At 46.8% G+C, this 143,495-nt stretch overlaps 2 protein-coding genes across 2 annotated transcripts in view; one reads left to right on the forward strand and one right to left on the reverse strand.

Moving 5' to 3' along the window:
• Positions 1-14,455: 14,455 nt before the first annotated feature.
• Positions 14,456-84,163, reverse strand: NOL6 (nucleolar protein 6). Its single transcript, XM_081929604.1, has 26 exons — positions 84,052-84,163; positions 82,407-82,640; positions 81,379-81,495; positions 75,805-75,984; positions 74,986-75,154; positions 73,894-74,028; positions 72,354-72,517; positions 70,323-70,443; positions 69,141-69,199; positions 66,657-66,758; positions 63,432-63,547; positions 61,522-61,699; positions 60,216-60,338; positions 59,217-59,365; positions 56,103-56,178; positions 52,671-52,811; positions 47,782-47,899; positions 46,169-46,323; positions 43,007-43,170; positions 41,938-42,090; positions 40,498-40,595; positions 29,365-29,489; positions 27,205-27,294; positions 23,374-23,574; positions 17,175-17,276; positions 14,456-14,915 (listed from the first exon to the last, which is right to left on the reverse strand). Exons 2-26 carry the CDS (start codon positions 82,638-82,640, stop codon positions 14,766-14,768), a joined length of 3,420 nt encoding a protein of 1,139 aa, XP_081785730.1. The 5' UTR covers positions 84,052-84,163; the 3' UTR covers positions 14,456-14,765.
• An 8,246-nt stretch (positions 84,164-92,409) lies between these two features.
• UBE2R2 (ubiquitin conjugating enzyme E2 R2) overlaps positions 92,410-143,495 on the forward strand; it is a 53,650-nt gene continuing 2,564 nt past the window's right edge. Inside the window, exons 1-5 of the mRNA XM_081930037.1 lie at positions 92,410-92,613; positions 137,901-137,987; positions 139,489-139,586; positions 140,855-140,989; positions 142,698-143,495. The exon at positions 142,698-143,495 is cut by the window's right edge and continues 2,564 nt beyond it. Coding sequence (XP_081786163.1) covers positions 92,437-92,613; positions 137,901-137,987; positions 139,489-139,586; positions 140,855-140,989; positions 142,698-142,920 — 720 coding nt within the window. The 5' untranslated portion in view covers positions 92,410-92,436 and the 3' untranslated portion in view covers positions 142,921-143,495. The remainder of the gene's footprint in view (positions 92,614-137,900; positions 137,988-139,488; positions 139,587-140,854; positions 140,990-142,697) is intronic.

Below are 143,495 nucleotides of genomic sequence, written 5' to 3' on the forward strand. Positions count from 1 at the left end.
TTTACTGGCCAAGGGAGCCGGCATACAGCTTCCAGGTCATGTGGCCAGCATGACCAAGCCACTTCTGGCGAACCAGAGCAGTGCACAGAAACGCTGTTTACCTTCCCACCGGAGCAGTACCTATTTATCTACTTGCACTCTGACGTGCTTTTGAACTGCTAGGTTGGCAGGAGCAGGGACCGAGCAACGGGAACTCACCCCGTCATGGGGATTCGAACCGCCGACCTTCTGATCGGCAAGCCCTAGGCTCTGTGGTTTATCCCATAGCGCCACCCGTGTCCCATGGTGATTGTAAGAGTGTGCAATTTCTTGCTGCTGCCTGGATCTTCCCTCTGTAATGCGGGTCAGTTTGAGTTCCAGGACCCAACCTTCTCCTTGCAGCATGGATAGTTAAAGATTAATCAGCATTTCACTTTGCAAGCTGCAGTAGGAGGAGGTACTGTAATAATAATAAAAAAAGCAGCTTCCTGGAATTTTTATGGTACATTTTGTTTATCTTCTCGCTCTTCAAAAAGTGTTGCTATTTTTAAAAAATTGCTTTTAATCCGCTTTCTGGCTTACAGTTTAAACAGTGCTTGGATTCGGAGGTGGCAAGTGCCGTTTAAAACTAATCAAAATAAATAAGTGAAAAGCTAATAAATACGCACCTGAGGTTCCCACGACATTCCTGATTAAAGTTAAGGGTCTTGCCCAGGGAGACAAAGATCAAAACACAGCAGGAAGCAAAACGAAATCTCTCGCGGTGACCTTGCTAGCAATATATTAAGCTGCCTTTCACGGAGCCAGGCTTACTGGTCTATCTAGCCTCCTGATCTGACTGCCAGACGCTCTCCAAGATCTCTCTGAGGCAAAGGCCATTTCCCAGCCTAGCCATCTCCCTTTCCTTACATGAGATGCCATATTTGGGGTCTGCAACATGACAAAACTCTCCCCTTCCAATGTTTCCTTTTAAAAAATGAGGGTTGGGGTTTTCCCCCATGCTTTCTTGATCGACAGGTTTGCCTGTTTTGGGGAAATGTATTTTCTTCGTGATGCTACAGGGAACGAGGCAGAGGGCCTTCTCAGTGGTGGCGCCCGCCCTGTGGAACACCCTCCCAGCAGATGTCAAAGAGATAAATAACTATCTGACTTTTAGAAGACATCTGAAGGCAGCCCTGTATACCCCGCCCATCTGGCTGGGCCTCCCCAGCCACTCTGGGCGGCTTCCATAGAAACCAAAAATACAGTAAAATATCACACGTTAAAAACTTCCCTGAACAGGGCTGGCTTATTTGTTTGGCTGGTAGTTGTTTATCACTTTGACATCTGCTGGAAGGGCGTTCCACAGGGCGGGCGCCACCACCGAGAAGGCCCTCGGCCTGGTTCCCTGTAGCTTTGCTTCTCGCAATGAGGGAACCACCAGAAGGCCCTCGGCGCTGGAGCTCAGCGTCCGGGCAGAATGGTGGGGGTGGAGACGCTCCTTCAGGTATACTGGACCAAGGCCGTTTAGGGCTTTAAAGGTCAGCACCAACACTTTGAATTGTGCTCGGAAACATACTGGGAGCCAATAAACTAAACTACAGTCATACCTCAGGTTAAATGTGCTTCAGGTTGAGCGTTTTCATGTTGAGCTCCGTGTTACTTCTGGGTTTCGCCGCTCGCACACAGGCAGACGCTCAAAATGATGTCACACACATACGCAGAAGCAGCGAATCACAACCCGCGCATGCGCAGACGCTGGTTGCGTTCACTTCAGGATGCGAATGGGGCTCTGGAACAGATCCTGTTTGCATACAGAGGTACCACTGTATCTCACTTTTTCTCTAAACTAAAATGTCCCAAGCACTGCACACTTTCCTCATAGGAATTGACATGGCTCATGTTCCTTTCTGTTTTCAGCTAGAAATATCCAGCACTGCCACCTCATAGAACTACAGTTCCCAGGATTCCCTGGGCAAAGGGAACAGCTGTTCGAAGCAGGTCCACAATGCAATTTCATCCTAATAGTGCACTTCTACCCTGATGTCCTGCTGTATTTGATGGGAAGATTCCATCAACGCTGTCTCTGAAAAATTTTACACATCACTTGGGAAGACAGGCGAACTAATACCAGTGTACTGGAAGAAGCAAAGATCACCAGTGTTGAAGCAATGATTCTTCAACATCAACTTCGTTGGGCTGGTCATGTTGTGCGGATGCCTGATGATTGTCTTCCAAAGCAACTACTCTATTCCGAACTTAATGCTGGTGGTCACCAAAAGAGGTTTAAAGACTCCCTCAAGGCAAATCTTTAAAAATGTAGTATAAGCACCAACAATTGGGAAACACTTGCCTGTGAGCACTCCAGCTGGAGAACAGCCTTTACCAAAGGTGTCATGGGCTTTGAAGACACTCGAACTCAGGACGCAAGGGAGAAACATGCCAAGAGGAAGGCACACTTGGCAAATCCACACCGTGACCAAATCCTGCCCGGAAACCAATGTCCCCACTGTGGAAGGAGGTGTGGATCCAGAACTGGCCTCCACAGTCACTGATGGACTCGTTGTTAAAATCATGTTTATGGAAGACAATCTTTCTCGGCTACGAGGGATTGCCAAAGGAGAAGAAGAAGAAGAAAGACATGATCCGGGTAAACATGGACAAGACTGAACCTAAATGGCACTTTGCCTCCTAGATGCCAACTGGGGGCTTTTTGTTCCTCTAGACTTTGCTTTCTGTCTCGTTCACCAACACGCCCTACATTTTTACTCTTCCTGCTCTGACTCACCTCACCAGTTTGGCTGAGTCTCCCGTACGCAGGCAGGGAGCGTGTCTCACAACCTCGTGGCGTAAACCTGCGGCGTTACATAAAACAATCCCTAAAAGTGAAAATGTAATGGAGGCTTCGCCAGAAGTGAGATAAACCGGGACTAGTCCCAGCTTGTGCCACGAGTTTGTGCCATCTGAGAGGATGATGAAGTCAAGCAAGAGAGGAAGGCTGTCGCTTCATGCCTTGTCTTGGGGAGGGAGGTTTTGAAGAAGCAGCTGCCTGGTTGCAGCTGGAGAAATAGACGTCCCATCTGCACTGCACATTTAAAGCAGTATCGTACTAACTTGAAACAACCACAGTTTCCCCCAAAGAATCCTGGGACGTATAACTGGTTAAGAGTGCTGAGAGTTGCTAGGTCAGGCTTTTCAGAAACGGGACCCACTGTTAACCCAAACATGCATATGATTAGGGGTTCCAGAGTGTGGCTTGTCTGAGACCTGATGTTGAATCAGAGGCTCGAAGAGGTCGGGTAGGATGGAGGTTGAAGCTGCCTGCCTGAGCCCAGCATTTAATAATAATAATAATAATAATAATAATAATAATAATAATAATAATAATTTATTTATACCCCACCCATCTGGGCAGCCACTCTGGGCAGCTTCCAAAAAAATATTAAAATACTGTAATACATCAAGCATTAAAAGCTTCCCTAAACAGGGCTGCCTTCAGATGTCTTCTAAAAGTCTGGTAGTTGTTGTTCTCTTTGACATCTGGTGGGAGGGCGTTCCACAGGGCGGGTGCCACTACCGAGAAGGCCCTCTGCCTGGTTCCCTGTAACTTGGTTTCTCGCAGTGAGGGAACCGCCAGAAGGCCCTCGGCGCTGGACCTCAGTGTCCGGGCAGAACGATGGGGGTGGAGACGCTCCTTCAGATCTACTGGGCCTTTGAGGCCATTTAGGGCTTTCAAGGTCAGCACCAACACTTTGAATTGTGCTCGGAAACGTACTGGGAGTCAATGCCGGTCTTTCAAGACCGGTGTTATGTGGTCTCGGTCTTTGTTCATTTGACCACACTGTTCTTTAGGCATAGATCTATTATACCAGGGGTCAGCAAACTTTTTCAGCAGGGGGTGGTCCACTGTCCCTCAAACCTTGGGGGGGGCGGATTATATTTTGGTGGGGGAAATGAACGAATTCCTATGCCTTAGAAATTTAGAAATTGTAGCTTGGGAGGGGAGGGCAGGTCTCCTAAGAACTCTCAGCACAAACTACATTTCCCAGGATTCATTGCAGGACGACATGACAGCTTACAGTGGTATGATACTGCTTCAAGTGGATAGTGCAGATGCACCCAGAATGCTGCACTAGTCATACATTTTTGACCCATCCAGCAGGTGAATTCTTACGTTCTCGAATCCACTGCAATGCCTCCAATGCTTTTAGGCTCCTGGATGCATTTGGATTTTTGTGCGAACATTATGGGCACCATTCTGTTCGATCACTTCCTTCCCTCTCCCTACCAGTACTACTCCCTACTACTACTAGTAGTAATTTGTTGTTGTTGTTTAGTCATGTCCAACTGCTCGTGACCCCCTGGACCAGAGCACACCAGACACTCCTGTCTTCCACTGCCTCCCCCAGTTTGGTCAAATTCATGCTGGTAGCTTCGAGAACACTGTCCCACCATCTCGTCCTCTGTCGTTCCCTTCTCCTTGTGCCCTCCATCTTTCCCATCATCAGGGTCTTTTCCAGGGAGTCTTCTCTTCTCACGAGGTAGCCATAGTCATGGAGCCTCAGCTTCAGGATCTGTCCTTCCAGCGAGCACTCAGGGCTGATTTCCTTAAGAATGGAGAGGTTTGATCTTCTTGCAGTCCATGGGACTCTCAAGAGTCTCCTCCAGCACCAGAATTCAAAAGCATCAATTCTTCGGCGATCAGCCTTCTTGATGGTCCAGCTCTCACTTCCATACATCACTACTGGGAAAACCATAGCTTTAACCTTACGGACCTTACTAATGCTAATAATAATCGAGAAATGGAAAAAGTGAAAGCACAAGGAGTTTACCTTTCCAAGGATTTTCTGTGAAGGTCTTCTCCAGCAGAATTAACTGAAGCTTTCAGCTTGAGCTGAAAGAATGTGCAATATGCATATGGAATATGCAGAAATGGTGAAACTTACCGGAAGATTAAGAAATCAAGATCACAAACATTTTATAAAAGAACAGAAATAGTTTATTGAATATTTATAGATAAATTGCAGATACAAACATTAGCGGAATTATTGTAATAACCTGCAGTTTCATAAGGGTATATATATTTAAAGCAGATAATTAAATGAGCAAATTAGATGAATTTGGATATGCAGAAGATAGTAAAATATATAAATTTAAGGAACCACAGAAAGAGGGGGAAAGAAGTCAAATTTTGAAATGTTAAATTGATTTTAAAACTAAATGAAAGAGGAAGCAGAGAAAGACGTCAGTCTTCCCGACTTCTTCTTTTTGTTCTACAGATGTTTCAAGGGGGGAAAGGGAACCCCCCTCATGACCAAGGGGGCATTGAGTTGGTGGGAGGGGTTCAAAGGCTTAGTCAGTGGCGTAGCGTGGGTTGTCAGCACCCGGGGCAAGGCAAGTAATTTGCGCCCCCAACACGTGGATTTGCGCCCTCTAACCCATGGATTTGCACCCCCTAACCCAACCCCCCAGATGTTGCGCCCGGTGCGGCCGGGCCCCCCTGCACCCCCCACGCTACGCCACTGGGCTTAGTGGACATCAGTAAAAGACTGGTGGTTATTGCGCCTGCAATGTGAACAAATGGTGGTTTCCCCTTGTGATTAGTGTATTATTATTTTACAATATGGTATACGTTAATTATTTTCCTGTAATTTTATTTCCTTCCTTGGATTTCCCCTACAAATAAAAAATCTGCAAACAAAAAAGTAACTTTTTTAAAAGGCACCATGTTGGTCGCATAAGAACATCAAAACAGCTTGCTGGATAAGGCCAAGGACTCCCTAGTCCAGCATCCTGTTCTCACAGCGGCTGAAAAAATTCCTCTTCTGGAAAGCCCACCGGCAAGACATGAGCGCAACAGCCCTCTGCACACCTGCGACTCCCAGCAAGCAGTCCCTGGTAGCTTTGACTTCTATGAACTTATCTAAACTTCTTTTAAAGCCATCTCAGACCCTCAAGTATCCCAGATTTGCAGAAGCATCCCCATATTCTGATTTGATCCCGGAATGTGCCGCTTTTCCTTAGGACGTCCCTATTTTCCTCAGAGAACCGTTGGAGGGTATGGAGTTATGCAACCCATGAGCCAAGGAGATACAATTATGCAACCTTTAGAAGACATCTGAAGGCAGCCCTGTATGGGGAAATTTTAAAAAAATGTCCAATGTTTTCTGTTTTTATATATGTTAGAGTGGCTGCTGCAATCTAGTCAGATGGGTGGGGTATAAATAATTAGTATTATTATTATGGAATAGCGCATCCCTATTTTCATAGGAGGGACGCGGGTGGTGCTGTGAGTTAAACCACAGAGCCTAGGGCTTGCCGATCAGAAGGTTGGTGGTTCTCCTCCCATTGCTTGGTCCCTGTTCCTGCCAACCAGTTTGAAAGCACGTCAAAGTGCAAGTAGATAAATAGGTACCACTCCGGCGGGAAGGTAAACGGCGTTTCTGCACACTGCTCTGGTTCACCAGAAGCAGCTTAGTCATGCTGGCCACATGACCCGGAAGCTGTACGCTGGCTCCCTCGGCCAGTAAAGCGAGATGAGCGCCGCAACCCCAGAGTCGGCCACAACTGGACCTAACGGTCAGGGGTCCATCCATGTTGGCGACCTATCAACAGCTGTGCCTGGGAAACATTTCTCATCCTGCATATGAAAGAATACCGTTTGCCCATCTAATACTGTCTAATTTCCCTGGCAGAGGCACTCCGTGGTCTCAGGCAGAGAAAGAACACCAGGGACTGGGAACTCGGAGCCTTCTCATGCAAAGCGACTGCTTTGCCAATGAACTGTGTCCTGAAGACGACCTGGTTCTCCTTAAAGTCTGAAGCAGAGCACCTGCTTACATGCTGGCGGTCTCTGCCCCCATCCCTGCAATTCCCGGTTAAGGCTAGGTAACATTACTGCTGGAAAAGCTGCTCCCAGCATGAATTCTGAATTGACGAGACCTGGCCTGTGCAGTCATTTACAGACTCATTGTTAAAACTGTGTTTTTAGAAGACAATCTTACTCGGCTACGAGTGATCGCCAAAGAATAAGATTTGTACAGTGGTGCCCCGCAAGACGAACGCCTCGCAAGACGAAAAACCCGCTAGACGAAAGGGTTTTCCGTTTTGGAGGCGCTTCGCAAAACGAATTCCCCTATGGGGTTGCTTCGCAAGACGAAAAAAATCTTGCATCCCCCCGCGGGTTTTTTTCGCTTTTTTCGCCCTTTTGTTAAGCCGCTAAGCCGCTTATCAGCTGTTCCGCTGATAAGCTGCTTAACAGCTGATCGCTGGAAGCCGCTTGACAGCTGTAGCGCTAATCCGCTAAGCTGTCAATGGGCTTGCTTCGCAAGATGAAAAAACTGCTATACGAAGAGCCTCACGGAACGGATTAATTTCGTCTTGCGAGGCACCACTGTATTTGAAAAATTCCCTCCTGCTTTTTTCTAATTGCAAATCCTTCGATCAGATGCTCAAAACTAATCTTATGCTGTTTGTGGAGATAGGCCAGTCAGCCGGCCTTGTTGCAGAGTTGTTCTGTTGGGATTTTGGAAATGAATGCTCAGCAGAGCAATTTGTGACCATTAATTTTAAAAATCCAACAATGGGAAATTTCTGTGCCGGCCTCCTTAATGCCCTAAGTATGTGCTTCTTTTGCAGAGGCAGAGCTAGTAGCCCAAGGTTAAACGAGGATAAAATCCTGTGAACATTAATCAATACCTTTTCCCTCCCCCCTGGAGTTGGGGTTCAGTTGCTTTTCTGGTCCCTACATGGCATTTCATGGGTGGAGCTCAATCTTTCAAGACAGGGAGCCGCAAAGTGACCCCCCTACTCCCAGTCCTGCAAACAAAACCAACTGCTCCCATTTCCTCATCCACTGAGATGGTATTAAAGCTGTCAGGAAACGCAGGCCGAAAAAGCGAGACGGGCAATCAAGGCATGCCAAGGCAAACCACGCTCATTGTGAGAGGAACGAAGGGGCTGTCAGGCAATGAGATCTCAAAGCCTTCTGGAGGAGAACGGCGGCGTTTCCTGCTCAAGTTGACCTCCAAAGATGATTTGCTTTTAAGAGGTTTAGCTCTTAATTAGCAAGAGAATAAGGGTGTATTCAATCTTCCTTCCCTTTCTTCACTGTGATATGCAAGACATCATATTGATGGTTTAGTAAATGGGCTTACTGGTCTTACACACCTGCCAGTTGTTCTCACAGGCTGGGTGGCTCCAAGGAGGGATCGGCAAGGATCCGGGTGGCTCCTGTTATGCAAATTTATGGCGCAAGTTCACTTGGAATACTCTGTCCGGTTCTGGTCGCCTCGCCCCAAAAAGGATATTGAGAAAAGTTCATAAAAGGGCAACCAATGGTTTATAGAAAGCGGATTTATTGGGTGTTTTCGTGGAGTGGGCGTGTTGAATATTTTTTATATATACTGCTGACAGGTGAAGAATCTTTTTTCTGCCGTCCCCTTGTTCTCTTTATCCTTTCCCTATATTCCTTTCTCTCTCTCTCCTTTTTGGGCCCATGTTTTTATTTAGATTAGCTTTCTAGCTTTGGATAAAAAGGGCACTGGGTATTAACTTTCGTATTCCTTTTTTGTGAATGTTAATGAAATGTATTCAAAAAGAGAGAGAAAAAGGCAACCGACCTGATCGATGGGAAGAAGCAACTTCCCTCCGAGCAAAGGCTTCAGCATTGAGGAGTTTTTAGCTTAGAAAAAATGTGAGTAAGGGGTGACATTCCTTTTTTACCCCCCGCGGCAATTGTGGGTTGTAGAATGCAAGATGCTTTCCACAACCTCGTGAAAGAGAGCGGTCAGCCTTCTTACTATGTTCACACTGCAGGTGGTTTGAGGCAGAGATATCTCGGCAGAGGTGAGATCTGAACTAGGCTCGCTTTTGTCAACCTGGTGGTTCCCTCATTGCGAGAAGTGAAGTTACAGGGAACCAGACAGAGGGCCTTCTTGGTAGTGGCACCTGCCCTGTGGAACGCCCTCCCACCAGATGTGAAGGAAATAAATAGCTATCTTATATTTAAAAGACATCTGAAGGCAGCCCTGTTTAGGGAAGTTTTTAATATTTAATGCTGTATTGCTTTTAACACTTGATTGGAAGCCGCCCAGAGTGGCTGGGGAAACTCAGCCAGTTGAGTGGGGTATAAATAATAAATTATTATTATTATTATTATTATTATTATTATTATTATTATTATATAACCTGATGCCCTCAATATTTCAGATTACAACTCCCATCAGCTTCAGCCAGCACAGTTGGGTGTTCGGCTCAAGCAAGACTTTGCCAGCCTAGTTTGGATCTTCCAGTGCCCATTTTGCCACCCGCGGTTCCCAAGTGTCTTTTCTTCGCTTTCCAGATGCTGCAAAACAAAAGCCCGGGAGAGATCCCAAAGAAGCGCCACCTCCCACGCGGAAGCCGTTTCCTGCTCCCGGTGAACTATAGGCATTAAAACGTTTATAAGCGTTAGTAAAAGTTATATTTGGAAGGGTTTTAACAAGTTTCTGTTTGCGCTCAGGGCATATTTAAACCAGGCGCAGTCTTGTTTTACTGGGAAGGAGGGGCTTAAAAGAGCACGATCCTGGCCACGCTTTTCTGCACGAGGCAAAAGGATACAGGATTGGGCCACTGTGTCCTCAAAGCAGCAGCAACACTGGGAGTTATGTTGGTGCCTCAATACAGCAGAAAAATATCCAGGGCAGGTTGTGTGTGAATGCAGGACGGAGGCATCTCAGATGCAGGGACTGAATGCGCCCCTCCGAGCCTCTCTTCCTGGCCCTCATAACTCTTTCCAGGCTCTACAGTGGTACCTTGGTTACAGATGCTTAAGGTTACAGACTCTGCTAACCCAGAAATAGTACCTTGGGTTAGGAACTTTGCTTCAGGATGAGAACAGAAATCGTGTGGCGGCAGCGGGAGGCCCCATTAGCTAAAGTGGTACTTCAGGTTAAGAACAGTTTCAGGTTAAGAATGGACCTCCAGAACGAATTAAGTTCTTAATCCGAGGTACCACTTTACACCCATCGCCAGCTGTTTTCTTCCTGGGTGAAATGCAAACTTGAACGCCACCCCTGCCTCGTTTGCCTAGATCAGGGTTTCCCAAGCTTGGGTCTCCAGCTGTTTGGGGACTACAATTCCCATGACCCCTGGCCACAGGTCCTGCAAGCTAGGGATGATGGGACTTGTAGTCCAGAAACAGCCGGAGAGCCAAGTTCAGCAAACCTTGGGTGGAAGGGCAGAGGTGGGAGGGTGCAAGTGTAAAAATGAGGCAAGATTTGGCCAAGACACAGTCTGACCCCCTCCTTCTGTAATCCTCATAGAACTCTAGCCCAACGGTTGCCACTAATTTGATTTTGAATTGATTTTAAAATGAATTGATTTTAGAATGCATTTCAATTAATTGATTGTGATTTTATGTAAACTGTGTTACTTTTATTGTTGTTAGCCGCTCTGAGCCCGGCTTTGGCTGGGGAGGGCGGGATATAAATAAAATATTATTATTATTGTTGTTGTTGTTTAGTCATTTAGTCGTGTCCAACTCTTCGTGACCCCATGGACCAGAGCACGCCAGGCACCCCGTCCTCCACTGTCTCCCGCAGTTTGGTCAGACTCATGTTTGTAGCTTCAAGAACACTGTCCCACCATCTCGTCCTCTGTCATCCCCTTCTCCTTGTGCCCTCAATTTTTCACAACATCAGGGTCTTTTCCAGGGAGTCTTCTCTTCTCATGAGGAGGCCAAAGTATTGGAGTCTCAGCTTCAGGATCTGTCCTTCCAGTGAGCACTCAGGGCTGATTTCCTTAAGAATGGATGTGTTTGATCTTCTTGCAGTCCATGGGACTCTCAAGAGTCTCCTCCAGCACCATAATTCAAAAGCATCAATTCTTCGGCTATCAGCCTTCTTTATGGTCCAGCTCTCACTTCCATACATCACTACTGGGAAAACCATGGCTTTAACTATACGGACCTTTGTTGGCAAGGTGATGTCTCTGCTTTTTAAGATGCTGTCTAGGTTTGCCATCGCCTTTCTCCCAAGAAGCAGGCATCTTTTAATTTCGTGACTTCTGTCACCATCTGCAGTGATCATGGAGCCCAAGAAAGTAAAATCTCTCACTGCCTCCATTTCTTCCCCTTCTATTTGCCAGGAGGTTATTATTATTATATTTGCCAGGAGGTTATTATTGCCAGGAGGTGGTGGTTATTATTATTATTATTATTATTATTATTATTATTATTATTATTATTATTATTATTATTATTTCCTCCTCCCACTTGTGTCTCTGGCCCCACCCACGAGGGGCATGTGGCCACCCAGAAGGTTGCCCAGAATGGAGGGGGTGTGGTCCTTAGGCTTACGAAAGCTTCCCCACCCCTGCCTTGCCAAAATAACTGAGGGCAGGGCAACTAGACTGGGGCAAATGGGCTGTAGGGAGGCTTTGCATGGAAGATAAGACAGCAGTAAGACCTGGGAAAATCCTCTAGAGACCCACAGGGACAAGAGTTGAAATGGATCCCCAAGGGTCATCTAGGCCAACCCTCAAAATGCAGGAATCACAACTAAAACATCCATGATAAATGGCTAAGGTAAAGGTAAAGGGACCCCTGACCATTAGATCCAGTCGTGGACGACTCTGGGGTTGCAGCATTCATCTTGCTTTATTGGCCGAGGGAGCTGGCATACAGCTTCTGGGTCATGTGGCCAGCAGGACTAAGCCGATTCTGGCGAACCAGAGCAGCGCACGGAAACACCGTTTACCTTCCTGCCAGAGTGGTACCTATTTATCTACTTGCATCTTGACGTGCTTTCAAACTGCTAGGTTCGCAGGAGCAGGGACCGAGCAACGGGACCTCACGCCATCGCAGGGAATCGAACCGCCGACCTTCTGATCAGCAAGCCCAAGAGGCTCAGTGGTTTAACCCACAGCGCCACCTGCGTCCCTGATAAATGGCTACCCAACTTTTAAACCTCCAAGGTAGGAAAGTCGACCACCTTCTGAGTTGGTCTGTTCTACCGTTCAGCAGTGACTACATTATTACATGAACACAGTTCCACAGCATTTGATATTTTGGCTCAGGATTTCAGTGTTTGATCTAGGGAAGGGTTTGTACCAACACCTGACCAATAAGGAGTTTGTCAGCAAATGGCAGAAAACCATGGCTAGAAAAGCCACCTCTGTTGGTCTGTCACACACACACCTCGCAACTGTATTACCTGGCTTACGAAGGCGCCCTAAAGATGTTAAAGCAATTATGGGATAATACACACAGTGACTTGCGATCTCGATCACATGCAGTCTGTAGTCTGCTGACAGTAGGAGTACAATATGGGCAATGTCTTTAAGTTAACACCTTACATTAAAAACCTGACAGTACCAAATTATCGAAGGCTTTTCACCAAAGCCAGACTAAACGTCTTTCCTTCTGCAGTGTTGGATGGCAGGTTGAGAGGAGTTCCCTACCAGGACAGACTTTGCTCATGTGCTCAAGACATCGATTCTATAAAACATATTTTGCTGCACTGTGCGAAATATGAGCAAGCTGAACTGATATTACCCTTGCTGGTTGGTACCTTTCCCGGGAAAATCAGAGGCTCACTATGTCAGGTTCCTATTGGAAGACCGGACAAAGGCTAGAACATTAGCAGTGGCAAAGTTTTTATCGGTGGCTGAAAGAACCAATGATCCCTATCTTTTCAACAAAATGCTTGTTTAACCTGGAGGTAGGGTGTCTGAATTGTGCATTGCTTTGTAACGATTTGTTGGGTCTCTGGACCGTAACAAAGATTGATTGATATTTTCATTTACATACATTCATTCGAAATAAGATGAGTTTATGAAGCAATTCTATATCCTCCCGCCACGCTGACAAAGAATTCTGCTAAATGGTAGTCAATATCCGGAATCACTGTTCAGTATTGGACATCATATTTGCTGAATACACAAAGCTTCACAGCTTGTCTTTCATCGTACAAAGTCTGGTACCTCGCTTCATTTAAAGATTTTCATGGACTTTGAGACTAAAGATTTCATTTTGGACTTGTTATGGTTTGAAGGAATTCTTTAAAAGATTGTCTATTGCGTATGTACATGGTCATCGTGTCGCCTAGACATTGCTGATGTTCTACCGTTGAACAGCTCTGAAAGTTCTTCCTGATGCTTAATCAGGATCTCCTTCCTTGTGACTTTAATCCATCGGTTTGGGTCCTAGCCCCTGGAGCAGGAGAAAACATGCCTGCCCCATCTTCTGTGTGACAGCCCTTAAGATATTTGGAGACGACTCCGTCTTCTCTTTTCCAGGCTAAGCATAGCCAACTCCCTTGAGCGTTCCTCATTTCTACTCATCTTCTATGAACGCAGTGGTGGAACCGCAAAGCATTAACTGATGTCGCAAGTGATGTTGCAAAAATATCAACCACAAGGCTGCAATATGAGTGTGCTGTGGCTCCTAACTAGAGCTTGGGGTTTTGTTTTGGTTTTTTTAAATGAATTAACAGCAGCACAACATTCTGCATCTTGAAAGCCTCTGTCTATTTTAAAAGTGGGAGATAGGTTTCTAGTCCTTAGGGCTGTGGATACGGCTTTCAAGGTGGAGAGATAACAGGAGGGAGTTCAGGAGGTGACCCCCACCATAGCTAGGAAAATCAGAATGAAGAAGGCAAAACAAACTTTGCAAAAGTGAGTACAAGTGCATTTGCACCTCGTACCTACGGGACCACCTCTCCCGGTATGCCCCACGGAGGACCTTAAGGTCCATAAATAGCAACACCCTAGAGGTCCCGGGCCCTAAGGAAGTCAGATTAGCCTAAACCAGAGCCAGGGCCTTTTGAACACTGGCCCCGGCCTGGTGGAATGCTCTGTCTCATGAGACTAGGGCCCTGCAGGATCTGATTTCTTTCCGCAGGGTTCTTTCCGCAGAGTTGTTCCGCCTGGCCTTTGTCTTGGAATCAACTTGATTCCATCCCTCTTTCCTTTTTCCTTTCTCCTTCTGTGATGGAACTCCTATTTGGGGACTTCCCTGGCTTTTTTCTGGCCCACGTAGGACCAGTCTGGATAGTTGGCCTTGGTGAAGACTGGACGTTTTCATCCCCCAAAAAGTTTTTGATTGAGTTTCTACTAAAATGAGGCTGCATTTTAATGTTGTATTTTAATCTTGTTTTTAAGTTGTATTTCAATCAATTGTTTTATATCTGGTGTTAGCGCCCTGAGCTCGGTCTTGGCTGGGGAGGGCGGGGTATAAATAGATGATGATGATGATTATTATTATTTCTGCAGGCTAAAGGGCTCTGACATGGAAAATGGGAGCAAGCTTTCAGAGATTCTTCAGCTGTGAAGCTTGTACTTCAGGGGGTTGGCCTAGATGACCTTTGGAGACCCTTCCAATTCTATGATTCTAAGGTATAAGCATCCTGAATCGATTTAATGCCTGGGAGAGAAAATACTCCCATAGTGAGTTCTGTATGTGCTAACTCGAGAGTAAAATAAGCTTTGGAGAAAACAGCATTTCACACCTTGACCGTTTTAAGAGGGTGTGATGTTTTAATTAGAATTCCACTGGACGAATAAAGGGAAATGTTCCAATTATTTCCTTGGCCTCGAAAGGTGGCGGAAGGAGGATTTAATAAGAGTTTCTACAATAACAAGAGTCCTTTATTAGGGAGGTCAAGTTTCTCTAAACTGGATGAGTCTACAGGAGGAAATAGGATCGAGAGAAGTTTGTATGTAATAAAAATACCTTTCTTATAAGACAGTTCTAAGTGGAAAAAGTTATGGGTGACAACACACCCTGGGCAACACTTTATACATGCAGCACAAAGTTCCAAAAGGTTCTAAATGGACCATTTCTCTGTACGGGCCTCTACTGACTTGACCAATCCTTCTCCCAAAATCTTGAAGTCTTCCAAAATGGCCTCCACATTGGGAACTGTCAGAGGCTCAGGGGCGAGGGAAGACATCATTCTTCCTTTCATGCTCAGCGCCTGTGACGGAAAGAACAGATATAATAAGCAAGTGAGTTCAGGCCGTGGTTCAACCCAAACAATGTACCAAAACCGGGTTTAGAACCCAAAATCTGAACCGAGGCTCTGAACAGGTGGGCAAACCATGGTTTGCACCTCGCCTGTCAGGTTTCATTGTCCATCTGCTCAGCATATCTACTTCTGTGCTACAAGAGCTTCCAGAGGTGCAGAGAGCGTGGTTTTCCCATTTAGGTACCGCAACAAACCTTGGTTAGCACAAACCATGGTTTCTAAACCACCACCTTTTCAGTGGTGACACTCAGTATTTGCAATTTCTTCCCCAAACCAACTTGCACAGAGCTGACCTTTACCTTTACAATGCCAGGTTGTAAAGGTTAAGTAAAAAAATACCCTTTTTTACTTATCTGGCCAATTTAAGATGGTCTGATACTGTTTCTATCTTATTGGTATAGATTCTATGCTTTGCAATAAATAATCTGTTGCTTTAGCGGGAAAACTGTTCTAAAACCTTCCAGTTACTCTGGAAGAGCGAAGAAGAAACCTTTGCTAAGCAATATGGTTTGCTAAGCCGTACTCGAGTTTCTCCTTCAACCATGGTTTGGCATGATGCTTGAATTGAGCCCCGCTCCCTAGGCCTTGCTAGCTTCTGAAACTGAAAGATGATCTGAGCCATTTTGAGCAGAATCTGTCTGCCAACAGCACCCTAGCTGATGCACATAGCTACCCTGTTTCCCCCAAAATAAGACAGTGTCTTATATTAATTTTTGCTCCCACAGATGCGCTAGGTCTTATTTTCAGGGGATGTCTTATTTTTTCCATGAAGAAGAATACGGTACACATTTATTGTTGAACAACAACAAAAAAAGGAAATTTATTACCTGTATGCGGTACAATGCCTTACGGTAGCTTCGGGGGCCTTATATTCCGGGGTGGCCTTATTATCGGGGAGGTCTTATATCGGGGGAGGCCTTATATTACAGCGAGAGGCAAAACTGGAAGTAGGACTTATTTGGGGGGGGTGTCTTGCTTTTGGGGAAACAGGGTATCAACTTTTCCCTTTTCTTGTGAGGAATCCTATTCGGAATAAGGGAATGTCCCTTAAAAAAAGGGAAAAGTTGGCAGCTATGCTGATGCACAAAATACATACACAACAGCACAGGGGCAGCCAGTGTGGTGCACCTGCCACCATGAGGACTAGGAACTTTGCTAGTAAAAAAAGGATGGTGGTGTTGGGGTGGGGGTGGGGAAAGGATGCTTGATTATTCGGCCGGCTCCATCAGATTCCATGCTAGAGGCTCTGTTCTGCAACCAGTTGGGAATGCCAAGCCACGCAAATCCCAACACCCTCTGACTCTTTTATCCCCATGAGCAGTTGCAGTTACAAGGCAGCAGCCATGTAGATTTATTTATCCTTTGGCTGAAAGCCAGCAGTTCCCCACCCTCTGCTCAAGTCACCTTTCCCTCCAGCTACCATACATCTTGCACTTCCAAAGTGGCGTCTTATGTGAGCTCACTGCAAAGCCCTTCATCAATCAGCTCTGGCCTTTCTCGTTCCTCATCTTCTTTTGCACCTGCTCTCTCTCTCAATCTTCCAGCTTACTCCTCATCTATCCCCCTCTTACACCTTTTCTCCCCTCCAACCAAAAGGTATCTGCACATTTCTCCATGCCGCGGGCTGAAACAGCAGCCCCTCGCTCATCGGCCAAGATATCCCCTTTCTCTGCAAGCCTCTCCCTGAGCCATCCCTGCCTGTGTCACTTAACATCAGCTCTAAGCATTCTGGGACGTGGGTGGTGCTGTGGGTTAAACCACAGAGCCTAGGGCTTGCCAATCAGAAGGTCGGCGGTTCGAATCCCCACGACAGGGTGAGCTCCCGTTGCTCGGTCCCTGCTCCTGCCAACCTAGCAGTTCAAAAGCACGTCAAAGTGCAAGTAGATAAATAGGTACCGCTCTGGCGGGAAGGTAAACGGTGTTTCCGTGCACTGCTCTGGTTCGCCAGAAGTGGCTTCGTCATGCCGGCCACATGACCCGGAAGCTGTACGCTGGCTCCCTGGGCCAGTAAAGCGAGATGAGCGCAGCAACCCCAGAATCAGCCACGACTGAACCTAATGGTCAGGGGTCCCTTTATCTTTACCTAAGCATTCTGGCAGGCAGAACGCTCTCTCGCCACCTCTATTTGCTACCCAGTGCCTTGCACCCTGTGCAACCCAGGTTACAAAAATACACACGGTCCAAATCCCAGGGTTCAGACCGCCTCACCTTGAAAGGCTGTGGCTCGAAGGCCGAAGGCTTCCAGAGGACTCCCATTACCTCTCCTCCATGCTTGTCGTAGAAAAACATGGCCAGGTCACCAAATGCCTCCTGCAAAGGAGAGAAGTTTGGAAGAGACCGGGGTTAAGCTGATGGTTTTGGAAGGACAACATCGATCTAAACCTGCATTGATACAGAGGTGCCAAACGAAAACTTATGCAAAAATTGCATGGGTAGAACGTATCATGAATGTGTACGTTACAAACGGAACAATTTAAAACTACGATAAGGTGTAGAAAGAGGACTCTGAAAGCAACGAATTTAAAACTTGAGCTAAGCATCACTGGTTCCAATTATTCCCAGGGGTTTTTAGAATGTTTTATCGTTTTACTGTTGTTAGCCGCTCTGAGCCCAGCTTCGGCTGGGGAGGGTGGGATATAAATAAAATTTATTTATTTATTTATTTTATTATTATTATTATTATTATTATTATTTTCAATGCAGATGCGATGTCCTCAAAGCCATTCCACCTTGCAGCGTTTTAGGTTATGTAATGTTATTCGTTCCTGTGATGTGACCAGGTTGGGTTTAACCAAGAAGAAATAAAAAGTTGTTTATGAGATTTATTCCAGATCTTAGGTATGTTGATTATCTCTGGCACTTGCAAGTTAACACCTGGTCTGTGATATGCAGATTGCACAGAAACTCAAAAAATAAGGCGCTCAAAGGCGAGGGTTGTTGTGAGACACGGCGGAGGAATGCGTTCCTGCCCCAGGGGGAGACTGAGCAGCCTGAATTTGGCTTCTCTGTCGCATTATGGCTAGGGAGAAAACTGAGAGGAGGGTCAGACGGACAGATGGAGATTGGGTGAAGCTTGCCAATACATTCCTATAAGGGGAAATGAATTCATGTAAGACTTAAGTTGGGCACGTCTTGCCCCATCAGCCGCTGCAAATAAACAAATGACTCTAAAACGGTTTAGAACTGAGCAAAGCCTCAACATCACCTACCCATATATCTGCCCAACGCCCATCAAGGTCACACACGGGTCAATCTTTATCTCTGTTAAGACCTACCCTGACATAAGAGATTCACAGAAGACTGGTGTAAATTTACGGAATATTTGAAAAGCAATTGTGACAATCAGATTACGTTCGTAGGTTTGCAAGAAGTTTTGCGAGGTGAGTTATTTGAATTATTGCAAAAATGGATAAAGAGGAGGATTGTAAGTTAAGACGATTAAAGGTAATATGAATTTAAGAAATGCAGAAGAAATAATAAGAATGGTGGATCATCAGAGGTGCTGATGGAAGTCCAAAAAGATATATAGATAGATGATAGATAGATAGATAGATAGATAGATAGATAGATAGATATAGATATAGATATAGATATAAAGACCTACCCTGACATAAAGGTAATGCATCATTGAATGGACAAAACAAAGCTGAGCTCCTGTTGAATTCTCTATTTGTTTTAAGGGGAGAGGAAGAAAGACCAGTAGCTTTTCCTAAGCAGCTCAGCGCAGTCCCTGATGTCCCAAGGCCACGCAGAGAGCCCCTCTTGTGTCACAACAACACCTGGAAAATAGCCGGTAAACTGACTCTGCAAACTGCTTGCTTGTTTCGCAACGTAGGCGGGAAACAGATTTCTAGATTAGCTTGCTGCGCATAATGCACCCAAGGGGCTCAGAGACTATGAGGGAGATTTCCCCCAACCCACCCCGGATGTTTTGGACTACAGCTCGGCTTTGCAGGCTGGGGCTTGTGGGAATTGTAACCCAAAACATTTGGATGGCAGCAGGTTGGGGAAAGCTGCCATTACCCTCCTTCCACATAAATGAATGGTTAACGTTCACTCACAGAATCATAGAACTGCAGTTGGAAGGGACACCCCCTCTAAGGAACATCTAGTCCAACCCCCTGCAAAGCAGGGATCTCAACACACCGTCCCCCTTCCAATGTGAAACCATACCAGACCCTGCTTAGCTTTGCGAATGCGCTAGCAGTTTTATTGCTGGACAAGGACAAGAAGGGGGAACTGAAATTGCATTTTAACCTGTATTTTAAATTGTTTTTTTCTCCCCCCCCCATTACATTTTTATTGTAATTTTACTGATGTTAGCCACCCTGAGCCCGGCTTCGGGTGGGGAGGGTGGGGTATAAATAAAATTATTATTATTATTATTATTATTATTATTATTATTATTATTATTATTATTATTAAGCTCTACCCTCAAAGTATACCACTGCAGTCGTGTCAAAATCTCACTTCCATCAAACCCCTCCTCTGGGTCCAGTTTGTCTTTTCGTTAATAAATCGTTCCCAGAGTTGGCAAGGTTCGTTTGATACCAGGAAACCGAGCCTTTAGCACCACCGTCCTAGTCCCATGGAACTCCCTGCCACTAGAGATTCCTTCTGTGCCAGCTCTACAAATACCTGCTGGAACGGTTTCTGTTCTGCCAAGCCTATGAGGGCAATTAAGAGAACACTCTTCCACGGTGATGAACTGATGCCTGCTATTTAATTTTCTAATGGTTTTATTGTATGGGCTTATGTTTTTATTGCTGTAAATTGTGTGTGTGTAACGCAACATTGGTATAGAAATAATTTTATTTGTATGCAGCAAGCTATTAATATATATTAATAACTAATTAATACTATATTAAGTCTGCACGGTCGTTGGCTCAGCCACTAACCTCACATGACCTGATAATAACTCAGCCTATGCACGTGCATAAGAAAATAAGAACAGCCGGATCAGGCCCATGCCCCATTTAGTCCATCATTCTGCTCTCACAGTAGCCACCCAGGCGCCTCAAGGGAAAACTGAAAACCCATGCCTCCTGTGGGAGTGAGTTCCACAGATTAACTGTAAAGAGGAGGCGATCCTGGGCTGCCCCTGCAGAGGGTGAGGGAGGCCAGGTTTAAGTTTGTGCAACGGAAACAGTTGACCGGGTGCAACGGAAACCACTGCACATTGCAGCGGCTTTCCAATTCTTTTGAGCCCATGGTGCCTTTGACCAACTGCATATTTTCTGCGGCTCCCCTGTGGGGTTCAATTACAGGATGTAATGCACATACCATTCTGAAGGAAATCAGCCCTGAGTGCTCACTGGAAGGACAGATCCTGAAGATGAGGCTCCAGTACTTTGGCCACCTCATGAGAAGAGAAGACTCTCTGGAAAATACCCTGATGCTGGGAAAGATGGAGGGCGCAAGGAGAAGGGGACGGCAGAGGACGAGATGGTGGGACAGTGTTCTCAAAGCTACCAACATGAGTTTGACCAAACTGTGGGGGGCAGTGGAAAACAGGAGTGCCTGGTGTGCTCTGGTCCAGGGGGTCAAGAAGAGGCGGACACGACTAAACAACTAAACAACAACAATGCACATAAGTGGGAGTAGCAGCAGCAGCAGCAGGACTCAGGCCAGAATCATGGAGAGAGAAAGATCAAGAGAGAGATTTGCAGATGTGCAGCAGGATGGCTGATATGAATAGAGAGAAAGAGGAGGAGGCTGCAGAGACACACAGGTCTCGAACGCAGATGATGATGCTATTATACTAATAAGCCTGAGAGATTACGGTTTATGTCTGGGCACAGAGGAATAAGTTGTTGTTTAGTCGTTTAGTCGTGTCCGACTCTTCGTGACCCCATGCACCAGAGCATGCCAGGCGCTCCTGTCTCCCACTGCCTCCCGCAGTTTGGTCAGACTCATGTTTGTAGCTTCGAGAACACTGTCCCACCATCTCGTCCTCTGTCGTCCCCTTCTCCTTGTGCCCTCCATCTTTCCCAGCATCAGGGTCTTTTCCAGGGAGTCTTCTCTTCTCATGAAGTGGCCAAAGTCTTGGAGCCTCAGCTTCAGGATCTGTCCTTCCAGTGAGCACTCAGGGCTGATTTCCTTCAGAATGGATAGGTTTAATCTTCTTGCAGTCCATGGGACTCTCAAGAGTCTCCTCCAGAACCAGAATTCAAAAGCATCCATTCTTTGGCGATCAGCCTTCTTTATGGTCCAGCTCTCACTTCCATACCTCACTACTGGGAAAACCATAGCTTTAACTATACGGTTAAACCATAGCTTTAACAGAGGAATATACGGGGTGCTAATCGGGCCCCCCGCCTTTTCTCATGACGGACGCTTGCTGAATGAAGCCGTATGTGCTAATAACCTCAGGAGGAATATTGCTATGTGCCCTGCCAGGATTCTGAACCTTCTTGTTAAAAACCACAGCGTGATTCAGAAGCTGCTGAAGCAACAAAACCCAGATGCTTTTAAAAAATAATAATAACAAGGAAGGGTTACCCGCTGCCTGGGAAACTTCCCTTTTGCCAGGAGTCAACGGAGACACAGATCAGGACAGAACCTGTTCTCTCGCTCTGTTGCAAGGAGATTGTCGAAGAATTGGCTGGGTCTGGGAACGGCCCGGGTGTCACCGGGTTCTCCAAAAGCAGCTGTTGCTTGCCTGCATGGCGAATCCCTCCTTTTTATCTTATTTTCCTGGAGTTTGCAGCGGCAACACCTCTGAGGCAACTTTGCGGCCTGCATTAAGCAATTTACGTCCCGGCCGAGAGAGCTAGCAGCTCTGTTGCTTACGTTTATAGGTTTCTGCCTAGGTTTCTGCTGCAGATAGAGACTTGTAAAGCTCAGCATGGCACGAGAAGAAGAGGGTTAAGTTCTCCTCCCTGCCTTGTGACAGCAGAATCCGTGGACATCCAAAGAAGCTGCACATTGGAAAATTCAGGGCAGAGCAAAGGAAATCTTTTAACTGTTAAACTGCGGAACTCACTGCCACAGCAGGCAGGCATGGCCACCAGCTCGGAAGGCTTTAATGTGTATGTGTATATGTACATAACGATTAGAATGATGATATGGTTTTATTTGTAGATGTGTGTTTTTGTTTTTTTGGGGGGGTTGTCTCTTTTTTCTTTTTTCTCATGTTCTTTTTTCTACTTGTTTGTACTGCTTTATTTTGGATTCAATGTTTGTAATTTTTGTTGTAATTTTGCATTGAAAATTAAAAAATTAAACAGTCGAACAAACAAAAACCCACACACAGCTCAAGTGTCAAAAGCCATGTTAAATAGGTGCATTTAGTATTTGCCAGAAGCTGTATAATGAAGGTGCCATGCAGCCCAACAAGGACTGAAGGTGAGAGTCAACTAAATTTTACTCAGAGTGCATTCAATAAAATACATGACCAAGTAAGGTCCATTCATTTCAACAGGTCTACTCTTGAGTAAAACCTGGCTGAGGGTGCTCAGTGGCAACAGAACTCTGGCCAACTCTTGTGAAGGAGAAAACTGCGTGGGGAAGGGGATGGAATGGAGTATCCTGCAGGAGGAGATGGCCAGCAGGCACACCAAACAATAATAATAATAATAATAATAATTTATTTATACCCCACCCATCTGGCTGGGTCTCCCCAGCCACTCTGGGCGGCTTCCAACAGAATATAGAAGCACTCCAGGCCAGACATAGCTCAGTCGGTAGAGCATGTGACTCTAAATCACAGGGTGGTGGGTTCGAGTTCTGCTCTGGGTGAAAGATTTCTGCATTGCAGGAGGGTTGGACCAGATGATCCTCATTGTCCCTTACTAACTCTAGGCTTGTATGATCCCTCTCTTCTGATCATAGCTGTCAACTTACAGATTTGAAAATAAGAGACCAGCAGCCTCGAAAATAAAGGATCAGCAGCCAAAATAAGGGATTTTAGTCAACCAGCAGCCAAACGAAACCTCAAGCGGTGGTTCCCACAGTGCAGCAACCCAGCAAAGGGGATGCAGCAAGGAAAATCACCGTCACCCCTCCACTGGGAAGCGCTGAGCAAAGGCAAGTCCCCAGGCAACGCGGCCGATTCACAAGGCATGCAAGCTCCACCCCCCAGTGGTTCTTAGACTCCTTATTGGGTGAGCAACACAGCCAAGCAACACAGTTGGAGCCTCCCTCCTCCTTGGCCGGCAGGGAGGGAGGGAGAGGAGCTGCTTCCTTTGAAACCCGGGAAATTTAAGGGACATCATCAATAAGGAACAGCAGTGAGACACGGCGCTGGGATAAGGGAGTTTCCCGCCAAATAAGGGACGCTTGACAGCTATGCTTCTGATACGAACTCAGTCCTGGCAAACGTATAACAATTTGGTGCAGCTCCCTTGTATGATTCCAGTGAGCATGGAACATATGCTTGCGTTATTTTCCCCCAGTTCCTGCTTACCTGCAGCTCCCGGAGGTACAGCTGAGCCGGGTCGTAATCCACCACTGGGAAAGCTGAGGTTTTGACAGCCGCACTGCTTTTCAACGTTCCCCGGAAGAAGGACTTGGCCGGCCGGTCCACTGCCTCCAGGTGCCTCGGGATCTGCTTGGGGTTCAGGTGGATGAGGACGTCGTAGAAGTCCAGAGGAGGGCGGAAGACCATCTGCCAAGGGGGAAGCCATGTCAAAATGGGGCTCAGCGGCAAGGGAAATGTGGAGCCGAGTCCCAAAGGAGGGGGAGAAGGAAGTTTTGCCAGCTAGCATCATCACCCAGGCCCGACCAGGGTCTCAGAAACCACAGCAATTGGTTAGCAATGCAAGAGTGACAGACTGAGCTGTGATTCCTGCACTGCAACCAGGGTTAGAATCTCAGATATATAACCCAGGTGCTTCCTTAAACCAGGGTTACAGTCGCCAAAACGGAATGCCTAGGTGCCATTTTTGGACCAGACGACTTTTTGGTTCCCTGGACATGAACCTCCAGATGGTGGAGACGTCAGGCACCATCCTGACGTCCGGGCATCTTCACTTGGTTGCATGTGGCCGACAGTCAGGTAAAGGTACCCCTGACCATTAGGTCCAGTCGTGTACGACTCTGGGGTTGCGGCGCTCATCTCGCTTTATTGGCTGAGGGAGCCGGCGTACAGCTTCCGGGTCATGTGGCCAGCATGACTAAGCCACTTCTGGCGAACCAGAGCAGCACTGCACAGAAACGCCGTTTACCTTCCCTCCAGAGCGGTACCTATTTATTTACTTGCACTTTGACGAGCTTTCGAACTGCTAGGTTGGCAGGAGCAGGGACTGAGCAACGGGAGCTCACCCCGTCGCAGGAATTTGAACCGCCGACCTTCCAATCAGCAAGTCCTAGGCTCTGTGGTTTAACCCACAGCGCCAACCCCTTGTTTATTTTTCGTGGTGCTGTGAGAGATTAGAAGGTACCACGGTTAACTTGCCCAGCACTAGGGAATGAATTAAAGATAACGTCCCTGCTTTACACGGTCCAGTAGACCTGAAGGAGCGTCTCCACCCCAGACACTGGGGTCCAGATCCAAGGGCCCTCGCTGCAAGAAGCCAAGTTACAGGGAACCAGGCAGAGGGCCTTTTAGAAGACATCTGAAGGCAGCCCTGTTGAGGGAAGCTTTTAATGCTTGATGTATTATGGTATTTTAATATTTTGTTGGAAGCTGCCCAGAATGGCTGGGGGATCCCAGCCAGATGGGCAGGATATAAATAATAAATTATCATCATCATCATCATCATCATCATCATCATCTTGGTGCTGTGATGCCTAGCACTGTGACTGAAGATAATCTCCAGATCAGGACATAAAGCTGCGAGGGTTGTGGGAGATGCCTCTGGCTTGCAGGCCTCAAGCTGGCCCTGTCTGCAGTAAGCTAGTCTTTTGGAAAATAATATATATATATATTAAAAATATCAGATCTCAGCAGCTGAAAGTCATGCAAGCACAGTGCTCCGCTTCTGCATCTGCAGAGATGCTGAATCACCGTGAGTTGAGTTTCTCGGGTTTGCTCACCAGCTTTCTCCCTGCCAAGGAGGAACCCACAGCACCAACTTTTGCAGGCTTGCAACGCAAACCGCAAAATAAGAACAGAGAGCTCTGGAAGAGGTGCTGCAACGGCATGGGAGCTTCAGGAAGTGGTTCTCACTCTCAAAAACGCCCAGCTCTACAACAACCGTATCGTGCGCAATATCATGCATCATGAGTGCGGCACTCGGGGCAGCTATGGTGACACGTCTGAGCTTTGCAAAAACAAACTGGCAACACAGCAGAAGAGACTTAGCCGGGGGGGGGGGGCGGTATCTGAATCGACTCTTTGTTCTCTCTCAAAAAAAATGACGAATTGAAATTTGATGACGAAAGCCACAGAACCGCAGAGCTAAGATAAACTCAATTCCGCAGCCTCCGTCAACTAAGATGCACCTGACAAAGTGGCCTCGAGTCCACAAAAAAATGTTAAGTGTTTAAGGTGCCACAAATGGTCTTTGATTTGCAGCAGTCGCAGAGACTAACTAATGCAGCTGCCCCTCTGGAAACCGAATCGACTATGAAAGACGAAGAGAATGATGACTTGTGACATTTCATTCTGCAGTTTTAAAATCGTTTTGAGTAATTACCGTATTTTTCGCTCTATAGGATGCACTTTTCCCCCTCCAAAAATGAAGGGGAAATGTGTGTGCGTCCTATGGAGCGAATGCAGGAACTCCCGCTGTGCTCCGGGGGCTTCAGGCAGCTATCCGCAAGCCTTCGGAGCGCAGCAGGAGTTCCCGCTGCGCTCCGAAGGCTTGCAGATAGCCGCCTGAAGCCTGGAGAGCGAGAGGGGTCGGTGCACACCGATCCCTCTTGCTCTCCAGGCTTCGCTTCGCTGGAGAGGCGCTGCACAGTTTTCCCTCTCTGCGCAGCGCCCCTTCAGCGAAGTGGGAGGAGAATTGGAAGGGGCTCCGTTCCTCCTCCCGCTTCGCTGAAGGGGCGCTGAGCGGAGAGGGGGGTCATTTTTTCCCCTGTTCTCCCCCTCCTATGGTCCGGTGCGTCCTATAGAGCGAAAAATACGGTACACAGAATCGTAGATTTGGAAGGGACACCAAAGGTCATCTAGTCCAGCCCCCCGGGCAATGCAGGAAACTCTGCTAAAGCATCCACGGTGCATTTAAACCGGCTTTGTTAGTGACGGGGAAGCAGGAGCAGCTATTGCAAGGCACTGAAGCCCCACGTCCAAGCCCTCTACTGGGACTCTTATTCGGTCATTTACAAACCTTCTGTCACGAGGACTAGAAACTTACCTTTAAAAAATGAAACGAAAGGAGGAAATCAAGTCCCAAGAGGAAAGGTTGAAGGAATTGGGTGTGTTTGCCGTGGGAAAGAGAAGGAGGAGGGAGGGTTCAGAAACCTGAATGGCTGAATGGAAGAAGGCAAAGGCGTCTTCTCTGATGACTAGATCTCATGGACAAGCAACAATGTTCACTGAACATTAGGGGGGTCATCAGCCCTTCATGCCACTTGCTTCACTGGCCAACCCCCTCCCAATCAGGTCTGTCGCTCCTTGACAGGTCCAGGTTGGCCAACAAGCCTACAGAACAGCTTTGAATAGGCTATTTTGTTGACTGCATTGCAGAGGGTTGGAAAAGACAACCAATTCTATGATTTCATGGATAGATAGATAGATAGATAGATAGATAGATAGACAGACAGACAGACAGACACAGTGTTATACCAATCAATACCTGAAGGAGCGTCTCAACCCCAATCTTTCTGCCTGGACACTGCGGTCCAGCGCCGAGGGCCTTCTGGCAGTTTCCTCACTGCGAGAAGCAAAGCTACAGGGAACCAGGCAGAGGGCCTTCTCGGTAGTGGCACCTGCCCTATGGAACGCCCTCTCATCAGATGTCAAGGAAATAAATAACTACAGTGGTACCTCAGTGTATCTGACTTTTAGAAGACATCCCTGTATCAGGAATTTTTTTATGTCTAACGTTTTACAATGTCTAATGTTTTAAAGCTACAGGGAACCAGGCAGAGGGCCTTCTCGGTAGTGGCGCCCGCCCTGTGGAACGCCCTCCCATCAGATGTCAAAGAGATAAACAACTACCTGACATTTAGAAGACATCTGAAGGCAGCCCTGTTCAGGGAAGTTTTTAATGTGTGACATTTTAATGTACTTTTAATCTTTGTTGGAAGCCGCCCAGAGTGGCTGGGGAAACCCAGCCAGAAAGACAGGGTACAAATAATAAATTATTATTATTTTCATTAAATAGAATAAATGACTAAATAAACTTGCCTTCACATCCTGGCTTCCCAGAGGGTCCATGAGCTGCTTCTCCAAAACCTGAAGAGATTCCTGAGCCAAAACCAGGAGGCGCTGCAGGACCTGGTGTGGGGTGGAGAAGAAGAGGCAGAAGAGAAGGGGAAGTTTTAAGAACTGTTCACAGCCAGTGCATCTGGAAGGACCCCCACACACACCTTTGCAAGGTCTGGCTCGATTCTGCAGGAGAGCAAAGGACGTTCGGAGGCAGCCGGCCCAAGGTGGTGCCTTTGCCTCCAGACCCTTCCTCAAAAGGAGAGGCCCAGTGCGGTGTAGAGGTCAGAACAGGGTTCCCAAAGTGGGGTGAACCGTCCTGTGGCGGGGGGCGGGAAATAACCTAGAGGGGCGCCAAGAAGTAAGGGGGCGGCAGGGAGGTGCAGGAGGTGTAAATGACCATCAGGCTCTGAAAAGCTGATAGCACTGGATCATCGAGTTGAATTAAAGAAACTACTGTGTGTGTGTGTGTGTAACATCTTTATTCTTTCCCCCCTCCTTTCCTCTGTACCACTTTATTTCTTTATAACGGAAATTCTTTCAATAAAACAATATTATTTAAAAAGTTGAATTAAATTGGATTCCAAATGAAGGTGTAACTGCTACTGCTTTGAATTTTATTGTGTTGCTACCTTCCTGAGTGGGACGCGGGTGGCGCTGTGGGTTAAACCACAGAGCGAAGGACTTTGCTGATCAGAAGGTCGGCGGTTTGAATCCCTGCAACGGGGTGAGCTCCCGTTGCTCAGTCCCTGCTCCTGCCAACCTAGCAGTATGAAAGCACGTCAAAGTGCAAGCCGATAAATAGGTACCACTCAGGCGGGAAGGTAAACAGCGTTTCCGTGCGCTGCTCTGGTTCTCCAGAAGCGGCTTAGTCATGCTGGCCACATGACTTGGAAGCTGTACACTGGCTCCCTCGGCAGTAAAGTGAGATGAGTGCCGCAACCCCAGAGTCGGCAATGACTGGACTTAATGGTCAGGGGTCCCTTTACCTTTTACCTTCCTGAGTGGGGTGTGCAATTATGAATAACGGCTTTTTTATAGGGTGTGGTAGGGGGACTGGGCCTGAGTTTATAGAACCAAGGGGGCAGAGGCTTGAAAAAGCTTGGGAGCTACTGGGCTAGACTAGGACCTTTGAGACCAGGGTTCAAATCTCCACTCTGTCATGAAACTCACTGGGTGACCTTGCACCAGTCAGCCTAACCTAGAAATGTATATGAAATGAATAGATTGGAAAAATCTTCAGATGTGAGTGATGGAAGTCAAAAAATTGTATAAGATATAAAAGTATGTTTAATTATTGTTGAAAATGATACGTTAAAAAACTAATAAAAAAATTAGATACCGTATTTTTCGCTCCATAAGACGCACTTATGTGAGTGTGTCTTATGGAGCGAATGGCGCTGCGCAGAGGGAGAACTGTGCAGTGCCCCTTCAGCGAAGCGCCTCTCCTGGCTTCTGCCACACGCAGCCTCTTTGGGCAGGGGGAGCCTTCATCCCGCTGCCCTGAAGAGGCTGGGCACAGCTCTCCCAGAAGCCAGAACAGCCAGAGCCTATCCCAGAAGCCAGTTCCCTCTTGCTGTTCTGGTTTCTGGGATTCAGAATATTTTTTTTTCTGTTTTCCTCCTCCCAAAACTAGGTGCACCTTATGGTCTGGTGCGTCTTATGGAGTGAAACATGCGGTATACAGTGGTACCTCGGGTTAAGTACTTAATTCATTCCGGAGGTCCGTTCTTAACCTGAAACTGTTCTTAACCTGAAGCACCACTTTAGCTAAGGGGGCCTCCCGCTGCTGCCGCCGCCGCACAATTTCTGTTCTCATCCTGAAGCAAAGTTCTTAACCCGAGGTACTATTTCTGGGTTAGCGGAGTCTGTAACCTGAAGCGTATGTAACCTGAAGCATATGTAACCCGAGGTACTACTGTATATAAAAAAAAAGATGAGGAAGGGGAGAACCAGTGCTTTTTTTCTAAAAAAATGCTTAGGGCTGGGGAGAACCCATGCACTGCCACCTCAAACATCCTTTGTCCTGTTCAATTTTAGCGGTGTTGAAAAGGCTTCAATGAGAGAGGACAGACCGGAAGAGACCGAGAAGGAAAGGTTTGACCTGGCCAACCAGGGGATGAAGGCTGCAGCTGGGCTCACCTGCGCAGAAGGCTTCTCCTTGGTCCACGCCGAATCCTGGCGGTCCTTGGGGGTGGCGATGAACATGACGGGGAGGCGTGGCCGGGCGGCCACAAAATGGTTCCTGATCTCCACGTAATCTGCATCTGGGTGCAAAAACATCATGGCGTCAGACAGCAACGAGGGGGAAGTGGGCAATGTTTCTCTGGCGCCCTCCTGTTACAACACTCGATGAAAGAGACAAGAGAAAAGAAGGACCATCTCACTGGAAGACCCGGGTTCAATCACCGCCATCTTCAGGTAGGGCTGGTCAGGGATGTCCCCTGCCTGGGAAGCTGCAGCTGCCCACCAGTGTAGACATTACAGGGCTAGATTCTAAACTAGGCAGTCCCTCGTGTTCCCAGATCACGATTATTATTATTTTTAAAATAAATGTATTTATTCGGCTTTTCAGATTAAAACTTTACAGTCACATATACCACATAGGGTGGCACGGTGGGTTAAACCACAGAGCCTAGGACTTGCCGAACAGAAGGTCGGCGGTTCGAATCCTCGCGACGGGGTGAGCTCCCGTTGCTCGGTCCCTGCTCCTGCCCACCTAGCAGTTTGAAAGCACGTCAAAGTGCAAGTAGATAAATAGGTACCGCTCCAGCGGAAAGGTAAACGGTGTTTCCGTGCGCTGCTCTGATTCGCCAGAAGCGGCTTAGTCATGCTGGCCACATGACCCGGAAGCTGTACGCCGGCTCCCTCGGCCAATAAAGCGAGATGAGCGCCGCAACCCCAGAGTCGGCCACGACTGGACCTAATGGTCAGGGGTCCCTTTATCTTTACCTTATACCACATAGAAACAAGATTCCAAGGAATCTCCTAGATTTCCCTCCTCCCCTTTGTGGGTCCTATTGTTCGTCATTTCCTCCTGCATATTTCATAATAATCCAAATCTTTTACCTCTCCATTGTGTCCAAAACTCACCATTAGACGACAAGTGTTATTCCAATCCTATGAACGATTTTAACTGTTTACAACAGTTCTTAAGTTATAAATTTCCCCTATTCCTTATTAAAATTTTGGTCTTCCCAATTTCTGATTCTTCTGGTCATTTTAGCCATTTCGGCATAGTCCATCAACTTGATCTGCTATTCTTCTCCAGTAGGGACTTTATCTTCTTTCCATCTCTGGGCCAATAACATTTGTGCAGCCATGGTCGCATAAATAAACAGCCTGCTCCCTTGGGATTTTGGCACCTAGAATTCCTAAAATAAAGGCTTCAGCTTCCCAGATGACGATGAAGGCAGTGCCGAACCACAAGCACCGCCCAGAAGCTGCCTGCGTTCCCCTACAGAGGCACGGTCCACCTATGCCACACCTGCAACCCTCCAGATAGATGGTGATGGGATGCAGCTGCCAACATCCCTGACCATGCGCTGGGCTGGGATTGGTGGGAGCTGCAGTCCAGCTGCACCTCAAGGGCACCAGGTTGAGAAGCCTTGGACTCTTGGTGGAGGATGTAAAGGCGTAATATATGCACACCGACAATATGGACACCTACTGAGAGCTGTGAAGATTCACTTCTCGGTATGTGGATTGAGGCTTAAGATATAGCAGAGATAGAGGACGATAGATGGATAGATTTGTTGTGGTTGTATTTCTTTGGTTTTTCTTTCTTTTTTCTTTTTCTCCTTTTATATCTTTTTCTTCCTTTTTCTGATTTTTTTTGGGTCGTATTTCTATTTGGTTTTTACTGCATTATACAGTGGTACCTCGGGATGCAAACGGGATCCGTTCCAGAGCCCCGTTCGCATCCAGAAGCAAACGTAACTAGCAACGGCGCATCTGCGCACGCACACGTCGCTTTTCAACGCTTCCGTGCATGACGCCATTTTGAGCATCTGCGCATGCGGCGAAACCCGGAAGTAACATGCTCCATTACTTCCAGGTTGCCGCGGAGCGCAACTTGAATGTGCTCAACATGAAGCACATTCAACCCGAGGTATGACTGTGTGCTGAAAACTTTTAATAAAATTAATATGAAGAAGAAAGAAACCTACAGAGCCCCAGGACCAGCCAACCCAGGGTCTTTTCATCTTGGAGATGAAGCAGTTTTTTTAAAAAAAATGGAGTGAAGTTTTGGAGAACAGGATGATTCTGCAATCTGCATCAAAGGTGCAAATAGATCACATCGGCATACTGGAATACTTTATCCAGATTTTGCCAGGCATGGAGAAAAACTGAGCACTGAGCCCCACTCCAACCCAAGGTCTAGAAATCTGAGTCGGACACCTCGCTGGCTATTGCACACACACACTTTGAAAAGACACCTTCACTGTGGTTCGGTGGCTTTGTGGTTCGGCGCTGCCTTCATCGTCATCTGGGAACCTGAAGCCTTTATTTTAGGAATTCCTGGATTATGGAGAAAGCTAGAGAGTTCCAGAAAGACATCTACTACTGCTTCATTGACTATGCAAAAGCCTTGGACTGTGTCGACCACAGCAAACTATGGCAAATTCTTAAAGAAATGGGAGTGCCTGATCATCTCATCTGTCTCCTGAGAAATCTCTATGTGGGACAAGAAGCTACAGTTAGAACTGGATATGGAACAACTGATTGGTTCAAAATTGGGAAAGGAGTACGACAAGGCTGTATATTGTCTCCCTGCTTATTTAACTTATATGCAGAATTCATCATGCGAAAGGCTGGGCTGGATGAACCCCAAGCCGGAATTAAGATTGCCGGAAGAAATATCAACAACCTCAGATATGCAGATGACACCTCATTGATGGTAGAAAGTGAGGAAGAATTAAAGAACCTTTTAATGAGGGTGAAGGAGGAGAGCGCAAAATATGGTCTGAAGCTCAACATCAAAAAAATGAAGCTCATGGCCACTGGTCCCATCACCTCCTGGCAAATAGAAGGAGAAGAAATGGAGGCAGTGAGAGATTTTACTTTCTTGGGCTCCATGATCACTGCAGATGGTGACAGCAGCCACGAAATTAAGAGACGCCTGCTTCTTGGGAGGAAAGCAATGACAAACCTAGACAGCATCTTAAAAAGTAGAGACATCACCTTGCCAACAAAGGTCCGTATAGTAAAAGCTATGGTTTTCCCAGTAGTGATGTATGGAAGTGAGAGCTGGACCATAAAGAAGGCTGATCACTGAAGAATTGATGCTTTTGAATTATGGTGCTGGAGGAGACTCTTGAGAGTCCCATGGACTGCAAGAAGATCAAATCTATCCATTCTGAAGGAAATCAGCCCTGAGTCCTCACTGGAAGGACAGATCATGAAGCTGAGGCTCCAATACTTTGGCCACCTCATGAGAAGAGAAGACTCCCTGGAAAAGACCCTCATGTTGGGAAAGATGGAGGGCACAAGGAGAAGAGAACAACAGAGGACGAGATGGTTGGATAGTGTCTTCGAAGCTACAAACATGAGTCTGACCAAACTGCGGGAGGCAGTGGAAGACAGAAGTGGCTGGCGTGCTCTGGTCCATGGGGTCACGAAGAGTCGGACACGACTAAACGACTAAACAACAACAACAACAAAGGTGCCGAAATCTCAAGGGAGCAGACTATACATTTATGCGACCACGGCCGCACGGATGTTATTGGCCCAGAGATGGAAAGAAGATAAAGTCCCTACCGGAGACGAATGGCAGATCTAGTTGATGGACTATGCTGAAATGGCTAAAATGACCAGAAGAATCAGAAATCAGGGAGACCAAAATTTTAATAAGGAATGGGGGAAATTTATAACTTATCTTAAGAATCATTGTAAACAGTTAAAATCGTTTGTAGGATTGGAATAACGCTTGTAGTCTAATGAGAGCCAGAGTGGTGTAGTGGTTAAGAGTGGTAGACTCGTAATCTGGTGAACCGGGTTCGCATCTCCGCTCCTCCACCTGCAGCTGCTGGGTGACCTTGGGCCAGTCACACTTCTCTGAAGTCTCTCAGCCCCACTCACCTCACAGAGTGTTTGTTGTGGGGGAGGAAGGGAAAGGAGAATGTGAGCCGCTTTGAGACTCCTTAGGGTAGTGATAAAGCAGGATATCAAATCCAAACAACTCCTCCTTCACAGCCATGAGAGCTAGAAACCTGCCACATAGATCTTTTTTTTAAAAAAAAAGGAAAGCTGAATTTTTTCAGAATGCACCCCCAGAATGCTATGATTTGCACCGAGATTGGGGGGGGGATGTTCCTTCTGTGCTACACTTTAATGGTCCTTTAAGGCAGGCAATTACAAGCTCCTAGAAAAGCGAGGATTAATCTTGTCGAGTTGTTTCACGTGGAAATATTTGGACCGCAGGCCTCTTTAGCAAAATGGTGCCCGAGTTTCTGGTTTCATGCATGCAGAGGTCAGGTTCTGGAGCACCGGGAGTAGACAATCCTTTCTCTGAGTCAGGAGGTGAACAAGATAACCTTTGCTCCTGTCTGCCTCGGGATCTGCAAATCTGACAAAATGCAGTGATGCTGCTTCCTCAGCCTCTGAGACTCCTTCCTCCAAATGCCATGATAAAAATTAAACAAACTCTCTTCCCACCATCTAGCTGCCCCTCGATTAGGCTGCGTGGAGGCGGATTACAAGAGCAGATCTATGTTGCTGGAGAGGCAGAGTGTGGATTGTCTGAATACAGTGGTACCTTGGGTTACATACGCTTCAGGTTACAGACTCCAATAACCCAGAAATAGTGCTTCAGGTTAAGAACTTTGTTTCAGGATGAGAACAGAAATCATGCTCCAGCGGCGCAGCCGCAGCAGGAGGCCCCATTAACAGCAGGAGTGCTTCAGGTTAAGAACAGTTTCAGGTTAAGTATGGACCTCCGGAACGAATTAAGTACTTAACCTGAGGTACCACTGTAATTGGTTGGAAGAGGTTGGGGCGGGCGATGGAAGTTGAAGCCACCTTTCTGAGCCCAATATTTGTTCGTTTGACCACACTGTTCATTAGGCATAGAAATATTCTGTCCTTCTATATTCATTTATTTCGGGTTAAAACTGGGGACATGCTCAGCTCTTGTAGTCAGTCAAAACAGGCACAGCCAGAGGCAGCAATGCTTCTGAATACAGTGGTAGCTTGGTTTTTGAAAAGCTTAGTCCATGGGTTAGGCAACCTAAGGCCTGGGGGCCAGATTCGGCCCAATCGCCTTCTCAATCCGGCCCACGGACGGTCTGGAAATCGGCATGTTTTTACATGAGTAGAATGTGTCCTTTTATTTAAAATGCACGTCTGGGTTATTTGTGGGGCCTGCTTGGTGTTTTTACAGGAGTAGAATGTGTGCTAAAAAGCATCTCTGGGCTATTTGTGGGGCATAGCAATTCATTCTCCCCCCCCAAAAAAAATATAGTCCGGCCCCCCACTGTTGAATGGTCTCTTTAAATTTGAAGGTTCATTATTGTTCCACAAGATTTGTATTTCTTTAAGGGCCAGAGTAAATAACGTGACCCAGTTTTATTGATATATTTTAATTAATGTAAAAGGAGTTTTTGTTTTTGATATTAAAACCTAGCAAAAGGTTATTTTGCGTTCCTTGTAATGTGTGGTCTCCCCAGCAAGCTCTCTGCAGCGCAACTAATCTGCAAATAGCCAATACCCACAAGGTCTGAGGGACAATGGACCGGCCTCCCGATGAAAAAGTTTTCTGACCCCTGCCTTGGTTCTTGAACAACTTGGAACCCGAATGGCACAAACCCAGAAGTAAGTGTTCCAGTTTGCAAAAACTTTCTTCAGAAACCAAACATGCTCCGTTTTGAGTGCAACGCTTCCATTCTAAGTGCTACACTGAGGTCTGTCTGCTTTTGCTATTCATTTTGCGTTTTTGTCGCTTTTTTTGTTTTGCTTTTGTGACTGTGTGGAACAGAGTTCAGCGACTGATTGTGCGACTGCGGAAATGGATAAAAGCTGCAAGGCCAAGAAATCCATTAACAGAACAACAATAGAGGTAAATTGTTAAACTGCTGTTTTAGGGGTTGTTTTTAAACGTCAGGAACAGATTAATCCATTTTGCATTACTTTCTATGGGAAAGCACGCTTTGGTTTTGGAACGCTTTGGTTTTGGAACGGAGTTCCAGAACGGATTAAGTTTCGAGAACAAAGGTACCACTGTACCTGTTGCTGGAAGTCACATCAGGGGAGAGTTGCTCTTGTGCTTGAATCCTGCTTGCGAGTTTCGCACAGGCATCCGACTGGCCACTGTGGGATCAAGGATGCTGGACTAGATAGGCCATTGGTCTGTTCCTGTAGGCCCTTATGTTCTTAAGTCTATGCGTGTGGTTTGGGAGCTGCACGGTCAGGGGGAAAACAATGCTGTCCAGGGTTGTAAAGACTGAGAAGAGAATAATTGGGTGCACTCTTCCCACCTTGAATCAAATCTGTGCTTCCAGGTTTGGAAACGATGCCTTATGAGGAACGGCTAAGGGAGCTGGGCATGTTTAGCCTGGAGAAGAGGAGGTTAAGGGGTGATATGATAGCCATGTTCAAATATATAAAAGGATGTCACATAGAGGAGGGAGAGAGGTTGTTTTCTGCTGCTCCAGAGAAGCGGACACGGAGCAATGGATCCAAACTACAAGAAAGAAGATTCCACCTAAGCATTAGGAAGAACTTCCTGACAGTAAGAGCTGTTCGACAGTGGAATTTGCTGCCAAGGAGTGTGGTGGAGTCTCCTTCTTTGGAGGTCTTGAAGCAGAGGCTTGACAACCATATGTCAGGAGTGCTCTGATGGTGTTTCCTGCTTGGCAGGGGGTTGGACTCGATGGCCCTTCCAGCTCTATGATTCTTGGTGCCATAAGAAAGCTGCAGAGATAGCACAGGATAGTGCGCACCCCGGAAATGATCTCTTTCAGCTTCTGCCTTCCAGAAGAAGGTACAGGGTTATTAAGACTAGGACTAGCCGCCTGAGAAACAGTTTCTATCCAAATGCGATTTTCGTTTTAAACGCAGTCTAAGGTAGTCTTTAAATATTGTATTTAATTATGGGGTATCAAAGTTTTTAGGGGGCTAACCAGGCTGGGATAGCAGGCTTGTTGCTTTCTGAGTGTCTTATTGTAGATTTTTCAATTTCGTTCTTCTGTATGGGACAATGACAATAAAGATTATCGTATTGTGACGAGAGCAAACAGACCCCCAGTTTTCGGCGGCTAGGCAGTAAAGCAAGCAATTGTCTGCTGTCCACATGCTAAAATTTTCAGTTCTTTGGGGAATGTGCCCATGGAAGGCGGAACTGGCAGAGGAGAGACCTGTTATCTGACTTACTGCTTAGTGTTCCTGGGTCCAAAATCTGGGGATGACCTGACAAATCTCCCACATGTCAGCGTTTTCATTCAACCCTCTTGCCAAAAGCATGCTGAGAGTGTTTTAAATGTGCAGCGGAGATTAAGTGGGAGAAGGCACCAGTCATGGGAAAGCTTTAATTCTGGTGGAGACAGTCTTAAGCGGGGCTTTATGACATATGGCACATCAAAGCTCAGATCTGCTTCCCATATCATTAATGAGCCATCTGTGTTTCCACAAGGCTGAATGATCCAAATATTATAGATAACAGGCACTGGCTCTCGAGACGTTTACGAGCTTCGATGCATGTGCTACTTTTCAAACTCAGCAAGCAAACAGAACGCCTATTGCAGAACCGCACAGTACGTAAATGATGTAAGTTGTCTCAACTCCATGGGGATGAAAGGATAAAGCATATTTTTCGCTCTATAAGATGCACCCGACCATAGGACGCACCTTGTTTTAGAGGGGGAGAACAAGAAAAAAAAAAATCTCCCCCTCTCTGCTCAGCGCCCCTTCAGCGAAGCAGGAGAAGAAACGGAGCCCTTTCCATTTCTCCTGCCGCTTGGCTGAGAGGGGGAGAATTTTTTCTTCTTCTCCCCCTCTAAAACAAGGTGCGTTCTGTGCGTTCAAGGTGCGTTCACCCACAGCCTCAGGAGCATGGCGGGAGTTCCTGCTGGGCTCCGGAAGCTTTAGGTTCCTTTCAACCTGCTCTTTGGGGCTGGCGGGGGAAGCGCTGCTTTCCCCCACTGCCAGCCTCAAAGATCCCTGAAGGAACCTGAAGCCTCTGGAGCGTGGAGGGAGCGCTCCCTCTGCGCTTTGGAGGTTTCGCGTTGCTATCGCTGAAGCCAAGGAGCCTGCATTCGCTCCATAGGATGCACACACATTTCCCCTTAATTTTTGGAGGGAAAAGGTGCGTCCTATAGAGCAAAAAATACGGTAATGTTTGCTTTGGAATAAGGAGGAGGTTTGGGTCAGCAGACCCGAGAATTATACCTCCTTCAACTAGACCTTTGAATCAGTGAACAGCCTGGTCTCCCCCTCCCAGTTTCTGCACTGTTGACATTTACTAATGTCATTTAGAAAAAAATGATGATCTAGAATAGGTACTAGGTGCAAACCAAGCTTATCTAGACAAGACTTCTAAATGAGGGAACTAACTGGTTTCGTGAGCCGTGTGTGGACAGAAGCAGGTGGTGGGGAAGGTAAAATACTAAGGATGGAAATATCTTTGCAAAGAACTCGATAGAAAGCCAAGACTCTAGTATCTAATTTTTGAAAGGAATGGAGAAACTGTCTAAATTGGTCAGTGTCCTTGCAAAGGTTCCCCCAGCATTTAAATCAGCCAGAAGAGACCAGAAGGGGGTGGCAGTTCTTACAGGAACCAGTATGCAGATGAATGAGGAGCCAAACACAGATCGGTAGCTACTGGAATGGTATTTTCCCAGTAGTGATGTATGGAAGTGAGAGCTGGACCATAAAGTAGGCTGATCGCCGAAGAATTGATGCTTTGAATTCTGGTGCTGGAGGAGACTCTTGAGAGTCCCGTGGACTGCAAGAAGATCAAACCTATCCATTCTGGAGGAAATCAGCCCTGAGTGCTCACTGGAAGGACAGATCCTGAAGCTGAGGCTCCAATACTTTGGCCACCTCGTGAGAAGAGAAGACTCCCTGGAAAAGACCCTGATGCTGGGAAAGATGGAGGGCACAAGGAGAAGGGGACGACAGAGGACCAGATGGTGGGACAGTGTTCTCGAAGCTACCAGCATGAGTTTGACCAAGCTGTGGGAGGCAGTGGAAGACAGGAGTGCTTGGCATGATCTGGTCCAGGGGGTCACAAAGAGTCGGACATGACTAAACGACTAAACAACAACAAGCTACTGGAATGGTTGTAACAAGGAGGTCGCCTGCTCCATATAACCAGCCCCAATCAATCATCAGGCTGCAGTCCTTTGGGCCTGTTGATGTTTCAGAGCACTTTTTAAAGGCAGCAGCCCAGGAAGAGCATGTTATTGTAATCCAAATAGGAAGCAATTAAGGCATGTATGACTGTGGCCAAATCAGACATCTCTTTAAAAAGCCACGAGAAATTCAACCCACGTCTTGCTGGACTCCAAGATCCTCCCTTAAAAAATATATATATGAAGGAAAAAAGCCAAGGTAAATTCAACGAGGAGGTCTATCTGATGCCATTACCACAGCGAGAAAATGAAGCCTCCATATATAAGGGAAGTATACCTCTGAATAGCAGGTTCTGGGGCCAACAACAATGACAGCCGCTCCTTTCCTGCTCTGCCTGCAACCTCCCAGAGGCATCTCTCTCGGGTACTGGCAGGAGATGGAATGCAGGACCCGGCCAAGTCATTTCTCATGTTCCAAACAATGAGAAGAAAAGAGCGATTTAGCACGCTCTGGGCGATGTTAACACAGCAAAGTCGAATGTTCTTTGCAACAAAAGGAGCAGGGAGGTTTGGCAAGCTGGACTGCAATTGCAAAAGCTCCTGGCTTTACTGTGGGGATCAGGTTGCCAAGCCCTTCTTGGAAGGAAGGCAAAAGGAAACCAGGAAATCATCGTACTAATCCTAACAAGGAAGGTTTGGCCTCTTAATTCTTCCAAGACAAGGAAACATCAGACTGCTCAGCATGGAAGAGGCTTCCCTAAGGAAAGGAAGACTTTCCTTTCCCTAAGGACTTTCCTTTCCCTAAGGAAAGGAAGCTGGAAGTTGGGAGATTCCGGACAGATAAGAGGAAGCACGCAGCACCTAAACTATGGAACTCACTTCCACAGGAGGCCACCAACTTGGACGGCTTGAAAGGACAGTTAGACAAGTTCATGGAGGAAGAGAGGCTATCAGTGGCTCCTCAGTTCTGCCTCCAGTCAGAGGAAAAGATGCTTCTGAACTAGATGAGCCTCAACTACGATTCTATGTGACCAGGCTACGTATTAGTTGTTCATCCTGTTAATTTCAAAATATAGTGGAACAGCTCAGTCGGTAGAGAATGGGACTCTTAATCTCAGGGTCGTGCGTTCGAGACTCACTCTAGGCAAAAATATTCCTGCATCGCAGGGAGTTGGACTAGATTACACACACCCACACCCAGTCCCTTCCAACTCTACAAGTATCTATGGGACTCTCATATCTACGGGACCGCCTCTCCTGGTCTGCCCCACGGAGGACCTTAAGGTCCAGGAATAACCATAGTTTAGAGGTCCCGGGCCCTAAGGAAGTCAGACTATCCTCCACCAGGGCCAGGGCCTTCTCAGTGATGGCTCCGACCTGGTGGAATGCTCTGTCCCATGAGACCAGGGCCCTGCAGGATTTAACCTCCTTCCGTTGGGCCTGTAAGACAGAGCTATTCCGCCTGGCTTTCAATTTGAATTCAGCTTGATCTTTTATTTCCCTTCTCTTCCCTCCCCCTCCCTTTTTATGAAGACCCGCTCTGAGACCCCACAGCTAATTCTCCCCTGGCCTCCTCGCTGGCCCAAGTAGGACCAATTCAGCCAGCTAGCCCTGGGGATTATCTAATTGACTTTTGAATTTTATTGTCATTCATGTTTTTAGACTGTATTTTATGCTGTTTTTATAATTAAGTGTTTTAAATTTGTTGTCAGCCGCCCTGAGCCCAGTTTTTTAACAGGGAAGGGCAGGGTATAAATAAAAATTTATTATTATTATTATTTATTATTACAATTCTTTGATTCTATTAATCCCAGGTGCTAGAAACCACTGAAGGAGAGAGTGTTGCTCTTGTGCTCGGATCCTGTTGCAGGTTTCCCACCGGCATCTCGTCAGCCCCTGTGAGAACAGGGTGCTGGACAAGAGGGACCACCGGCCTGATCCTGAAGGCTCTCTCGGTTTCTACTGTCCCTCCCTCCACCTCTCTCACCGTTCAGCTCAGCATTCAGGTTGACGATGAGGGGGCTGTTCTTCCAGTCAAAAGTGGTGAGCAGGAAAAGGAACCGAAGGAACCCCACTTGCGGAGAGCTGCAGGGAGAGAAAAGACACAAAAGGCGAGCATTATTCTAGCTGTATTGTGTATTATATTAATTTCACATACAGTCGTACCTCGGGTTAAATATGCCTCAGGTTGAGCGTTTTCAGGTTATGCTCCACGGCGACCCGGAAGTAACGGAACATGTTACTTCTGGGTTTCACCACTTGCGCATGCACAGGCACTCAAAATGACGTCATGCGCAGAAGCGGTGAAACGCGACCCGCAGACGCGGTTTGAGTTCTACTCAGGATGCGAACAGGGCTCTGGAACGGATACCGTTCGCATCCAGAGGCACCACTGTACAAGTCTCAAGCCAGCTAAAAGACATATTCTTATAAAGAGCTAGAATAATTTTAAAAGAAACTCCAGCAGCAGATGTTTAAAAAGAACACGAAACGAACAGCCCAGGCAGAGGAGGTCTGTTCACCTAACTGGGGAAGTTTGTTGAAACAAAACTGATTTAAAATGTTTTTTTAAAAAGGTAAAGGACCCCTGGACGGTTAAGTCCAGTCAAAGGCGACTCTGGGGTTGCAGCGCTCATCTCGCTTTCAGACCGAGGAAGCTGGCGTTTGTCCACAGGCAGCTTTCCGAGTCATGTGACCAGCAGGACTAAACCGCTTCTGGCACAACAGGACACCGTGATGGAAACCAGAGTGCATGGAAATGCCATTTACCTTCCCATTGCAGCGGTACCTATTTATCTACTTGCACTGGTGTGCTTTCGAACTGCTAGGTTGGCAGGCACTGGGACAGAGCAATAGGAGCTCACCCTGTTGCGGGGATTCGAACCTCCAACCTTCTGATCAAGAGGCTCCGTGGTTTAGACCAGGGGTCAGCAAACGTTTTCAGCAGTTTCCTTCCCTTCAGGAGGTTAAATCCTGCAGGGCCCTAGTCTCATGGGACAGAGCATTCCACCAGGTCGGGCCATGAAAAGGCCCTGGCCCTGGTGGAGGATAGTCTGACTTCCTTAGGGCCCGGGACCTCTAAACTATGGTTATTCATGGAACTTAAGGTCCTCTGCAGGGCAGACCAGGAGAGCCGGTCCCGTAAATACGAGGGCCCTAAGCCACATGACCAAAGGGTCATCCCGTCGAACCCCTTGCCTTTCAGGATAAAAAGTGCTGTGGGGTCTGATCCAGCAAGGAGCATTTTCAGGGTAGGTTCGTATTTTGGGAACATCACAAACGCAAGGTAGTGTTGCCCCCAGCACTCACAGGTAGACAGCTCCTATTCATAGAAGGGATGTAAAAATCTGGCCAAGGAGCAATTTAAAAAGGAGCGTAACAGACTCAGGAGGGCGTGAAGCAGATGTCACGCTGGCTGGGCCCTTACCTGGGCACAGTGAAGGGTGCTGGGGACAGGAAGAGGGAGGCCACCAGTAAGTCCACGCATTCCTCCGAGACACTGTCGCTCAGCAGTTGAGCGCTGATCCAGCGTTTGGCGAGACGGCAGCAGCCGCTGAAAGCAGAATGTTGCTGCTGGAGGCTGTAGGGAGAACGCAAACAATTTGAGACCCGTTGCCAAATCTGCTGGCAACGTCACCACAATCCGAAGGCAACAGAAAGCAAACCAAAAAAGCTATTATGATGATGACTGGCGACATCAACTCTGCCAAGTGGGAATCCCTTTATACCTGAAGGAGCGTCTCCACTCCCATCGTTCTGCCCGGACACTGAGGTCCAGCTCTGAAGACCTTCTGGAGGTTCCCTCATTGCGAGAAGTGAGGTTACAGGGAACCAGGCAGAGGGCCTTCTCCGTGGTGGCACCCACCCTGTGGAACGCCCTCCCACCAGATGCCAAGGAAATAAACAACTACCTGACTTTTAGAAGACATCTGAAGACAGCTCTGTTTAGGGAAGTTTTTATTGTTTGTTGTTTTATCATGTTTTCAATATTCTGTTGGGAGCTGCCCAGAGTGGCTGAGGAGACCCAGCCAGGTGGGCGGGGTATAAGTAATAAATTTATTATTCTTATTCTTATTGCAATGACCAGAGGAGGACTGACCGCTGGGAGGAAAGCAGAGTGAAAAAATGCCATGGACAACTAGACGCCTTCATCTGCCCCAGCTGCAACAAAACATGTCTCTCCCACATCTGTCTCAACAGCCACAGCAGGCTCTGCAAGCTCCCGATAGTTTGACTTCACCCCCAAAGGCACATTCCTCCATTCTCTCCCAAGATAAATGGGTGGCATTATATTAATTATTATTATTATTATTATTATTATTATTATTATTATTATTATTAGTTTTTGTTGTTGTTGTAAGACCACAAGGAGGACCGCAGTGCACAAGCAATGCTCTCTGCCCTTGTGATTCCCATCAACTGGGATTCAGGGGAACACCACGGCCGTTGTGTCTCGCAGGCATCATTCTCAGAAGGGGAGACCTCTCCCCGCTTACCCGTGAAGTGAGCTGGTCAAGAATGGTAGATGCAAGGTCTCCACTTCCAGCTGCACAGATTCTTCCGTCACCTCGTGTTTCAGCATGCCTGTGGGGGTGACCACCTCCTTCAGGATTTGGGGCTCTCGGTGGTAGGCCACTTGGAGGCGGAAGACATAGCCGTCCTGAGAAAGAGGAGGAAGAGGAGGAGAAATTATTTGCTTCTTAAGAGCCTGCTAGATCAGGCCAATGGCTCATTAGCCCAGCATCCTGGTCTCGCAGGGGCAAAGCCGATGCCTGTGGGAAACCAGGGAGCAGGATTCGAACACAAGACCTTCCTTCCCATCCTGCAGTTTCTAGCAATCGGGATTCTGTAGCTTTGCTGCCTTTGACCCTGGAGGGCAGGGCACAGCCATCATGGCTGACAGCCATTTCTAGCCTTCTCCTCCATACGTTTCCCTAATCTAAGTTTGTGATCATCACAGGTCTCTTGTGGGAGGGAGTTCCGCAGTCCTGAATCTTCCAACATTCAACTTCAGCCCACCGTTTTGGGTCCATGCCCGAAAGCCTGCTCTTCACCTAATGACCCCAGGACGAGTTCCATAAAATATCGCAATTCAGAGCCATGTGCAGTAAATTAGAAATGTTAAATTAAAAGCGCAAAAGTAAAGAAAATCACAGGAGCAGCAGAACCTCAAGGCAAAAACATTCCCCCTTCAAGCAGGCCTTCAGCTTATGGTGCCCTTTTGAATGTTTTGTGGGAGGGAAGATCACTGAGTTGTCTTTGCTTTTTGTTTTAATAATAATAATAATAATTTATTTGTACCCCACCCATCTGGCAGGGTTTCCCCAGCCACTCTGGGCGGCTTCCAACAAAGATGAAAAATACATTAAAATGTCACACATTAAAAACTTCCCTGAACAGGGCTGCCTTCAGATGTCTTCTAAATGTCAGGTAGTTGTTTATCTCTTTGACATCTGATGGGAGGGCGTTCCACAGGGCGGGCACCACCACTGAGAAGGCCCTCTGCCTGGTTCCCTGTAGCTTTGCTTCTCGCAATGAGGGAACCACCAGAAGGCCCTCGGCGCTGGACCTCAGCGTCTGGGCAGAATAATGGGGGTGAAGACGCTCCTTCAGGTATACTGGACCGAGGCCATTTACGGCTTTAAAGGTCAGCACCAAGACTTTGAATTGTGCTCGGAAACGTACTGGGAGCCAATGTAGGTCTCTTATTATGTACTCTGTGTTTTTTATATTGTAATTTTATGTTGTAAACTGCCCTGAGACCTATGGGTATACAAATTTAATAAACAAATACAATTAAGGTGCAAAAGAAGGCAAGAGACCAATTTGCACCAAAAAGTCAGGGTAAGGTGGCCTTCCTCGACCTGATGGTGAACTTTACACAAGTGTGGTGCGAGATGCACACCAGAAAGCCAGAAGTCCTGAATCTCAGCCCTTAGAGAGTCATCCTCCCCGTGCGAAAGGCTCAAAAATTAGTTCACCAACCACAAAGCCAAGTGAAGTTTTTGGCAGGAAAAGGGTCCCAGAGAGCCAAAATCCCTTCAAGATTATGGAACGTGTGGTGCTGGGCGCTGCTGAGGAGAACAGGGTAGAATAACCACCCAAAGCTAGGGGCAATATTCTGAATTTGCTTCAGATTTATCGGGAGGAGTCTGTGTGTGAAATTGTTACAATTGTGTATTGAGAGCACCTTTTTATTGTTCTTCAGCCCTGCTCCCAAAGTGATGTTAAAATAGTACAGCTGACCTTTAAAGCCCTAGATGGCCTCGGCCCAGTATACCTGAAGGAGCGTCTCCACCCCCATGATTCAGCCCAGACACTGAGGTCCAGCTCCGAGGGCCTTCTGGCAGTTCCCTCGCTGTGAGAAGTGAGGTTACAGGGAACTAGACAGAGGGCCTTCTCGGTGGTGGCGCCCGCCCTGTGGAACGCCCTCCCACCAGATGTCAAGGAAATAAACAACCGTCTGACTTTTAGAAGACATCTGAAGGTAGCCCTGTTTAGGGAAATTTTTAATGTTTGATGTTTTATTATGTTTTTAATATAGTGGACCGTTGGGTTGCAAATGTGATCCATGCGGGATGCATGTTCGCAACCCACAGCGGCGCGTCTGCGCACACGCAGGTTGCGATTTGGTGCTTCTGCACATGTGCAAAGCGCATCTTACCGCTTATGTGCATGCGCGGCCGCTGAAACCCGGAAGTAACCCAAAAAAATGCAACCTGAAGAGTCTGTAACACGAGGTAAGACTGTATTCTGTTGGAAGCCGCCCAGAGTGGCTGGGGAAATCCAGCCAGATGGGTGGAGTATAAATAATAAATTATTATTATTATTATTATTATTATTATTATTATTATTATTAACCCATGCCCACAGGCTTATGCTCTAAAGAAACACGACACACAAGGGAAAAGGTTCGAGGAGGGCAGAGGAAAAAAATCAAACCCAAGCACGAATATATAAACATTTGCTCTTATACAGTGGTGCCTCGCAAGACGAAATTAATCCATTCCGTGAGGCTCTTCGTATAGCGTTTTTTTCGTCTTGCGAAGCAAGCCCATTGACAGCTTAGTGGATTAGCGCTACAGCTGTCAAGCGGCTTATCAGCGGAACAGCTGATAAGCGGCTTAAGAAAAGGGCGGAAAAAGCGGAAAAAAACCCGCGGGGGGATGCAAGATTTTTTTCGTCTTGTGAAGCAACCCCATAGGGGAATTTATTTTGCGAAGCGCCTCCAAAACGGAAAACCCTTTCGTCTAGCGGGTTTTTCGTCTTGCGAGGCGTTCGTCTTGCGGGGCACCACTGTAATGGCCAGCTTGCATAGTTCAGGCATAGGAGGAGCCTGGTGGGGCCGGGTGTTCAGCAAAACTGACCGGCTAAGCCTTCTGCTTTCCATCTCTCCCAGCGAGGCAGCCAGATGTCATGGCTGCCCCCAGGTGACAAGAGAGGAGACTTGATGGAGCTGGCCTGTCACAGAGGAACTGATGGAGTGAGTTCTGCTTCCCATCTCTCTCTCTCTCTCTCTCTCTCTCTCTCTCTCTCTCTCTCTCTCTCTCTCTCTCAAGATAGCAGGCCCCTGGTCATATTTCGCAACGGCCTCCACCTTCCTGTGCATCTGCAGGGGCCAAATGCGCACGAACACACCCACCCTCTGGCACAACTACCTTATACACGTCCGTGTAGGTGGGCGAAGCCCTGCAGAGCAGATGGTGCTGCTGGTGGAGAAGTTCTGCCAGCCGCAGCTGGAAGGCGGCCTTGACTCGCCGGATGGCTTCCTTGCTCTGAGGCCACTGGCCGCTGCCCTCCATGTGGCAGATCACTGGTGCAAGAGGGAAGGAGGAGGCAAAAGAGTTAATGGAAGGCGCAAGGAGCAGCATGGAAGCAGGAGAAGATCCAGATAAGGCTCCATTCAGATAAAACTGAAGCAGTGTTCCCTAGAGCAGATGACCAGGAGATTGGTGGGGTTACACTTCCTCTGAAGGAGCGGGTACGTAGCTTGGGAGTACTCCTGGACCCCTTGCTGTTGCCCAAAGCCTAGGTGGCCTTGGAAGCGTGGGGTGACTTCCATCAGCTTCGGCTGGTGGCCCAGCTGCGCCCCAGTCTGGACAGGGATAACCTAACTTCTTCTCTTTTTTTCAGTTCATTCATTTGATTTTTCAAATTTAAACTTTACATTCCCATTATCCAACTTACCGTATTTTTCGTTCTATAGGACGCACTGTTTCCCCTCCAAAAATTAAGGGGAAATGTGTGTGCGTCCTATGAAGCGAATGCAGGCTCCTTGGCTTCAGCGATAGCAACGCGAAGCCTCCGAAGCGCAGAGGGAGTGCTCCGTCCGCGCTCCAGAGGCTTTGCGTTGCTTTCGCTGAAGCCTAGAAAGCGAGAGGGGTCAGAGTACACCGACCCCTCTCGCTCTCCAGGCTTCAGGGATAGCCGCCTGAAGCCTTTGGAGTGCAGCAGGACCTCGTGCTGCACTCCGCAGGCTTTGGGTTCCTTTTGCTGAAGCTGGGAGAGCAAGACTCTCCTCGCTTCAGCAGAGAGGGAGAGCTGCGCAGCACCCCTTCAGCGAAGCAGGAGGATAAATGGAAAGGGCTCCGTTTCTCCTGCCGCTTCGCTGAAGGGGCGCTGAGCAGAGAGGGGGAGATTTTTTTCTCCTTGTTCTCCCCCTCTAAAACAAGATGCGTCCTATGGTCGGGTGCGTCCTATAGAGCGAAAAATATGGTACATAAAAATCTTTAAATGAAGTGAGGTACCAGACTTTGTACGATGACAAACAAGCTGTGAAGCTTTCCGGATATAGACTACTGTTTCATAGAATTCTTCGTCAGTGTGGTGGGAGGATATAGAATTGCTTCATAAACCCATCTTATTTCGAATGAATGTATGTAAATGAAAATATCAAATGCTGTGGAACAGTGCCATTATGACATAGTATATATCCAGAATCACTGTTCAGTGTCGGACACCATATTTGATGAATGCACAAAGCTTCACAGCTTGTCTGTCATCGTACAAAGTCTGGGAGCATGCTTCATTTCAAGATTTCCAGGGACTTTGAGACTAAAGATTTCATTTTGAACCTGTTATGGTTTGAAGGAATTCTATAAAGATTGTTTATTGTGTACGTACATGGTCATTGTGTTGCCTAGACATTGCTGACGTTCTCTTTGCAACACAGGGGTTTGTTTGGTTACTGCAAAATGAAGTAGCAGCAGGGGGGACTCACAATGACCCATGCCCACTTTGAGACAGCGTCACCCACATTACCCATCCTTGCCTTTCATTGGTGCTAAATACGCCGGGCACGGCTTCTCCGCCAAGGGCAGAAGAGACTCCCGGCCCTCGATCCTGGCATGGTAGGCGTAATCTGGTTTCACGGGCACCGGAGGGAAGACCTGAGAAAGAACAAAGAAAGGAATGTTAAGAGGAGCAAGAAAAGGGGGAATCCACGCAAGATCTCAAGGTAGCAGCACATCCTCAGGGCACACACACACTCACACACACACACACCCCGGCAGAAAATGCCCAGTCTCCAATTGTAAGGGGCTGCAACGAAGCTGGGCGGCCAATGGCTCTCTGGGACACCTTTGTTAGACATTTAGAAGGCACAATTCACAGAGGGATGATGATGATATTTTATTTATACCCCACCTTCCCTAGCCCGAGCTGGGCTCGGGGCGGCTAACACCAGTAAACTCACAATAAAAGAATAATGGGGGGGGGGGAATACTAATTTAAAATACAGGTTAAAATACAATTTGAAATGCAGTCTCATTTTAAAAGTAGCCCATAGTTCAAAACCAGAAGGAGAGGGAAACATAAGGGTCAGGCTGAGTCCAAACCAAAGGCCAGGTGGAATAGCTCTGTCTTGCAGGCCCTGCGGAAAGATGTCGAGTCCCGCAGGGCCCTAGACTCTTGTGACAGAGCATTCCACCAAGTCGGGGCCAGTATTGAAAAGGCCCTGGCCCTTTGTTGTTTAGTCATGTCAAACTCTCCGTGACCCCATGGACCAGAGCACGCCAGGCCCTCCTGTCTTCCACTGCCTCCCACAGTTTGGTCAAACTCATGCTGGTAGCTTTGAGAACACTGTCCAATCATCCCATCCTCTGTCGTCCCCTTCTCCTTGTGCCCTCAATCTTTCCCAACATCAGGGTCTTTTCCAGGGAGTCTTCTCTTCTCATGAGGTGGCCAAAGTATTGGAGTTCAGCTTCAGGATCTGTCCTTCCAGTGAGCACTCAGGGCTGATTTCCTCCAGAATGGAGAGGTTTGATCTTCTTGCAGTCCATGGGACTCTCCAGAGTCTCCTCCAGCACCAGAATTCAAAAGCATCAATTCTTCGGCCATCAGCCTTCTTTATGGTCCAGCTCTCACTTCCATACATCACGACTGGGAAAACCACAGCTTTAACGATGCAGGCCTTTGTTGGCAAGGTGCTGTCTAGGTTTGTCATTGCTTTTCTCCCAAGAAGAAGGCATCTTTTAATTTCGTGACTGCTGTCACTGGCCCTAGTTGAGACCAATCTAACCACCTTGCAACCTGGGACCTCCAAAGTGTTGTCATTTGTGGACCTTAAGGTCCTCCGCGGGGCGTACCAGGAGAGGCGGTTTCATGGGTCCCAGGAGAGGTACATGGGTCCTAGGTCCTGATGGGAGAGGTGACTGTCATGGGGGTCGGGGGGCAGTGGCGGAGCTTCATGCACCGGCACGGGGGGGGGTGGAGAGCAAGCGGGGCAGCGCTGGTGTGCATCCTGGGGGCGGGGCGCTCCCCCTGCAGTCCTCTTCCTCCGCCAGTGGCCGGGGGAGGCAAAATTGGACGTTGTAATGGTGTACCCTGCAAATGACCTGGGGGAGGTGGCTGCCTGCCTCAGGACCCCCCCAACGCTGCAGATTCCTGGGGACGGTCCATATTTTTTTTGGGGGGGGGGGGATTTCCTTCTACTTGCTCTCATGCCAAGTCTCCCCTCTCCCACAGTTGCGGGGGCCACCTTTGTCATTTTCACTGTGCACCGCAGGCTTACGACAGCGCTGCAAGAACTGCAGAGGGGGTGTCAAACGGCGGCGTATTACCAAGGTCTGCCGTGGCTGGGATGCTTTAGTTGCAATTCCTGCAATGCAGGGGGGTGGACTGGATAACCAGCCACAGCAGGCCACAGGGCTTGCTGACATGGTTCTCTCCAGAATTGCTGGACTACAAAATCCCATCGTCCTTGTCCATTGGGACATACAGACAGGAGTTGTAGCACGTTTCCGAGCACAATTCAAAGTGTTGGTGCTGACCTTTAAAGCCCTAAACGGCCTCGGTCCTGTATACCTGAAGGAGCGTCTCCACCCCCATCGTTCTGCCCAGACACTGAGGTCCAGCTCCGAGGGCCTTCTGGCGGTTCCCTCGCTGTGAGAAGCGAGGTTACAGGGAACCAGGCAGAGGGCCTTCTCGGTAGTGGTGCCCGCCCTGAGGAATGCCCTCCCACCAGATGTGAAGGAAATAAGCAGCTATCTTAACTTTAAAAGACATCTGAAGGCAGCCCTGTTTAGGGAAGCTTTTAATGTTTGATGGGCTACTGTACAGTGGTACCTCAGCCTAAGTACTTACAGTGGTGCCCCACAAGACGAATGCCTCGCAAGACGAAAAACCCGCAAGACGAAAGGGTTTTTCGGTTTTCGCGACGCTTCGCTAGACGATGTTCCCTATGGGCTTGCATCGCAAGACGAAAGCCCATAGGGAAATCTCGGGGACCTTTTTTTAAATGCTGGCGGTGGGGAGCAAAGCCTTTTCCCCCCTCTGGACTTCAGAAGAGGTCCAGGAAGGCCGGCGGGGGCCGAAAGGCTTTGCTCCCCACCGCCAGCATTTTAAAAGCGGTCCGGGATAGCAGGGAAGCGCTTCCCGCTATCCCGGACGGCTTTTGAAGGCAGGCAGGGGGGGCAAAGACTTTTGCCCCCTGCCCGCCTTGGGAAGAGGGACCTCTTCCGAAGGCGGGCTGGGGGCAAAAGTCTTTGCTCCCCCCTGCCTGCCTTTCCGGGAGAGCGGGAAGGCAGCGCTGCCTTTTCCACTCTCCCGGAAAGGCAGGCAGGGGGGAGCAAAGACTTTTGCCCCCCGCCCGCCTTCGGAAGAGGTCCAGGACCTCTTCCCAAGGCGGGCGGGGGGCAAAAGTCTTTGCCCCCCCCCCTGCCTGCCTAACCGGGGGATTTTAAATCGCCCCGGGACTGTCCGGGGCGATTTAAAAGCCCCCGGACGGCTTTTGAAGCCTCCCCCCGCCGCCCGGCATCGGGGCATCGTCCCGAAGCCGGACGGCGGGGCAGGAACGCCTCCCCCCGCCGCCCGGCTTCGGGGCATCGTTCCGATGCCGGGCGGCGGGGCGAGAAATCCTCCCCCCGCTGCCCGGCATCGGAACGATGTCCCGAAGCCAGGCGGCGGGGCGGGAAAGCCTCCCCCTGCCGCCCGGCTTCGGAACGATGTCCTGAAGCCCGGCGGCGGGGCCGCGAAGCCTGGGCGCGCTGGCAACTCTCCGCAAGGAGCGCTCCCGCTGCTTGCGGAGAGGTCCGCGAAGCCTGTCCTGGACCTCTTCTGAAGGCAGGCGGGGGGCAAAAGTCTTTGTCCCCCCTGCCTGCCTTCCCAGGGGCTTTTAAATCGCCCCGGACAGCGGAGAAGTCCTCCGCTGTCCCGGGCGATTTTAAAATGCCGCCCGCCAGAAGAGGTCGGGGGAAGGCGGTTTCCATAGGAACGCATTAATTGATTTTCAATGCATTCCTATGGAAAAGCGTGCATCGCAAGACGAAAAACTCGCAAGACGAAGAGACTTGCGGAACAAATTAATTTCGTCTTGCGAGGCACCACTGTAATTCGTTTCGGAGGTCCATTCTTAACCTGAACCTGTTCTTACCCTGAAGCATCACTTTAGCTAATGGGGCCTCCTGCTGCTGCCGTGCCGCCAGAGCACTTTTTCTGTTCTCATCCTGAAGCAAAGTTCTTAACCTGAAGCACTATTTCTGGGTTAGCAGAGTCTGTAACCTGAAGCGTATGTAACCCGAGGTAACACTGTATTTTAATATTTTGTTGGAAGCTGCCCAGAGTGGCTGGGGAAGCCCAGCCAGATGGGCAGGGTATAAATAAGTTGTTGTTGTTGTTGTTAAAAAACCTTCTGCAGGGCACCACATTGCCTACCCCTGCATTAGATAGCGCTGAGTTAGGGGGACCAAGGGTTGTATCCAACAGAAGACAGCTCTGCATTTTTACCAATGGATGTTCCCCATATAGATTTCTGGGGTGACCCATGGAGCAAAAGATACCAGACTTCTGCCATTTCAGGGGGATTCTGTTAGGATATAGTTCTGTTCCACCTTAAAAGGGAACAGGCTGTTGTGTGTCACATGCCTGTTTACTTCCAGCTCTTGCTACAGGGAACCAGGCAGAGGGCCTTCTCGGTAGTGGCACCCGCCCTGTGGAACTCCCTCCCACCAGATGTCAAAGCGATAAACAACTACCTGACATTCAGAAGACATCTTAAGGCAGCCCTGTTCAGGGAAGTTTTTAATGTGTGATATTTTAGTGTATTTTTGGTTTCTGTGGAAGCCGCCCAGAGTGGCTGGGGAAACCCAGCCAGATGGGCGGGCTACAAATAATAAATTATTATTAATTATTATTATTACTATTATTATTATTATTATTATTATTATTATTATTATTATTATTGCTGGGGACTTCCATTGCATATTGCTTTTGCTTTGCTGTTTTCGCTGGAGACGAAGGGATGCAGTCATGCTTTGTTCCTGACTACGCTGAATAAAGCTGTCAATATGCTCTCTCTGTCTGCATCTTCCATTGTGGATGATTAAACCCTCTGCGGAAAGGTGGTGCATGCGTCTTGGAACGTATCTGAGGCTCGTGTCGCTAATTGACTGATGCTGTTCCACAGGAGACCGGTGATCGTCCGGAGTCAGCTGTGGGCCTGCTTGAAGACCCCGTCTCCCTGGCAGTATCCCAACAGATTCCCACCCCCACCCCCGGGGTGGCCAAATCCTAATGCACAATCTTCCCCATGCACCTGCCTCCCTCGTATTCTGCCCCGCCACAAAAACCGTTGCCAGGGAAGCGTGCATTCTGGGGCAGGAGACCCATCTAAACAGATGGGGTGTGTCCACTGACAACCCCCCTTTGTTGGCTCAATCTCACATCTGTATATCGGAGGGCAGGGTGGGCTCCCTGCACGGACGTCACCGTCAGCGGCAGCCCCTCCAGTTTCCACAGCTTGCGGCTCAGGTCGTCGTACGAGCGGACGGCGCTCAGCATGGCCTCCTCGCCAGTACCTGCCGGCTGTTCAAGATAATAATAATATTATTATTTTTATATACCCTGCCCTTCCCGGTTCAGAAAACCGGGCTCAGGGTGGCTAACAACAAATTTAAAACACTAAATTGATGCAACAACAAAAAACAGAATAAAAGACAGTATAAAATGTGAATAACAATAAATTCAGAATTCAAAAATCAATTTAGGGGGGAAATCCGTCCAATAAACATTAAATGATCACCAGGTCTAGCTGGCTAAATTAGTCCTATTTGGGCCAGCGAGGAGACCAGGGGAGAATTAGCTTTGGGATCCCAGAGCGGGTAATCTTCATAAAAGGGGGAGAGGGAGGGAAGGAAGGGGAATAAAAGATCAGGCTAAGTTCAAATTAAAAGCCAGGCGGAATAGCTCTGTCTTACAGGCCCTGCGGAAGGAAGGGCCCTGGTCTCATGGGACAGAGCATTCCACCAGGTCGGAGCCACCACTGAGAAGGCCCTGGCCCTGGGGGAGGATAGTCTGACTTCCTTAGGGCCCAGGACCTCTAAACTATGGTTATTCACGGACCTTAAGGTCCTCTGCGGGGCAGACCGGGAGAGGTGGTCCCGTAAATATGAGGGCCCTAAAATCCCAAGTTAAAAGGCAGGTATAGCAAAAATGGTTCCATTTTAACTCTAAAGACTGGCCAACCCTCTAAAGGGCCTGCGGTACATTCACGACACAGACAGCGCACGCAACACGCACAAACATACTCTATCTCACTTGTTCTCATTCCCACACACATCCCATTGCTGAGCAGAGAGGAGAGGGGAGGTTTAAATGTCTTTGCTCATAACCAGCATCCCAATTCTCAATTCTATTCAATACACTCTGCCATAGTTGAAGCACTGATCTCTCATGAAGAGCGTTTGCCCACGTGGAAGAGCCTGAAGATTTGCTTTGCTACTTACTAGTTTGCACAATCTACAAGGACTTAAGAGAAGCCTCATTCAAAGATTTAAATCTCCCAGCTGAGAGATCAGTCGGATATCCCTTTTTCCCCCTTTCCCCTAATACTTCTTTAAAGCGGCAATTTTCTCTACTTGCACTTTGACGTGCTTTCAAACTGCTAGGTTGGCAGGAGCTGGGACAGAGCAATGGGAGCTCACCCCGTCACGGGGATTCGAATCGCTGACCTTCCAATCGGCAATCCCTGGACTCAGCGGTTTAGACCACAGCGCCACCCACGTCCCTTACTGACCCTTACATGCTACTAAATTAAAGAAAGATAGCTGGCCGAGGGTGGCGAGGCAGGAGCGGTAGCCCAAAACATTTAAGACTGGTTATATTCATCCAGTTCATAGCAAAAGATCCATCTTGTCTGTGCCTCTCAATCTGCAGCAGGATATCTTTCAAAAGGGCCTAGTTGAGGGGGAACATGAATATATAAAACATGGCATACAAAATCTGCATTTCTTGGCTGGGGAAAATCTGGAGAAGTGTGAATCGGCAGGAATGGACAGTCCGAAACTCACCCTTCCACTTTTTTTGGGGGGGGGGGGAGCTGGAAAAGTCTGCCAGTCCCACAGGGAGTGCCCAGATGTGTGGGGAGACCATGCACAACACATGTGGAAAGAGACTGCCTCCCATGCGTGCTTGCAGCGTGAGACCACCGGTTTCTTAGGAGAAACTGGATTTTGGCAGTCGGTTTGACACTCCCTTAAAGAAAGCAGATCTAAAGCAGATTGAAACGCACTCCCGTCCGAAATATCACAGCCGAAGGCTGCCACCTGCAGACCAGCCTGGACACAGCCATGTGACATAACCACCTGACTTTTTTATTTTGGCACAATAGACACTGCCCTTTACGGGAGGATAACTACCAAATTAGAAAATACAGTGGACCCTCCAGATATGAACTTAATTTGTTACGGGGGTCCATTTGCACCCCAAAAATTACGTAAATAGAGACGCACTTCTGTGCATGCCGCAATTGAGCGCTTCTGCGCATGCACGCATGGCGAAACCCGGAAGTATACACGTCTGGGTTTGCCGTGACAGTAACCCAAAGATTCTGTATCCAGACTCTCATCCAAAACCTGCAACTAGTGATTCTGGGAAGTTGCTCTCATAGCTACCCTTAACACAAAAGGCAGGCACCAAGAAAACAACACAGAACTGAGAGTTGCCATTCTCAATAGGGCTGTAACAGTCAGTCTCTCTTCACAGGGAACTCTGGGAATTGTAGTTCTCTGGAATCTGCTAAACATCTCTCAGCACCCTTAACAAACTACAGCTCCCAGAATACTTTGGGGGAAAGCACAAGTGGTATCAATGCACTTTAAACATATGGTGTGGATGTGACTTAACAGGGCAGAATCATAGAATCATAGAGTTGGAAGAGACCACAAGGGCCATCAAGTCCAACCCCCTGCCAAGCAGGAAACACCATCAGAGCACTCCTGACATATGGTTGTCAAGCCTCTGCTTAAAGACCTCCAAAGAAGGAGACTCCACCACACTCCTTGGCAGCAAATTCCACTGTCAAACAGCTCTTACTGCCAGGAGGTTCTTCCTAATGTTTAGGTGGAATCTTCTTTCTTGTAGTTTGGATCCATTGCTCCGTGTCCGCTTCTCTGGAGCAGCAGAAAACAACCTTTCTCCCTCCTCTATGTGACATCCTTTTATATATTTGAACATGGCTATCATATCACCCCTTAACTTCCTCTTCTCCAGGCTAAATATGCCCAGCTCTCTTAGCCGTTCCTCATAAGGCAGAGGAGGTGTCGATCAATGGAGCCTGCATTCCCATTTTTGGAAGGACACAACAATCTATGGCTTTTTAAAAGTGTGTGGGGGGGTAATTGGTTTGCTTTTGTGATCTTCAGATGAAAGTCGGTATGCACATTTAATATATCCATCCATACATATATACATACAGTGGATCCCGCACGGATCATGTTCACAACCCACAGCGTTTGCAACCTGCAGCAGCACACGCGAGGGTTGCGATTCGGCACTTCTGCGCATGCGCAAAGTGTGATTTAGTGCTTCTGTGCATGCATGACTGCCGAAACCCAAAGTAACCTGTTCCGGTACTTCCGGGTTCCGGCAGTCCGTAACCCAAAAAAACGCAACCTGAAGTATCTGGAACCCAAGATATGACTGTACATACATACATACATTCTTTGCCATTGTGCTTCCAAAACAGACTTTCTCAGCTTTCCCTGAGCCCTATGGAACAGATTTCCTGGGGGTGGGGACAAGGGGAGAGGAGAGGAAGGGGAAGTTCCCCCTCATTTCAAAGGACATGAATTCACAGAGGAGAAAGAGGCTGCTTACTTCACGCCCCATCTTGATCACAGGCTCCAGCAGGGCACCTGTGTAGCAGATGGAAGTTTCCGGAATGTCCATGTGTCTGCAGAGAGATAAGAGAGAGCCAAACCATGAAAGGCTTTTAAACAGGGAACGCGCTCCTTTCTTCTAATCAACTCTCTTTTCTTTTTTTGAAATGAAGTTATTAATGTTTTTTAAAAGACGTCGATGAAAGCTTGGGAGAGCCTATGTGGGCTTAATGCCTTGTGAAACCACAAAAGTCACAGATGCACCTCGTGAGCGGAGCCTGCAGAACATGGGGGTTTCTTTACGCAACGTTCTGTTAGGAGAGATAATTCGCCAGCCTTCACAGGATGATGGTGGCATCGGCAACTGTTGCGGTGGCACAGGCGAAAGAGCACCAGCTTCCTCTGGGACCAGCCAAGGCTGCTGCCTGAATTGCTTTGGTGGGCTCAGACCATTTGGCCCAGTATCCTGTTGCCAACAGTGGACAGCCCATGAGTACAGCTGGGCTTTTTTCCTGCCAGAACTCACTCCTCTGCTTTCCAGATATAGTCCATGGTTTAAAGTCCTGTGTCAAAACACTCTTTTGTTTGCTCCAGAGCATTCCCTGCCAAAAACCTGCTCTTTAAAGCTCAATCGGAGGAAACATCAATCCGTGGAAAACCAGAACTGACTTTTGCTCCGATTCAGCTTTAAAGAGTATGTTTTTAGCGGGGAAAGTTTGGGGCAAAAAAGAAAATGCTTCAATGCATCTAGCATTAAAGAGTGGCCCTGTGTCTGGAAAGAGAAGGGCAAGAGGTAAGTGTGGGTAAACCTTTAGTGTTGCTATTATAGAATTCAGCAGGGAAGAGGAAGTTACTGGAATTAGTTGGTCCTGCCTCTCATTAACTCTAGCGCCACCTGCTGTTGGCCTCCCTGCCTTCCACCCTACCAGTCTCAATGGGCACCAGGTAGCTAATGGGGCCTTCTGCTGCTGCCACGCCACCGGAGCACGATTTCTGTTCTCATCCTGAAGCAAAGTTCTTAACCTGAAGCACTATTTCTGGGTTAGCGGAGTCTGTAACCTGAAGCGCCTGTAACCTGAGGTACCACTGTATAATAAAACAAAGGGGGCATTCGTGGTGAGTTCTGGCACCTCCTTTTCTAGAAGAATAGCCCTGAGTACAGCCGCTGACAGCAACAGGCCCACCCTGGGGTTTGTCCGATACTAATGGTACACTGCTTCAGAAAAAACTTTTGTTCCATTGCCACAGCTAGTTTGGGGGAGGTTAGTGGATCTATGAAATTATGAATACAGTGGACGCTTGGGTTGCGAACGTGATCCGTGCAGGAGGCATGTTCGCAACCCACAGCACCACGTCTGCACACACACGGGTTGTGATTCAGCGCTTCTGCGCATGTGCAAAGTGTGATTTAGCGCTTCTGCACATGCACGAGCACTGAAACCCGGAAGTAACCTGTTCAGGTACTTCTGGGTTTGGCGCAGTGCGCAATCTGAAAATGCACAACCCAAAGTGTCTGTAACCCAAGGTATGACTGTAGTATAAGATAAAGATAAAGGCAAGGGACCCCTGGACAGTTAAGTCTAGTCAAAGGCGACTATGGGGTTGCGGCACTCATCTCGCTTTCAGGCCAAGGGAGCCAGCATTTGTCCACAAGCAGCTTTCTGGGTCATGTGGCCAGCAGGACTAAACCGCTTCTGGAGCAACGGGACAATGTGATGGAAACCAGAGCGCACGGAAACGCTGTTTACCTTCCCGTCGCAGTGGTACCTATTTATCTACTTGCACTGGTATGCTTTTGAACTGGTAGGTTGGCAGGAGCTGGGACAGAGCAACAGGAGCTCACTCCCGTTACAGGGATTTGAACTGCTGACCTTCTGATCGGCAAGCCCAAAAGGCTCAGTGGTTTAGACCACAGCGCCACCTGCTTTTACCTTTTATGAATAGTATGAAGAGAGGAGACAGAGGAAATATATTTTGCAGTCGTAACTCGAGAATGTGGTAAGAAAGTAAGTAGAGTCTGCTGGAACAGGCCAATGGCCTCTCTAGTTCAGCATCCTGTTCCCACCTGTGGGAACCTGCAAGCAGAACCTGAACCCAAGACCACCCTTCCCTCCGTTTTCCAGCAACTGGTATTCAGAAGCATCTTGCCTCTGACCGCGGAGGCAGTGCATTGGCTCCATCATGGCTAGTTACCGGTGATATCATTATTTATTGTTCACCCTAACCAGCAGGATCTTCTTATGCAGGGGTCCCCAAGCTAAGGCCTGTGGGCAGGATAAGGCCCGAGGGACTCATTTATCCGGCCCGCAGCAACCCCCGCCCCCTACTCTTACCAGCGCTGCGCTGTGCGGCTGCCCACTTCCGGGTCGGAGGAGCACTGGAAATAGCTTGGGCACATGCGCAAGTGTTATTTGCGCACGTGCAAGTGTTATTTGCGCATGCGCAAGTGTTATTTGCAGTGCACATCCGGGTCGGAGGCCCGTGCGCATGCGCACAAGCTATTTCTGTTGCTCCTCCGATCTGGAAGTGCGCCGGAAATAGCATGTGCGCACGCGTATGGGCATGCGCTCCCCTGCCCTCCGCGCAATCGGCACTGGAGACACTGGCCCGAGGCGCGATAAGTTTGCTGACCCGTTCTTACGTGCTTAACAAGCATGGCAGATGCAAAATATTTTCCTCTATCTCCTTTCTCCATGCTGTCCATAATTTTATAGGTCCGCTGCCCACCTGTCTTTTTTTGAAGTTAAAGAACTCCAAATGTTTTAGCTTCTCCCCAAAGAATGTATGAACAAAACTTTATTTGCATCAGCAGTCGGCCACAGCAACAAAAAAACATGGCGATATACACAGAACAAAATAAAAAGTCGATTATATAAAACACAGTTTAGGGTCCTGAATCAGCAGTCAAATAGTGGACCTTATTCTGAATGCCCCAGCTAGAAACCTTGCAATCTTTGCAGTCAACTGCTTCTATTGATCTGCCTGGAGAAAGAAGAGGTGCTCCAACAGCTACACTCCAGTTGTGTTCCAGTGACCAATGGTCTTACACACACAAACCCCCGTTTTCGCCTTCTCTGGGTCCCCCAAAACCAAGTCCTCGCATGCTACTCACAACTGCAAGAGGTGGCGAATGATCTGCTCAGAAATGAGCCGCTTCTGGCTCATGTTTGGTGCGTCCCACACAACGGCCTCGCAGATGGCGCCATCTTGGAAACGCCTCAGCTCCGATCGCTTCCCCCAAAACTGCCGAAACTCCAGCGCCTGCAGGTTCAAACCCCGAGAGAGGGGAAATGAAAGGCATTTCTCTCGCTTTCTCACAGGCTTTCTTTGTTTATAGTAAAATGAACATAATTCATTTTTATATACTCATAAGAGTCATTTTAAAAAACAAAATAGAGGAACGTTCTGCAGGCCAGGCCCACAATTCCTGGGTGTGCACAGATACAAGTACAAGTTAACTTCTGTGGGTTTGGTTTGTGTTTTTCAACCACTGCCAAATAATTAAAGCAGAACTAGAACAAATATAAATAGGGCATTAGCTGCCAATTTGTCTTCACAGGTAACTCTAATCCTGTTTGCAAAGGATGCAGAAAAAAGAAAGTGATTCTGACCTTCATTCTTTAAAAATAAATTGCATTAAAAAGAGTTTTAACTTTTCAGAAATTTGCAAGAAAGCAAAAGCGGCACTAAATAGGTTTATTTATTTTTTTAAAATTGTATACCACTATGTCATAAAAATACATAAAAGTGGTTTACAGCAATAAAAACATAAAAGAATACAATAAAACCATGAAACATCTAAAAAAAAAAGGCATCCATTAGCCACTGTGAATGTCTTCTTAATCGCCTGCATAGGCCTGGCTTTGAGCAGGTGTTAAAATTTGGCACAGAAGGTGCCTGCTGAATCTCCAGTGGCGGAGAGTTCCATGGGTCCAAAATATCATTTTTCAGCAAGAAAAAAGGATGTGAAAAAGTCCCATTGAAATCAAAGTGTGCACTTTCACCACCAGGGGGTTGTGCCTACAAGATGGAACAAATAGAAGGCAAAAGCGTAGGCAGAAAATCTCTTGGGCACCCAATAATGGGGACCAGAGAACTCTTCCAGTCTCACCTCTGGTCTGTCCCCTCCAGGTCCCCTCTCCAGGATGCTGCCAGCAAATTCAAGGTTCAGCAAAAGTCCAAATGACAGGGACCCAATGTCCTTGTGTTTTGGGGGATCAGCATCAATTGGCCACTGGGCAAAAAAGATGAGAGAAACAAAATTAGATGGGCCACACTGGAAAGATATATAGTCATGCCTCTTGTTACGTTGGCTTCAGGTTAAATCTTTTCAGGTTGCGTCCCGCGGCGACCCGGAAGTACCGGAAAGGGTTACTCAAAATGGCATCGTGAGCATGCGCAGAAGCAGTGAATTGCGACCTGCGCATGCGCAGGTGCGGGTTGCGTTCTGCTCATGTTGCGAACGAGGCTCTGGAACGGATCCCGTTCGCAAACAGAGGTACCACTGTATATAAATTTTATTACGGTCCCAGACCAGTTTTACATACCGTACTAAACGAGCATAAAACACAATACAGACATACCTCGGGATAAATATGCTTCAGGATAAGTATTTTCGGGTTGCGCTCCGTGGCAACCACAGGGCCTGGGAGACCAGGGTTCAAATCCCTGCTCAGCCATGAAGCTCACTGGGTGACCTCGGGCCAGTTGCTCTCTCTCTGCCTAAACCACCTGACAGGGTTGTTGTGTGTATAAATGTCTCCCAAGATAGACAGGTGCCAACAGTACACTGGTATGCTTTTAATATTCTTCTGAATGTTCAGTTGTCCCCCACCCCACCACAAAATGTTTTTAGCTGTTCTCATTTAATCTGCCTTGAGTCCTTGCCAGGGGAAATGGTGGGGTATAAATAAATATCAATCAATCAATCTTTATTACGGTCTAGAGACCCAACAAACTGTTACAAAGCAATGCACAATTCAGACACCCTACCTCCAGGTTAAACAAGCATTTTGTTCAGACTTAAAGATAGGGATCATTGTTTCTTGCAACCACCGATAAAAACTTCGCCACTGCTAATGTTCTAGCCTTTGTCCGGTCTTCCAATAGGAACCTGACATAGTGAGCCTCTGATTTTCCCAGGAAAGGTACCAGCAAGGGTAATATCAGTTCAGCCCTGGCTTGCTCATATTTCGCACAGTACAGCAAAATATGTCTTATGGAATCGATGTCCTGAGCACATGAGCAAAGTCTGTCCTGGTTGGAAACTCCTCTCAACCTGCCATCCAACACTGCAGAAAGAAAGGCCTTTAGTCTGGCTTTGGTGAAAAGCCTTTGATAATTTGGTACTGTCAGGTTTTTAATGTAAATATAATATAAATATCATCGTCACCACCATGGTCTGAAATAAAACTTACTGGTTGAGTCTGGGGCAGCGCATGCGTCAGCAACAGGACCCTCCGAGACAGCCCTCGTTCCAGCAAGCCGATGAGGAAAGGCAGAGTCGCCGCCACGTAATTCCCGCCGCGATCCATCAGCTCGTTGAGCAGCTGCATCTTCCTGCAGGCCGCCTGCAGCTTGGACACGTGCTTGAGGCTGAGGAGAGGGCAGCCGGGAGAGAGAAATAGTACCTCGGGTTAAGAACTTTGCTTCAGGATGAGAACAGAAATCGCATGGCAGTGGTGCAGCGGCAGCAGGAGGCCCCATTAGCTAAAGCGGTGCTTCAGGTTAAGAACAGTTTCAGATTAAGAACGGACCTCCGGAACGAATTAAGTACTTAACCCGAGGTACCACTGTATGTGCAAGTCGACCCATTTCTTGAATGTTTATATATAGGGTCAAGTCAGATTATTAATTCTTATTTATTTAGTTATGTATTACTTATTTTCTTTTTTTTTGTATATAATTTTTATTAAATCTTCTGTTTTACAATTTAGAATATTCATTTAAACAACCTTAAAATATCAATAACTTCCCTTCTTCTCTTTCCATGGCTCATTTTGCATAGCATAAGTCATTGCATATTTTATATAACCTAAACCATTCAGTATTCCATTATTACTTCCATCAAAACTGTTGAATTTATCTTGATGCTGCCGACGTTTTCAAGTGTACACAATTTCCCCCATATATTCAAGAAACATTTTCCAATCTTCTTTAAACAAATGTTCTTCTTGTTCTCTTATTAGATCCACAAGCTGCGCATATTCCATCAATTTAAGTTGCTATTCTTCTTTGGTTAAGACCTCGTTCGTTTTCCATTTTTGTGCTAACAAAACACGGGCAGTCGTAGTGGCAAACATAAATAACCTTTTTTTGATACCTGGGAATTTCTGTCTGAATTATCCCCCCCCCCCCAAGGCTCTGGCTTTCAGTAAAATACATTTTTTAAAAAAGAGTGTTGGACTAGGACAGGGGTCAGCAAACTTTTTCAGCAGGGGGCCAGTCCACTGTCCTTCAGACCTTGTGGGGGGCCAGACTATATGTAATGGTTATATGGGGTTGCTCGTGCGTAAGTTGCCGCCACTCCTGGCTAGGTTGCCTGGTTAAACCTTTTCCTGGCTGGACAGCCCTTCACTTCGTGGCTGCTCAGTCGCTATCAGAATCCATCAGTGGGCGTTTCTTGAACTTCTTCCAGCAAAGAAGTTCTTTGATGCCAAGTCTACGCCTACTTTCCCTGCGCGGAAGTCTTCTGCGCAGGGAGGGTGTGGGTAGCGGAGGACCCATGCTCTCCCCGCTGGTCTCCAGCGAGGAGTCCTGAAGCTCCCTCACCGATTCCCCCATCTGCCCCCCTTTATCCCTGGTGTTACGCTGATTTCCTTCCCCAGCCGATGAGCTGCCTCTCTCCCTGCTGGGCCCTTCTCCGGCATCGCTTGGGAGCCTTGCCTCCGCCTCTGGCTCTGATGGCAGTTCCCTGACACTATATTTTGAAAAAAAGATGAACGAATTCCTATGCCCCACAAATAACCCAGAGATGCATTTTAAATAAAAGGGCACATTCTACTCATGTAAAAACATGCTGATTCCCAGACCGTCCACGGGCCGGATTTATAAGGCGACTGGCCCAGATCTGGCCCCTGGGCCTTAGTTTTCCTATCCATGGACTAGGACATGGGAGGCTTGGGGTTCGAATCCCCATGCGGCCACAAAACTCACTGGGTGACCTTTGGCCAGTCACCATATCTCAACCCAACTTCTCTCACACACTTGTTGTAAGGAGGAAATGAAGAGGAAGAGGAGAACCAGGCAGGTCCCCTTGTGCTCCTTCGAAGAAAAAGTAGTGTGTAAACGTAAGAAAAAAAGCAATATTCTCGTGGAGAGAACGTACTGGAACACGTGGTCAAAGGCTTGGATCAGAGGCTTGGGGGTCATGAGCAGCAAATGGAACCCATCCATCGTTTTGTCGTCCAGAATCTCCATGGAGTTCTTGGCTTCGAATTGGATCTAAGGGAGAGCAAAACCGCACATATTTAGGCAAGCGGAGAGATAAGCCAACCCCCCAAGAGTCAATTCCAGGCCACAATGTACCGTATTTTTCGCTCCATAAGACACACCTTTTCCTCCTAAAAAGTACAGTGGTACCTTGGGTTACATACACTTCAGGTTATAGACTCCGCTAACCCAGAAATGGTACCTCGGGTTAAGAACTTTGCTTCAGGCTGAGAACAGAAATTGTGCTCTGGCAGCGCGGCAGCAGCGGGAGGCCCCACTAGCTAAAGTGGTGCTTCAGGTTAAGAACGGACCTCCGGAACGAATTAAGTACTTGACCCGAGGTACCACTGTAAGAAAGGGATGCGGGTGGCACTGTGAGTTAAACCACAGAGCCTAGAATTTGCCAATCAAAAGGTCGGCGGTTTGAATCCCTGCGACGGGGTGAGCTCCCGTTGATCGGTCCCTGCTCCTGCCAACCTAGCAGTTTGAAAGCACGTCAAAGTGCAAGTAGATAAATAGGTACTGCTGCAGCGGGAAGGTAAACGGCGTTTCCGTGCGCTGCTCTGGTTCGCCAGAAGCGGCTTAGTCCTGCTGGCCACATGACCCGGAAGCTGTCTGCAGACAAACGCCGGCTCCCTCGGCCTATAGAGCGAGATGAGCGCGCAACCCCAGAGTTGGTCACGACTGGACCTAATGGTCAGGGGTCCCTTTACTTTTATTTTTACCACGATAAGGGGAAATGTCTGTGCGTCTTATGGAGCAAATGCCGTGGACTGCAGAGGGATCCCTCAGCTGCCGCTGCAGTTGCGAGCTGAGGGATGCCTCTGCAACCGGAGCCATGGCTCCCGTCTGTCGCACGCACTAGAGAGCGTGTTAGCAGCTCTTGCTCTGCTGGCTTTACAGCGAGGCGGGAGGAGGGACGGATGGGAGCTCCTTCCACCCCTCCACCCAGCTCACTGTGAAGCCAGCAGAGCAAGAGCCGCTGACACGCGTGTCAGCGGCTCTTGCTCTGCTTGCTTTACAATGAGCCGGAAGGAGGGATGGACAGCAACCCCTTCTGCCCCTCCTCCCAGCTGACTAATTCAAGCAAAGGGAGAGCCGCTTACATGGCTCCTGTCCCGGCGTCTCCTCCTAATCTTTTTGCTCCAGTTCCGGCATCACCTCGGAGGCGAGGCAAGGCAGCTGCCCGCCACAGGCAGCACAAATGTGAGCTCTCCCTCTCTCTTCCTTCCTTCCCTCTTCCAACTTGAATAAAATATTGGGGTGGGGGCAGGTAAGCCCCACCTCACATACCACAATTCAGCCTTTCTCAACCTGTGGGTCCCCAGATGTTGTTGGACTACGACTCCCATCGCCCCTAGCTAGCAAGGCCAGAGCTCAGGAATGATGGGAGTTGTAGTCCAACATCATCTGGGGACCCACAGGTTGAGAACTGCTGCGATCTCTTAATGCCACTGTTGACTGCTGTTCACTTTACATGGTTGCAATATGATTCAGATATATCGGTTGCTTATTAAATAGTTTTGTACAACATTTGATTCAGAATATTTTTTTTCTGGTTTTCCTCCTTTAAAAACTAGGTGCGTCTTATGGAGCGAAAAATACGGTAGTTGCCTCCTTCTCCCTCTCGAGGCATCAGCTCTTTTTTTTTTAAATATTTTTATTAGTTTTTACACATATTAATGACAATACAAGACAAACACAAACATCAAAAACAAACAACAAAAATTGACTTCCCCATGCCTTCCCTTCGCCACATCCTTGTTTTACCATTTTTCGAGCAACTCATCAATCAGTCTTTAGTTAAGTCCCTTTTAAATTCCCTTGAAGTTTAAGATTTACAGCTGTAGTTCTTTGTTTCCTACCCCTTAACATCTTATCAGTCCACAATTTTACAGTAATTTTTTAGATATGTTTTAAATTTCCCCCAGTCCTCTTCCACTGTCTCTTTCCTCTGGTCACGGATTCTGCCGGTCATCTCTGCCAGTCCCATATATTCCATCACCTTCGATTGCCATTCTTCCAGAGTAGGTAATTCTTGCATCTTCCAATACTTTGCCAACAGGATTCTTGCTGCCGTGGTTGCATACATAAAGAATGTCTTATCCTTCTTTGATACCAATTGGCCAACCATGCCCAAGAGAAAAGCCTCCGGTTTCTTTACAAATGTCCACTTAAGGACTTTCTTAATTTCATTATAGATCATTTTCGAGGCATCAGCTCATCTTGGTTGGGGGTACCCTACAAAACCGCTCCCCCCCCCCCCAAGCAGCTGGTGCAAGCACTCTTGGCTCGTTCGCTTCCCTGGTCCATTTGCAAAGAGCAAAGCAGAGCAGCAGGTAGACAATAACACGAAACCCGGGTTCGAATTCCCCGTTCGCCCAATTCACTCTCTCGTTCTCAGCCTGCCCCACAAGCCTGCAGTTCCAACAACGGTGAAAACACTGGCATGCCGTCTGTTTTTACACTAGGTTGAATTTCTTATATATTATTTTATTCTTTTTCCATATTGAAAGTTAAATCTGTGACTCAACAGTTACATTCCAGTTCAACAAAACTAGTGACTTCCGCTCACCCAACATCAATATTTCTAACTCAAATTACATAAAATTGCTTTTTAAGGTTCTGTCTTATCTAATTTCATCCTCTTCAACCTGTTTCTTAATATATCCTACTATTTTCTGACGCTTCAAACCCTGCGTTGGCCTTCGCATAGGGGAAATAAGTTTTTAAACAGATTAGAAAGAGTTTCCAGGCTTCTTCAAAGGATTCTAAATCTGTGTCTCTTATCACTGCCATCAGTTTTGCCCTCGCTGCATATCCCAAGGTTTTTATCAACCATTCTTCCTTTGAGGGTGCTGAATTTTGGTGAAATATTGCTTTGTTGTATTTTTAATTCTGTTTCTCACTCCAGGATTATGCAAACGACGAAGAGCTGGTTGTAAGTGACATGAAAACATGGGGCGGTTTTCCAATGAATTTCTTCTGCTGGTAACAAGGCCTTTTGGCTGCTCAGAGAAACTTCCTCTCCTCTCCTCCAGTAAATCTGTACTGGCTGGGGCTGATAGGAAACATTTGGACGGCACATTTGAAAGCTGGGCTAAACAACGACCTTATTTACCTGCTTATATGTGGAGGCCGTCATGTCTGCGCACAGGTTGACCAACCCAGAAGGGTCCACGAAGACCACCTGGAACGCTGCATGGAAGTCCGCCAGGGTAGGCTAGAGGAAGAGGACAAAGCTGAGATTCAGAAGGCATAACAAGGAAAATGCTCCTTTGAAACAGGTTTATGCAATGGCTGATGCCTGCAAAATTCTGGAGAAAAGAAGCATTGGGATATATAAATAAATTTTGGGGGAGAAATTAAAAATGGCAGATGATCATATTATCCTAAACCACATACCCATTATATGGGACAAAATAAAAAAAATCCTTCCAGTAGCACCTTAGAGACTAAAGTTTGTTATTGGTATCAGCTTTCGTGTGCATGCACACTTCTTCAGATACGGGGTTTGACACTTGGTCAACATAGATGGGCTCTTTGCACCCTCAGGTCTGCCGAAAGACTTGATATTGATTCACTGGAAAGATAATCTTTCTATCTATACCTGAAGGAGCGTGTCCACCCCCATCATTCAGCCCAGACATGGAGGTCCAGCTCCGAGGGTCTTCTGGAGGTTACCTCCTTGCGAGAAGTGAAGTTACAGGGAACCAGGCAGAGGGCCTTCTCCGTGGTGGCACCCGCCCTGTGAAACACCCTCCCACCAGATGTCAAGGAAATAAACAACTATCTGACTTTTAGAAGACATCTGAAGGCAGCCCTGTTTAGGGAAGTTTTTAATGTCTGATGTTTTATTGCGTTTTCAATATTCTGTTGGGAGCTGCTCAGAGTGGCTGGGGAAACCCAGCCAGATGGGTGGGATATAAACTAATTATTACTATTATTATTACACTACTACTACTACCCTTTGATCAATGGACAGAAGATACAACAACTCTTATAACAAAGAAAGAGATTGCTTTTGGACACAGATTGTGTATGGATAAATATGATGACAGTTGGAGTGCATTTATAAAAGCTGTAGCGACTTGTTAATAATTATATGTTTGATGGAATGAAAACCTTACTTATATACCTATATATTGTGTTGTATTCATTTTCAGCACCTTTTTGTTTGGGTCCCACTCCCCAATTTCTTTATTTGTTCACTGAAAACCTTTCCATAAAACATAAATATTGAGATTCAAAAGGCGTCACTGAAAAGCAGAAGGGGGTAGCAGCGTCTAGCAGGGAAAGTGCATGCACAACCTCACAGGGTTGTTGTGAGGATAAACATCAAATAAAACAATTTAAATCCAGTTCAGAATTAAGTCCTTCAGGGTGAATGGTCTTAAACATAAAAATGAATTGAGATTCTTTCTGCCGTAGCCGTCTTTCATGACCTTGTCTTTTGTTGATGGACTTAATTCTGAACTGTATTTAAATTGTTTTATTTGATGTTTTTCTATTGTTATATTGTACCTTTAAATTGAATTACTGCAATTCAGTCTCCCTGTAATGAGCGCCACCTGGAAATGGTTACTTATGCTTCAGGTATCATGCAACTGGTAGCAGTGGTAACATATTCTCATGACCACTGCTCCTTGTGCATTTTCCTAATCTATGGGGCATGTACCTTTGTTCTTCTTATTGTAGTTGTAGCATGTGAGTTGTAATGTGTGAAGTTTATATAGTTTTCATGTACACAGGTCATTGTTTCATATTTGAATTCTTTTGCAACAGTCAGATTATCCGGGATCACTGTCATACCTACGTTGTTATTCACTTACTACTTCAGCACCATGAATACCTAAAAAAAGTTTTACTGCTTAGCCCACAGGATAGCATCCATTACTTTGTTTCAGCGATAGACTTAATAATAATAATAATAATTTATTATTTATACCCCGCTCATCTGGCTGGGCTTCTCCAGCCACTCTGGGCGGCTTCCCAAAAAATATTAAAATACTGTAATACATCGAACATTAAAAGCTTCCCTAAAGAGGGCTGCCTTCAGATGTCTTCTAAAAGTCTGGTAGTTGTTTTTCTCTTTGACATCTGGTGGGAGGGTGTTCCACAGGGCGGGTGCCACTACCAAGAAGGCCCTCTTCCTGGTTCCCTGTAACTTGGCTTCTCGCAGTGAGGGAACTGCCAGAAGGCCCTCGATGCTGGACCTCAGTGTCCTTCAGATATACTGGACCGAGGCCGTTTAGGGCTTTAAAGGTCAGACTTATTATACTTCTACGGACTTTCAAAGATTGACAGACGTGTGTTCATTTGATTTCAAATATGTTAGAGAATTCACAAGTGTATACATTTTGTCATGTATATTGTGCAATAAGAATTCCAGTGCCATCTAGTATACTGGTCTTCGTGTTGCTTGCATTGTTTGTTGCGTTAAGTTTGCAACACAGGGGTTTGTTGTTCTGTATATATATGCATGGCATCTTGAGCTCCTTGGAAGGAAGGTGGAATACAGCTGTAATAATAAACAAGAGGTTGAGCCCCACACTGCCTCTGCCCTAACCAGGAATCCCAAGTACCCCAAAGCACACACTCTTACCAGTGAGGAAACTCCATCCTTTGAAAGGCTGATTCCACATGTACTGAGGTCTGTGGCAGCTGGAAGGAAGGCAGACAGACACATGGGGGGAAAGATCATGCAATTACTCAGAGATTGTGAAACTGCAGAGGATGGAAAAGGGAGAGGGCACCTTTACAGAGAACCAAAATATCAGCAGAGATTTGCACTGATTATCTCCAAACCTCTCAGGATGAAAACAGGTGTGATCTTAGTGTCTAGTCTAGTGCAGTATCCTGCCCTCAAGGTACCCAACAACACATCCCAGAAGCAGGTCTTGAGGGCAGCAGCAGCTGTGTTTCCATATGAACCTACCCAGACCCTGAGATCATCTTCTGAAGGCCCTCCTTTCTTGTGCCTCCTCCTCAAGAGATCCAGAGGGTGGCAACACACAAACAGGGTCTTCTCTGTAGTGGCTCCCTGTCTGTGGAATGCTCTTCCCCCGGGGAAGTTTCATTACACACGTTTAGGCACCAGGCAAAAATGTTCCTTCTTAACCAGGCCTTTGGTTGATCTGATTGACATCCTATGCCCTTTCAAAATGTGGCTCTCTTTTGGGGGGCTGTTATTGGGTTGTTTTTATTTTGATTAAATATTGTTGTTTGTATGTTGATCTTTTCTGTGAACTGCCCTCGTGTATAGGGGAGTATATAAATTCAATCAATCAAACAAACAACAACAACAATAATAATTTTTTATTTTTATCCCGCCCTCCCCAGCCAAAGCTGGGCTCAGAGCGGCTAACAACAATAAAAGTAACACAGCATTCTAAAATCAATTCATTTTAAAATCAATTCAATGGCAACCATTAGGCTAGAATTCTATGAGGATTACCAAAGGAGGGGGTCAGACTGTGCCTTGGCCAAAGGGCCTGCAGAAAGATGTCAAGTCCCGCAGGGCCCTAGTCTCTTGTGACAGAGCGTTCCACCAGATCGGGGCCACAGCCAAAAAAGCCCTGGCTCTGGTTGAGGCCAGCCTAACCTCTCTGTGGCCCAGGAACTCCAAGACAGTATGGGACAATGACAATAAAGATTATCGTATCGTATTATTATTCTGCCAAATGGGTGGCTCGGTCTGTGATCGAGGGCGGAAAGGCAGAGAGCCCCACAAACCAGCTCAGATCTAAGCACCTCCCACCTCAGAGCCAAAGCGCACTGGGCTTACCTAAGAACTGAAGGCTGTTCCTCAACACCTGGTATCCACTCATCACTTTGTTGATCTTGTGCTTCTCCAAGAGATACGCCACCAGCATAGAAGCCACGAAGCCATTGAAGCAACCAAGGCCCTGGGGGGGGGGGGAGGGAAGAAATGGACAATACACAAAAGTTGGCACAAGGCGCTCTTCTGCTGCAGATTCCCAAATCCTCCAGCCACCCAGTGCTAGAAAGCTAGGAGCTAAATGACACTTTAAACCTAGGTTACGGGTGCAAGTACGGAATGTCTAGGCATGCTTTTTTATAACAAGAACACAAATCTGAAATTGAATGCACCGCAGCTAAAATATTGTGTTCATTTTTCGCATGGACTGCGAAAAATCCCTGAAGACTGCAAAAAACAAAGCCATGCTGTCCCTGCCTGCCCTCCTAATATTCTTAAGAGGATCTCTTCTCCAGTCTTCAAAGCGTGGCTCGAAGTGGGGAGGCAAAAATTCCAGCAGTGGCAGTTTTAATCTGAAATCTTAGGCGCAGTACTGCGCCCAGAAACTGCTCATGCTAATGAAATTCCCTGTAGCAAAAGGTGGCTAGAACAATGGAAATTTTCAACACTGCAGCCACCTTCTCTAAGGTCACACAAACTTTGCACTGGAATGATAACTTTGTTCTGATTTTAAAATGTATTTCAATTAATTGATTGTGATTTTATGTAAACTGTGTTATTTTTACTGTTGTTAGCCGCTCTGAGCCCGGCTTCAGCTGGGGAGGGCGGGATATAAATAAAACATTATTATTATTATTATTATTATTATTATTATTATTATTATTGGAACAGGGCCATCTTTAGCATATGCGCCACTGGGGTGCAAAGATCCGCCCAGCACCCCCAAATTCACTTTTATTGAGCTTAATTGGGGAGGGGGAAAGCCAAAGTTGTTAACCTTTTTTTAGGGGAGAAATCGCTCAACTGTAACTGCGAGGTTACAGGGAACCAGGCAGGGGCCTTCTCGGTAGTGGCACCTGCCCTGTGGAACGCCCTCCCTTCAGATGTGAAGGAAATAAGTAGCTATCTTATCTTTAAAAGACCTCTGAAGGCAGCCCTGTTTAGGGAAGTTTTTAAGGTCTGATGCTGTATTGTTTTTAACACTCAATTGGCAGCCGCCCAGAGTGGCTGGGGTGGGGAAACCCAGCCAGATGGGTGGGTTATAAATAATAAGTTGTTATTATTATTATATAACAACGGTACAGCAGAAAAAACTGCATTTGTTTCCTGACTCGTCGGGAATATTTGACGCTACAGAGTAACGGAGAAGGGGGTTGGGGACTTTCGCTCCATTGCTTTTCACTACCGCTGATCAAGAGGCGCCCCCCAGAATTCAGCATCCAGGTGCCCCGCACCCCTTGAGTAATGACGGTCCTGTTTAGGAATGTAGCCTGCAGCTGCTGGAGACATTTTTAGCATACAGTGGTGCCTCGCAAGACAAAAAGAATCCGTTCCGCGAGTCTCTTTGTCTTGCGGTTTCTTCGTCTTGCGAAGCAAGCCCATTAGCGGCTTAGCGGATTAGCACTATTAGCGGCTTAGCGGATCAGCTGATTAGCGGCTTAGCGGATCAGCTGTTAAGCGGCTTAGCGAATCAGCTGTTAAGCGGCTTAGCGGCTTGGGAAAAAGGGGGCGAGGAAAAAAACCCCGCAGGAACTCGCAAGCAATTTTCGTCTTGCGAAGCAAGCCCATAGGAAATTCGTTTTGTGAAGCACCTCCAAAACGGAAAACCCTTTTGTCTAGCGGGTTTTCCGTCTTGCGAGGCATTCGTCTTGCGGGTTTTCCGTCTTGCGGGGCACCACTGTAATGCAAAGGGATCACAACTTTTAGCAGATTTTGCAAACCTGGTGCCCTCCAGAATTCTTGGACTACAACTTCCACGGGTCCTAGCCAGCACCACCATTGTAGCCCCAAATATTTGGAGGGCAGAAGGTCAGCAAAGGCTGTCTTAGCACGCAGGGTGTGCCTAGGTCTCCCCCAATTGTGCGAGGGCCCAGTTACCTGGTGAAGTCCACGTTGGCGCAGCCACACTTTGAGGAGAGACACCCCGTCCCGCATGCCTTGGAAGTCATGGGCCGCCTCCGAGAGGAAGAGCAGGCTGGACTCCAGGACCAGGTCCCACAAAATGGAGTTGTTGTAGTGTGGCGTTGGTGGCTCCGAGGCTCCTAGGAAAGGCAGAACAGGAGATCACCACCGGTCCATGTCGAACAAATATGGCGGACGCTGTCAGCTGCGGCCTTCTGGCATAAAACCACGCAGAACCCAACAACAGAAACACAGCATCCAAGTCTAAAATGGAGACACTCTGGCTATCTTTCTGTGTAGCTTAGAAGGGGGGTTATTAGGCAGGAATACACAAGTTCATCAAAGGTTTATATATTCATTCATAAACTTTATTGCGCTAGCCAAAGGCCATGGCATTGTTCACAAGGGGAACAAAAGGAAAACAGCAATAACCAGAAAAACATTTTTTTTAATTCCTTTTAACGAGGGGGCTGGTGCCATGCTACTTTTGTTGCGATAGGCTGAAGTTTTTAATCTATCTTATCTATCCATAGTTAATTCTATTAATGTTTAATTGGATTTTTTGGGTGATTGTTTTTTCTCCTACGTTTTTAGCTGTTCCTATTTGTCTTCTTCTTTGGCGATCACTCGTAGCCAAGTAAGACTGAAAAAAGTTCAATTGTCTTTTACGACCGCTGGGTGGTGACCACACAGGGCGAAGTAATCCAGTCAGGGAAAAAGGGAAGCAGACTTTGTTTAGGGCACCTTTTCTAGCCCCTCCCCATTTTCAGGGTGAGCGGAGTGTATCCTAAAAAGGGCTGCTCAGTCATGGATACAGCTGCCGAGCTGCTCAACTGTCTCGTTCCTCGAGTCAGATTGACCAAATCTGTATCTACCACCCATGTGCCGGTTCATGACTAGGGGCTTCCAGATTTCACGATCCTGCCCCCGTTACCATTTGCTGATCGACATGAGACTTTTGGGGTTTGGGTTTGGGATGGGCTTTTGGAAGACGCCTGTGTGTGAATTTGTTTTATGTGTGTAGATCAGTAATAATAATAATAATTTATTATTTTTACCCTGCCCATCTGGCTGGGTTTCCCCAGTCACTCTGGGCAGCTTCCAGCAAAGATGAAAAATACATTAAAATGTCACACATTAAAAACTTCCCCGAACAGGGCTGCCTTCAGATGTCTTCTAAATGTCAGGTAGTCGTTTATCTCTTTGACATCTGGTGGGAGGGCGTTCCACAGGGCGGGTGCCACTACCGAGAAGGCCCTCTGCCTGGTTGCCTGTCGCTTTGCTTCGCGCAGTGAGGGAATCGCCAGAAGGCCCTCGGCGCTGGACCTCAGTGTCTGGGCAGAACGATGGGGGTGGAGACACTCCTTCAGGTATACTGGACCAAGGCTGTTTAGGGCTTTAAAGGCCGGGACCAACACTTTGAATTGTGCTCAGAAACGTTACACGCAGTGTAAGCCTCCTTGGGTCCCCATCAACGGGAAAAGGCGGTGTATAAATAAATATAGAATAATAATACCTGCGACAGGGGAGCGTTTCTCTGTGAACCAAGCCGTGCGGACGTTGTTCTTGTTGGGGTGCAGGCGACTGGTCTTGAAGACGCCCTGGGCAGGGCAAGCGTAGAGGCGGACAGTCACCAACTTCATGTCTTTCCCTGGGAAAACCACACGAAGCAGGGTGAGTAAAAGGCAAGCCAGGAGCGTCGATAAGGAGAAGGCACCCAGGCCAAGACTTTTAAGAACATCTCCCTCCCTCAAGACACGCCTCTCCTACCCTTGAGGCCGTTAGCAGACTGGACATCTCCCCTCCTGCTATACTGCTAAATTCATTATTGGTTAGCTTTGTGGTTTTATTTCATGATTCCATTACTATCTTGCACTTGTGTAATGTTTTCTGAATTCACCCCTGAACATTCAGAGATGGGCGAGCAATGAAAATGAGACAGTGTGTAATAGTGGTCGGATCATCAGACTAGAACCTATGAGACCTGGGTTTGAATCCCTGCTTGGCCCCAGGGTTGCTGGGAGGATTCAAGGAGGAGGGGGAGAACCCTGTACACCACCTTGAGTTTCTTTGGAGGAAAGGGTGAACTATAAATGCAACTGAATAAATAAACCAGAATTAACGAATACGGTCATACCTCGGGTTACGGACGCTTCAAGTTGCTTTTTTTGGGTTACAGACCGCCAAAACCCAGAAGTACTGGAACAGGTTACTTCTGGGTTTCGGCGGTCACACATGCGCAGAAGCATTAAATCGTGCTTTGCGCATGCGCAAAAGCCCAACCTGCACGTGTGCAGGCGCGCCGCTAGGGGTTGCGGGTCCTGCGGGTTGTGAACGTGCATCCCGCACGGATCACGTTCGCAACCCGAGCATCCACTGTAGTAACCTGCCCCCAGTCTTGCAGCACTCGCTCACTATAACCCATTTTAAGATGCAGCCTTATGCAATCGAAAACTGCAGCTGCCTTTGACATTGCAGCATCACACTCCTGCTCAGCCCACCAGAACCCATCACTTATTTTTCTGCCCAAACCTGGTGCTCTATTACAGGGAGACAAAGGAAAAGGAAGGGGGTCTTGATCAAGGAGCAGGCGGAAAGCCACCCTCACCTTGCGGCTGCAGGAGCACGACCGGCTTCAGGTGGTTGCCGTTGACGTAGGCAAACTTCACGGCCCCAAAGAGCTTCTTCTTGGACAGATGCTGAGCCAAGCAGGCCAGGTAGAGAGCCCTCTTGCGGTGGTAGCGCTGGTTTAGGTGGTCCTTGTCCTGGAAGATCTCCTAACAGCAATTAATGGTAATAATAATAATATTAATAAATTTTTATTTATACCCTGCCCTTCCCAGTTTAAAAACCGGGCTCAGGGCGGCTAGCAGCAAAATAAAACATAGATTAAAACGCGACTTAAAAACAGCATAAAGTACAACATAAAATGCAGCATAAATATTAATAAAATTCTAAAATTCAGGGGTCATTGGGGGGGGAGCCTAGTCAGTAGACATCAAATGATCACCAGGGCTAACTGGCCAACTTGGTCCTACTAGGGCCAGCAAGAGGGACTGCCCCATAAAATATATACCCTTACAAAAACTGTTTTTTGAAACTTGCCTTCAACAGAAATTATTATAAAAAGTTTGTTCTGGGTATAAGCTTTTGGTATCTGAAGAAGTGTGCATGAACACAAAAGCTTACACCCAGAACAAACTTAGTTGGCCTCTAAGGTGCTACTGGACAATTTTTAAATTTATTTTGACTGTGTCAAACCAACATGGCTACCTACCTGAATCTAGAAATTATTATGCCATTGTTGGTGTGCACTGCGCACACACAAACCACAAAACCTATTGCACATTTTGGCCCTGTGGAATGAAGACAATGTTGAAGCTAAGCAGCTTGTGGTCTGCCTCTCACTTGCGCCAGGGCCACTAACCTTGGGCATCGTCACTGCCACATCCACATTGACCTCGGGCTTGATGCAGGTGCCCAGCAGGTAACTCCCCACCACTTTCACCTCGGCGGGGGGAAGGAAGCGAAAGTGGCCCTTGACGGAGAAAGGAAGCTGCTGGAGAGGGACCTTCACCCCACTGGGGAGCCAGGACTGATTGGTGATCTAGGAGGAGACAGGGTAAAAGAAAAAGGTTAAAGTACACCCTGAGTACAGGATGGGGCCCGCCAGTGAAAAAGGATCTCAGGGAACAGAGCTAGGAAAATAGCCTCTTTTTGCCAGAGACCCTGGGAACGATGACACTAACAGTTATGAGTGTACAATGCTGGGACAATGGTCCATTTCAGTGGCCGCATTTGAACACCATGGTAAACTATGGTTTGCTATGAAGGAAATGAGTCTACTGCTGTACACACACGGATGTTTAAGCGCTCCTTCTCCACTGAGGTAGCAGCAAGAAGATTGGAAGCTCCTACTTCTGAGGAACTACAGTTCAGTGTTACATCCATACCCTAAACCACGGCTAATCTTAAGCATGATGTGTTGAAAGAAGACAGCTTCATGATCTGTGCTGTGAAGTTAGCTTGTTTCAAACTGTTAGAGGACATTCGGCACAGAAACATGTGTGTATACCTTTAAGAAGTTTCTGGGATTAATTGGCTGCAGGTGACCGTTGCTATAAAGGAAAAAAGCTGAGTTTTGTTGCTTGCCTGCAGGAATAACATCCTCCAGAGCTTGTGTTTATTTGTTTAGTAATAAAGTCTTCGTTTTTCCGTTTGGTGTTTTTTACACCTATGTCTCCTGGAGTCACTCTGTCCTCTGCCACCGGCTGGCATCCCCCTCCAATAGGTTATGGGCCCAGTCCCCAGTCTTGAGTGGGCAGAGACAGAGCGTGAAAAGAACCCAGAGACTGGAAGCAACTCAGCGTTTCTCAAGCAGCTGGCTGTGTGAAGGCATCGGCAGGGAGTGTCTGTTTGGGACCAGGAGCCGAACATTTCTTCAAGCCACGTGTGAGTAAGAACTGAGTGGAAAGCTGAAGGCTGGGTGGTGCCATGGCTGGACTTGGAGCTGGAGCTCAAGGGGGAGCTTCCTATTTTCCAGTAGAGAAACTGGGAGAGTCCAATTATATGTCATGGAGTTTACAGATGCAGGCGTTTTTAATGAAAGAACAATGTTGGACTGCAATTGTTAACCCTCCTGTAAAAGAGGAGGATGAAGAAGTAGATGAAGCAGACCAAAGGCTGGAGGACAAAGCCTATGCCAATTTAATTCTGAGTTTAGAGAAGTCTCAGTTATCTCATGTGCGAGACCTTGAAACAGCAAGTGAGATTTGGCAAGCACTGAGAGCAATACATATTAGAGACACTGCTGGCAGCAAAATTACTCTAATGAGAGCTCTGTACCGAGCCAGACTAAGTGAGGGTGAATGTGTTTCAACACATCTTCAAAGAATGCGTGATTTATTTTCACAGTTAAATGAACTTGGGGAACATTTTTCTGAACAGAGAAAAGTTTATATTGTGCTGTCTTCACTTCCTGAGTCATGGGACAATTTAGTGATGACTCTGGAAGCAATCCCAGAAAGCCAATTAACAATGCATTTCTTAACTGGCCGTTTGCTTGATGAGGAGGAAAGATGCCATGAGAGGAAGGCCACAACCCCTCACCGTAACTCCAGAAATGGGAGGCAGTCCAGTAAAAGATATGCAACTGATGAGGAGCGGCATCCTAAAGAGGTTGTAGACCACAGAGAGGAAGCAGCGTTCACAGTTAGAAGATGCTATCGTTGTGGGTCAACCAAGCATTTAGTACGACAGTGCACTGTGACTGTGGGAGAAAATACAAGACAAGGGCGGCCTGCGTTTGCTGGGAAGCGAGGAAACAGGAAGAATCGAATCCAGTATGTTTCTGCAGCAGTTCGAGGCACCAGTCACAACGTTGGACAAGACTGGATTTTAGACTCAGCAGCGACAAACATTTTTGTCAAGTCTGCACAAACCCTTGTAGAAAAGCAGCCTTGTAGATCTGTAAACGTAGTACTAGCTGATGGAACAGTGCATGAGTCAGCTGGAAAGGGTAGTGTGAATATCAACTGTTTAAGTACCAAGTTTACCAATGTTTTATGTGTACCAAGCTTAGAAAATAATTTGCTTTCAGTTACAAGTCTTGTTAAGCAGGGATTTAAAGTAACCTTTTCTGGTTCAGGCTGTAGAATAGAGAAAGCTGGAAAAGTGGTTACAGCGTCGCTACAAAATGGTTTGTTTGTTTTGAAAGACCAGCTAGTAAGTGAGTCTGGGGCATGTGTTAAAGCCTGTAATAGAGCCTTGCATGATGAGTGCCAGCATCTGTGGCATCGTCGTTTGGGGCATGCCAATTTCCGCAGTATTGCAAAAATGCCAGAATTAAGCAAGGGAATTAAAATGAAAAAATGTTCAGTTTTTCTAGACTGCAATACCTGCAAGGAGTCTAAAAGTAAGCGAGGGTCTTATCCTGAAAGTACTAGAATTAGCAAGAGGCCATTTGCTTTAGTACATTCAGACCTTTGTGGGCCATTTGCAGAGTCTGAAGGAGGAGCAAAGTTTTTTTTGGTTCTTGTGGATGATTATAGCCGGTATACTTGGGTATATTTGTTAAAACACAAAAGTGAAACTGGTCAACTGATTAAGAATTGGATCAACTATATAGAAAGGCAGTTTCCTTACAAAGTTACCCAGTTGCAAAGTGACCGTGGAGGCGAGTTCATGTCTGAAGCCCTCCAAGTTTGGTTGAAAAAGCGTGGTATTTGTCACCGTAAATCGTGTCCTTTTTCACCTGAAGAAAATTCAGTTGCAGAACGCAAGATAAGATCTTTACAAACAATGTTAGATTCAATGCTATGTGATTCTGGCCTATCCAGGAAGTATTGGGGAGAAGGAATTCTGTGTGCTAACTACATACAGAACAGATTGTTTCATTCTACCATAAACAACACCCCTCATTTTTTGCTTTATGGAAAAAAACCCTTTTTGGACCATGTTAAAACTTTTGGTTGCTGGGCTTGGGTTCACATCCCAAAAGGACAGAGAAGGAAAGGTGAGCCCAAGGCAAAGAAACTTAGGTTTGTTGGCTATCAAACTTGGTCAAAGGGGTATCGTTTTGCACTAGGGCGTGGCAGAGTTGTAATATCAAGACATGCAGAGTTTTGTGAGCAAGATGGTTGGGTTCGTTTACATGGAAATTCAGAAGTTATGTTATCTTCTGATAATACAGATAAATTTGTGAAATCTGAGGAAGATAAGCCACAAATTAAAGAAAGTTCTGAAAGTGACAGTGATGAGGATTCAGGGGATGAGGATCCCAGTACACAATCTCCTAAAGCTGAACCAATTTCTCCTGAGCAGGATGAATCAGAAGGGGAAGATAGTTCAGAGGGGGAGAGTGTTCAAGTTAGAAGGTCACAAAGAAGCAATAAGGGGGTACCTCCAGAAAGGTTTACTATACAAGAAGCTAAAACTGTTGATGTGAAAAAGGAACCTCGTGATTATGAGGAAGTTTTAAAGTTACCACACCAGGAAATAGTAAGGTGGAAAAATGCAATGAAAGCAGAAATGAAATCTTTAGCAGAACACGATGTCTTTACCATTGAGCCATTGCCAGAAGGAAAAAAGGCAGTGGGCTGTAGATGGGTGTATAAAATAAAACACTTGGCAGGTGGTGATGTTAAGTACAAAGCCCGACTGGTAGCACAAGGCTTTACTCAAAGAAAAGGTGAAAGCTTTGATGAAACCTTTTCTCCTACTGCAAGGAGTGAAAGTGTACGCTTATTGTTAGCTCTTGCAGCACAACGTGGGTTTAAGGTAAACCATTTTGATATTGAAACAGCTTATCTTAACGCAAATCTGCAAGAAGAAATTTTTATGAATCAAGCGCCAGGTTTTGAGGCAGGAGAACAGAATTCTGTATATAGGCTGAACAAAGCAATTTATGGGCTCAAACAGTCAGCTAGAAATTGGAACGAATGTCTTGATAATGCTTTAAAAAATCTTGGTTTTAAAAGAAGCTTAGCTGATAACTGCTTATACACTAAAGGAAAGGGTGATAAACAAGAATTGTGTTTGTGTTATGTTGATGATTTGCTTTACTCTACAAAAGGTGACAAGCAAGTGAAAAAATTTGCAGAACAACTAAGAAAGGAATTTAAAGTAAGAGATTTGGGGCCAGTAAAAAATTATCTCGGTTTAGAAATTCAAAGAACAAACGATGGAAGTTTTTTGTTGAGTCAAAAAGACAAAATAGTGGAGTTACTTGAAAGAAACAATATGCAAAACTGCAAGGGAATAAAAACCCCAATGGAAATAGGTTTTTTCAAAAATGAAGAAAAATGCACAGAACCTGTAAATCCTGAAATGTACCATTCAATAATTGGAAGTTTATTATACATTTCATTGTGGAGCAGACCAGATTTGAGTTATGCAATTGGAATACTAAGCAGACTAGTAAGCTGTCCTACAGAAAATGCCTGGAAAGGTTTAAAACGTATTTTCCGGTATCTAAAGCAAACACTTGATTATTGTTTAAAATTACCATCTTCAGGGTCCACAAAATTGCAGTGTTACGTGGACAGCGATTGGGCCAACCTGCCTGATAAAAAATCAATTTCTGGAATGGTATTTCAATTTGGAGATTCTTTAGTAGGATGGAAATCCAAAAAACAAACTATAGTGGCCACATCATCAACTGAAGCCGAATACTGTGCATTGTCGGAATTATGTAATGAAGTAAAATTTTATGTTCAGATCCTCAAGGATATAGACGTAGAGTGTAATTATCCTATTCAAGTTATGGAAGATAATCAAGCCGTAATAACCTTGTCTGGATCTGACCTGTTTAGAAACAAATCAAAGCATTTAGAAATTAAATACCAAAATGTAGCTGAAAATGTAAAACAGAACCAGATAATGCTGAAGTATTGTGAAAGTACACAAAATGTGGCGGATGTGTTTACAAAAGCGTTAACCCTTGAAAAACATACACGACTTGTAACAAAGTTGGGAGTTGCAGTGTGTGATATGTAAATATGTTCTGTTCTGCTTAAAATATTATTGTTTCTGTTTGAACGAGAGGGGGTGTTAGAGGACATTCGGCACAGAAACATGTGTGTATACCTTTAAGAAGTTTCTGGGATTAATTGGCTGCAGGTGACCGTTGCTATAAAGGAAAAAAGCTGAGTTTTGTTGCTTGCCTGCAGGAATAACATCCTCCAGAGCTTGTGTTTATTTGTTTAGTAATAAAGTCTTCGTTTTTCCGTTTGGTGTTTTTTACACCTATGTCTCCTGGAGTCACTCTGTCCTCTGCCACCGGCTGGCATCCCCCTCCAATACAAACAAACCACTGTTACGATTAATCACGGTTTGTTGGGTTTAAACAAAACTGCTAGGATTGCAGCAATTGTTTACACCTCAAAGGCCACCATCCTAAATGCACTTATTAGGGAGTGAGCCCCATGAAACAAAAAGGGACTTACTTCCGAGTGAACATGTATAAGACTGGGTTGTAAAACTACATGCTACTTGGACATACGTCTCTCTGCGGGGTCTCTGGGACTGTGCTCAGCAAGGCATTGATTTCGCGGAGGAAGGAGTCGATTTTCTGCTTCCTCTTCTCCTTGAGAGTCACCTCTTTTAAAAGCTCCTCAATCTGCACAGGGGAGAAAGGAGAGACGCCACTCGCCACATTAGCACTTTAAAAAAATACAACTTCATTGCAACCAAAAAGTGAGATAACGGGGCATTTTGTAATACGATATATAAAACAATAAATAATGGTGATACAAGATGGAATGAAAGAAGGGTTTAAGAGGAATTGAGAAGGATGTAAAACAGAACAGCAGAAAGAAAGCTTCGCAGGAGAAGACAAGAAGACTGGCATTTATGCAAAATGGGGCAGGAAGCTCAGTAAGGCAGCGTAGTTGGAGAACCGAGGGAGAAAGAGGAGTCTTGAATATTCAGCCGGTGACTGGAGCCAGTGCTAGGCAAGGTCTTAGAAGCGCTGAACAGGAGGAAGTTAATGATTCTTTGAAGACACAGAAAGAAGTGGGCATGTTTAGCCTGGAGAAGAGGAGGTTAAGGGGTGATATGATAGCCATGTTCAAATATATAAAAGGATGTCACATAGAGGAGGGAGAAAGGTTGTTTTCTGCTGCTCCAGAGAAGTGGACACGGAGCAATGGATCCAAACTACAAGAAAGAAGATTCCACCTAAACATTAGGAAGAACATCCTGACAGTAAGAGCTGTTCGACAGTGGAATTTGCTGCCAAGGAGTGTGGTGGAGTCTCCTTCTTTGGAGGTCTTTAAGCAGAGGCTTGACAAGCATATGTCAGGAGTGCTCTGATGGTGTTTCCTGCTTGGCAGGGGGTTGGACTCGATGGCCCTTGTGGTCTATTCCAACTCTATGATTCTAAGTGGAAGCCCATAGACTGAAGCAAAATTCTGGGTGCCACGCAGGTGCTTGCAAGTACAAATAATGGAGGGCTTTGTCTTAGTTACAGGAACCCTTCTCCCACAACACCTGGCCACAAAAGGACTAACCCTGCTAAGTTAGCCTGACCTGCAAGCGCAGAAGGTTGGAGTGAAACAGGCTCTCTGTTTCCTTCAGGCGTGTCAGCTCCTCATTGGTGGGCGGCTTGTATAATTCAGCCTTGCAAAGCTTCACCGGTTGCAGGACGCCCTCAACAACAAGAGACCTTTTCTTCCCTCGTGGTCTCCCTTCCTTAGCAAGAGCTTCCCCCTCTTCTCTCTCGGAGTCTCCCACGCCTGCTTCTCTCTCTGCATCTTCAGACATCTGCAGAGAGGCCAAAGGAAAACAGATCAGCCTTGAAAGTAACCCCACAGTCATTTTATTTTAAGCCTGCTAAGAAGTTCGTTTGAATAAGCAGGACCTTTTTGAATTGTATTGTTTTCATGAATCGACTTGTCAGAATACTTCCAACTCCTCAACGGATTGGGAAGAGAACAGGTCTGGGGACACCTACTACTATAGCCATTACTCAACCCAAGTGAAGATAAATGCAATCAGTCCCTGGATAAGAACGTGGGGTGAAGATCCTCCTTATGGGAAGGGCCGGATTTAGGTTTGACGAGGCCCTCAGCTACTGAAGGTAATGGGGCCCTTTATATGTCCAGCTGCCCTTTGTCAACAACAAATTGTTGCTGTTTATTGTGTTGAATATACACTATCTGGTAACATGGACCTAATAGGTAGCTAAAGTCATTTGCACATAACAAAAGATGTATTTTATCAAAGTAATTGATATGTTGTTGTTGTTTAGTTGTTTAGTCGTGTCTGACTCTTCGTGACCCCATGGACCAGAGCACGCCAAGCACTCCTGTCTTCAGAAATGAGCAAACCAGTGATATTTTAGGGAGCAGGCTAGCAGGCAGGGCCCACTACTTATATCAAAGGAGCCTACTATATGTATGTAGGTTTTATTTTATTTGTTTTTATCTTATGTTCTGGAAACGTACATCCAGGTTTTTTTCCCTTGGGTGCCCGCAAGAGAGTGGGGCTCAAACTATAGCTTGTTTAGCTTATACAGTGCTACCTTGGGTTAAGTACTTAATTCGTTCTGGAAATCCGTTCTTAACCTGAAACTGTTCTTAACCTGAAGCACCACTTTAGCTAATGGGGCCTCCCACTTCCGCCGCACCGCCGGAGCACAATTTCTGTTCTCATCCTGAAGCAAAGTTCTTAACTGGAGGTACTATTTCTGGGTTAGCGGAATAACCCGAGGTACCACTGTACGTAAATCCAGCACTGCTTATGGGACTACTTACACACTCTCTACAACAAAAAAAGTTCCAATGAAGCCCAAATAACTGGGCATTTTTGTAATATTTTTGTTTATCTTGTCTGTTGTTGTTTCAGTTTTCTGTAAACCGCTTAGAGATATGTTTTAATATAATAAGCAATATAAAAACTAAATCGACATCATTTTTTTCTCCTCTCTCTCTTTAATGCCATCGAAGTAAACCAGGGACAGGTTATCCTATTTTTTTATCCGACTTCTTCACTTAGATTGCTGTCTAAGTTCCGTTATTCAGTTACTTGTTTTATATTATCCATCAGTTTTGCACGCCGCCCTTCATGCGAAGATCACAGGGCGGCTCACAACACAAAATGTTATTGCTTCCCATTCTACAGCTTTAGGATCTCCCTCAGGATCACGCGCAACCCCCCATTACACGGCACCCACCTTCTGCTTGGTCCCTCCTGCATTCCACGTGGGTGGAACTAAGCAAAGCCACGCGGAATCCGGAGAAGCCTCCGCTCACTTCCGGGTGGCTCCTGATTGGACGAAACAGCCCAAACGCAGGAGGGAGGGAAAAAAAGAAGGAAACCCCATCCAATAGGAACAAAGAGGGCCGCGAGGCCACGCCCACGGTCGACGCGCACGCGCCTAGCGCCTTCCGAACAGCGGTCTCTATCGACGCGCCGCTCCGTGGAACGGAGAGATATGAAAAAATGAAGAGGAGCCCATCTCGCTGATTGCGGGGAGAATTCCGGGTACGCATAGGAGATCCTTCCCCACCGCAAAGAACAGAAATCAGTAGCAAAAATTCTGCTTTTAGTATTGCTGTGATTGGGTCGCACGAGGCGTCGGCAGGGTCTGCCCAGGCTCAGAAGACCCTAAAAGGAGCGGTTATTGCTGTTGCTATTATTATTGTTAAAAATAATCTTAATCTTAAAAAGCAGAGACCTCACCTTGCCAACAAAGGTCCGTATAGTTAAAGCTATGGTTTTCCCAGTAGTGGTGTATGGAAGTGAGAGCTGGACCATAAAGAAGGCTGATGACCGAAGAATGGATGCTTTTGAATTCTGGTGCTGGAGGAGACTCTTGAGAGTCCCATGGACTGCAAGAAGATCAAACCTTTCCATTCTGAAGGAAATCAGCCCTGAGTGCTCACTGGAAGGACAGATCCTGAAGCTGAGGCTCCAAGACTATGGCCACCTCATGAGAAGAGAAGACTCCCTGGAAAAGACCCTGATGTTGGGAAAGATGGAGGGCACAAGGAGAAGGGGACTGTTAAATAGTGGGTAGACATAGCAGACGACGCAGCGATTTCTCCAAGCAGCTCTTTATTTGTAAGCTGGAACAGAACTGAACAGGAAACAGCTCAGCCGGCCTGCTTTTATAGGCAGCTGGCTGTCAACATTGTAGCAACAACAACCCAGGGTTTCCCACCTAAAGTAACTGGACCTGAGTGAAAACTATATACACGATACTCCTGGTGGCCAGGGTGAGGACTTCATACATAACACCCCTCCCCACTGAGATAAGGCATTAGTTACAATCATAGTGGTTCCATTACATACAGCAATACCCTTATTGGTTTCAGTAAGGCACATAAGCATATTAATTGACCCTATTCACCATACAGCTTTACATGTGCAGTTTGTCCAGTGAACATAGTCTCTTAAATACACTGGGCGTTTGGAAACCCTGCTGGATCGCCAAGGGCCAGTACCAGAGTCCAGGTGGCCTTCCAATTCTGGCTGTGACTGTGGTGTGACCAAATGTGGCATTGAGTCGAGTTCCCTGGTTCCGCTGCTGTTGAAGGAACCGCTGTGAGCGGACTCGGCAGATGGTCAGGCACAGCAGTGGTCTGAATCTCTGGAGAGCCAGGCAGACCCACTGAAATGGCTTGGCTCGGCTCCGTCCTAGCAAGAAGCAGGCTATTAGCCTTGCGGATTTCCTGGGCGGAGAGTTCAGCAGCTTCTGAGGCCATGGCCTCCTCAATGGCTTTCTGCAGCGTGAGGTCTGGCTTAGCAAGGAGACACCATTGCAGACGGTAGAACGGGTGGGCAGCAATCTTGGACAGCAATCCAGTGGTAGAACGCAGGGTGGGCAGCAATCTTGGGCAGCTTTGGCGCGTAGTGGTTGCGGAGCTTCTCTTGAATCGTGTCCCACGGCTCTGCCTGGACTGCTAGAGGCGCAACCAATGCTCAAGCCATCGCGAACACTTCGGGGCCACAAAGGCTGAGGAGAGGCCCCACTTCTGCTCTACAGACCCTCTTGTCAGCTCATTTGCTTGGAGGTAGCAGTCGAACCAAGCAAGGTAGGAGTTCCATGATTCAGAGGCTGGGGCAAATGGTGGTAGAGGCACGAGTGAAGCCATGGTTCCGATGCTGATGTGGAGGGCGATGGATGGAACACTATGCTCTAGCCAGAATGGTCAGCTCTGAATTGGTTCTGTTCCATGATTTCGCTCAGTGTTTCAGCTCTATGATTCAGCTTAGCTCAGAGGGTGGCCGCTTCTGGCTGTGCTCTGATGTCCATTGATCCCATCCTTGTCGCAAGTGTTAAATAGTGGGTAGACATAACAGACGACACAGCGATTTCTCCAAAGCAGCTCTTTATTTGTAAGCTGGAACAGAACTGAACAGCAAACAGCTCAGCCGTCCTGCTTTTATAGGCAGCCGGCTGTCAACATTGTAGCAACAACAACCCAGGGTTTCCCGCCTAAAATAACTGACGGGGACCTGAGTGAAAACTACATAACAATACTCCTGGTGGCCAGGGTGAGAACTTCAATACATAACAGGGACAGAGGATGAGATGGCTGGACAGTGTTCTCGAAGCTACCAGCATGAGTTTGACCAAACTGCGGGAGGCAGTGGAAGACAGGAGGGCCTGGCATGCTCTGGTCCAGGGGGTCACGAAGAGTCGGACACGACTAAACGACTAAACAACAACAATAATAATTGTTGTTATTATTGTTATTACTATTATTATTTGTAAGAAGTTCTTGTAGCAGAGGCGCTGGGCTGCTCTGATGCTTTTCCTTCTCCCTCCGCTGCTGAAAGTGTCCCAACCAGAAATAGGATGTTACTTTACTTCCCAAATTGTATCCGTTCCGTTTTGCAGCAAATAAGAGGAGGGGCGGCACATGTGATCCCGGTTTAAATCCATGCAATAGTCTTTCATAACAAGCAAATTAATTGGCGGACTGGAGGTCGTTCTGGAGGTCTGTACTTAACCTGAAACTGTCCTTAACCTGAAGCACCACTTTAGCTAATGGGGCCTCCTACTGCTGCCGCGCCGCCGGAGCACGATTTCTGTTCTCATCCTGAAGCAAAGTTCTTAACCTGAGGTACTATTTATGGGTTAGCAGAGTCTGTAACCTGAAGCGTATGTAACCCAAGGTACCACTGTAACACAGTATACAAAGAACATAAGAACATAAAAAGAGGCGATCAATTTATTAAAATACATCTTAACTTTAAGGTAAAGGGACCCCTGACCATTAGGTCCAGTCGTGGCCGACTCGGGGGTTGTGGCGCTCATCTCACTTTATTGGCCGAGGGAGCCGGCGTACAGCTGGTCATGTGGCCAGCAGCGCACAGAAACACCGTTTACCTTCCTGCCGAAGCGGTACATATTTATCTACTTGCACTTTGACGTGCTTTCGAACTGCTAGGTGGGCAGGAGCTGGGACCAAACAACAGGAGCTCACCCCGTCATGGGGATTCGAACCATCGACCTTCTGATCGGCAAGTCCTAGGCTCTGTGGTTTAACCCACAGCATGGCAGTCCACGGGTAAAATTGAGAGTGGTTAATATTAGCCAAGGCCAGCTGTTACCACTGGTCTTATAAAGGACCTGTGAGCAGGCTAGGAGGCCTCTTTAATGCTTGTTCTTATGCATAAATAAAAGAATCAGACTTCAGAGGAGAGAGCTTGACACTGTTTGGAAAGCCTAGAGATTGAGCTGTCAAAGCGTTTGGCACCTGCTTGCCCTCAGGCTCAGACACTCGGGTTGCAAACGTGATTTGTGCAGGAGGCATGTTCGCAACCCGCAGCACTGCGCATGCGCAGGTCACAATTCGGCGCTTATGCGCAAAGCGCAAGTTAGCACTTCTGCGCATGCATGAGTGCCGAAACCCAGAAGTAACCCATCCCGGTACCTCCGGGTTTGGCGCGGTGCGCAATCCGAAAACACACCACCTGAAGTGTCTGTAACCCGAGATATGACTGTACTAGGAACCTGACGGGAACGAGGTCACCTCTCCGGCCGGGAAGGATGGAAACCTAGAAACATGGGGCAATCTTAAAGTGAATTGCAGGTGGAAGGTAGGAGGCACCTTGTGGCTGGCATCTGTCTCAAAAGACAAAGGAGTGCGCCTTCTGGGAGGGAGTCAAACCGCTGTGTTAGCAGCACCAAAGGGAACTCCCTGAGGCGCAAGTCTGGGCAGTGTGCGTGGAGGTCCTGGTCTGCCCAGACCACAAGATCCTCCTCTCCCTTGTGAACCAAAAGAAAGCAGAGCAAGACGTTTGGCACCAGAGCAGTGACTACATTATTACATGAGCACTGTTCCACAAAATTTGATATTTTCATTTATATACATTCATTCGAAGTAAGATGGGTTTATGAAGCATTCTATATCCACCCACCACGCTGATGAATAATTCTACAAAACACTAGTCAATATCCGGAATTACTGTTCAATGTTGGACATCATTGTTGAATACACAAAGCTTCACAGCTTGTCTTCCACTGTACAAAGTTTGGTACCTTGCTTCATTTAAAGATTTTAAGAGACTTTGAGAGAAAAGATTTCATTTTGAACTTTTTCTGATTTGAAGGAATTCTATAAAGATTGTCTATTACGTATGTATATGGTCACCGTGTTGCCTAGACATTGTTGGCTGCAGGAGTTGCCAGAAGGAGGCACACATGGTGCCATCCCACTGTCTTGGGGACTCCACTCTGAAATTGCGTAGGATTTACTTCTTAGCCTTTTCTTCTCCGGAAGCTATCCCACAAGGCAGCAGAGATGTAGGATAAAAGTTTTCCTTCTGCTAGAAGTTTACCTCCTTCAAGGGTTTACAAGCCCCATCTGCCCCTTACTTCCCTCTACAGCACATTAAGAATCCGCCATTTTTTATCGTTGGACAAGTCTGTTGGAGCCTGTCTTCGCATGCAGGGGAAGTCCCTAACTCATGGAGGGTTTGAGACCCATCAGCTACCTGGGTTTGAGACCCATCAGCTACCTGATGAGAGTAGGAGGCACAACCAGCACAAAAACAACACCCCAATCCCACAATAAACACTCATTGGGAAGCACATTGGGAAGAATGTGCTGTGGTTGCACACAGGGGAGAAATGACGTTTGAAGAAGAGGGTTGATGGACAAACATGTTTAAAATCACTGACAAAATCCAAAGAGGGCTGTTGTGAGAGGAGGGACATATGTGTGGAGACTGTAGCTAATGATACTTCTGAAGCTGGGAAGGGGCAATGATTGACCCCCCCATGCTGGGCACTGAGCTGCAGGGTAGGAAGATGAGCTCCTCAAGGAAAAGAGGCAATCAGCAAACGATCAGCTTCAGCCAAGGGCCCTTGAGGGGACATGAACAAGGCTTCTGTGTTCTGATAAGGGAGCAGCTGTAAGCTCTTGAGATGAGCTCTGCCCCAAGGCCACAAGACAAAGGACGCAAAGATGGGAGGGGAAAGGAGAAATCACAAGCTCTTTTATTCGCAAGTGAAATATGGGGCTCTCGCCAGAAGTGGCTTACTGTTCTTCAGAGTGCTTGGTCTCATGTCAATTATGACATGAGTTATGTAAGTTATAACTTGCATTCAGAACAGCCTGTAGGCTTAATGAACCAGTACATCCAGTACAATGCTGCACAGCTCTGCTTCTCTCTGAAATTGTTCCGTCCAATTAACTGGCTTTAATATGGTGGGTACATTTCAAATCCCTTTCTCTGGGTATCTCAACTGTTGACCATTTAATATAATTGGGCCCAGCACTTAAGTTTTCTTTCAGATGCCTAACAAATTATTGTTGGGTGTCCCAGGTTTCACTGAATGGTGAGTTCTGGGGTTAGAACTAGAAACAACAAGAAATATAATAAAATTATTGGGTGAATAAAAATGCTTGGGACTGGTGCTGGAAAGACTGCAACATGGGTGCTGGGTGAGACTTTTTTGTGGGGGGTCAATTCCATAATTTGGGTGTCACCGCTAGGGGTGGAAGGATCTGTCAATTTCGGCTCGCTCAGCTTTTCATTATTCCAATCTTACATTCAGCTCTCCACATTAATGCTTGACGTTTTAATGTGAATTGCTTTGTGTATTTCTCATCACAGAATGCATTTTTAACATAAAAAAAAATCTGCTAATATCTTTATCTTTTGTAAACCTTGTTTGGAGAACTGCACTGCAAAATTTGAGTAAGTGCAAATTTGGATGGCTTGGTGTTCTCGTATTGTTTCAGAAAGTGCAAATTTGATGGGTTGGGCTTTAAATGTGAACTGAATATAATTTCTTTCCCATTGCTAGCCACTGCTATTGAGAAGGCCATCTCCTTTATGTCTGTACCGCATACCTCTTATAAAAGGGGCATCTGAATTTGGTCTGGAAGGTTCAGGTAGTGCAAAATGATGCTGGCCAGTTGCATTCTGGGGCAAAGTTCTGTTGACATGGTACACCTCTCCTGAAATTGGATTTTCACTACTGGGGTATAAAGCCCTATATAAAAGGTAAAGGTAAAGGTACCCCTGCCAGTACAGGCCAGTCGTGTCCGACTCTAGGGTTGTGCGCCCATCTCACTTAAGAGGCTGGGGGCCAGCGCTGTCCGGAGACACTTCCGGGTCACGTGGCCAGCGTGACAAAGCTGCTCTGGCGAGCCAGCACCAGCGCAGCGCACGGAAACGCCGTTTACCTTCCCGCTATAAAGCGGTACCTATTTATCTACTTGCACTTAGGGGTGTTTTCGAACTGCTAGGTGGGCAGGAGCTGGGAACGAAAGATGGGAGCTCACCCCGCCGCGGGGATTTGAACCGCCGACCATACGATCGTCAAGTCCTAGGCACTGAGGTTTTACCCACAGCGCCACCCGCGTCCCAAAGCCCTATATAATACCCTCCAATATTCCTCAGATGAAAATGGGGACATTTCTCACTTCCCAACAACTGATCCTTCTCTACTCCCCCCACCCCACCCCAGCATTTCCACTACAGTACCACTATACCTATGGGACACAGACCACACGCCCTCCACTGTCCTGGAGCAGCCACTGTCTCTTGGCCTAACTTGCCTCACAGGCTAGTCGTTCTGGGGATTCAATGAAGAGGGGGAGACAACCATTATAGAAATGCAACCAACAATTATATAGATTTTTATTTTATTTTAGCAGAACTATTGATATGAATGGACAAGACTAACTCAGTGCAGTAAGACTTTGTAGCAAACAGCCCATCATCATTTCATTAGTAACTGTCTCATTTTACTCTTTTACATATATACTAGGAGAAGGGAAAATGCTTTGTTTAGGAGGCAGGAAGGAAATAATGACCCTGCCCCTTTAAGAAAGGGTGGCCCTAAGGAAGAGATTGGTTCCGTATCAGGGAATAGACAAGGGAGGCAGCAAGTTAGAAAAGAGACACCGTGGCCAATGAGGAGGAAGGCACTCCCCCAGAGGGCGGGATAGCTACATAAAATATAGCGTTGGTCCTTTAGCCAATAGAAGAACGTAACCGATGAGAAGGGCGGGATCAACTGCAAATATTACCCAATAGGAGAGAGCTGAGGCGTGGCTTTGCAACCAGCTACCAATCACGAGAGATGGGAGGAAAGCCTTAAGTTTCCGAGAGGATGCGTGGGTCGCGTAGTTTAGCCGGCGGCGCGCCCAATCGGGGAATAGCTGCGGGATTGGGAGGAGGCGGGGTTGCCAATCGAGCCAATAAGCAAGAAGGAGGCACGGCCGAGGCCTTATATGGGCAGCGCGAGCGCCGAGCTGCTTGGAGGAGGAGGCGGGCGTTCCAAATCGGGCCAATAAGCAGTCGCAGACCTCAAGAAGGAGGCTTCATTTGGGGGCGGGGCGAGCGGAGGCGCGGCTTATGTGTCTGGGCGGCCGCAGCAGCAGCAGCGGCAGGCGACGGCGGGGGTTGATGACGACACCGGCGGGGGCGGGGCGTGCGGTGGAACTTGCGCGCTGAGGTCACTGGCCGAGCGGCGGCGCCGTCACAAAAGGAAGCGGCGGCCGCGGGGCTGCTGCTGCTGCTGCTTCTGGCGGCCGTGTGTGTGCGCGTGCGCGCGTCTGTCCGCCCGTCCGTCTGTCCCCGTGTGGAAAGAGCGCCCAGGGAGGCAGGCGAGGCCGAGGCCTGAGGGTCCGTCAGTCCGTCCGGCGGGCGGCTGGCCGACCGACCGACCGGCCTAGCGGGCCCCGCTTCTCCCCCTCACCGAGTCCCGAGGCGTCTGAGGAGGAGCCTTCCTCGCAGGCCTCCCTCCTCCTCCTCCCCTCAGAGGCCTCCGGGCCCAGGCCTGGCCGGAGCCCCCGCAGGCCTTGCCTCCGCCGCCGCCGCCGCCGCGGAGCCCCTCTCCGGAGGAGGAGGAGGAGGAGGCCTCGCGACGAGGAGCCGCCCCCGCCGCTGAGGGAGGCCGACGAGGCGGCGGCCGGGCGGGGGATCCGGATCCCGGGGGGCGGGCGGGGGCCCCGGGGCTGGCGGCCGGGCGGGCGGCGGAGGGCGGCAGCTGCAGGGGGTCTCCGTGGGCCGGCCGGCCCTGACTGCCCCTCGGCGGCTCGCCCGCCCCTCCGCCGCCGCCCCTCCGCCGCCCTCGCCCGCCGCCGCGATGGCCCAGCAGCAGGTGAGCAGCTCGCAGAAGGCGCTGATGCTGGAGCTGAAGGGGCTGCAGGAGGAGCCCGTCGAGGGTTTCCGCATCACCCTGGTGGACGAGTCCGACCTCTACAACTGGGAGGTGGCCATCTTCGGGCCGCCCAACACCCTCTACGAGGGAGGCTACTTCAAGGTGAGCGGGACCCCTTCCCCTGAGAGAGGGGGGTGGACACACCTATAGCCTCCTGCCTACGCCCCCCACCATCCACCCACAGGAGTCCTAACTGGGACACAGTCCCCTAGGCATAGCTGTCAACTTTGCCCTTTTCTTGCGAGGAATCCTATTCGGAATAAGGAAATTTCCCTTAAAAGGGGGAAACGTTGGCAGCAATGCCCCCAGGTGAGCGGAGGGGTTCACTTCTGTGCCCCCATCACCTCTGGAGCACAAGTGGTGCTACATAAGTGCCTTGCCTTCAAAACCTTCTGTAGGAGCTCCTGTGAGGTTGCCCTGATAACTTCTTTTTCTATATTTGAGGATGATGTGTCCACCCCCTTTTTTGCAGCATGCTCTGTTATGTAAGCAGCAGCAGTGAATTTCTTCTATGTTAGAACTAACTCACTGCTCTAAACGGAGCCTTTGCCAGCACCGCAGGCATGATCCCACACACCTTCTCTCTCCCGTTCAAAATTGCCCCTTCCCCCCCAAATTGCTCTACATCTTTCTGGTTTTTTTCAACAATACTGCCACTGTTTATGCTTCTTTGTCTGCAGAAATCTCCTGACACTTGGGGATTCTACCTTCACTACTCTCTCCTTTATGCTTCAGATTTCTTTGAGCATCTCAGGTCCTGCCTACTTTCTCCTTCTCACGTGAAAACCTCCATATTTCTATAACTTGTCTCTATATAGGGTAGTCTCCTAGGACACATTCTGTTCTTTCCCACTAAAAAGCACTTTCTCAGTAGATGCAGGACAGTAGAGTACCCAGACATTGCTCCCTGTCACTGCCATTCATCTAAGGGCAACTCTTTTCTCTTGCTCACACATCCCTAAGGGTTGATTTAGCTTCTCCATAATCTTGAACCCCTGCCCCTAATCACTAAACACTGTCTGGCTCCCCTGTTTTATTTTTTCCCATTTGCATGGCAGTGTGAGAGGTGGTGTCTTTTATCTGTTGTCTTGGTTCTCTGCCCACCCCCTTTATCACCCCTTTCACCATCTTCATAATTTGTGGGCTGTAGCTCCTCTTAGAGTATTTAGAGCAGTGGAAGCACAAAATAGTGTTGGGCACAGTCTCCTCACATAGTCCAACACCTCAACCAGAAGTAAAGTCCCTTTCCCCTCAGTTCTTATGTCAAACTCTTAAAGGACATACGAAAACCAGATCACTGTCACTGGGGAAAATGTTGAGGGGGCATTCCCTCCTACATACTAAGTAGTTTCACCAAGTGTAAGAAAACTGTCATCGTTCAAGGCTGAGCAGGAAAGTATTCCCATATCATCCTTGCCACATTGTGCTATTTACCCTGTACTCCGGTGTAGAGAAAGACAGTGTGCTTAGTTCCAGTGGGTGTTGCGTGAATTTTACTATAACCCATGTACCAGGCCTACATGCAGATCTCTGAAACTGGAGTTGTACCTTTGAGGAAGTTTTAAACATTGTATTTCTTAAGGAAAAACAATTGTGCGCATTTAATTTTGAAGGGAAGGGATAACTGGGATTTTGTCTAATGCTGTATAGTTGTAATGGCTATATTTCAGACATCTCCTGTTAGACCTTCAATAAAAAGTTATTTCCACTGGTGCCCTGAGTACCATTAAAACCTGCAAGTTAAAATCTGAGTAACCTGGACCCACCTTTTATTGTATTCAGCTAGGTAGGGTTGGAACGTTTTGGATGCAGCATCTGCAGTTAACTGTAAAATGAATGTGAATGAGCTGTTAAGGGTCCTTTGCAAATTCTAGTAACAGACACTGAGCCTCAGCTGGGAGCTTGTATATTGGGAGTGGGTGGCGCTGTGATTGGAAGCCCTGAGCCTCTTTCTTGGGCGGTTTGAATCCGAGTGATGGGGTGAGCTCTGGTGTATTGCTCTGTCCCAGTTCCTGCCAACCAAGCAGTTCGAAAGTACACCAGTGCGAGTAGATAAATCAGTACTGCTGTGGCAGGAAGGTAAACTGTGTTTCCATGCACTCTGGCACTCATCATGGTGTCCCGTCGCACCAGAAGCGGTATCGTCCTGCTGGCCACACAATCCGGAAAACTGTCTGTGGACAAATGCTGGCTCCCTTGTCCTGAAGCGAGATGAACGCTGCACCCCATAATCGCCTTTGACTGGACTTAACCATCCAGGGGTCCTTTACCTTTTACCTTATATTTGGGGTACCTTGGGTATCTTTGAGCTGTAGAACAGTTAAATGCTCAACATGCTTGGTTGTTGAGATCCCTAAGTACACAAAGCAACATGGCCAACTTCACGAAACTAAGAATTTTCTTAAGTGCCTCTTTCCTCTGATGCAAGCCTTGCTTAATTCAGTGGGACCTAATTCTAGTAAGTGTCCTTAGATCTGAAACCTCAATTGTATCAGTGTTAACTTGATAGAAATCTTTTCTCCTGTTTCCTTTCTTCCAGCTGTGTAGGAGTCTAGGTATACAAGCATTCCCCACACAGGAAAAGGCATACCCTGCTTTGCACTATCCATAGCCTCATTTAAAAAGTGACTTGCCTTTAATTTTGTCTGGCTCTTCTAAGCAGCCATGACATATTTTAATAACATTGTTACTTAACATTGGCTTTGAATAAACTAATCATGAGAGGAGAACTCTGGAGTTTATTTTAAAAGGGAACATATTCTCATTGGCTTATCTTTACAGTTCTACGAAATGCTTTGAATAATTGATCATTAAAGGGCAAATTTCATTATCACCCCTTGTTTGTTTACATCATCTGATATTCAGATATTTTGTTGCCTAGAGAATTGTCATATTTTCAGTTATAAGACTTTTGGCACTAGAGAGCAAAAAACGGCGGTGAGTGGAATGACATCCCATTACCAAGGAGGATACATTTGGAAAGAAGTAGGTTGGGACAAGATGCTGTTCAAGATCAGATACGTGTAAACATTTGGAATTTTATCACCTTTCACCACAACCCAGCACATTCCCAAAACGTTGTTCCACTAGCCTCTGTACATGAGACAGAATGATAACCAAAGTGTACTATCTCAAAACTATAGAAGTAGGCATCCTGGAGGGAGCAGGAAGCAAATGGTTACCCTATGGTGGTTGTGAAGACAGAAATGGCATGGGGAGAACTCATGCATGCTGCACTGATCACTTCAGAGAGAGGACAGCATAGAAGTAAAGAGCAGCTTTTTTAAAAGGCAGAATTTTGATTCTTGTATCCCAACTACAAAACTGGTTGGGTGGAATCTTATGGGTAAAATTGTGCATTGCAAGGTGGATGAATTTCTTAATCCTCCAGGTTAAAGTATGTGTTAAGAATATAACTGCCCTGAATGAAACCAATAGCTATCAAGTAAATACTTCTGGAAAGGTTTTAAATGGGATGGGATGTATGTGATCATCCCCCGTTTTGTGTGCAGCATCTGCCAGTCAAATTTTTCATTGTCTAGAGGATTTTTTTAATTAGATAACTTAATAATTGAATTAAATAAAATGCTAGCTCTGCCTGGAGGTTCCAATTAGCTGTCAATGATGCTAGCTATTGATATACTGTAATAATCGTCCATCTTTAACAAGATGCATAGCCTATTCCATGACTACTGAGGTAGGAGCTTAAGTGAATTTATCAAAAGGTTTTTGGAAGTACAAATATTTGCTGGATTACTTTATACAAATGGTTGATGAGGCAAGCTTTCCCTTTGTCAGAGGCCATGTCAATACTATCTTAGCAAGCCATGTTTAACAGTTTCTGCCCCTAAAGATATTTGCCACCAAGTTACCAGGGAAATTGGGAAAGGGAGTGCTGTTGCTTCTTCAGTATCCAAAGGGATCCTTTGGAGAAACAGTTCTGGAGTTCTTGCACTAGGTGGAAATTAAGGATTAATGGGCGCTTCTGTAATTGTTTACTTTTGAAGGAAATATGTGTTCACTTTCATGGGATTTAGAAAGTTTTAGAGATGTCTTGGACATCAGGTTCTGACTATGGTAATAAACAGATGTGTTGGTGCTGTGAGCTAGTTGGGAAATAGCACTGTATTGAGTGAATTGTAGGGCAGCATTTGTAGCACAAGCCGAAGGGACTTTGTCCTAAGAGTCAAAGAGAGATTTGCCAAGAGAGATTTTAGTGGAGACTCATTTGAGTTGGACCTGTGCAATAGACTACTGTCAAACATTGTGCTGCAACAAACCAGTCTTTAACAGACTCCAAAACTTTGCTGCTAATGGAGGCTCCTGCCAGCTGGGTTAAGGAATGCTGGTCTGCTTAGTGCCTGAACATCTGTGGTGTCTCTTCCATTTGGTTTTGTTATCCTGTTCCTATTTACTGCCTTGCCATTTGTTTGTTTGGATGTGGCCTTAATACTGCTGTTCCATTAAATTGCCAAATCCTTCCCGCCTACTTTCCCGCACCCTTGAATTGGAACAAAGGGGCCAGGTGGGGGTTTTGAAACTAAGCTCCCCCCCTTTATTATTTCAGTTTAAGCACAGCAGGCCCTTCTGTTTTCCCAAAAATCTACTGTTCCTCACTCCCACTATCACACAAGAGGGTTTCACACATATAGCTCCATTACACTAATTTAAACTTTGCTGTTTTCATCTCTTTCCTGGTCTGCCCTGTGCCTTGAGAGCATTTATCTGTCTGGGACTTGGTAGCCTCTTTTGTCCTTGTAAGTGTGTCATGGTGACAGAACTGCTTTTACGCCCATCCCAGTTCTAATCTGCATGGATTTGACCTCACATATGAAACTGCCCTCGGCTTAGGCAGACCATTAGTCCATTTCGCTTTGAATACTTACTCTAAAAGCAGTAGCTCTCAAAAGACCTCAAGAAATATCTCTCCTACTAGCTGAATGTCTGGAAATGGTGACTTGAGTGTAACAGTGGGCTTTAGAAGAGGATTAGACAAATTAATGCAGGGTAAGGCTATCAATGGCTACTAGCCACAAGGGCTGTGTTTTTCCTCCGCTGCTGGAGGCAACGTGCCTCTCAGTGCTGGAAATCACTGCTGCACTCAGCTTTCCATAGGCACCTGACTGGCCACTGGGAGAACAGGATGCTGGACCAGATGTATCTTTAGTTTGATCCAGCAGAGCTGCTCTAATGTATCTGGCAGCTTGTGTGCACAAAGCATGTGTTTTGCCTCAGAGGAGCCTTGCTTCCATGTGCGCCTTAGAATCATAGATTCCATAGAATCATGGGACCGTAGAGTTGGAAGAGACCCTGAGGATCATCTAGTTCAACCCCCTGCAATGCAGAAATATGCAGCTGTCTCATATGGGGAACCTGCAACCTTGGCATTATCAGCACCATGTTCTTACCAACTGAGGTATCCAGGCTTCTTGTGAAGTGTTAGGTTACAGTGACTGGATGTGGATTGTCTGACTGCTGGGGGCAATGGCAGCTAGTGGCAATTCCCAGTTCTGATAACTACATGGGGGCTCTGTCAAATAGAATGCTTGCGGTAGAGCCTTAAGCATTTATTGAGTGAGGAAGCTAGAAGAATAGAAACCTGCCACTCGCCCAGAAGCAATTATCAGTTGCCACCGAAGGCCTGGCAAGTGGCAATGTGCCAGGAGGATTTGGCTGATGGCTGGTGATCAAGCATGGGGTGGATATGCATTTCCACTCCCAGTCTCCCAAATTCCCGGTACCAGCTTTTAAAGGTGCTGCTGCTGTGGCAGAAACCTCTTACACCAACTGCCCTATCTATAAATTCCAATTTGCCCCAGTGAACAAACTGGCTGTATTCGAAAACTCTCTCCTAAAGTCTACAAAGAAATGGCAGCAAGGCCTGAATAATTGCTTGGTTCTTGCTCCAGAGCTAGGGATGTCAGTGTGCCACTTGGCATTTGATAAAGCTTTTCCCCAATTAGCACTTCATGCTGTGGGTGACAAGAGTTGCATGTTTCCCTAGGGAGAAGGCTATGCTGACCTCTACATTGCCAAAAAATTCTATGTCGAGGCAGTTTCCTCTGTTAGGGAGGAACACCTTGCCTGCACTTGAAAGAAGTCAAAAGCTTTACCTCTTGGCGCCTCTGTTATACACGGCCCTTTAATGGAGAACTAAGAGCAGGAGGGGCAGCTTCTGTGCTGCTGTTCCTTTGTGCCTCATCATGGGTAAGTTTGCAATTCAGAACCCTTTAAGCTCTTGAGGATTAATGAGAGATGACTGGTGACAAAGTTTTATGCATGAATGGAAGGGAAACTTGACTTGGAGATGTCTACTTGAAATGTAATCTGGGCTCTGGCACAATATGCCTAGATGTTTGCTGTGCCATAAAATCACCTAGCAAGCTAGCTAGATGCCTACTGGCCTGCCCTAGTCCAGAAAAACAAGGAAGCAACCTTGCCTCCTGTCCTCGCTTACTTTAGCTCCTTTAAAGTGAGTTGGTGGCAATAACTCCTTGGCTTTTGTAGCCTGCCTGGAAAACCTTGTGGTGGGGATAGACTTGAGGAAAATCTTAACCTTCCAACACTCACTGACAAACTGGGAGGAGCACATGATCTTCTGCAGTGGCAACTCCTCAGAAACCAAAACAAATGCAAAAAAAACCAACAACCACACAGCCAACCCCTTTTGGCAAACACTTCCTCTAGTTTAGGATCTTGCTTGTATCTTACCTTTTTCCACAGTATGTTGCAATTTAAGTCTGCCTTGCTTAAAGCAAGAGCTAACATCTTGATCACAAAACCTCTCCAGACACAGTATTAAAGGAGCAAGTGCAGTAAATTTGAACATGTTTTTGCTATCAAAACAATGAATTCTTTGTAGCTCAGTGGCAGTGCAGAGTCTGGTTAGCAGCTGGGTCCTTGTATTGAAGGCATAAAAAGAGTGCTCCATGCTTTGTAGGGGCCCCCAACTGCCTTAAGGACCTAGCTTTAAAAAATGCTTAATATCTAACTTGCTTTAAGTACACGTTTGAAAAGCACTACTTGCCTTGAACACTGTGGTAAAAGAGAGAAGCTCTCTTCAAATGGGGATGGAGTTTCAATTGCTGCTTCTGTTGGAGTGCCGCAAGTGACAAGCAGGGGCAGTGTTCATGGGCTTGGGACTTTTGTGGTTTTATTTGCAAGGCTGCCTCCTACAATACTCCCTTTGGACAGTGTTAGAAACTGGGATATAAAGGCTACTTGCTACATGGCACCCTGAACCTGGGTTTCAGGCGCAAAAAACAGTGTTAGACTCAGATAATAGAATTTAGGTGCCAAATGGCTTCTTAAACCAAGGTTACAGTTGCCAGTGTGGTGTAGTGGTTAAGAGCGGTAGTCTCGTAATCTGGGGAACTGGGTTCGCGTCTCCGCTCCTCCACATGCAGCTGCTGGGTGACCTTGGGCCAGTCACACTTCTCTGAGGTCTCTCAGCCTCACTAACCTCACAGAGTGTTTGTTGTGGGGGAGGAAGGGAAAGGAGAATGTTAGCCGCTTTGAGATTCCTTAAAGGGAGTGAAAGGCGGGATATCAAATCCAAACTCCTCCTCCTCCTCTCCTCCTCCTCCTCCTCCTCCTCCTTCTTCTTCTTCTTCTTCTTCTTCTTCAAAATGGAATGTGTAGTTGCCATTTTGGAACAAGACTGCTCTAAAATCTTGTTTTTCAAATGATGGACTGACTGATTGATTCTCAGTTAAATATCTTGCTAGTTCAGATGACAACCTTGAGCTAGGTTATGAACTTTGAGAGCTTAAAGGATTATTATTAGTTTTTTATTATTTATTGATTTTTTTATACTGCCATATACCTGGAGGTCTCAGAGCGGTTCACAGAAAAGATCAACATAAAAGTCACAATATATATAATCAAAATAAAAACAACCCAGTAACACCCCCCACCCCTACAGAAGAGCCACATTTTAAAAAGGACATAGGGCAAAGAAGAAAAGTCACTTTATCCAGGGACTGTCCATGTTCAAAGTTGTGAAAAATATCCCTACGTTATGAATGGTCTCTATATATGCGACCATTCATAACATAGGGATATTCTTCACAACTGTGAACAGGGCAGTGAGGTGGGGTAAGTGAAGACAAGCTACAACAATTAAATATGACATTGTTCTCTCCTCCTGCGTAGGCTACAAAGAAAAAAAAGGATTTTGGTTCCTGAAATTCATCCTGATTGTGCAGATAACTGATAAAATTCTACAGGATCTGGTCCAAGTTAGCTGTCCAAGTTACTCAAATCACTTGCAGGCACTTCAGCCACGGGGCCGTGGGGAGTGTCCTTCTGTTTGTGGGGTTTGTTTCCTGAGCCTACAAAATGTGCTATGGTGAGTTTTGCACAGACTCCAGAACTGGGAAGACTAATTTGATTGTAAACCCGGAGGACTAAAATATATACAACTACGGGGAATATTATAGCACAGAGTATACACTGCTGTTCCTTTTTCTTTTTTTGGCTGGGACCTGTCACATGAGCAACCTTACATCTCGCAACTATTTGGGGGGGATGAAGGGGTGTGGATAAACATTCCAAGGTTTCGTGATCATAACAGGATTATTCAAATATTGGCATCTGTTGAGGAGGTCTGCTTTGTAAGCCTTTCTAAGGGTTGGGCGAGACAGGTGGCTCTGTTGGCTGCCTTCCCTTTGCCGTTGACCTGGAAGCCAGATTATGCGAGGCTGCGGAGTGCTTTAAGGTCGTCTATCAGAGCGCACTGCAGCACCACATAATCCCTTTCCCCGGACCACGAGGAGCAGAAAGCAAAACAGGCTGCCTCCTTGGCACTGTCAGTATTTGGTTTGGTACATGTGGCATATGGCTCAAAGCATTACTCCCTCTCCCCAAGCCAGTCAGGAGAAGTAATATAAGCTGCAAGCTCAGACCATGTATGTCTAGTGTAAATCTAAGTGCTTCTGCCTGTGGAACACACTGGCTTTAAAGGTACACTAAGATTTTTTAAAAAGCAGTGCAAATGCTCAGGTAAAAAGTAATAAAAATAAGGGGTCAGTCAGACAGTATCTTTCACCCCTCTGTAGCATGACTTTTGGAGTGGCTGGAGTCAGACTGCAGGGCAAGTGTTCGTTGCACTATTTGGTCTCCTCCTTAGCATTTGCCTCCCGTTCTTTCCCCTCTTAGTAGTTTGTAGGTGCAAGATTGCATGTACCGATAATAACACTGGCATCTTGGAAAGGCTGGAGTTGCTGGGAAATGAAACTTGATCCACCACATTGTCCCCCGGGGAATTGTAGTCCTCTACAGCAGCGAGGCTGGAAGAAGCCCAAGATTGAGCCCAACTCCATACAGCTCACTAGAGAGGATCATATGCTACAGCTGCTCAATTCTAGGCAGCTGGGAGACTGAGACTTGACCCTGGCCATGGCAGCAGGGCTTTCAGCCTGAATCCGAGGGCCACCATTTGCATTCCTGTCCACCAGTGCTATGTTGCCAGAGTTGTCTCTGCCCTTTCTTTGCAGATCTTGGTGGCAGCGTGTGACTAGGGTAGGACAATACTGATGTCTACAGTCCTTTGGGGAAGGGTAATAGCTCAGTGGTCATGCCAAAGGTACTGGGTTCAACTTCTGACATATCCAGGAAAGACAGGGAAGGTCCCCTGTCTGAAAATCTGGATAATCGTTGTTAGCCAGTGTAGACCAGGCTGGGGGACCCTGTGTTTTTGCTTGGATGGAATGTTCTCAATACAGTGGTACCTCTGGTACGTTCCGGAGCCCCATTCGCATCTTGAAGTGAACACAACCCGCGCCTGTGCGTGCGCGGGTCGTGACTCACCGCTTCCGCGCATGTGTGTGACATCATTTTGAGCGCATGCGCGAGCGACGAAACCCGGAAGTAACACGTTTCGTTACTTCCGGGTCGCTGCAGAGTGTAACCTGAAAACGCTCAACCCGAAGCTACTTCAACCTGAGGTGTGACTAATGCCTTTTGCAGATGTGGCTAGAGAGAGGTGTGCGTGTAGTAACTAGGCTTTTACACAAAAGTAAAATGTAATTTGGTCCATCCACTTGAACCTCTGCTCCTTTTCCACCACTGTCATGTTGCCCTGAAAGGAATGCAGCCCTGGGTAGACACAAGTTCCTCACCCTTGGTGTAGGTAGGCAACATTAGTTTTAATGTTGTAACCCACCCTGGGACCTTAGGGTGAAGGGTGGGTAAAGAAGAAGAATGGCCAGTGGTATTTTCTTGGTGCAAGGCAGCTTCCTGTTCTCTAAATAAATATTGCACATGTGCAGCATGCCCCAATTTCATGTTTCTCACCTGTAGATGCGTCTTCCCTGTAAGATGCAAAACTTACCTATTAGGTTGGTTTTGATCCCTGTGTGAACTGTATTCTGCAGTCCCAACCACCCAAGATTGAACTCCTAAGGACACCTACATCGCATGGACAGCTGAGTAATTTTGTTAGCAGTGCAAAAGGGAGGTGTACTGCAAGTTTCTGGCTCACCAAATGGCTCATAAGGCTCATGCTGCTGTTTTAAGCACAAATAGTAAAACCATGAGACAACTCAAATCTGTGGTGGAATAGTCAGCAGCTTTCCTAAAATCACCCATAATCCGGGCTGTTGATTGCCCCTGATTATCACTATTATTATTTCACGTTTTGGGGAGGGAAAGTGAAACTCGAAATGACTTTCACGTTTCTATCGAGGTCAGCTGTGACTTCGTTAAGTTTCATTGTCTAACACAGCCCATTTCTGCCCGAAGAACTAAACGACAACCAGTTTAAAATTAACGCGGATGCTTGGTGTTTTGAGGGAGGATCCTCTCGATGCAAGGAGGTCCCATTTGAGCTACTTATACCCAGGATGTGAATATTCTGCCTTCAAACTTGGTTACTTCAAGAAACCCAGACTTGTTGTATCTTTATTATACACAAGTATGCACACAAGCTGCCTTGAAGTGTTCCAGACTACTTTTTCTCCAGGACTGCATGTATGGGGTTGTCCCATATTTCTCAGCCTGAGATTGTCAGTGGGGTGGAAGACTTCTTTGGGACCTGGAATAGAACTTTCTACCCTTACTGGTGCTTGAATTTGAATTTTATGATTTCGGTCACAGACCAGTTGCAGCCCACATACAATAGCAAGGAAGTCATAAAACACAATAGGGATACATTCTTACTGGTGCTTCATCTGTGGAACTCCCTCCCCCTGGAACCTCAAATGGTGTCGACATCAATTGAAACTTACTTTTTCCCTCTAATCGTACTAGTGCTTGGAAGCACAGGTGACCTCTGCCTCTGAATACCTTTTAACAGCTTAGACCGGTTTACCAGCTGTGACCCCATGTGACCTATCCATACAGATAGGCTTGCTACAGTTATCTCTACTCCAGTAACCTCCTTTTTTATTATTTCAATGTGCTGTGTGCGGGGCTGCCTTTTAAAGCTGTCCAGACAACTGTCCAGAGTCTACAACAGGGCAGCAAGATTAAATGGGATTGGCCACTCACAGGCATATTCTTCCTCTGCTTTGTCACCTTGCACTGAAAGTCCACTTCCAGGCCTAATAAGAGTGTTACAACTCGCCTTTAACTTCTAAATGGTAAGGGGTTATCTTGAGACTTTTCTCAGCCTTTCTCTGGGTGTCCCTGCCAAATGAGGCGAGGTGGGTGGCTGCAACCAAGAGGACCATTTTGGTTATGACACCCGGGGTTTGAGAAGTCCTCCCACAACAGGCTCACCTGGTACCTATGCTGTGGTGCTTTTGACACCAGGTGAAGTTATGTGGTGACCTATGGCTTCACTTGCTCTCACCTGATGTCATTTGGCATCAGGTGAGTGTGGCTAGTCCGAATCTGCTACCTGGGCCTAACCTGGCCTGTGGGGCAGAGATTCCACACCCCTGATGTAGTGAATGGCCCTTCTCTTTCATGCCAAAAGTGATGTTAAGACACTCCTGATTACAAAGCTCTCTAATGACATCTATCTGTCCTTAGAAGCATGAAGAAGCAGCATCGCTTTTTGCTAGTCTAAAGCCCAAATATAAAAGTGGAGGCTCTTGTCTTCATTCAACTTTTTTTTGGGGGGGGGATGCACAAAGCAAGTGCAGTTTTGTCATTTCTCTAACTTCCTGGGAACTGTTCAAAGCCACTCTAACTTTGCCCAAGTTAGTGAGATGTAGGGAAGTGATCTGTGTAAATAGCTACAAGTTTAATTTCAGAAACCTATTAGGTGTTTAATTCTTTCCTCCAGTGCGTTTTGTGTTGCAGTACATGCACTATTAGCAAAAACCATTTAGAATTCTTTGTACCTAGCATTTTGGTGTGGGAGTTGGTGGACTTAAGAGCCGCATGCTTCCATGCACTGAAATAAGGCTTGGGGGTAGTGAGATTGCATGAGCTAGCTTGCCATCCATGCTGCATGTGAAGGTATTCTAATGTACACCTGTGGAGCTCTTCCATGTGAGGGATGATTCTGGTACATTTGGGGTCTACCTCACATAAACAGCTCTACACGCATGCATCAGGCCCCCTTGTGTGTTCTTTTTCAGTGTGTGGGATTTGGGTTGTTGGAGCCCTTGCCTTGCCTTTACATACCTCTCTGAATCAGCCGATTTAGGCAGTAGAGACTTGTAAGTGAAATGCTTTTGAGTTCTGTTTGTGTAGGTAGATAAGGAGGTGATGCAACTCCTAGGATTGTATGTGGATCCTGGTTTGTAAAGATTCTTGCAGGAGTGTTTATGAAACCAAGCAATGGTGCATTCAAAAGTTAATCCCAACCACATGTGAAAAACACTAAGGATTGGCTGGTCATTTGTTAAATCGGATGCTAAAACTCTTTGTGAAGAAGAATTGAAATAGGTTTTTAACCAAGAATTGTCTTGCATCTTATCCCCTGGGGGCAAAGCAGATCTTGTACTCTCTCTCTCTCTTCTTCCCCCATGCCCCCTTTCTTTACCAGGTGGGGAGGAGGGTGGGTTAGAGATAAAGGCTCTTGGTTTAGTTCAGTGCTTCCCAAACTTGGGTTTCCAGCTGTTTTTGGACTGCAAAACTACAGGACCCTGACCATTGTGTTCCTGCTAGCTAGGGATGATGGGAGTTGTATTCCAAAAACAGCTGGAGACCCAAGTTTGGGAAATAGTGGTCTAGTTGCTTTGCTGACCTTGCAGAACATGTTTTGAAAAAAGTTGCAGTGATGCCTTCTTTTGAGTGAGGTGCACACAGGTTTTTGAACTGGGTAGCAGAACACATTGTTCCACAGAGCTGAACTGTTAGCCAGGTCCTTTTACATCATTAGCAACCTTAATTGCAAGTGTAATGGTACTTTAACCTGTACAGGGAACAGAAGCTATATTGCATCTGATAGCTTAAATATTCAGATGCAAATGTTGCACACTCCTTGGCCTACTTGAATAGCACTCTCTTGCTCATGATTCATGCCATTAAGATGGCTTGTTTTGGGACGCAGGATATTTGGAAGTAATACTGGAGGATAAAAGTGAGAACTATGGTGCACTGCTACAAATGTTCCCTTGAACTGGCAGAAGCCTCAGTGTGTCTAAAGTGAAGAGGATTAGTGAAGAGGCAGAACAGATTTCTAAGCTAATGAATGCATAGCAATAAGGGATATTAATGCTTGTATTCTCTTTTACATCCAGGATCGTTTGCTTTAAATTACCCCTGTACAAATCGTGTTGAGTCTTGGGTGTTGGATGAGTTTATTTTGTTTAAAATTTCATCATGTGGCAGCTGGTATCTGAATCTAAAATCCTCAGCCGTTGCTCACGTGCTGAGTGTAGCTGCTTGAATGTGTTAAGCTGTCCAAATCCACCCTTGGACCTGTTTGTCTCTCTGCAGGATGACACCCCTAACTTTGTCTACTCAGTGCAGGTCATGTCACCCTCTGTCAAATTAAAAACAGCTCCCTGTTACGCATGTTGTGTTGGAGTGTGTGCCTTCTGTTGTAATCTGTAAAACTTTGGGCTGTTCCACATGCTGCAACTCCTGCATCCATAATCGATTGCCACACATTGAAACCAACCAGCCTACTAGAATAATTCTATTAGTGCAATTAATGCAAAAGGATTTTTTATCATACTCATATAGGAGTCTGAAAATTCCCATGCCCTATGCCTGAAACTTCCTGTAGCGTTTTTAGGATGCACAAACTGCACAGAACGTTTTTAAGCACCTTTATTCAAACGCAAGCTGGCTCTTGTGAAACATCAGGCAGCCTTTCCATAAATGTTGAGCAGATCGTACTGTAATACCCCCTGAGGTCATTTCCCAAACTTCTGATGACTTTGCATTTTCCATATTAGGGAAGTACAGGCTACTGGGAACCTGGCATCCCATCAAGTTTGTGTCAGGGTTGTTGTGTGCACTACAAACACAGCTAACCTCTCTTACTAAGACTGTCCCAAAGCAAAAGTTAGTGGCAGTGAACACACACAGACTTCAGTGTCCTCTGCATGCTGCCTTTTCATGTTCCAGCAGTTTGCTTTTGGTGCTTTAGATAAGCTTTCTGGGCTGACCTCAGACCTGAATATGTTAGCATCTTGAGAAGTTCTGCAGTTGCTGTACATAGGGCTGCAAGCTTCAGTCACAAACCACCTGCCCTTATATATCTCCCAGATTATCCCATAGATTTTAAATTGTGTGCCTGGAGTAGCATAGGAAACTGGGTGTTGTCACAGATGTCATCAGAATCATCTCATGTGCTGTTCACATTAAGCCTTTTTTATGCTTAATGAACATTTCAAGACCAAAATAACAACCTTCTCAACTTTATCTAGTGTGTGTTTGCAAAAGCTCTTCACCCTTGGCTATGCATTCTTAAGCTATTCTATGTGCAATGCAGCTAAGGCTGATGTGTTGTTGACTGAAATATCTGAAATGCTAAACTCAAACCATAAAAAGCAAAGGGATGAAATGCCAGTTGCATCAGAAACCTTTGAGGGCACCAAAGCAATCCAATGAGATTGTACTTTACTCCATTCTGTTTTGTTGGGTCTTGCACATGAAGAATTGACATTGGATTGTGTCCATAAGCAGATGCTGATTGACTACTGCATTTTGATTGACTTCTGTTGATACCTAGGCTGTGTTCGGATGTCATGTTATGGTGGTGAGAGGGTTCTGCAGTAAGCCCTCAGTCTTGCATGGCCTCTCAAGGGCTAGTTTGGAAACCTAACTCTTCCATTTGAGATCAACGACAGCTTGTCACAAACTCTGGTATATTAACTATGCTTGAAAAAGCCAACTTCAAACAATGGGGCACAAAGCTTGCTTGCTTGTCTAAACAAACCATACTTATCATTGACTATATTTGGGATAGACAGTAGATAATTGAAACCAGAACTGAACACTTCCAAACTCTTCCTTGCAGCCACACCAAAGGAGATGAGGAAATCTCACAGCCATGAGGCTTACTGTGGCTTCATGTGAGGCTACAATATTGCATGCTGTTGATTTCCACTGTTCTCACAAGGCAGTATTTTCTTCTTAAAATGGTTTTGAATTGATATTTTAAATCCTTCCAACTTTTCATGACCCATAAATAGAAACATTGTAAGATGTTAATCTGGGTTTTTTATGCCAGTTTAAGTGATCTTGTGTTATGCAATTGAGGTTATTCATGGACTTGTTGCCATGAAGTGACAACCTCTGTTTGCAGGGACACTGATTCCACGGCATTTTGGCCACCTCACTTCATTGTCTGCCTGACTGCCTGTGATTCAAGCCTCAGCCCCCTTGTGAGTATCAGACACAGCCCTCTTGTATTCTTCATGACTGATTGCCTGTGAGTGAGACACATAGCAGTAAACCTGTTTCGCTGGCAAAATGTTTTGTGCCGGGGAACCTTACTACACAAAGGAATGCACAACCAGGTTCCTGATAACTTTGTTGCACAATTTGTCGTGCAACCCTATGTAATGAGTTTCTGCTAGTGCTATTGTTGCATTGGGATTCCTTTGTTGTTCAGTGTTAAAACTCACCCGACCACTAGGGCAAGGGGGTCTTCCACTAGCAAGCAAAGAATGTTGAATAAAGCCCTTAGTTTTTGCCAGGGATCCTTGACGCTTCAACCTAGGCTCCTCGCTGAAATATAAAACAGGCTGCCACTTCCTTAACTTGGCTCCTGACTTATTTCAGCATAACTGATCTTGTAAATCTTCAACAAAACATGTATTTCCTGTATCAGTGTCTACAGCAGGCGCTGTAACTCTCCAGCAGTTTGACTTTACTCCCAAAAGCACACTCTTCTATTGTCTACCAAGACAGATGGGTGCCAATCATAAAATAGGCCCAGTGTCATTTACACTTTAGCAGCAGGCAAGGCAAATTCTCAAATATTCCAGGTGGGGGTTTAGCCCTTGTTTGCAGAGCTGAACTCCTTAAATTAAAAGCAGCTTCTGCTAACGCATCTTTCCCCCGTGCCGAGGTTCCCTTGGCAGCTAGCACACTGCAGTAGCAGCAGCTGGTGCAAGAAAGTCGCATGAGATGCATTGCACATCAAACAGCATGGGATCCTGGCAAGGTGCTGTCGAAAGGTGGCAACTGGTTGAGACGGGCAGATGTTGATGTGCGTAACAGATTCCGTCGCCGACTAGAAGAATCAGATTATCTTGTTTCTGTGACTGTTCTGTGCCGACAGCAACACTGATGCTGATCGTGCTTATGAAAGAAACTGCATTTTATATGCCTTATGACTTCTAGCAGTCCCTGCTCCTATCCTGCATTTTTGGGGGTGGCTTTTAAGGCTCTCATGTTGCTCTTCTCCACGAGGTGTCTAAAGTTTAATTTTCCTGTTGTGTGCTGCAGAGGCAGGTAAAAGCCTGAGTGAAAAGTCAGGAGTGGGAGGAAGCCCTCGGGAAGCTATTGTATGTCATCAGTGTGTATTCAAGCATGGGCACTACTAAGGCATGTCATGTTAAATGTGTGCCATTTAACAGAGAAGTTTAAAGGACCCCCACCTTGCCTCTCTCTGGCTTGTGCGAGCTGGAGGTGGGCTTAGACTTCTCCTTTGAGAGGCACAGTTGTGCGGCTCCAAGCTGAGGTGGTTTCATCTCTGTGCCTCATGGGGCCAGGGACAAAACAGCTTGCAGCTTTTAAACATCCGGATGCATCGCCAGATTGTGATGTTCGGCTGTGATACATCACAATGTTGAAAACCTAGCATCGCTCAGCCCTGGACACTCTCCCCGAGGAAGCCCAATTGGTGCCTTCATTACATAGGCGTTATAACAATAATTGAACAACAAACCAACAACACCAGAACTGGCTTATGAATATAAAGAACAATTTTACTGGAATAAATATATACCCTCATAAACCAACCAAACAGTGAGCAAACTGAAGTGCAGTGTGCATCACCAAGCCTGGAGATACTCATAAACATAGAATGTACCAGTGTCTCTCTCATTGCTGCACTGGTTATGTGTGCGATAAAATATGTCTTAACACAGTTTGGAACAAATAGTCGTTCACTGGACTCACAAAGCAATAAACGTAGGAGCGGTTGCCAGAAATCATTCTTCAAGTGGTCGTTAGCCGGAAGCGCAAAGCCAAATGATCAATTGAAGCCAAATTCATCTATTTGGCTTCATGTCTAGTTGGTTTATGAGGGTATATATTTATGGTTGGTTTGCTGTTCATTACATAGGCTCCAGGCAAAAGCATTCTACTTAAACAATCTTACGGCTTTATAAACTGTGTGTTGGGTGGGGTGGGGGGTTGTTTTTGTTTTTATGCTATATATTTTGTGTTTTAAACTGTCTTGTTATCCTCAGATAAAGTATAGAAATTTAATTAATAATAATAACAATAATGAATTTAGTGAATGGAGAAGAAGTTTCAGGGCAGTGTATGTGTGTGCACACACAGCCTCCCTTGATATTATGAGGATGTTGCAAGTATACAAGTGGTCCAGTTTCTGTTGGTGAAATGTAGACAGTATCTCCACAGAAGTGCAGCCTAGCTAAAATCACTCTTATCCCATGGCAGAAATTGGTTATACCTTGCTTGACTGATGAAGCAGAAACTACTTTCTATCCTTTTTTCACATGAAGGAGCTGTGTTAGGAAGAGGTGTATATTTTATATTTCAGTTTCTTTTTAGTCTTCGTATCTTTTGTCTCCTGTACATTGGTTAGAAACTAGTGTGATTAAGTGGTATGCAAATTGTTGAAATACATTTGAGAGAGTCCAACTTAACTCGGGCTTTTAGACAAGCTGTTGCAACCAGTGGAGAATTGCAAGGCCTTGCTCTCCTAGTTTGCTAGCTGAGCAAGCGACTATCTCTGGTTTCCTGGGATACTGTGAACCAGATAGTTCAATGTCTGCCTGTTGTAGAATATTCCAAACAATGCTGCTGACACAGGGTATTTTATTCAGGCGGTTGCCCAATCAGCTGCAAGTTGCCCTCTGTCCACCTCTGTTTAAAAATCTCTGTTATTAAGGGTAGGGATTGGCAGCTAAAATGCAGAAGTGGGAGGAAATCATTGCTCAGATGCACATAATAGATTGGGTGCTGCGGTGGTCGGTCACTGTGTCCCCCAGAGAGGTGCTGCATTACTTCAGGATTAATTGAATAGGTGCTTGTATGATATAGGCATCATGTACATACACATTACAGGAGTCTCCCCACTTTTGTGCAATCAGCACGCATGCTCCAACTAACATAAATGCTGTAAACGGTGCCGAAAGAGGCCTGGGCAGAATGGAACAGAATGGGGCAGGGGAGGGAATAGGGGAATCCCCACTCACACATGTCCTGGAATGGAGCCTGTTGTTGTTAATTTATTTATATATATATGTATACCTTCACCCAGATAAAAATACAGGATAAAAGCACAAAATAAATAGTTAAAACAAAACAATGACACCCCCCCAAACACATTTAAAAGGCCATAGAATATTAACCGACGAAAGTGAGGATTCCCCTGTATAAGTAGTTTGCTATATCCAGAGGAGGGCAACCAAAATGGTCAAAGGCCTGGAAACGTTGCCTTATGAGGAACAGCTAAGGGAGCTGGGCATGTTTAGCCTGGAGAAGAGGAGGTTAAGGGGTGATATGATAGCCATGTTCAAATATATAAAAGGATGTCACATAGAGGAGGGAGAAAGGTTGTTTTCTGCTGCTCCAGAGAAGCGGACACGGAGCAATGGATCCAAACTACAAGAAAGAAGATTCCACCTAAACATTAGGAAGAACTTCCTGACAGTAAGAGCTGTTTGACAGTGGAATTTGCTGCCAAGGAGTGTGGTGGAGTCTCCTTCTTTGGAGGTCTTTAAGCAGAGGCTTGACAACCATATGTCAGGAGTGCTCTGATGGTGTTTCCTGCTTGGCAGGGGGTTGGACTCGATGGCCCTTGTGGTCTCTTCCAACTCTATGATTCTATGATTCTAAGTGGAAGCCCATAGACTGAAGCAAAATTCTGGGTGCCACGCAGGTGCTTGCAAGTACAAAAAATGGAGGGCTTTGTCTTAGTTACAGGAACCCTTCTCCCACATCACCTGCCCACAAAAGGACTAACCCTGCTAAGTTAGCCTGACCTGCAAGCGCAGAAGGTTGGAGTGAAACAGGCTCTCTGTTTCCTTCAGGCGTGTCAGCTCCTCATTGGTGGGAGGCCTGTATAATTCAGCCTTGCAAAGCTTCACCGGTTGCAGGACACCCTCAGCAACAAGAGACCTTTTCTTCCGTCTCCTTTTTTGGAGGTCTTTAAGCAGAGGCTTGACAACCATATGTCAGGAGTGCTCTGATGGTGTTTCCTGCTTGGCAGGGGGTTGGACTCTATGGCCCTTGTGGTCTCTTCCAACTCTATGATTCTATTCTATTCTATTCTAAAAAATTGAGGTAGGATTAGATTTTGGCTACAACAGCTTGTCCTATGGGATAACTGCTTGAACACCAAGTGTTGGTGCAGATGTAGTGCAGCACAGAATTGTAGTTGGAAGGGACCCAAAGGGTCATTTGGTCCAACCCCTGCAATGCAGGATCCTGACAGGTGGCCATCCAACCTGCATTACCTTAACTGTGCTTAAGAAATTGGGCTGAGATCTTGTGCTTGCCCCCCTTTTTTCCTGGTTACTGCTGCACTGATATTAAAGATGGTTAGGAGTAAACTATGGCTAACGTTTACTTCCCTGGCTATGATTTGGGAGGCAAACAATTTCCTAGCTTCTAGCAGTGATGTTTACCATCATGAGGAGGAAAGCACACGTGGCATTTGATGCACACACAAGCTAGCAAGTGTGCATACTGTGAAAACTGGAGGCAGCACAGTGATTAACCCTAAAATAGGCCGGTATCTTCTACAGCAGCCACCTTGCTCTTGCTGTATCTTTGTAGCCTCTGGTCTTTGAAGGTGTCACAGCAAAAGCAGCCTTTTTATGCAAGGAATTCTTCACCTCCCTGTTGGCAGCTTCGGTGTAGATTCCTTATCTTGCATTGAAAATCTGCACACAGTGTCCCAGCAGTTGACTAGTTCAGATTATTTCCTAAAATACTGTGGGGTAAATGCTTTACCTCACCTAAGAGACAGATAATGCAAAATGTGTTTTGTAGCTGGTCTGACTGGGCATAGCAGACTGGAACTTTCAGTGAATTCTTTCTAAGTAGCCCACCTTTAGATAAATTCCAAATATTTATTAAGCAAAATTTATACACTGCTTAATAAAATATCTCTAAGCAGCTTAGATAAAATGAGATAAAATATTCATTAAGGTGGCAATAAAAACTTAGTAAATGACCTAAATATAAATGAAATCAGCTTTATTAAAAACAGATGTACCTAATTAAATTGCATGTCTGTGTAGGCCTGCCTAAACAAAAAAATATTTAGCAGGCATCAAAACAGTACAGCAATTGCACCTGCCTAATATTAACAGGTGGGAGTTATAGAGAATAGGTGTTGCCACACTAGAACATTAATATTGCAGCCAGGAAAAAATTTAGTTGAAGCACCAGCAAATCCTGCCTGCCATTCTCGCTTGGAACTTAAAATGTAGGACATATGCCAACCCTCCAGCTGTTTTGAACTACAGTAAGCCTGCAACTTATATGCAGTTAACTTGTGCTCATACAGATTTACACGCCTGGCAAAAAAACAAAAATAAAATAAAAAGGGGATGGAAAGAGGGCAGGTATCTAGGGAAAAATGGCTTTGGCAGTCACACTCACCGTTGCACCCATTGTGTTTTGATTACATGCGATTTTGGCTTTAGGCACAACCCCTGGAATGTAACCTCCATGTAAGTTGTGGGTTTACTGTGTTATCCTCCTGTTATCTCCAACCTGCACAGAAGGGGGAAAGGTGACTTGGGAAATAAAGGATGAGCTACATCTCTGCACACAGGATCTTCTCCACATAGCAGATTTGTGTGTCTGGTCCTCACTAGAAAGCTTAGGTAGTCACCCTGTGTTGGAGTAAGGCACCATAAAAATGTAATAGAAATTCCCATCTCTGCCAAAGTTGAGTCTATTAGTGTTAAATTAGAGAATGTTCATTGTTATATCATGTCTTCCATAGACAGTCATCAAGAGGACACTATATAGGTTAAGGTTTGAGCTATAGAGTCCCCTTGTTCAGACTTCTGCTCAAACCTGAATCTGCTATGTGGCTGTAAGTGGAGTTGGAAGAAAGCCGAACTCACTCTACTGGTAGGTCTCTTGCTTGGTTGGCAAGTAGAGTGGCAAGGGTTTCTGACTTCCATTTGTTTAACAGTAAAATTACTGTCATGTAAGTAAACTGCTGAAATGAAAGCTGATTTAGGAATGGATTGTTATTATTTAGGAATGGATTGTTATTATTTATTACTATTTAATTAATCTCCTGCAATGTTAACTCAAGGCAATATACTGTACAATATAACATGGGCGAACTGTTTCTGAAAATAAATTCCAAGGCACAGAATGTGGGTTTTTTTTTGGGGGGGGGAACAGGGCTCTCTGCTCTTTAATTTTGACTGCCTTCACACCTTGCTTTAGTTGGGGTACTAGCTGGGGCAATTAAAAGCAAAAGTTGATCTGAAAAGCCTGAGGTCTGCCTGCCCCTCATCATAAACATGCCCCAGTGATTTGGCTCATTTGTTTTTGTATTTATAATATAATTTAAGCTACTTTTTTGGCCCTAAAAAGGCTCCCAAAGAAGCTGAATGATTTAAGCATAGAAGTGCTATATAAATCCCAAATACTAAGGGTGCAGCTTGCAAAATTTAAGGTAGGCCTCACTATACTAAAGAAAGTAGGCTGATTAGAAATAAAAGCAGAGTACATATGAGTAAGTGTAATTCTAATTAAACAGGCTTTTACCCAGCTAATCAGTGGAATCCAAATTTACATATTCAAAACCTCAGCTTCATGTCGACAAGCGGTTGAAGGAAGGGAGACTGTTTCAGGGGGTGAATTTACAACATAACCACCATGATAGAGACCAGTTTTTACTATCTTTTGCATCTTTTGTAATAGTAATGGGGCATGTAAGCCCCAGGCTTCACATTCCATTATTCACCAGTTTACTGGAATTAAAATAATTCTGAATTAGGTAAACCTAAATTGAAAAGTGTTGATTTTTTAGAAAAGACACAATAGTGGCTTTCCTAAAAACATGTTGTACCAAAACATGTGTGCGAGAGCATTTTCTTTATGTGCCAAGAAAAACTTGATTTATGCTGACCTAATTGATATTGCTGGTGCCAAAAGCAGCTGCTAATTCTGCTTATCAGCTTTGAAGATGGAATGAGTGATAGAAATAGGTTGCAGGCTCTCTTGGGAAAACCTTCATGGTTGCATTTGCACCCTGGAGTGTGAAGCATGGCAGCAATCCAGCATTATTCTATATATATTTTTTAGTTTGCTGAAAGAGTTCTAACCATCACAATAAAATCCTAACTATTGCTTTGTGCTGTAGTGCTTCTGGTAAAGAGCTGGAAAATGAGATATTGGTTGGGGATGCCAGAGATCCATTGGGACTTTTTGTACCTCCCAGCAAAGTTGGTGTGAGCACTAGGTTCTGTAGCACATTCCGCCTTGTATTCCAGTTAGGTGGGTTATTGTTTTGCTTTAAGGAAATACACGTTTAGAGCTTGCCAGCATAGCCACCAAAGGATTGAGGTAAATCTTCTACAAAGCAGCCTTCCCAGGCTGGTATCCCCCAGATGCCCCAATTTGGGAGAGATGAGTCTTTAGAGCCTCTAATTTTACGGCACCATTTGACAAAAGTGACTGGCCATCTTTATTTGTATGCCAATGTTGCCTGTCTGCCTACTTTCTCATGATCGCGGTTGGGCCACCGCAGGGAAGATGTTCTATACCAGGGTTTCCCAAATTGGCTCCCCAGCTGTTTTTGGACTACAAGTCCCATCATCCCTAGCTGGCAGGACCTGTGGTTAGGGATGATAGGAACTGCAATCCAAAAAAAGCTAGAGACCCAAGTTTGGGAAAACCCTACACCATTGTTGTGCGCCGCCCTCCAGTATTGCATCTTAGTCCCTTTAAGCACTGAAGTGAGAGAGAGAGCACCATATTGTTGCTGCTTTGCTCTGCTAGGGGGTAGATTGCAGACTAGCTACCCCAGCTGCCCGTCCCAACCTCCAGGGTCAGGCTAGCATTGCGGTGGTTGGGGAATGTGGTGGAGGGGAGCGAAGGAGTCGTTGTGTAGGCAAGGCTGGGGCTACAGTTTGAGGCTTTGCAAGGAGAGAGTGGGCTTCTGCAAATGAGCTACTTCATAGGAGAATGGGGAGGGGAGAGGATGAGGAAGGCATAAATGTGTGCTGTGGTCTAAAGGGCCTTGAATTCAGAGGGCAGGGGTGGTGGTGGGGAGAATGCACTTCTGTTCAATGCAAAGGTGGGTGGTCCCTTAATCCTTTAAGCCTTTAAATGCTAGAAGTGATCAGCAGGGACTGAAAAACAGTGTCCTTCTGCTGTTTTCATCAGAACAAGTGTGGGTGAATTACGAGGCCCTGGGCTTCATGTGTCCAACATGCTGCTTTTAAAAGCCTGCGTGTCTTGCTGTTCTTAGTCCTTAATATTGGAGCAGGGTGTGAAAAGAATGTGTGTCGAATGAGCCATCAGACCTAGAGGGAGATGATGATGCCTTGTTTTCCTGGCTGGAATTAAGAGGCTAAACCATGGCTTGGGAGGCATGGGTGAGACAAACCGGGGCAGCTTGGAATTTGTCCACAAGCAGTGATCTATTGTCCTTGACAATATAAGCCCTTGCTATATTTGAAAGTACCCTCTAGAAACCTTCCGATATGGCTGGCTCTGTTCAGACACATCTCTTCTCCCACCCCGGCTCTCTTTTTCTATTAATTGGGCAGTTCAGGTTTTGCTTTGGCTGCCCCCATTGTATGGTCAATACACCCTTCTCAGATACAGTCATACCTCATGTTACGTTCTTTCATGTTACGTCCCGCAGAGACTCGGAAATACTGGAAAGGGTTGCTTCTGGGTTTCGCCGCATGAGCAGAAGCGGTGAATCGCAAGCTGTGCATGCGCAGACGCGCCTCTGCGCTCTTTTCATGTTGCGAACGGGCCTCCGGAATGGATTCCGTTTGCAACCAGAGGTACCACTGTAGTTGCTTTGAATAGTTCTGAGCTGGAAGAGCGGGTGTTTTTGCCAAAATGTTGACCAGCCATGAACAGAGGAACAAGCCCTTTCCTTCAAATTGGATTTGTGACTTTGCCATGTAGCCTAGTCTAGCTATGTAACAACACGCTGTAGTAACTTTTGTGATCACTGTTGGGCTGTAATCACTTTGGAGAGAAATGGGTCTTCAGTATGAGTTAAACCAGGGTTGGGTGGGGGAAGTACCACTAATGGGCCTGATACTTGGGTCCTCTGAAAGCCAGCTTATGTTGGGGACAATATTTTGCACATATCCAGTTTATATTCTACCATCTGTGCTTTATTTACTGTTTCTCTTAACATGTAGCACCGTTGCAAGACATTGTGATTTTCAATTGTGAGAAATATCCCACTCATGTTTGCTCAACAGTTCAGTGAACGGTTCAGGTGTGTTGCAGGACATCTGAAGTTTTCTCCCTCTGCTTACAGTTGTCTGGACCCGAGCCAATAGGCAGTAGTGATTTCTCACTAATATTAATGCTTCTTCCTTTTAATTCTTGCACAGATGTTTTTAAACTCCATTTGGCTGCAAACTTCCTTGATCCAATTCCCTCTTTGGGGGCTGAAGTCCCTCCAGACTGTGGCTGGAGGGCAGAAAGTCTTTTTGCTGCATGTCTTAGCCCCCTTACAAGAGGTCAGGCTATGTAATAAAGCCATCTCCCTCTGTCACTTGCTGCTTCCTATTTGGCACGTAAGTGGATGTTGGCATTACATAGTTGTGGGTTCATATGCGACACTTATGCTACACATGCAGATATGTGGAATACTTGTGTTGCATCTTTGAAAAGTCTCTTGTGAGCAAAGTTGGTGTCTTAATGCTTTTCCGGGACTTAGACCCTTGAACAGCTGTAGGAACTAGGTAACTAGTCTGTTCAGACATAATGCTAAACCCTAGAACAAGACTATCCTCCTCTGACCTTCTTACTCTAAACAGAAATCAAATGCTTCTGTTTTCATTTTAGATTAACCACAGTTTAACATGTCATCTGAACTCAAAACTTTGATTTTTATCTCATAACCCTCACTGGAATCAAGCCAACTTCTTCCCACTAACTGTAGCTGAGATAAATCATATCTGTCCAGGTTCAAATGACATGGAAAGCTGTAGATACTGAAAAAAGTATCTTAGGAGTCTAAGAAGAGCCCTTTGGATCAGGCCAGTGGTCCATCTGTTTCATCATCCTGTTCTTGCAGTCTCCAACCAGGTGCCCATGGCAAGCCCACAAGCAGGACCTGAGTGCAGCAGCACTTTGCTCTTCTATGCTTTCTAGCAACTGCTATTCAGAAGTGCATTGCCTCTAGCAATATATGTGGAGGAATACATAGCCAACAGGCTTAGTAGTCACTGATAGCCTTATTGTCACTGAATTTGTCTAATCCTCTTTGAAAGTTGGTAGCCGTTGCTGCCTCTTGTGGGAGTAAGTTTACCTGTGCTCAGAGTGAAGAAGTGCTCCTTGTGATCTGGCCTTAATCTTCCAACTTTCAGCTTCTTCGGATTACAGTGAGTTCTAGGGGGGCGGGGGCGGGGGGGGAGTTTTTCTATGCACTTTCTCTGTGCCATGTATAATTTTATACACTTACATTATGTCACCTCTTACTTCCCTTTTCTCTAAATTAAAAAGCCCCAAATACTATAAGCTTTCGGTGGTGGGAGGTGACAGAGGTAAAGGCTAGGCTTATTCTCATAGTGCTAAACTATGGTTTAGTGTTAACAGCTCACAGTCAAACCAGTGGATATTCCCTGCTGTTCTGGTAGTGCCATGGAATATCTCCCAGGTGCCCCTCCACACTGTCTCTAGCAGATAGCAACTCACCTCGGGAGTGTGAAGTGGTTCACCGCAAAACAAACGCATCTCAGAAACGGTGGAAGGAAACCATTTTAGCACTGCCATACTTTCTAATTCCCCAGCGTTCTCACTCTGAACCTCTCCTTTCCCCCTGCTAAGTTGACAAGTGTCCAATTGTGTGTTAATGCAGTGCTTCACTGCCAACACGTAGCTTTTGTAATTTCACAAGTTAAGAGTTGCTGAGGTCAGCAAGAATGGAAAAAGCTTTTCAGAATAGAGAAGAAATGTGGGGATGACTGCCAGTAGTGGGCAGGGTCTGGTCTGATCTTCCTTCTGGTACAAGGCAGAATGGTGATGGTGCTGTGCTCTAGGTGCACGGGAGATCCTTCCACCTTCTCTCTGTTGATGACACGTTGTGAATTAAGAGAAACACACTGAGCATCAGTGGTGAGACCACTTGAAATGAGACCCAAGGGGGAAAGCGCATCCAGCATATTTGCTAAAGTGTGGAGCAGGAGAGCTTAGCCTGCAACCCCAGGATACCTGTCTTCCTGTGTTCAGAGTGCTGTTTCGTAATCTTGTTAGCATTAAGTATGAGGGAAGGTCAGCATGCTGTATCTGTATCTTACAGGTGCATATTGGTTCAGCCTTGTAAGCTGTGGAACGAGGACTTGAATTCATGTCTCCTACCTCAAACCTGCTTGCTGCATCTCATCTTGTTGTTGTTGTTTAGTCGTTTAGTCGTGCCCGCCTCTTCATATCCCCCTGGACCAGAGCACGCCAGGCACTCCTGTCTTCCACTGCCTCCCGCAGTTTGTTAAAACTCATGCTGGTGTTTTGGAGAACACTGTCCAACCATCTCATCCTCTGTCGTCCCCTTCTCCTTGTGCCCTCAATCTTTCCCAACACCAGGGTCTTTTCTAGGGAGTCTTCTCTTCTCATGAGGTGGCCAAAGTACTGGAGCCTCAGCTTCAGGATCTGTCCTTCCAGTGAGCACTCAGGGCTGATTTCCTTAAGAATGGATAGGTTGGCTCTTTTTGCAGTCCATGGGACTCTCCAGAGTCTCCTCCAGCATCTCATCTTATATGTAGCTAATCTTAAAACCTGATAAGTACTTCAGACATTCTGGCTTTCTAGGATTTCAGCTTTGAACAGTGTTTCTGAACTTACATCTCTAGCCAGCCTCTGCTCCTAGCATTCTCTGCTTTTTAACTACTTCCTCCTCAGTTGTTGTTAAAATGGAGTGGAGGGCTGGGGATGGGGATTTTTGTGTGTGGAAGCTGTACATGCAGTATGCCATTCTTGCAAGTAATAAATGACCTATTTAATGAGGAATTACCCCTTCTTTCCCTTTTCCTTAGCCCTATGGCTGAAGGAGTAGTTCTGGAACAACAGTTCTTTAGCTTTTCTGAAGACTGAGACACCATGGCAAGGGATCATGGCTGGGTTGTCCTGATAAGGCGCATGCTCACACACCCAAAGGGCGGCTGCTTAAGGCTGCTGGTTATCTTTAGACCAGCCTTTCCCAACCTAGCACCTTCCAGATGTTCTGGAGTACAGTTCTGTGCTAGTTTGGCCTGATGGGCATCTGGTGGGTGCCAGGTTTGGGAAGGCTGCCTTAGATTGATTTTCACTTCCGCGTTTCTTTCCTTTGGATGAGGATTTCCCTCCACTGTGATTTCTTAACTCGTCTCACAGTTTCTATCTTATTTAAGGAGCTTGTAAATAAGTAAGACTCCCGCAGTGGTCACTGGTAAACAAAGTGCCATGATTTGTGCTCACACAAGCAACCAGTTATTCCATTTCCTAAAACAAAAGGTAAGAGGAGCCAGGTTCAGGTAAAGCCGTGAAGAGGATCGTGGAAGCACTCTGCCTATGTGGAGAAGCTGGCAGTGAAACAATTGGATCTGGCTTCCTTGCCAGCCCAGAGCATGGGTGATGTGCAAGACTGCCAACTTAATGCACTAGTAAAAGGAAGTTCGTGGATGTGCTCTGTAATAGTTTTCAGAGGCATTGCAGCAAAAGCAACGTAGTCCTGTGGCACCTTAAGGACTAAACATGTTTATTAGGGCATAAACCTTTCTCTTTGAAGGCAGTCCTTTGTTCCTGGGTGCCAGAACAGTTCCCAGCTGAAACTACTTCACAATGGTAACTTCCCCCTCTCAGGCCTTGGGTGGCAAATAGTCTCCCAGCCTAAAATAGCTACTCACCAACAGCAACAATCCATATAACAGATATGGAAACAGGGACCAGGTCCTGAGGTAGACCCAAAGCCAGGCTTGTCACCGTGACTTCTCTAGAGACACTGACAGTTGTCATCCACAACATCAGGAAATCACTTGCTCATCTTCACTTGCTCACCTGACACCAGAAATCATCATCATCATCCTTCACTAGCAGGTCCCAGAGCAAGAGCCCAAAAACAAGTTGGGGGAACATTCAGCCTCCCCAGCTCAGTTTTTAATTGACCTTACTGCAAAGGGAAACTGCAGCGTGAAACCATCAGGAGGTTTAGTGTGGCTTGAATCAGGGCAAAAGGGGTTGTAGTCCCACTGAAACTATAATTGACATAACTAAGGTGCATCCATTAACTTAAGTGCGTCTACTCTGAGTAGGCACCCCTGCAATTTGAATCACAGTTGTTGTTTTCGTTTAGTCGTGCCTGACTCTTTGTGACCCCCTGGACCAGAGCACGCCAGGCACTCCTGTCTTCCACTGCCTCCCACAGTTTGGTCAGGCTCATGTTTGTAGCTTGTAGAACACTGTCCAACTATCTCGTCCTCTGTCATCCCCTTCTCCTTGTGCCCTCCATCTTTCCCAACATCAGGGTCTTTTCCAGAGAGTCTTCTCTTCTCATGAGGTGGCCAAAGTATTGGAGCCTCATCTTCAGGATCTGTCCTTCCAGTGAGCACTCAGGGCTGATTTCCTTCAGAATGTATAGGTTTGATCTTCTTGCAGTCCATGGGACTCTCCAGAGTCTTCTCCAGCTCCATAATTCAAAAGCCTCAAGTCTTCTCTTCTCATGATGTGGCCAAAGTATTGGAGCAGTACTTGTGTTAATTGGCTAACCAGTTTTTGTGTATGTAATGGCCATCCTTAATAATACGGTATCACCATCGTAACTTTTGTGCACTTCATTTTGACCTCGCTGCTTACAGTTCCTTCCCATCAGCTGTAGAATATACACTTTAACTCAGGATAACACTCAATTCATCTAGCTAGACACGAAGCCCGCAAACCATAATACGTAATTCTGTTGGCCTGAAAGGTGGCATGAGATTTTCTCTTCTGTTTCAGCTTCTGTACTTTAGGAAGACTCGTCTCTCTTCAGTCCTGTAGACTTGCGGAGAGCAGTGTCAGGAGGTTGTGCTAGCATGGGTCAGGTGCTTCTCACAAAGGCATGTGTCACTGTCCCATTTCCTGGATGTTTAAGGCTGGTGTGAAATGGAGCTTTCAATTTGTCTCACTGCAGGTAGTCTTGTAAGTAGTGTTTTATTTAAGCCTTGGGCTGCTAAAATAAGACTCCTTCTCTGCCAGTTCTCACCCCCTCTCCTTTCCAGCTATGCTGTCACCCCACCTTTTTGATGTGCAGCTGTCTTCTCTCATGAGTTGGATGGAAGCTTCTGGCCCAATAATCTTTAGCTTTGCATGTTGCTTGGATGGCCACAAATTATGTAAATTAAAGATAATGCAGATATTCAATGTAATAATAAAATTGAGCAAGTTTTCCTTTTGAGCACCAACTGCATCTGATGATGCTAAATGGAGTTCTGATCTACCTTACCAGCTATGCTGTCACCCCACCTGAGCCCTTTGCTGAAAGGGGCTACGGCGTGTTGCCTATTTTCTGTACAGCAGAAGTGCAAAATGATGTGTGGTTTTGGTACTGAACGGTTTACGGCTAGTGTTCTTGGACTGCTGCTCACTCTTCAATAGATTTGACGTTAGTGTCCGTTCACAGGTGTGACCCAAATAAGTGGGAAGATTTGCAAGTTGGGGGAGAACTCTAGCATTTGCAATACACTCTGCATGTTAAGAGCTTGTGGAAGGGCCCCAGCTCAGTGGCAGCATGTCTGCCTTGTGTGCCAAGGGTTCCAGGTTCATTCCCCAGCATCTCCATTTAGGGCTGGGAGAGAGCCCTGCCTGAATTCCTGCAGAGTGGCTGCCGGATTATGTCAGCCATACTGAGCTAGATGGACTCGTGGTGTGAATCAGTCGTAAGACAGCTAGCTGCCTGTGTTTCTAGAACGTTGGGAGGAGACTTTTCTAGCTAAGCTTTCCCCCCAGAGCTCGAGAGCCAGTGTAGTGTAGTGGTTAAGAGTGGTAGTCTCGTAATCTGGGGAACCGGGTTCGTGTCTCCGCTCCTCCACATGCAGCTGCTGGGTGACCTTGGGCCAGTCACACTTCTTTGAAGTCTCTCAGCCCCACTCACCCCACAGAGTGTTTGTTGTGGGGGAGGAAGGGAAAGGAGAATGTTAGCCGCTTTGAGACTCCTTAAAGGGAGTGAAAGGCAGGATATCAAATCCAAACTCCTCCTCTTCTTCTTCTTCTTCTTCTTCTTCTTCTTCTTCTTCTTCTTCTTCTTCTTAGGACTAGCTTCCATCCAGATAAGCTTATGCTTACCAGATGAAGGGAATCTTTGGTGAAGGGAACGTCCAGAGATGCAAAGCCCCACTTGCATTTTGCACTATCCCAGGAGGATTGTACTGTGTGTACACCGCCCCCCCAAGTGCTTTTGCACTGAACTAAACTTGATTTAAAAAAATGAATAAAAAGCCACTGGTCTTTATTTTTATTTAAGGAATTTATAATCTGCTTTTCAAGCACATTCTTAACAAAGCAGCTGGCAGTATATATGTATACAATCAAAAGTCAATATTAAAATAAACTTCAAAACTACTCATTAATAACAATGCTAAAGGCTTAAATGCAGAATCAGGCACATGGAGAATAATAAAGCAGCCAGACCCAAGGTAACAGTTCTTAAGGAATCCAGCACACAGGCTGAACATTTTGAATAGCCAAATTCCATCTCTGAAATAAGCTATTTCTCCCAGATGTTTGGGACTTGATCCTCTGTGCCCAATCAATGGTTCACTCTGGCCATTAGCTCTCTTGTCTGCTGCTGCACTAGAGACCCTCTTTGTGTAGCTTGAAGAAGTCAATCTGGGCTCTCAGAAACTGAAGAAAGGTAAGGCAGACAATTGCTTTGCACCCCAGAAGCAACTTAAAATAGCACAATCCTCTGCAGTTTAAATCCCTTTAAAAAGAACTTGAGGGCAGAAAGACTGTGATTTACTTTTTTTCCAGTACAGATGGAGACTCCTCCAGAACTCTTCAGTTAAAACTGAATCTGGGGTCAGGGTCCTGCTTATTACCAAGTGTGCTGCTCTCCAAAGCAATTTAGCAGTTTAAAAATGGGACTGTGTTTTGTTGGGCATGGATAGAGTGAGAATGGAGTCACCGATTAAGCCCAGAAGGGAATCCAAAACCTGGTGCTGATGGTTGCTTAGTTGGGGGACTATCTGGGGAGAGGGGAGAGATTCTTTTATCCCAATTACACCAGAACTGCAAGGTGGTTGTTTTTTTTTTAAGGAACTATTTATATATGGCTTCTAAAACAGAATTTCTCAATTGCGAAATATGGCCTCTTGATATTACAGGATTCTGCCCCACTCTTGCAGGCAGAGGAGATTCCGAAACGCACAATTGCAGAGAAGTTTTTGCAACTGATCCTAGTACAGTGAACGCTTGGGTTGCAAACGTGATACGCGCGGGATGCATGTTCGCAAGCCGCATCTGCGCATGCGTGGGTTGCGATTAGGCACTTCTGTGCATGCGCAAGGCACAATTTAGCACTTCTGTGCATGCGCGGCCGTGAAACCCGGAAGTAGCCCGTTCCGGTACTTCCAGGTTTCGGCGGTCTGCAACCTGAAAAAACACAACCTGAAGTGGCTGTAACCCGAGGTATGACTCTACTTAAAATCCACAATAGCAGTCACAGCTACAGTTGGGAAGCCGGTGATGTTGGCTTCCTCTTGCCAATAGGAAAGGGCTGTAACAGATAGTGCCTTTCTTAAGATCAGATGCTGGTTTCATGGTGAAGCTGAGGCTGGATCCAGGGAGTTTACTGGCTTACACCTAACATGCAGGGAGGGGACAGTTTGCTGTTTGAATTCTGTTCCATGTGAAAAAAAGCTTCATCCACATGGAAAGCTGGGGGAAGAGTCTAGGGTGCCCTTCTCTCCAGCATGCTGGTTTTCTGTGTGGAAGAAACTCCCCAGTCATTTAAATTTCCTCCTGCAGCCTGAACAGAGATGTTAAGGCCCAGGAAAAAAATGGGTGTGTGTGTGTGGAGGGAACAGTAAATGTCCACCCAGGTCTTTTCCTGGTTGTCCTTTTTCTAAGTCTGAAGTGGCTCAGTGAGAAATAGAGACATGCTTACTGATGGGGTGGCATGGAGGGAGGGAGAGGAATCTGCCCCAGTCCCATTTATTACATCTACACGGCTTAGAAAGTGGCCTGTCAGCTGACAGACAGAACGCTCTTGATTCTGGAAAGGCGGCAGGCAGGGTCTGGGCCGTGTCCTTCTGGGAGGGATCGCTGCCTGGAAGGATGGCGAGAAGGCAGAGGGAGTTGTGTAACATTGCAGCAATGCCTTGGTTTACACTTCCCAGTCTATAAATAATTCCCTTCGCCTTGCTGCTTCCAGTGGGGCGATAGAGGTGACTGCCTTGTGTTTTTAACGGAGCATGTGACTGCAGGGGGTGGAGGGAAGAGAGGAGTGGGAGGGTGTTTGTGTCCAGGGGTGGGGGGTGGGAATCTGAGCTGATAAGAGATTGAACTGCATAAGAGGAGGAGGAGGCACTGAATCAAGGTGGATCTGTCAGCCAGTGACTCACGAGCACGCTCCGTTAGCTGGAGGGTATTGCTGGCATTCCAATTTAAAAGCGCTGCCTAAAATATTTAAGAGGAGCAAGGGGGAGCGTTGATCACAAGCGATCATTTCTTCAGAGAGTGCTGTTCTGTTTGTCGAATGCCTAAACGGCTCTCCATCTCTCAACAAAGCAGGCAGAGGGCAGACTCCTCCAAAGTTCTGCAACATGTTGCTTGAGATTCTTGCACAAGTTTTGCACAGCTTACAGGGCAGCCCACATAGGGCCAGCAGAAATTCTGGACCTACTGGCTCTGCCACCAGCCTCCTGTGGACGTCCCTGGCCTTGAGGTGAGACCCTTGGGCAAAAAAAAAATGAGAGGCACAAATACAAGATGGGTGACACCTGGCTTGAGAGCAGTACATGTGAAAAGGATCTAGGAGTCTTGGTTGACCACAAACCTGACATGAGCCAACAGTGTGACGCGGCAGCTAAAAAGCCAATGCAATTCTGGGCTGCATCAATAGGAGTATAGCATCTAGATCAAGGGAAGTAATAGTGCCACTGTATTCTGCTCTGGTCAGACCTCACCTGGAGTACTGTGTCCAGTTCTGGGCACCACAGTTCAAGAAGGACACTGACAAACTGGAACGTGTCCAGAGGAGGGCAACCAAAATGGTCAAAGGCCTGGAAGCGATGCCTTATGAGGAACGGCTAAGGGAGCTGGGCATGTTTAACCTGGAGAAGAGGAGGTTAAGGGGTGATATGATAGCCATGTTCAAATATATAAAAGGATGTCACATAGAGGAGGGAGAAAGGTTGTTTTCTGCTGCTCCAGAGAAGCGGACACGGAGCAATGGATCCAAACTACAAGAAAGAAGATTCCACCTAAACATTAGGAAGAACTTCCTGACAGTAAGAGCTGTTCGACAGTGGAATTTGCTGCCAAGGAGTGTGGTGGAGTCTCCTTCTTTGGAGGTCTTTAAGCAGAGGCTTGACAAGCATATGTCAGGAGTGCTCTGATGGTGTTTCCTGTTTGGCAGGGGGTTGGACTCGATGGCCCTTGTGGTCTCTTCCAACTATGATTCTATGACCCTCTTGGTAGTGGCACTCCGTAGTGGAACACACTCCCTCAAAGAGGCACCTTATCCTCGGGTTCCAGTAGAAGAACTCTTTATTTCCCCCAAGCTTTTTAGATGACATTTCATTCCTAGTGGCTGTTAACGTTGCTTTTGTTATCTTGTGGAAATGCACAAAAAAGCAGGAGGCACCCAGTGATGTAAACAAGAAAGAGAAATGGAATCTCAAGGATTCTGAAAAGAAAGAGTGTGGCGGTATTCAAGCAACCATTCCTTTTTAGCACCTTCGTGCTACCTTGGTAATTTTGCAGCCTTTTAGTCTAAGGGTTGTTTGTATTTAAATTTTTAAAATTTGTGTTAGTTCTTGTGAACTACTGTGGGAATACTTTTGAAAAGTGGTTTAAAAATACATATAATAATTCTTCTTCTGTTTGCTCCTTATGCTCATTCATGTAAAGTTGTGTTATAAAGCTCCCCTTGTGGCTTCCCGTTGCTGACAGTCTGTGCTACTCTCCATATCTCAAGGGCTGCCACATAGAAGAGGGAACAAGTTTGTTTTTTCCTGCTCAAGAGGGTAGGACGCGAACCAATGGATTCAGGTAACAGGAAAGGAGATTGTGGTTCAACATTAGGAAGAAGTTTCTGACAGTAAGAGCTGTTCGACAGTGGAACAGACACCTCCAGGAGGTGGTGGACTCTCCTTAATAATAATAATAATAATAATAATAATAATAATAATAATAATTTATTATTATTTATACCCCGCCCATCTGGCTAGGCTTCCCCAGCCACTCTGGGTGGCTTCCAGCAAAATATTAAAGTACCGTAATGCATCAAACATTGAAAGCTTCCCTAAACAGGGCTGCCTTCAGATGTCTTCTAAAAGTCTGGTAGTTGTTCTTCTCTTTGACATCTGGTGGGAGGGCGTTCCACAGGCACTTGTCACCACCAAGAAGGCCCTCTGCCTGGTTCACTGTAACTTGACTTCTCGCAGTGAGGGAACCGCCAGAAGGTCCTCGGCCCTGGACCTCAGTGTCCTCGCAGAATGATGGGGGTGGAGACGCTCCTTCAGGTATACTGGACCGAGGCCGTTTAACGCTTTCAAGGTCAGCACTAACACTTTGAATTGTGCTCGGAAACATACTGGGAGCCAATGTAGGTTTTTCAAGACTGGTGTTATGTGGTCTCGGTAGCTGCTCCCAGTCACCAGTCTAGCTGCTGCATTCTGGATTAGTTGCCTTCAAAGGTAGCCCCACGTAGAGCGCATTGCAGTACTCCAAGCGGGAGAGAACCAGAGCATGCACCACTCTGGCCAGACAGTCTGCGGGCAGATAGGGTCTCAGCCTGCGTACCAGATGAAGCTGGTAGACAGCTGCCCTGGACACAGAACTGACCTGTGCCTCCATGGACAGCTGTGAGTCCAAAACGACTCCCAGGCTGCGCACCTGGAAGAGGTTAGATGGCCACCTGTCAGGGATGCTTTAGTTGAGATTCCTGCATTGCCAGGGGTTGGACTAGATGACCCTTGGGGTCCCTTCCAACTCTGCAATTCTGTGAGTCTATTATTTTCCCACACACTTCCACCCCCAGTGTTTATTCCAGGGGGCTGCTTGCCTGCGTAGGTGGAATGCTGCCTCCCCTATGTTTCACATCCTGCTTTTCCTTATTAGGAACCTCAGGTTGGTTCTCCCCTTCGCCTTATTATCCCTGCAACAACCCTGAGGGGCAGGTTAGGCTGAGAGGTGGTGGCTGCCCCCCCCCAGGTCACAACCTAGGTTGTTTTAGTTGCTATTGTTGACATGGACGGCCCCCAACCTGGACAGCCTGTTGATACTCAGGGCTGCTTAAAGCCTTGAGTGGTTCCTAGTCTAGCAGAAATAGTTGCTTAATTGCAGGCTTGCTGTGGCCAATTCTTCCTCAGAAGTGTTGTGCTGTTTTTTATTGGGGGAATGAGGATCTGCTTACCCTTCGGCTCCATCTGGTGCAGCAACTGGCTCTTGCTAATTGCTCTGTGACGAGGGCAAGTTCCAGATTGTAACACACCTCAAAGTGCTGAGTCACTTCTCTGCTCTTGGCTGGCAGAAGTTGTTGCTGCCGCTGCCACCTCTTCTTAAACCCAAATGAACATTCAGTGGCTGGTCGGTCATCGGATTCCTTCTTGCACACAAACCACTGTGCCTAAAAGCAATGTTAACAGTATATCCTCTGGTCCCATTTTTTTTGGGTGGTTTCAGATCCTCTTGAGATTGCACTAAGAAAACATGTCAGGTCCTGCACTGAATTTACGGCTGAGTGGAGGAATCTTACCTTTGGCAGTCATGAGACCGAACTTATAAGAACATAGACCGCTGCCTTGTACTCCTGGCCCATTACCTCAGTATTGTCTACACTGACTGGCAGTACTTTTCTAGGGTTTCTGTCAGAGAACCTTCCCCAGGCCTATCAAGAAGCACATGTGCTTCCCCGAAACTCCAGAATCCATGTTCAACTGCAGTTTTTTAACTTGGAAATCCAGTTTTCAAGTTGCACCTTTTGAACCATATGTCTGTGTTGCACCTAAAAGACAGCAGCAGATGAGCATGTGAGTCTCTCTTATTGCAGTGTTTCCCAAACGTTTTTGGGCAACGGCACACCTGTTTACTGAAAAAAAATCTCGCGGCACACCACCATTAAAGCCCCGCCCCGTGACGTCAGCGCGCAGCGTCACGCCGGGAGGGACGCACAAAAGTGAAAGTTTTTTCCCTCCCCCTTGCTGGGGAACCTCCAAGCTTTGGGGGTGGGAGGAGGCAGCAGAGCGAGGGACTGAGGGACGGCGGCAACTGAGGCGGCGGCGGCTGAGGCAGAGCTGGGAAGGGGGTTTCCAGGGGACACGGCAGCTCCTCGAAAGGCTTCTCTCAGCTGCGCTCAATCCGCCTCGGAGAGGATTTCCCCTCCGGTCCCATGCGTTCGTTTGGGGCATCGCTCCGGCTGCTCCCTCTCCCGCCGCGCAGGAGCGATGCCTCTCTCTGGCTCTCCCTCCGCGCAGGCTGAGGGAGGGAGGGAGGGGCGCGTGTGACCCGTCTCTGCTGGGAGACCAAACCCAGCGAGGCAGAGTCGCGCGGAGGCGCCCAGGCAGCGCTGCCGGCTGCGAGGAGGAGCGCCAGGCAGCAGCAGGAGGCGCGGCCTCTCCTCGCCGCCGCCGCCCCGCCTCTCGCCGCCCGACTCGCCCGCCTCCCTCCAGGCATCTCGCGGCACACGAGGCAACGTCTCACGGCACACTCGTGTGCCGCGGAACACCGGTTGGGAAACACTGTCTTATTGCATACAACTGGAAAAATAGCATGGCCATAATTTTAGCGCACAAAACACCTGTGTTAGTGGATTTTTGCAATGCAAGAAGACCGTAACATTCTGCTAATAGTGTGAGTTTTTGTAAGGGGGGCGAAGGAGAACTAAAGGCCAAATCTTCTGCTACCATTTGTTCATAGATTCTATACTTCCTAGTATAGAATATGTCCATATTCATGTGTAGTGATGGTGCCTCTGCCAGCTGAGTGGGAGCTAATGTGGGTGTTGGTTTCAGGTTGCTTTGGTCTGTGCCAAGCAAACCATACCTGAATTGTTAGTTCATTCCTCTTTTTACATGTTTATGCCTTTGAGTAACACGAGGATGGAGCCTGTTAAACTGTATAGCACTTGGCACGTTCTCCTTTGTTTGTCTTTTTGGAACTGCCCTGTGAGGCTAGTCCTTATTCCCACATTACAAATTGGGAGCGGCGGAAACAGAGGCGCATCTTGGCTCAGGACTCCCCAGGGGCGCTGACAGTTGGGAGTGGAAGGTGTCTTTCCTAGATGCAGGTAAACACTGGATCATCCTGATCACAAATATTTGGCGTGCTTCAGTTCTTACATAAAGAATTGTGAAAGAAATATACGTGCCTCTGCAGAGTATATCTCTGGTGCAAAAATATAACAAAAGAGGTGTTTCAGTCTATTCTCCAGAGTAATTCTTGGTTTGCATAATGGTAGTTCGTGTTTCGTGGTGTGGAATGCAGCCCACCGTGCTAATCGCTGCAAGGTGTGTGGTCTTGTGCTCTGCCTGCTCCTTTAAGAAGCCCGAGGCAGGAGGTGGTGCCTCTGACCAAGTGATACCCGTCCCCCAACAGTGACCTTATTGCCTCCTCTAGTCTACAATTGAATTGCTTTTCCATTCTCTCTCTGCTAGCTCAAAATATATGTGGTGGTCCTCCATCAAAGTGGGCAGAGGTAGCGAGATGGGAGGGGAGATCCTTCCAATCTTATAATCTCCATCAGTTGCGTTTCACACCTGTCCAAGCCCAACCTGCTTTAGCAAACTGTGCACAGCATTAGACAGCAGAATATATTTGCAGTGTCTCCTAAAGCAGGGCTGGGGAAACTCCCAAGCCCATGGGGCAAATACGGCCCCCATACTTCTCTGTCTGGCCCTTGGAACTCTCTGCAGACCACAACCCTCACCGTACCCTCCTTGAGTTCTTGTTTCTAGGCAGAATGTGTGCTTGTACGTGATAAACATGTCTTGCGTGCCTGAATGGAGGGAGGTGTTTGTGTGTAGAAGCCTCTGGCTTCTATGTGCAGAGATTCACACCCACTCACTCCTGGCTCTGCCCCTGCCCACCACCTGGTGTGCAGCCCCTGGAAGGTTTCTCCTGATGAAATGTGGGCTGAGACAGGCTCCCCACCCCAAAAGATGCTTCTGAATCAGACGCGGAACTGCAGCTTCTTCCTAGAACTGTCCCGTTCTTCCTTCTCTTTCCTATCTTTCTCTGTTTTTTGGTGCACTTCTCTTGCTTTTCCCTTCGGAAAGTGTTGCCGCTGCTTCTCCGCTGAGTGTGGTGCAGCTCAGCAGCCCATCCTAAGGTCCAGCTCCGCTTGGAACCGGGTGAAAATTGCAGCTGTTGTGCTACACGCCTGCTCCCTTCCCCTCCTCATTTTGTGGTGCTCAGGCCCTGCTGCAGGCGGACACTGGCAAACCTGTGCTGACAAAGCAGCAGACAGCAAAACCTGCCTGGCAAGGGAAAGGATTGCTTCAGAACATGCAGCCTGCCCGTTGCCAAGGGAGGAGCTGTACTCTGCTTCATCACGTCTCTGCCATTTACAGAAAAGGAAAAAAAAACTGCTCCGGCACAAGCGGAGCCACAAGATTCTGCTTCTGGCTGCCAGAGTCTCAGCCCAAACACCACCTAGTGTGCAGAGACGGTGAATGATGAGCCAGCAGTGGCACTGGGCACGGTTCGTTTCAAGGCTGGCCATTGCCCCGTGACCCATTTTGCCGGCTTCTCATCGCAGCCTGGCGGCTGAATTGCAGCTGTGCTGTGATTTGAGCAGGACGTTGCCTTTCCATGTTGATAAGGACGTTTAATTTTAAAATAACATCCTCAGCACTTGAGGGCAAGGAGGTAGGCTTGTTCCAGGCCAGCTTCCGGTTTCTGAGATTGCCTAACAGCTGAAATTCATCCTGCAAGCAGAGATCTGAGAATGTCAAGGCAGACTTTGAAATAAAGACCTGGACTACCGCCTGCTTCTCCAGTTTTTTTTTTAATGAATATTTATTAGCATTTTCAAAAAGTGCTTCTCCAGTTTTAGGTATGGAAAGGAAGGGTAGAGTAGGTAGAATGAAAAGCAAATGGGGGTAGCCAATTGTGCAACGTGGGTTGGCCGCCCCTAAGTATCATCCCCTAGAATATGCTGGCGCTTTTATTTTTAATTTCCTAATGGATGCTTAATGAGGAAGTACTTTGAGCTTATAGGGATGCGGGTGGCGCTGTGGGATAAACCACAGAGCCTAGGACTTGCCAATCAGAAGGTTGGCGGTTCGAATCACTGCAACAGGGTGAGCTCCCGTTGCTCGGTCCCCACTCCTTCCAACCTAGCAATTCTAAAGCACGTCAAAGTGCAAGTAGATAAACAGGTACCGCTCTGGCAGGAAGGTAAACGGCGTTTCTGTGCGCTGCTCTGGTTCGCCAGAAGCGGCTTCATCATGCTGGCCACATGACCTGGAAGCTGTACACCAGCTCCCTCGGCCAGTAAAGCGAGATGAGCGCCGCAACCCCAGAGTCGGCCACGACTGGACCTAATGGTCAGGGGTCCCTTTACCTTTGCTTTGAGCTTGGTTTGGGAAGAGATAGTGTTAAGAAGAATTTTAAACAGTGTCCACATTGGGCCGTGAAATGCTAGGGTACTTGTGCCCCTGGATCTTGGCTGAGAACTAGTTTAGATTTCCCCATCATTCACACCTCCCCTTCACTGGAGACCACAACTGGGGCAGCAGCAGGCTGTTATCAAAGCCTGATGCAAACATCTTGCTCCAGAGGCTTTAGCAGTTATGTGGAGAGGGCTGAAGGGAACATACAGATTGCCTTTCCAGCATCTGGCATGGCTCAGCTTTGCAGCCATTGCAAAAGGAGAATGCTTGGAGTTGTCTAGGTTGGCATGCAGATATTTTCTACCTTTTCTCTTTTGCCAACTGTTTTTAGTGTATCCTGTTCACAACCTGAGGCTAATTGAACCTCTTTTTTATTATTTTGCTGACTCGGGAAAGAGTGAGAGCTCCGGAGCTTCATCAGCTGCCCGGCTGCCTCAAATGCACTGCCTGGGTGTGCCACAAGAGGTGTGTGCATCCAGAAATGTCAGGTGTAAATGGCAGAAGACCTGATGAGTGTCCCTCCTGTGGGTTAACTGCATTTGTAGGCATTATTTGTTTTGGGGTAAAAACTGGCACCATCAGGCTGCACCAGAATCTGTTCTTCACCCATCTCCATAAATGTCTGCCTGGAGAAGAGTTATCCTCTTTTTCTTCCTCCATGGAAAATGGGCTCACAATCCTGCACTGATTGTTACCTTAAGGTGGGAAAGAGGAGGAATTATTTCATGGGAAGAAATTCCTGTGCATCTCCTGGAACCAGAATAGAAACCTCCAGCTCTGAGCTGTTGCCATGGAAACAATCTGGGAATGTCCTCCCACCCTCCTTTATTATTAATGGGGAATCTTCCCTGGTAAATGAAAGGAAACTCTCAAATTCAGATGCTTGTCAAAGCCACAATGTCCTCAGCCAGCAGGGTCCAGCTGCTGCTGCTGCTGCTGCAAGTTCAGAGGGAATCCCACGGCTTATGCAATTGATGTCACGTTCCCAAGGCACTGCTGTGCTCAGTGCTGGAAAAGCCTATCCAGAGGGAGGGGGGCCCCCATCACAACACCACCGCCTGGCCTCACACTGCCCTTTTTGCAAGTGGAAGCATAGGGTGCTTGTGCATTCCAGAAAGCTGTTGTTTAGTCGTTTAGTCGTGTCCGACTCTTTGTGACCCCCCTGGACCAGAGCACGCCAGGCCCTCCTGTCTTCCACTGCCTCCCCAGTTTGGTCAAACTCATGCTGGTAGCTTCGAGAACACTCTCCAACCATCTCGTCCTCTGTCGTCCCCTTCTCCTTGTGCCCTCCATCTTTCCCAACATCAGGGTCTTTCTAGAGTCTGCTAAAAAGTGCAACACATTCCCTAAATGTGTATTAAGCACTACCACACTGCTGAATAATAGTCGCCCATCAAACAGACTTCAACATACAGCTCCTGTATTTTATGGGTATTATGGTAGCTCTCTTATGAGCACCATAAATGTTTTGTCAACCACATGGATTCGCTTTGGAATTGGTACTTTAAATTTTGGTCGTGAGGGTGCTGTTTATCATTAAAAATACAGAATGGTACATTGATTCTAAAAACCGTATTTGATATGGTTTGAATATACTTCTGTGTGTTCCTTTTCTGTAATGTAATCATTTCTGATCTTCCCAGCCACCCACACCCAATCTTCTAAATTGATATTTTGTGTGTGTGTGTGTGGTGGTGGTTATGTAACATTTCTGAATGTGAGGTCATGTGGGTGTCTTCTGAGATGAAAGAAACTGCTCTTTGCTCAATTTCTAACTGGCTTGAGAGACCGCAAATGTGAAACCGACTATTGGCTGTTGCCGTACCTTCTGAGGATTCCCCCCAGCAAAGATAAATCAGCCCCGCGGCTTGCTCCGGAGCTCTGCCAGAACGCTAATGTGCAAGCATATTCCTGCCAGGCTGGTGTGACCATTAGCAGCACCCCTGGGTGCCCCGGGGAGAGCTAGGGATGCCCTAGACAGCGAAGTGGACGAAGAATCCCTTGCTTGCACAAAGAGCTGCTTGATCAGGACTCTTCTCCTCAAAATAGCCTTCGGCTGTACACTGCCTGCTGACTTCACCCATCGATTACATCACCCTGCTGTTGCTCTTTTACTCACAAGTCGCTCTGAACCGCCTCCGCTGAAAAACATGTTGGTGGTTCTATTATTATCACCATCATCGATTTATTAATTGCATTCTAAGCAACTGTCTCAAGGCAAATGACACATGAGATAATTAGAAACAGTTTAAAACACAAAAGCATGGCATGCATTTAAAACAAGACGTAACATCTGTGGTGAGTTTTTGTCACCTGCAAACCAGCCCTTGGAGAGTGCTGTCCGAGGGGGAGAGACTGCTTCTGTGGTGCTTCAGGGGGGGCCACAGATCATTGCTGGCTTGTGTTCTGTTTACATCTCTTAAAATCCCCAGTTTAAAACAGCTGTGCTGGCTGTCAGTTCATTTCCAGGCCCAAGTCAAGGTGCTCATGTTTGTGTTGAGAGCCATAAACGGCTTAGGCCCCAAATACCTGAAAAAGCACCTCCTTCCCTGCAGACCCTCTCGGGTGCTGAGATCAGCAGAGGGTGGCCCTCTTGGGAGTTCCTCTGCCCCCAGAGGCTCAGGGAGGTGGCAGCCCAGGAGAAGACATTGCTCTGCGGTGGCCCCTAAGCTGGGGAGCTCCCTCCCTACGAGGTGCACCTGTCACCTTCATTGTATAGCTTCCGGTGAAGCACCTCCTTATGCTTGCTCTTGACCCTTGAGGTCTGAGTTTTTAGGAGCCATCTTACTTTTGTGATTGTGAGTTGTTTCAAACTGTTCTTAATATCATGTGTTAATGTTGTGCCCACCTTGGTAGCTTTGGGTGAATCACCGCCATCATCACATGCACCCATCCTATTTCCCCATCTTCTGGTTCAATAAAAGGAAGTCATCTATTGGGCCTGGATGAGTTGCCTACTGGTGCAGGTCATTGTGGACAGCATGGTGCTAGAGTGGTTGGTGGCCTGTCTCTGCATTAGGCATTGCCTCCCTCCCTGTGTTCTTCAATTGTCCTTTTAAGAAAGTGACCATCTGCTTGTTTTCAAATACATCAGGCTGAAATGTTCAGTGCTCACTCCAAAATCACAATCTGCCAATTTTGGGGTTGGTATAAATAGCAAAGCCATCTTCACATATGTTATTTCTAAACACACACACACACACACACACACACACACACACATCTTTTGTTTTTAAATCTTCATGCAGTCGCCTAGTTTCTGCTACCACTTCCTGAGTCAGGCCTGCTAGAGGGTTTTCCTTGCCTGCTAGAGCCGGTGGTGTGTTCCTAGGGGACGTGAGAGTTCTCCCGTCATGCAAACCTACTTCAGGCAAAAGCCAAAGGGAATCCTGTCCTCAGAGAATTGGCCATGCTGCGCTAACCCTTTTAAACAATTCTGTAGTGGCCTTTTCGAGTGAATTCTGTGCACCTTGTCGTTTGCATTTTTTCATAGTTATGCATTTAAAAAGCTGTGCATGGGAGGTGCATTAACTCAGCTAGGGGCAGCTGCTGAATGAGAAGTCTGTGTTAGCACATAGACCTTCCAGAAGTCATTAATGACCTGGAGCTGGCAGAGGGCCTTCTCGGTAGTGGCGCCTGCCCTGTGGAACGCCCTTCCAGCAGATGTCAAGGCAATAAACAACTATTTTACTTTTAAAAGACAACTGAAGGTGGCCCTGTTTAGGGAGGTTTTTAATGTCTGGCGCTGTATTATTTTTAATATTCAGTTGGAAGCTGCCCAGAGTGGCTGGGGAAACCCAGCCAGATGAGTGGGGTAAAAATAAATTATTATTATTATTATTATTATTATTATTATTATTATTATAGGAAGGTCAGAACTGGAGTTGGTCTCACTAGATTTGGTTATGCCACGTGGTGCCACTTTGAAACACCAGCTGTTGCGTATAAAGATATTGCTTGAAGCTGCACTAAACTTCTAGGTTCACAGATTACCAGTCCTGTACTTTGAATGTCTCCAAAACTATCTGCATTGGGCCACAGTAGTTTTCTAATATTATAATGCTTTTAAAAGTTAGGAAATGTCATTTGCTATATCTCTGGACTCACACAAAGCGTAGTTTCCCTGGTCTTGTCCAGAAATTTATTATTTGTCATGTATTACATTGTTATGTTCTGCCTTTCCTCCAAGGCACTTGAGATGGCACACAAGGCTATAGGTACCCCATTTCCTCCTTGAACAACCACTACCATTTATTCTAACCTAAGGCCAACCTGTGAGCTTTGTGGCTATTTTTTTAGGATGTTGTGTATGACTTCTAAACTCTTCTGTTGGGATACAGTTTCCCTTCTTCTTGAGGCTCCGTTATCGAATAATTGGAGGTTTCCCACCTTTTTCTGGGATCCAGTATTAGTGGACTTTGGTAGGGCTTGGACTAGAGGACCTGTTCCTTTTTCGACATCACCATTCAAGTTTTTAGTCCATGCATTTACAACTTATTCCAGCTCTTCACCCCTTGAGCTTTGCATCATTCCCCTTTTCCCCTCTTCCTGTAATTCTTGCTTTCCAATTCCAACTCTGCCAAATATTTCCGTAGCCACTACTCCTGCACATTCTCTTGCTTGCAAACGTCTTGTGGTTGTCACTTCATTCTTACCATAAAGCTCCCCCTTCCAACATGGCCAGCCGCCTTCTCTCTCGCTGCCCACCATCCCCAGGTGAGGTCCTCACTCCCACGACACTCAGTCTGTCCAGCTCCAAACTCAGCGTCACCAAATGTGGAGGTAGTGTAACAGCATGGGTCTGAATTTTTTTGCTGCTGCTGCTCTGCTGAGCTTAACAAGTGTTTAAATTTGGGGTTTTGTTCTCTGTTCCAGGCGCATATTAAATTTCCTATGGACTACCCATATTCACCACCTACCTTCAGATTCCTGACCAAAATGTGGCATCCCAACATTTATGAGGTAGGTGTCTTTTGTGGTGTCAAAATTTCAACTGCTGTGGGCTCCTTCCTTACCAGGGCATCGAAACCTTCCTTTTCTCCTCCTTTATCTTTCTCTCCGTCATTGTCTTCTCTCCCCACCTCCCCATATTTAACCCTTCTTCACCGCCATGAAGATAAACGGGACTATCTGGAGCACTTGAAACGAGAAAGAGACTGAAATCCAAGCGGTAGCCTTGCCTGGTGCTTTTCTCCTCCACGACACACTTGGCTGAAACTCTTGCTACTGCTGCAATAGCTTCCTCTTCTCCTGCAAAAGCTGGATTAGGGGTTGGCTGTTTCTTTGTTTCCATCCATGCTGCTGTCCTGGGCTTCTTAACTTGATGGGTTGGCCCCTCAGAAGGACCTGCATTGGATGTGTGAACTTAGCCTTAAGGTCAGAGAGGCCAAAGACTCTCCACTTGTGGACTTGCATGTTTAACCTTGTCTCTGGCCTCTTTAAGGAGGAGAGCAACAGCCCAGCTGCTCTGCATCTCCCCAACAAGTCTCGTTTTTCTTGCTTCCATTCCCACTAGCGTGGGATATGACAGAGCACCAGAGCCTCTGGGTTTTGCTCTTTTAAAGGGGTGTTCATCTGCAGAGCCAGAATGTCAGAATTAAACTCTTCTTTAATGTAAGGTTTGCCAGCTGGCCTCTAGTATCTCTCTCACCCCCTCTTATTGGAGCAAAAGGGTTTTTTCTGTTTAGGCAGTAAACTCCTAAATCAGGAAGTGCGGATGGCAACTTTATTCCCCTTTTTTCGGAGAGCTCTGACTCCCCCTTCTGGAATACTGTGGTTTTGGAACACTGCTTAAAGAAATAAATGTATGTCTTGCAAAGGGTTGTAGGAAGCACTTTGAGGGGAGTTGCTTAAGCAGTGGTTAATATTTTGTATTCTTAAGGTTGGAAGTGTATATTTTCTTGGTGGCTAACATTTGAAAGTGCACCCTTCCCTCTAGTGAAAAAGGTTCAGTTCAGGACATAACCAGATAAGTAGAGGGGTGTAGGTGCGGTTGTGGGGTTTCTGTATTATTGTGGGCCACTCTTTATTAGGGCTGGGCGATATCTGCTTTTCAGCATTGTGATACATCACCAGCGAAACATCACATTAGACCACGATGTCTGAAATAAGGATGTAGCACTGGCTTCATGGTTTTCCTGCATCACGATTTCTGCAAGCTCCTGTGATTCGCTGTCCCCTGCAGGAGGCAGGGGAGAGTTGAGCCGGCAGAATCAATGGGCTGCAGAAACTAAGAGAAGCAATGGCTGGCTTCATGGTTTCCCCCTCATTGTGGTTTTTGCATAGCATACACACATACACATCGTGATTCGCGATATATTGCCAGGTCAAAAATATGCAACCAATATCACAATATGGACTGGACTGTATTGATATATGGCTGAGCCCTGCTCTGTATACTCTGCAGAAGGTGTTTTGTCTGTTTCATCAGCTGACCTCCTGTGTGTGTATTCTCTTTTGGTAGAATGGAGATGTATGTATTTCAATCCTTCACCCACCTGTAGATGACCCTCAAAGTGGAGAGCTGCCATCTGAAAGGTGGAACCCAACCCAGAATGTCAGGTAAGGCCCTTCAGAGAGAGGATTCTGTACCAAGGCACAACTGAGTTCTGGAGCTGGGAGTCCTCCTTCTCTATTGACATTCTCTATGTATTCCAACCTGCAAATAAGAAGTGTTGGGTACCACCAGATAACCTTTTATGGACTGTCCACGTGATGCTCCCCAGATGTTCTGGACCCCGACTCTCATCCTGCCTGCCTGCCTGTTGGCTGTGCTGGCTGAGGGCTAATGGGAGCTGTAGTCCAGCAGCAGCTGTGGGGGGGGGGCACCATGTTGGCCTTGCTTCTTCAAACCCTGAGCCCCAGATCTGCAGCAGACACTTGGGTTCCATCTTTTTTATTATTCATTCATTTATTTATTTATTATCTTTTAAGCATGAGCTGTGGTCACACACAAGTCCAGAAGCTCATGGGGGGTTTAGTGTGGCAGTGGTGGCTGTTATTATTTATTGTGAGGCTCAAGAGAGAGGTGACGGGGCCATGGACCAGCAGAATAGTACACTGGTACCTCAGGTCAAGTACTTAATTCGTTCTGGAGGTCCGTTCTTAACCTGAAATTGTTCTTAACCTGAAGCACCACTGTAGCTAATGGGGCCTGCTGCTGCCACCGCACCGCTGGAGCACAATTTCTGTTCTCATCCTGAAGCAAAGTTCTTAACCTAAGGTCCTGTTTCTGGGTTAGCGGAGTCTATAACCTGAAACGTATGTAACCCGAGGTACGACTGTAAAGTAAAGCATTGGGTCTGAGCAACCAGGCATCTGTGTCTTTGGTGCAGAAATGTTCAGTACCTCATTGCTTTGTAAGAACTCTCACCAGCACCTCACAAAGAAGTTGAGCTGTAGTCTCCATGGAAGGTTGCTTTGCCTGTCCAGAACGTGCAAAAGTAGTGGTCGGGGTTAAGGCTGCAAGCTTCAAATTGGGGATGACCCCCCCAAGATGTTGTGAGACACCCATCCATCTCAAGGCAAAGTGACCAGGTGGCCAGAGGTGATGGGGATTGCAGCCCAACAATACCTAAAGGGTCCCAGGTCCCCCGCCCTTTCTTTAAATGGCAGGCTAGAATCCACTTGATCCCTTCCAATGAAAAATTCTCCTCCAGTGTGGTTGCTCTGTGACAAAACCTGTTCAGAATCACAACCTGCTGTTCATCCTTGCAGGTGCAGACTTGCCCAGTGCTGTGGCTCTGATTCTTTCTTTCTTTCTTCTTCTTCCCCTTCTCCTTTGCCATCTTCTTCTTCTTCCTTCTCCTCCTCCTCCTGCTTTTTCCCAGGACTATCCTACTGAGCGTCATCTCTTTGCTTAATGAGCCCAACACCTTCTCTCCGGCGAACGTCGATGCTTCGGTCATGTTCAGGAAATGGAGGGACAGCAAAGGCAAAGACAAAGAATATGCTGAGATCATTCGGTAAGCCAAGCAGAACCCGGCTCTCACTCCGGGTGGGTGGGATATCCCAATGTGGGGAGTCGGATCTCCTTTCTGGAGCCAAACCTTGAGGAATGTGTGAGAAGAACAAAGCCCCTTCCTGGTCCAGACCATTAGTCTCAGGAATATTTTAGAGGCCTTTCCCACCTCTGCTGGGTGGGAGCATGAAGATCTTGGTCTCTGCTCTGGTCCCTCTCCCAGCAGCCTGGCCTGGGAGCCAGATTTTCATTTAGGGTGTTTGTGGCCTCACATGCCCTCGCCCCTCCTCTCCCTCTCTTACTGGTGCGCCCCTCCTCCTTCCACCTGGCCTTTTCGCTTGCAAATTCCCCTCCTTGCTGGACGTGGAACTCCCAGAGAGTCGCAGTGTACCTAAACCTAAAAGGGGAAGCTGTTCCTCTTCTTTGTCTCTCCATCTCTGGCCGATACGTCCAGGCAAGCTGGTGGGACTCTTAAATCTCACCACCATCAGACCAAAACAAAGATTTTGGAGCAGTGGGTGGAGATCCTGTGTGCCTCCAGCTTTTGCTGGTCCCCAATCTGTGGTCCAGGATGATGGCAGTTGTACTCCAGCAACAGCTGGGGGGGGGACATGGCACAGATCCCTTAACCCTGCTGTAGAAGCTTCCTTACACGGGCAGAGTTTGGAGGCAGTAGCCAGGGATCCTGTGACAATACCACTGAAGCCTGACCTGCTGTGCCCCAGAACCATTGTCAGACTCAGTGGCCATTGCTTTTCCATATATGCCGACCTTGGTGTTCAGGAGACAGCCAGCCACAGAAGGGAGAGGGTGGGGGCAGGAGGACAGAGGAGAGGGGCTGTCAGGTATGTATGGTGCTCTCAAAATGTGGCACAGATTTGCACAGGTTCTTCACACATCACATAGTTATGAAGGGAGTGATGGCCACCAAATTGGATGGCTTTTAGTAGTAGTAGTAGTAGTAGTAATAAAAAAATATAAAAAATTAATTTATTATTTATACCCCGCCCATCTGGCTGAGTTTCCCCAGCCACTCTGGGTGGCTTCCAATTGAGTGTTAAAAACAATACAGCATTAAATATTAAAAACTTCCCTAAACAGGGCCGCCTTCAGTTGTCTTTTAAAAGTAAAATAGTTGTTTATTGCCTTGACATCTGCTGGTAGGGTGTTCCACAGGGTGGGCGCCACCACCGAGAAGGCCCTCTGTCTGGTTCCCTGTAACCTCACTTCTTGCAGTGAGGGAACCACCAGAAGGCCTTCGGAGCTGGACCTCAGTGTCCGGGCAGAACGATGGTGGTGGAGATGCTTCTTCAGGTATACAGGAGATTAGACAAAATTGCAGAGCTACTAGCCATAGTCGCTGTGCTGCAGTAGGAGGCAGAGTAATGCTTCTGAACACCAGTTGCTGGAAATCACAGAAGAGGAAAGGGCTGCTTTTGTGCTCGAATCCTGCTTGCTGCCTTCCCATTGGCATCTGGTTGGCCCACTGTGAAAATAGAGGCTGGATTAGATGGCCCAGTGGCCTGATCCAGCAGGCTCTGCTTAAATTCTGCAACCAGGGGAAGGGGGCTCCTTGTTCTGTCCAGGGCCAACTGGCTGGGTGTGCAATTCGGGTGCACACAGCGAAGGCCTGTTGAAGACAAGGTTACCTGCCGTGGCCGCCCAGTGGGCAGTCCTAACCGTGTGGTACCTTCCTTTCTCCCGCCTCCCAGGAAACAAGTCCAGGCCACCAAGGCGGAGGCGGAAAAGGACGGGGTGAAGGTTCCTACCACGCTGGCGGAATATTGCATCAAAACTAAAGTGCCTTCCAGTGACAACAGCTCAGATTTGCTTTATGACGACTTGTACGACGATGACATTGACGACGAGGATGAGGAAGAGGAGGAGGACGCCGATTGTTACGACGACGATGATTCTGGCAACGAGGAGTCGTGACCTGCTCCCTCCGGCCCCCGCCCCGCTCCGCCTGCTGTGCCAGAGGGGGCGAGGAGCAGCGGTAACCTAGTGACAGTTCAGCAAAAAAAAATACATATATACATGGGGGGGGAGATACCAACCAAGCCCCGCCTCCTGCTTTCTCCTGTTGTATGGATCTCGGTCTTTCCCGCCACCCCTTCCTCTTCTGTTTGGAAGGAAGCCCCTCTGCAGAACGTCACCATTCTTGCATTCTTCCCAGCCCCCCCCCCCCGTCACTTGTGTTCTGGGTTTTTGTTTTTTTTTCTCTCTCGAGGAAAGGAAGAAAGCGATGCTCTTTCCGCACACACCCCCTTCTCACTCTCCCCGCCGCCTTTTCCAGGAGCATTCACAACCTGACTCAAAACAGGTTTGCTCTGTCTTTAGGATCTTGAATTAAACAGTCTTTGATCAAGATGTTTAATGTATTTAACGCCGGAGACTGTGGGGGGCTGCTCCCCACGAGCTGCATTTAAACAGGGACAAGTACAAATGCAACTCTGCTGCAGAGCACTTCCCGAGGTTTCGCTGCTGCTCCGTTGACGATGACCGCGTGC

This window comes from Podarcis melisellensis (genome assembly GCF_964234715.1).
Source record: "Podarcis melisellensis genome assembly, chromosome: 11".
Classification (NCBI taxonomy): domain Eukaryota; kingdom Metazoa; phylum Chordata; class Lepidosauria; order Squamata; family Lacertidae; genus Podarcis; species Podarcis melisellensis.

Coding starts and splice junctions, on each gene's coding strand:
- NOL6 (XM_081929604.1), bottom strand. CDS start 82,640: ATGTCTGAAGATGCAGAGAGAGAAGCAGGCGTGGGAGACTCCGAGAGA. Junction 60,339..61,521: donor CGCTGCCCCAGACTCAACCA/GTAAGTTTTATT, acceptor TTTTTTGCCCAG/TGGCCAATTGATGCTGATCC. Junction 14,916..17,174: donor TCGAGCCACAGCCTTTCAAG/GTGAGGCGGTCT, acceptor TTTCCGTCACAG/GCGCTGAGCATGAAAGGAAG.